Raw genomic sequence first — 118,757 nt, 5'->3', positions numbered from 1 at the left:
TGACCAGATATCTCGTCCAAAAGGACTAGTAACCAGTTTCAACTTTCAAGCCAGTTCAAAATAGGACCAGAATCATAGACTGAACTCTTCCCGTTGCACTCATTTTTCTGATTTGCACCATATGATGAACACTGGACCAATCATGATCCGTCTGACATATGGGATCCGGTACCTGCCATATGTCTTTTACGTGAAGGATCATGACTTATCATCAAAGTCAAGTAAATTTCTCAATATATTTCAAAGAACCATTCAACCTAAAAGCTTAGAGGAAATTTATGATTTGTTCCTCCTTTAATTAAATTCCATCAAAAGGTAGGGATAGGTGAGCTTATGTTTGTTCACACTTCAAGTTTGATATGAGATTTTGCATAATGGATCATGTTAGATAATAAAAATATATTTAAGGACCTCACCTTACAACTCGAGCTTTTAGGTTGAATAGTTCATTAACATGGTCAAACAGTTTAATGTCCAATCTTTGTTACCCTAATGATAATTAATTAAATTTGAAGATAAGACATGGGTGGGCCTATGTTTGTCCACACTTCACACCCAATAGGCTTTTGCACGAGGAGAGTTTTAAAGAATAAAAATCTATTCAAGAACCCTAACTAATGGTTTAAGCTTGGGGCTTTTATTGATTCCTCTACTTCAGAAATTTTTGAGTTTGTATAATTAAGAACAATGACATATAGGAAAATATAGCATAATTCAAGGAGGTATTGCATCATACGAGGGGGTTTGAGATAATACATTTAGAAAATCAACAAAATTCAGAGGGTAATAAACTATAAATTTTCCTTTAATTTTAATTATATGAGGGCAATGATGAAACCATTCATCCTAGAAGCTTAAGTTCTTAGGGGAGGCCCTGAATAGGTTTTCTCTCCAACAATATTAACGGATGTCTCATTCTCACCCCTAATGCATTTTATCGTAAGGGACTTGTAGGGAGGATAGAGCAAGCCTTAGCATAGAGAATCTATAGTCCCATGTTTGTTTTTTAAAAAAATTTCGTGGGCAAATGAAAAAATAATTCATTAGACAAAAAAATAAAAAAATGCATCTCACAAGAGAAGGAAATTGGGGGTCCATAAAAACAAAAGTCTCCAAAGATTTTGATCACTGAGCTAAAGAATGAGTAGGTTTGATAAAGGCACAAGGTTTACAAACTTAACAACAAGAAAATAATTCAAAAGAATTATAAATAAAACCAATCTAGTTTTCCATAATAGTTGATAGTTCCATGGGTTTGATCCCACACGTCAAGATCATCAATGTTTAAGCCTAATGCATGATAGTTGATACCGAGTTAGCAAATATTTTATTCCCGTAAGGAGATACCAATTCAGTAGGCTGCGTTTGGGAACAATGCAATTGGAGTGTAAATCTCGGTTTAGGGTAAATATGCACTTTGATTCATTTTTCCTTGTGTTTGATAACATTACATTTATATATTAACAAATGACAGAAAATACATTTTCCAATGCATATTTATATTGATAATAAGATGTAAAGGTACATCAATAAAAAAAGAAGTAAATTTGCATTCAATTAGACTTTTGATTAAAAAAAGCATATGCTTTATTGGAATTTGTATTTGCATCCATTACAGCTAAAAGTCTGTTTGATAAGAAAGTAAATCTGTTAGTGCAAAACTAACCCAGTACAGTAGCATAAAAAAAGAAAGAACTTTAACTCTTATTAAATTGTATGGACAATTGTTTTTTTTTTTTTTTTATGAAAGTCACCTCACCGAACAAAACTGAGATGTGGCTCAATTGGAATGTTAGCTGGTTTATTCGGGTAAAAACACCTACCCCGTGGGAGATTCGACGTGTCAATAAATACCAAAATAAAAACTTTTTACAAAAAGTAGGAGACGTGGCTTAATCATCTACCATATAATCTACAATTTGGGACCCAAAGTTTTGTTTTTTCGATAAAAAAGGCTTGTGTAGGAGGGAGGAGCCAAAGCGGCTACGAAGGTTGAAGGTGGGAACGGCGAGTGTCTCAAACATCAAACTAAAAACCGCCGACGCCCAGCAACATATACAACAATACGAACATGAATCATGTTTATAGGTGATGGCCGATCAACATGGTGTTTAGAAGTGTGGACACTTTTTGGGACCGGTTTTCAAGAAAAAACGTATATATTTCTAATACCTGTTTTTATATTAAAAAAAAAGCTTCTACCACGTAGGCAGTAAGTAATATTATTCTGTTTGGTAAGATGATTTTCATCACCATTTTTCATGTATGTGCTGCTGACAGGTAAGCACCACATAATATACACATCAGTCAACGTTGGGCGAAATGGTTCGCCGACGCATGAAACGCATGGGGTCTCAATTTTCGAGGCATACCCGATTTCTAATAATCGGCTGAACCAAACAATGAGATACATGGGCGTTTGTTGAAATGCCTATGTGGATCCGACGTGACACCGTTTTTTTGAAAAATGGCCAAGTTCCAAACATCCCCCAATTCAATCCTCACAAAAGCGTCTTCACACCGTGCTTAGTGTTTACAGCCTTTTGCAGCTGTGTATCAGGAATATTTTGTATTTGTATGTTTTTTTTCATGGGGAGATATTACAAAACATAACTGCAAGTGGCTGTTAGCACAGTGTGAGGATTGAATTGGATTTTGGTTGATCAAAGTACTATACATGGTCTTGTGATCAGTAGGGATGCAAACGGGTCGGATTGGATCGGATTCGAATCAAAGGTACATTCAAATTTGATCTGATTCGAAGATCCAATCAAATCTCATAAACATCAATTTGAATTTGAATCCGATCAAGATGTTGGATATCTGAATATGATCCAATCTAAATTAAATTAAAAAATAATAAATTATTAAAAAGAAAAGAAAATGTAACTACTATTTAAATAAAGAAAAACAAAAAATATAAATTTTTATTCAACTATTTTCACCAATATATATATATATATATATATATATATATATATATATATATATATATATATACACACACACACGTTTTTATAAAAAATAAATAATATAGAAATTTACAAAAAATGCAATATAAATAACATATACATATATTATATGGATCCTTTTGAATCAGATATTAATCCAATCTGAAAATCCAAAATAGGAATATCCGAATCCACAATACAAGATCGGACTTTTGGATGGGATCATGATCTGATCCATTTGCACCCCAGTTTTTTGAGTTATGACCCCTAGGGCTGTTCACGGGTCGGGTTGGGTCGGTTTACAGGGGTTTTTCCAACCGATCCGACCTGGTCGAGTTACATGAGGTGGAAACCGAAACCGAAACCGACCCACTGGTAGGCAAAACCGACCTGGTCGATTTGAGTCGGGTTGGGTCAATTTCGGTTTTGCTCCTGTACAAAAATGATAGAGAAGCCTAGAACTAGAAGGGCACCTAATTCTATTTGTAATTGCCTAATGGGTTGCCTATTTGGTGTAAAATACTAGAAATTAGAATATATACAATTTAGTTAAGTAAGAACTAGAAGATAGGGTTGTTCTAGTTCTAGTAGAAAACTAGTTAAGTAGGAAACTAGGAACTACTCGATATATCGGTTTATGATTTTGCCCAACCCAAAACCGATCGGTGCTGATGAAAATCCGGCCGACTCGGGTTGGGTCGGTTCAGGTTGGTCGGGTTGGGCCTTCTTATGAACAACCCTAATGACCCCTCACCTAAACTCTGAATGTATTTGCAACAGCAACAAGACCACTCCCAAATCTCCTGAAACCAAAATCTCTTTTTACATAGCATCTTTTATATGTACACAAAATTAAAGACATTCTTTTTCTCTTTTTATACTTAAATTTTTTTTTTTTCATTTTAAATATGGTGAATCAAATTTTGGATTAGACTACAACTAGTAGGATCCAAATTTGATCTAAGGTCCCTGGATTTGAATTCAAAATGTAGAATGATCTGATATGAATCCAACCTGATTCTAGCCATGGTTTTGATATCAAAGAGATTTTACGTTTTTGGAGTTAGAGGGAATGACATGCCTAGGCGCTCAGTTTTAATTGTTTTTTTTTTCCTTAAAGTTGTTTAAAATGTTGCAATTGATAATATGGTATATTCAACGTTTAATAGAGAATTTACTATTACATTTATGGTAAATGTTCTTAAATTACCTTCCACAAATCATGTTTTGATTATTAGAAAATTTAGCTATTTTGGACCTAAGATCCAAGGCTGTGTTTGGAATCAGTGTAAACTGTCATCGATGTAAATTAAAATACATTAATAATGTTTTACACTGAACTGTGAAAGTGACCATTGCTTTTTGAAAAAAATGATGTAGTATTTACATCGATTATTGATGTAAAACTTTATGTTTGATGAGGTTTTACATTGATTCACGATGTAAAACTCCGCTCCATCCAAATGCATTCAAAATTAAACCGAAGTAGAGTTTTACATCAATCATAATTGCACGTTCATTCCAAATGCCTACAAAACTGAACCGATGTAAATTTTACACGCTTCCAAATGCAGTCTAAGCAAAGTCTTTGAAAATTCAAATATATTATTGTAATACATTTTTATCGTTTACTGGTTTTATAGTGTAACTTAATTTACATTATTTACTTGTATTGGATTTGATCATATGATGCAATGATAATAGGAGTGTATATTAGGGTACAACTAAGATTGGAGATGAATAGATATTTCAAATTTTCAATGTGACCTCTTAGCAGCAACAGCTTCCGCGATTGCCACATTGTCCCAAGTGGATTACATAAATCCTATTTCACCATTTCATTCTATTCAATGTCTGTCATTGTTAAAGTATATTAAGTGAAAAAAGGTGATTTCTCATAAATTGAATGGTCTAAAATAACCAAGCCATGGAATAATGCAAAATTGAGGGATTATAATGTACAGATAAGTGGATTGCAATCTACCTCAGAAATCTGAATTGTAGCCCCCTCCTAGTCTATTAATAGCCCTCCAACCCCCCCCCCCCCCTTTCTATAATCTAATGATACCTTAACCATGGATATGTCACAAACCAAAGTGAGATGGTGGAACAAGACTCATATACTCAACCCCATGTAGTGGTGAAGGCTTAATTGGGTGAGACCAGATCTCCTCCAAGCAAGGACATTGTTCACTTAACATCTAGCAGTACATTGTAGGGGTGCTCATGATTTGGTTAATCAAATTGTGGGCCAATTTTCCAAACCGAACTAGTATCGTTGTTTTTCAGAAAATTGTTAACCAAAACAGAACCAAAGCCAATTAGTTGATTAGTTCGGTTAATTGTCGATTTGGTTCATCGGTTTTTTTTTTTTATATTTATAATATATATTATAAAAAAATTATAAATATATAATAAAAATACTAGAAATACATATAAAATATGAATATAATAATATATAATATATTTTGTATATTATAAATATATATTTATATATAATGCATATATATATATATTCATTTATAATATATAGATAATATAAAACATATATAATATGTATATAATATATATGAATATATGTATACTAGTTGGTTCAGTTAACTACTGGTTTTTATATTGGTTAATCGAAATCAAACAAGTACCTTCAAATTTTCAAAAATACCAAACCGGTGCCTTCAATTTTTCAAAAAATACCAAACCAGTGCCTCCGGTTTTTCAAAAATACCACCAAAACCAAACTGATTGGTTCGGTTAACAGAAATTTTTGATTTGGTTTTATTTTTTCGGTTTCTGATGACCAACCCTAATACACTGGAAATATCTTTAAATTCATCATGAGGAGATAGTTTCCAATATAAAGCTGGATTCCCATGCTTTAACAATATGACACTGTTCATTTTTTAGAAACCTCCATACCTAGGTAAGTGCACTTACTCATGTTCTTTTTCGTTTAATTTACTTGGATAAATGTTTATAGTGTCATTTTTGAGCATTTTTATTTATCATTTCATTTACCATTTGCTTGGGAAACTCAACCTAACTAAGTCTAAGAAAGGTATCACTTAGCCAAAGAAGTGATACTCAGAAAAATCAATTTTGCTGTAATTCTCACACGTTTGTGAAATAAGAAGATAAATTAATTAATAAGAACCAAAATCCTATTAATCAAAAACCAACTGGGCCTATGTGTAGATTTTTTGCTTGCAAAGAACCCATTCACTAATTGGGTTGAATGCCTTTTGTTGAATTCTTGAATGAAGTCAATGAATAAATTCTTAACATTATATAAAATTTTGGAGAATTTTCACAAAACTTTATCCTAAACACAAAATAAAAATGTTGAGCATATATACATTTTTTTATTGGTAACCTTAGAAAATTATATCTTAAATTCTATATTATAAAAATGCAGTTCTTACTGGACCCACCTCAAGTGACGAGATGCTCATAGTCTCACAGGTCCACATCTGCTAGTCCCTTGGACGAGCAACTAACTTGCTAGTCCCCAGTCCCCACCAATAAAAGCCTCCACGCATCAGCCCAGCCTCTTTCTTGAAAAGGTATCGGGAGTCCAAACTCACGGCAGTCTTCGACTCAAAATGAGATTTCAATTCTATTAAGTCATGTCACTGACATCCAAAACCAACGACAGGTCTTTTTCTTTCCCAGAAAACCGATTATCTTTGAAAACCCTTATTATACCCTCCTCCCTCAACTGTGAACGGTGAACTCCGACGGAAAGGTCATCCTCACCGAAAACCAAGAAAGCATGCACCGATATTTTCTCCGGCATAACCGGGTACATCTCCCTCTAGTTTTCTCCTCCTCCTCTTCTTCTTCTTCCACAGTAAACCCCAAAGCTTTCTCCAACATAATCAATTTCTTATTTTCTCTCCATGGCTCAATTTCTTGTATGCATAAGAGTGGTCACGAGTTATTTGAGATTGGCTCGACTCGGTTTAAACGGAGCTTTCGAGCCGAATCTAGTGAAGTTCGACTCGTGAGGTTCACGAGTCTAGTATTACATAAATAATTTTTATTATTGTATGCATAAGAGTGGTCACGAGTTATTCGAGATCGACTCGACTCGGTTTTTCGAGCCGAATCTAGTGAATACATATATAATTTTTATTATATATACATATCAACATATATATATATATATATATATATATATAATAAATAATTTTTATAATTCTTAATTTTTTGTCTGAAAAAATAATTTTATATATATAATTTTTATTTTTCAACAAAAAAACTTGGCTTATAGTCTCGAACTTGCGAACTATGAGTCGACTTGAACCCGAGCTCAAATCTCTAAATCGAATGGAGCTCGAGCTCATACTACTTTTATGAGTCGAACTCGAACCTAATACTATTTCTACGAGCCGAGTTCAAATAACCAAGGAGTAAGCTCAACTCGGCTCAAACCTACCCCTATTGTATGCATCTAAATACTCCCTATTTTGGGTTGTAGCTATTTCACTTTGATTAGTTTAAGGTTCATTTCTTCAAATGCAAGCTTGCGTAGCTCACTGGATTAATTTAGTTTCCTCATTTTTTTTTTTGATAATCAGTTTCCTCATTTATTTGTATGAATTTTCTGCCTGTTTGTTTTATTGCTACCTAGATCTTGAATATGTTAAGGAATATTTTGTCAACGATTTCTTAATTTGTAAATTTGTGATAAACGACTTATGGTGGTTTCTGTTCTTTCATCTTCTTTCTGTTTTATAATATATTTTTTCTTGGTTTTGGCATTTCATCTAATTTCCTCTTAAATAGATTAATTTGCTTTTCCCTGTTTTTTATTTTTTCATTAACTACTTCTAGAGAATATTAAAATAATGATGACATTTTTGCTCCCTAAGTCATTTTGCTCAAATTTGGAAATCAGTGTTCTATATATTAAAATCCAAAAGATTTAGACAAAGAATGTTTACATTCTAGTCTGGAAACTAGTGTAAAAGCTTTGTGTTGCAAATCAAATTTAATGTCAAAGATATTTTCCACACGAAATAATACAGATTCACAAATAATGTTGAAATTTTCTTGCAGTGTAAGAGATATATTATAGGAAAAATGTTAAAACAGTACCATATATATCAATGCAAAATAACAAATGGAAAGGTTATTAGAAAAAGTCCTAACTGTTGTTGAGTTTAAATTTCCTTGCTTTTTCTTCAGTAGAATGTATGAATATATTCATTTTTTCTTTGCAATTTATATGGTGGATTTACTATCACTGAATATTGAGTATCTTGTTAATTGTAGAGAAATGCAAAATGAGGGGTGCAACTTTCTTTCTTGGTGCAACCCAATAACATTTGATAGAGAGGTTGAGGACCCAGATCATATTATGCAAAGGCCAAAGGGTGGTTCAACAAGGTATTCGAGGATGATTGATAGAATTGAAGCGTGAAGTTAGAGCATTAGAAGAGTGGTTTCAGGTTTTACATGTACAAGTTGAAGAGCTTTGTAAGGAGATTGAAATTGTTAGGAGAGTAAGGAATTGTTATTCTTTTTATTGTATGTAGTTGTTGCATTTAGTTCAACAAAAATAAAAGTTGAACTAAAGTCAAACATAAATCATCATTCAATCTAGCTAACAAGTTACAGGATAACTGATTTAGAAGTGAAAAGTGACAAAGAAATCCTTTATTTAAATTTTAAGGGTATGGTTTAATCTTAGAAGTGAAAAATGATAAAGAAATCCCTATTTACAAAGAGTATAGCATCTTACAAAATTTACAAAGAGTATGACTGTAAAAATCCTTTTCTCTTTCGATGTTGTATTTCTAAAGGGTTTTGGGTGGAGAGAATTAGGGTTTATTCAAAAATTAATATAAGTTTATTGGATTTATGCTATAAAAACAAAAATACTTAAAAAATTACCAAGAAATCTAAATCAAACGATCGATTTAAATTAGCTTCCACTATAAAGTTATTCATGCTTAACACTAACAGAGATTATTAAGTTCACAGGTCGCCGTCTGAGTTATTGTCGTCGTTCGAACTATTCTATTCAATTGGTCCTGTCGTCCATTGCCAGAGCAGGGAGGAAGGCTCTGTTTGGTTTTGTGGGATGAGGATAATATTCCTTTTTCTCTTACTTATTTTGAGGGAAATAGAGGGAAGGGATGAGAAAAAGGTGGGACGCGAGATCCCAAAACGTGGAATCGGGGTCGCACCAAGACCCCGGTGGAAAAATTCAAAAAATCACTATTCATTGCCTTAATCTCCTGCTCGGAAGGAGTGAAGGTAGGGGTCCCCTCCTGCCCTCCAATCTCCATCACAGCTCGGGGAAACTCCATTTCTCCACCGTTGTCCGCTGCCGCTACTTAGTAGGTCCCCTCCTGCCCTCCAATCTCCATCAATGCTTGGGGAAACTCCATTTCTCCACTGTTGTCCGCTGCCGTTGCTCAGAGAAACTTGACACTATTGGAAGGAGCGGAGGTGCACTTCTCATAGGGTGGGGACTGAGGAAGCAGAGTACAGATGACTAGGGAGAGGCGGAGAGGCTGTGATTACATGGGCGTGTTCCCGCGCCTCTCTAGTGAGTCGTGACTATTGAAACCAGGCAACGACGAAGAGAACCAGGCAGCAGTGAAGAGAACCAGGCATCGATGAAGAACCAATAGAGTGCTTTTTTGGCAAGGAACCAATTCCCTGTGTTCTCCGTGATTACATGGCGGTGGCAAGAGAACCGGGCAGCAGCGAAGAACCAACGGTGCTTTTCCTTTATTTTTCCATATATAAAACCAAACAGTGGAAAGCTATCCATCCCACCCAAATCTTTCTACAAATCAAATCAATTTTCTGGGGAAGAAAGAGACCTATTGTTGGTGTTGGAACTCACGATAGGCTTAATAGAATTGAAATCTCATTTGGAGTCTCACACGACCTCACAGGCATATCCCACCATGCATTAGTAACATCTCCCGTATTGTGTGAGGCGCCATGCGTGAGGAAAAGATCTGGTCTCGGCATCGGTGGATACTAGCACGTCTCACAGGATTTACCGTCTTTTTGCAAACTGCATTGGGAATATCTTCCAATAAAGCACACAAATACGGAGATATTCCGAATACAAGGCAGTAAAGGCAACTCCAATGGGCTTTGCCCTGAAGCCAAACTCCACACGGATGCTTCGTGTATCATATGATGATGTAAGGCATGCAATGAAAAAGCGGTATGGCAGTTGAGGTTGGAGAGTGGAACTCGGAATGAGAGACTAAATGTTCAAGATATATGGTGTATATTGCGTTTGTGAAGCGTACAGGAAAATAGTTCTGTAGCTGTAGCATCGCTGAAATTTGACAGCACGGAATTCCCCACGCAAACCACTCCGTAGAACTTGGAGTTGAGGACCTTCTGGTTCTGTCCGGTGCCACCCCAAAAGCTAACGTCCAAGCTAAAACCATCGAACTCGAAGCTCTGAACTTGCTTTCAATACTTACTTGCTTTTGCATTTCCCTCTCCCTCTTTCTCTGTAGTCGCCTCGTTAGTGAAAAGCCAGATCATCTCTGCAGGATTAGTGAAATTGGACTAGAAGGGCTTCTTCACTGACACGGTGCAGTGCAGTGCAGTGTATATTGACCCTGCGAAGGTACGCTTTTCAATTACAGAGCTGCATTAACATTTGTGACCCATAAGGATAAAAGTATGAGAAACCGAAGAAACGAATTAATTAGGGTTTTGCCTTATACTAAGGGAAGACTTTTGTATTGTGGTTACTGCTTTAATTTTCATCACTCCCGTTCATTTTCATATTACATAAAGGAAACCGAGATGCATGTATAATGAAGAGAAAAATAAAAGAGGTATTTTTTTTCTTCTTTTTAATTTGATTGAGTATGACTTTCTTGGAGAACTACTTAACTGATTATCCATCAACTCAATAGCTCAATTCAGTGAGTCTATGCTGGTAACTCGGAATTCTCGACTGGGCGGAGTTGGGAGTGCCGTTACGTGTCGAGATGGTTCCACTATTTCCGTATTCATTGTTTTGTTGCCGATTTGATGTTCCATGAGGACTGGTGGGAGAAACTGATTCTAATAAAGATAAAGAAAAGTTTTTAGTTTTGGACGTGCTACTAACCAAGAAGAATTTCAGGTCACAATCAGTTAAAGGCCACTCAATTAACGATTTTGGATCAGCCAAACCGAGAGGCCTTAGTGCTATTGTGATCGGTTCACTGATTACAAAGATAAGATGTGGTTTTGTTCTTGTCAGCTTCGTTGAGATGGGTTCTTAGAGAATGCATGTTATGAGTTGATTCATTGGTGAAAGATGGCGTTACGCATGAGGCGTTATAAAAGGCATTTGGTTGTTAAATATACCTAATGCATAAACAAATGTAAAAAAAGGTATATTGTGCACATGGTTCAAAATATCGATACGCCTCTGTGTATTGGCAGAGGCGTATTGGTACTTTGATACACGCGGAAACATGTTTTTTTTTTTCAAAATTTGGTTTTTGGGGAGTTAAATACACGTGTTTTTCATTAAAAAAGAGTGGGGTCCCGAAACACCTGTAATACTGTAAACAGGCGTATCAGGACCCAAAAGATATGATATAATACGTCCGATACGGGGCATATCATATCGAAATTTTGAACCTTGATTGTGCATGTACTTTGTCTAATAACTAACACATTTCCCTTTAGTTGGGATAAGGCATGGATTATGATGATGATGATGATGATGATGATGAGGAGGAGGAGGAGGAGGAGGAAGAGGAGGAGGAGGAAATACCACTATAAAATCTGCTGGGTCTTCTGCCTACCTCTCATTTCTTGTTATCTTTTCCATTTTGCAGCTTTTTCTTTCCAATTTGTAATTTCAAGCATTCTATTAGAGTCATGATTTAAATAAAGCTATAGGGGAACATGAGAGAGGGTGATTGAGATCTGTTTACTTAAAGTAGTTATTGTACAGTCATGTAAGATATTGTGGTTAGGGGATGAAGGAATCATCTTTTTAAAAGGCCATTACCTAATGGCTATAGACTAGGAAGAAGTTCTAGTCTATGTCCAATGTAAGCAATCAAATCATGACTATCATAAGTGGTTGCTGAACATTGAATATAGACTGGAGATAATTTCAGAAATTTATTGATAGATGGTGTGGTTAGAGGGTAAAGGTGTCCTCTATTTGGGACCTGAGACTATAAAGAGTTGGTGGGGCTATTAGCAATTATGGGGGAGAGACCAAATTTTTCCCTATTTGGGCTCAGTAGGTTGTTGATATTAGATAATAGCTAAGATCCTAGCCCGGTTGCACAGTTCTAGGTTTCTCCAATACTTGTTTTTTCAAGTGGAGATGGATTGGGAATTATAGATTGCATTGGGTAGATAGTATAAGGGCCTATATATAGTTTTAGATTGCTTATATTCTTAATCCTTCAGATCAGAGATTAGTTGTCCTCTTGTTGCTTTCTTTTTGGGAGAAGATAAAGTATAATATCATTAATAAAGAAAAAAAAATGTACAACAAGCTGCTGTACATAGGGATTTTACAGCCACTGCCCCTGCAGTCCTATACCTCCAAACCCTGCTTTACAAAAAGGGTATCATAGACAAAAAAAGGAACTGAAATTTCTATTTTTAAACAATTTGTTCATAGAGAGCCACGAGAACATTTTCCCTAACATTTTCTAAAAATCTGTATCTATGTAGGCTTTCAAGCCAAACCACATAAATTCTTGTGTTTTTTATTGTGTGTTTGTTTTGATTGACTGATTGTAGTGTTTAATCGTCTTTTATCTTTGTTATTAGTAGACCTGTTCATGGGCCGGGTGGCTCGGCCCAGCCCGTTATTAAGTCGGGCTTGGTCATAATCTTAGGTCTGTGGGCTCGGGCTCGGGCCTAAAGCATCGGGCCCAACTGTTTTTTCGGGCCGGGCTCAGGCTTTCTCGAAAAAGCCCAGCCTAAGCCCGAGCCTGACTTGATACTATATATTAAATAATAAAAATATATATACAATATTTTTTCTTTGTTCTTCTCTTTTTTTCAAGTAACAGTGAGATGTTTATTATTTTTGAGTTTTGAAGGTTTTTAATATAAATACAAAACTTCTTTATTGAATAAAAAAAAAGAAAAATTTCTGTTTTCAAATTTCTGGCCAGGCTCGGTCTCGGGCCTGGGCTTCGGGCTTTATGTAAGGGCTGGGCTCCGGCTCAAGACTTGGGCCCGATGGTCGGGCCAGGCTCAGGCTCGGGCCTGAGTGTATTTTGTTGATACATATACAAAGCCCGGCCCAGCCCGGCCCATGAACAGGTCTAGTTATCAGTGACCCTATGCACAACAATATCTGCAACACCATGTGCTATTCATAATCACATTAGAGTGGTTAGATCAGTCTAGCATGAATATCTCACTGTGTAGGGGGTGGCGACGGATTCCTGATTACATGGACACCTGGCATACTTGGTTCTAATTAGTAGGGTTTGGGTCTACATTCTACAAATTTTGTACCCAAGGATAATTGGGTACAACCTACGCCATAGATTTAAGACTCATTAGGAATTGGGTTCAACCCTGGAACTGATTAGCGAAAACTAATAAACGTCCAAGTATATGATTCTTGAAATTTATAGGATGGGAAGAGAGCAAATCCACTTGTTTCCTTTTATTATTAGCTATAAGAATGCAATAGAATTTGTTCACCCCCCAGATAAGTGTGATTTGTCAATTTCAGTAAACATAAAATTATGATGGTTGTAGACTTGGTAATCCAGGAAATTCAAGATAGGAGAAATGTATAGAAATAGTGAATGTATAATCTTGGCAATTTAGTTCAGTCCAACTGGGGAAGGAGGCTTAACAGGGGTTGTGTTGTTGGTAGTCCTACATGGATTAAGATTGGGTAAAAATTTCAACTACAGAGATGTGGTGGAAGAAGGTGATTTTGAGGTCATAGTTTAAAAAACAACAACAGCATGAGCTCTTGGGAATATAAGCATTTCATAAGATAAGCAAGCATCTTGTCTAGGGAAACGATAATAACAATTACTTGGATTAACAGGTGAGCCAGCACGTTGGCTGACTCATTGGCAAGACAAGGAGTTTGCAAAACTGAATTACTCGGGGGGTGATGTCCTAGTAATGTAACATGCAACTGTGAGCAAATGATGTACAAAAAGGGTTATGTAGCTGGGCTAGCCTAAGCTGTAGGGGGTGCTTTGGCACAACCCAGAATGTAGTGTATTCTATTCTCAAACATTAATGAAGTACTGATAAAATAATGGATTTTATCAGTTTCTTCATTGATAATTAGTTCCAGAAATTTGGTTGGTCTGGGTCTGGAACCACCTGCTTACCTGGGCCCAAATCTAATGAGACATGGAACTCATGAAAATACCCAAGATTGGCCAATTCTTTGGTGGATGGCTTTGCTGGCTCAAGGGGGGAGGAGTGAGTTTTACTATGGTGCATCCCTTCTGGGGTAGGTTACCTCACTGTTAGTTTCCAACAATTGTGGCATTCATCATAAATATAAGTGTGATACATAAAAACAGTTTTTATTAATGATGAAAAATGGCTAAAAATACAAAAAAAATGGAAATAAGAGAATTAATATCTAACCTGTGACCAACTGAGTGGGTCAAATAGTTCAGCCGTTCAACTGGCCAGGTCACTGGGTCATTGACCGAATCAACATTTTTTTTTTGCAGGCAATCATTATGGTGGTGAAATAGACCCAAAATTCTGGCCAGGTGACAGGTCAATTGGTCCGGCAGTGGGTCGAAAACACTTCTTGGAGCTTGTTCAGGACTCAACCCAAGGCCAAAAACGTGGTTAAGGGTTCACACCAGAGAGATAGGTAAGACAAGTAAAAGTAAAGGAAAATTGCTGGGAAGAGAAAACCACACTTGCAATTTGCAATGTTCAAGAGAGGGGCTTGATGTAAACATAACCAAGCTAGTTCCTAATTCCATATTGTTAGATTGGAGCTAGCTTGATTGTGCAAACACCGTGTCCTTAGACAGTTCAGGTTGTAACTTGTAAATGCAAGCCCAACTGACTGAGTCTGAAGTAATGACGACTCCAAAAGTATCCAATAGGGTAATGAAATTGACCACATGTACTATATAAAGTGGATACTTGCCTTGGTTTTGGTGGTCATAAAAGTTAAATTTGAAAATATAATGTTAACTTATATATTTGCTCTTTATTTACACGTGCATAGCATGTGCTCTTATACTAGTGTCTAAAATAATGATGTTGCTATGGCAAAGTTTATAGTTTCGTGATGGAATAGCCTACGGTTTATAACCAATTCTTTAGGTCCCCTGCAAAATCCGCAACATGAAGTCACTTCTCTTGGTATTGATGGAAGAGAGCCAAGCTCTAAAGCTAGGATTTCATGTGGAATGAACCCAATAAAATTTTCCAATCCAGTGGTTTTCTTTATACTGTGTATGAAGTGCCTCAAGGCTAAGGGACATTGGCCTGTCAAGGTGGACCTTTGCCCATGCAATGACTAGATTTTGCCTAGTTGACTAGAACTAAAATACAACTGTTAACTTTTTGGGAAATAAATTGCTGGTAAAAGCAAGTAACAAGCTTCCTTTTAGTTTTTTTATCTTTTTTTCTTGATCAGGGTTCCCAGGTGAAGTCTAGGTGATTAGGTCTGTCAAGGAGAGCTTTTGCCTAGGCAAGGACTAACTATCACGAATTAAAACATAGTTAGAAAAGTCCCTAGAAATAAGAATATTGAACTTCTATGTTATTGCATTTATTAGTTCTAAAAAGATTATTACACCTTTAGATTTTTTAAAATAACAAAGATATTATTAATTTTGTACTTTTATTTCTTGTCCCTCTTTTCCCCTGCAGTTAAACCTGTGTTTTGAATGCATTTTGTGAGAAGAATTATTTAGTTATGTTAATTTAATTAAATACTAATTTACTACATATAAGTATCCAGTTCTTAATTATATTAGATGCAATTCAGTTAAACTTTATATGAAATGAGGGTTTATGTACAGATAATATGGTTATGATTAGCACTGATGGTTGTCTTTATGTAACAACCAGATTTGAATTCTGTGCATACTAGTCCTGATTTAGCTCAGTTGATAGCCCACATGATGTCTCTACCAGACTGCCATATATTCTCCTGTCTTTTGAACTCTGTTGGTTCTATCAATTCCTGATGATAATCATTAATAAATCATATTTTTTTCATGGATCCATTATATTATGCAGTGTAGATATGAAAACCAAAGCAAGTGCTGACTACCGATATGATCCTGAGTGCCCCCCATTAGAATTTAGGACTACACTACAGAAGTTTGAGTAATATGGAAAATGTTCCATTTTCCCCTTTGATGAGGAAATGATAAATTTGATTGAAAACCCTTTAAAAATGTCTCTTCATTGCTATTTTGTTTTCTAAAATTAATGTGGTCAAAATATTATTTGCTTTGCAGTGGAATGCTTGAAACAATGCACACCTTCAACAGCTATGGATTGGAGGCATGTCCAAGCCACAGATACCCTCCAGCACATTCAAATGTTAAAAGAATAAGATTCCTTGGTTTTCTTGCTTGGATTTGATCTTCATATGTGAAAAAGGATATGATATCTTAGGTTTTTTTTGCCCTTCTTGAATTTGGTCTGCATGGTTTCTCCGTATTCTGCGTCATTCTTATGGATACTGGTTAACCATACAAATGAAAGCAAGAGTGATCCTTCTCTCTCTCTCTCTCACACACACACACACACACACACACATGCCTTTTACCTAATTGTAGCCAAATATCCGGAATTTTATTGGAGCATAATTTGTGGAATCAAAAGCCACTGCTTCAGTTGCTGTTGTAGATCCTGTAAGACTGAGAAACTATTGAATTTCCAATCTTAATTTTTTTTTATTAGTTGCAGAAAATTAGTTCAAGTGATTCTCTGGTCTATTAGTACCAGGTAACACAAGAAATGGTTTCTCTAGTGCCTTTGACCTGCAGAAAAACAAGCTTTTTATTCATGGATAAAAACATCCATTACTACCCGCCAGTGTATTATGTTTAAGCTCCAATAACTCATCCTTAAAGACATGGTAAGTACAAAATATGAGTTTGTATATTATATTGCTTTTCATTCCATACTCAAGAAAGAATTCCAAGAACCCATCCGTAGAGACACTGTAAGTATAAAGTATGAGTTTGTATGTGCTTTTCATTCCATAATAAAGAATTAATATAATTGTCTACAGAATAAGCTTGCCATGAATATTACTGTTGAACATGGAAAGACTTCGAAGGATGCTCGTGATGATGTGCTTCATGGGTTAGGTTAGTGTAATTCTCATTACTATGTGGTTTGGGGGCTCCTACTTATTGGTTTAATAGCTTTAGGTATAAGAAGATTGATTGGTTAGATGTTAGGGTGTTGGTCCATGTTTTGATGGCTGGCTATCTATGGATTTTTTGGCATCCTTTGACCGAGTTGGTGGAACAAGCTTGTGGAGTTGCAACTCTGCAGATGGGGGAATTCATTTCCGATGAGTCAAATGGAATTAATATGTATAGCATTAGGGAACCACTATGGTGTTTGTGCTGGGATATGCTCCTTCAGCTTTCCTGTAATGATTCCCTTATGGGTATGGCTATTGTTTTTTTTTCCTTTCACCTTTTGGATTAAGTTATTTGCTCTTTTTTTTCGCACTTAAGTGCATGGCTGGATTGGTCTTTAATAATGCTTACCTGCTAGTGTGGATAATTTCATTACTCTAGTTTGAAGGTAAAAGGAATAAAATCCCACCTTAGGCTGAGGCTGGAACAGTCTCTAGATGTCTTTCTTCTAATTTTTTGTAGTATGCATATGCTTGTAATCACATGATATGCCTATGGTATGTATGGTATTGTGAAGCCTTGTTTTCCTTGTTATTTGGAAAAGTTGTTATAAGTATCAGTTTTATGATATCTACAGATGTTCCCAATGGAAGTTGCATGTGGAAATACTTTTGTCCTAAAGCCATCGGATAAAGATCCAGGTGACTTTCTGCCCTTCCAACCTAATGTGACCTTGCCAGTTCTTGGTTGCTCTACAGTGTTAACCAATTGAACCATGTGCATGAATTATTTCAAACTCTTTATCCCTTATTCTTCTATTTGCAAGCACTTATTTGTCAGGAAGAGTAGTTTTTTTTTTTTTTTTTTTGATAAATAAATAGGAAGATTAGTTAGTTATTGTACCTTGGAATCTCAGGCCCCAAAATCAGTGGTCTCAAGTTGATATTACCTATTAGAAACTTCTTTTCTTCCAGGGTTAGATGGTCTAGTACCACAATGGTCAGTAGTCAAGCATATACATCAGATTATAAGTTTTAAACTCATATAATCCCCTTGATTTTTTAGATGTGACATGCAAATTGTGCACATGTATGAGCTATAAATAACTCATAGATAGATTGTTTTTGTCCTTTTCTGAAATTTGGTAACATGAACTAGGATAATTGTGATCTATATGTTATGCAAGTGTCCATCAAGTGCACAAGTTTCCATGAAGTATATGATGCGTCTAAACAGATCCGCCTACTAGCAAGTGCATCCTTTATGGTGCTGCTGAAAAAGATGCCAACCATTTGTTCTTACATGTATTGTTTCCAAGAAGATAAGGAGCTTCTTCCTTTTCATATATGGGGTGGAATGAGAGATTTTTCTCTTAGTTCAGTAGCTTGCAATCATGGCCAATGATCAACTTTAGAGTCAAAGGCCATTTTATGGAAGATTATACTCTTCACTTCCTTAAGGGGAAAAAGAAATAGGTGCTTTTTTTATAACAAATCCAGTCTATTTCATGGAATGTGCCAATTTTTTTGTTCATTTTATGGACTTGGTACTTGCATTGAAATATTTCAAGGACATGAGGAGGATCAATTTTGAACATAAATAGGATGATCTTGTTAGACATTAAAGGACATTGACATATTTATTGTATTTTGCATTTATAGTTAGTGGGTTGCCAATCTAAACAAAAAAAGGTAGTTGGTGTGTCAATGTAGGTATGCCAATATAGGTACACTAAAAATGGTCAAATATATCTGAATTTCGGAGCTGCTTGTTTATTGGGGATGTTTCCATATATTTGAGGGAGTATCCTGTCTATGGTTTTTATTCTTTGCTCCCTTATCCTAGGATTATATCCCTTACCTATTTTTCAAATCAGCAAGTTGTTCTTACTTATTAATGAACGTAATTCTTTGTATTTTTTTTTATAATTAACACAATTCTTTGTATTGATTAGGCTAGTGTTTTTTGCTATTGATTACATGCATAACCAAACACTATTCTTATTTTGTAGTATAAACTCTTCAGGAGTATCTTGTTCTACCAGCTGAAAGGTTTAAGCTTTTATTTGGATTCATCAAATCTTTTATCCTTCTATAATGTTATTCAACTATATGATCCTTTAATGCTTATAAACTACATAATCAAAATAAATAGAGCACAATCGCATGACAAGATTTGTATTACCAAATAGTTGGGGGGGGGGGGTTAAGGCTGAATTTAGTTGAGTTGAATTTAATAGGTTTTTAGTCTTTCATTTCCATACAACATGTTTTTTTTCTTATTTTTCCTTTTAATTTTCAACTTATAATACTACATCTAATATTTCTATTTTATCTGTCCAGGGGCTTCTATGTTACTAGCAGAACTTGCAGTGGAGGCTGGTTTGTGCAATGGTGTCTTAAATATTATTCATGGCAACAATGTACGCGTCTGCTTTCACATTTCAGTTAGTTCTTATGTACATTCTTTTACCTTGTTTTAAGAGGATGAGGGATATTTTATCTGTTTCTCTTAAGCAACCTCTTTCTGCTTTAAGATTGACATCATGACTGCAACAGTTCATTCATTACTATTAATTTAATGTGTTGTCTTGAAGTGTGAACATGTTTAGTTTATCACTGTGAGAGCTTGTGTTTAAATTATAATTTTTGCAGGACATTGTCGATGAAATTTGTGGTGATAGCGATATCAAGGCTTTATCATTTTTTGGTTCAAATGTGGTAAGTACTTCCACCAGCTTTTCATTCTGGCATTTGTCTCTTTATGATGCTTCTATGATTAAACCATTTTATGCCATGCTCATAGACTTGAAGTGAAGTCAATTACCATAAATTATCCCTCTATATGCATGCCACTATTCTAAGGTGAAAGGTGCCACTAAAGTGGTAAAGCCTCCTAGTGCCTGAGGTAAGGTACTACTTCTGTATGTCTGTAAGGATGAAGTTGATTCTAGGTGTATCCAAAGTCTGAGACATATTAAAAAGAGAAATTTCCATGCTCAACCATTTTGAACAAGTTGTTTAATCAGGGGCTATGCTTAAAGAGAGCAGCCCTTAATGACCTTTTTTGATGCAAATGGAGCTACCTCTAGGAGGAGGAGAGTAAGTGTAAACCTCCCTTCTCTTCACTTTCTTCTTCCTTTTATCCTCTCTCATTCTCCTTTGTCGTCTTCATTTTTGAATCTTCTCTTGCAAACAACACCTGGGCTTGTTTTTCCACAAAACAAAATAATAACAGCACAACATAGACAATAATGTATAGTAGTATTTGCCTGCAGACATTACAATATGTAATAGTAACTTCAAACAGAAAATAAAGAAATATAGAACAATGTTTTAAGTGTGTGTTTTATGTCAGGTTTAGTATGCTGCTTGATGTGGTGCCTGTTGTTACTGATTCAGGTGCTCACCTAGGCACCAAAAGTGAGTGCCTCAGTCAAATTGCCTAATTGGCACCAAATGCCTAGGTGAGGGCCCAAGTCATCTTTTAAAATGGTAATTTTTATCTTATGTTTTGAATTTATTGATGCTTGACAAGGTGGTTTGATTTATATATCACCATAAGTATGTTAGCAAAGTGGTTGACGTACAATCCATCTTACATATATTGATTGGTAACAAAAATGTTTTTAGATAAAGATAGGGGACTGATTTGGGCAATCCCATTTTTGATAAACCAGGCACATTCTTAGTAAAAAGACAAGAATTCCTGCTTATAATGATGAATATCTCCCCTCCCAGAAGCACAGGGGTCCAGAATTTAAAATTTGGACGTCTTTGAGATCTTCACTGAAATATCATTTTTTAAGCAGCTGGCAGCCCTAGAAATGTTTGTTTCTTGTACAAGGAACTTTGGGCCCCCTGTGCCAACAATCACTTCTTTTATGGTAGACAGCAGTGCTAACCAAGTATCTTACAAGGGACAATAACAAATATGGAGATCCAGTTCCAGAATAAAAGTTGTTTATTCTGCACAAGGAGGTGCAGACTGCAATCTACATGTCATTGCCCTTTTCAACCAATCTATTTGAGCATACTTCTTGTAGCTCGTCTACTACAGATGGTGTTGCCCAAAATCTATACTTGAAATGCTGTTGGGATGGAGGATCAGAACCTTAGTAAAAAACGGCAGGGTGGTGTGGAGCACTATTCCTATTACAATTATATGAATATTTTTGGCATAATGAAATTCTAGAATATTTGAAAAGGGGGCAGCTATGATGAGGTGCGAAGAAAGGATGTGGTGATGGTTCATTCCTGGCTCTGGGTTCATAACTACTTAGGGATGTATCCCTAAATTCTTACTTTTCCTATGGTATTCTTTTTGTGCAAAGATGGTACTTGTGTGATGCTGTTTTTTGGTGGGTTAGATTGCCCTGGCATAAGATTATACGCATGATATACTTGTAAACTTTTACAAAAAAATATGCAATGCATACTTTACCTTAAAAAATAATGATGAATATTAGGGGCACATTTGTTTCAAAACATGCATTGTTGACTAATTAATAGGTTTGTGCCCCTTCTATGAAAAGTAGAATTTGCCTGAATCACCTACTAAAAGATTGGATATAACTTGTAAGTCTATATACAAAGCTCCATGTTATACAGCTGAGGTAACTGGGATGGCCGCCCAAGAGTAGGCCCTTAATACAAGATGTTACAAAACCATAACATTGAATTTAAAGCCCCAAATTAGACCCTCCTCTCTTGAAGGTATGTTGGTAATAGAGTTAGCTGGTCTGGTCTGATAACCAATTGAACAAGGGCTTCAATTCGGAAACCAGAGGTGTAACCTATCTACTATGATAACCAATCCAAGAATCTAGGCAATGGCCCCTCATCCATCATATCAAAATCTGTCAATCACCCTTGATGGTGACCCTCCTGAAATCCATATCTCCAGCAGAATCACCCAGTTCATTTCATGAGCAACTGGAAGCATATCTCTTCATTGTTGTCCCCTAATACTCCTCCTAGGGCCCCTGCTTGCAACCCCTGCATTTTCTTTTATTTATTGTACTATATAAACTTTGTTTAAGGGAGTATGTCATGAATTTTCAAGAGTACCTTTGTGAATTATAAAAGATGGGAGGCTCTTAAACCTGATCAGTGGATGGAAAATGTATAAAAATTTTAATCTTGGAGGCTCTTATGTCCATCTGCACAATTGCTGAAAAATTGTTCATGTTGTCTTCTACCGTTCTAATTTCAACAAGACAACACCGCACTTGCTTTCAGCTTTCTCTGTTGTTGGACTGGGATATGATTTGTTTTGTTGTCTTACTTCTATATGAATTATTCCTTTCAAGGCTGGCATGCATATAAGTGCAAGAGCAGCAGCTAGGGGGAAGCATGCTCAAGTAAGTACTGTTCCTTTGTGTTAGTAATGTGCAAGCAGTCTTTTTCTTCTAAGGCCAATAAACTTGATTTCTTCTTTACATTTATATTATGAATTCATTAACTTTCTTTTTCTCTCCAGTTCTATATGGGAACCAAAAACCATGCAGTTATCATGCCTGATGCAAGCATGGATGCTACTTTGAGTGCTCTAGTTGCCACTGGTTTTGGTGCAGCAGGACAAAGGTGTATGACATTCAGCATAGCTATTTTTGTTGGAGGCTAAAAAATATGGTACTATGGTTTGTTAAATAAATCACTTTGATGTATTCTTTTGGTTGGTTTTGCTTTTGTTGACTTTGAATTATTGTTTATTATGTGAAGTTTGAAGTTTGTGTGTGCATTATGGTTACAAGTCTGTGTCTTCACCTTTTGTATGATTTTTAAGCTATTATTTATGTGAGGCTAGAACAACGTTTGTCAAACATTTATTTATGAAGTATTTTTTCAATTGGTTTCTGTAATGAATTACTTGACATAAGTTTTATACTTTTTCAAGGGAGAAAGAACTTGTGGAACGTGCCAATGCACTTAAAGTAAATGCAGGAACTGAACCTGGTGCAGACCTTGGTCCAGTGATTAGCAAACTGGTGCATAAATAGTTCAGAAGATTTGTTTTTATTTTTTATTTTTTTGGAACTAATTTCTAATTGGAGGGGAACAAGATTGAAATGAACCTAAATTGTATATAAAAATCATGGCATGTTTTCTGTTTGTACAGGCAAAGGAACACATATACAAGTTGATCCAGTGGCATTGAAAGTGGTGCTAGACTTATTCTAGATGGAAGAAATATCATGGTATTTGCTTATATCCTAATGTATTCCATAGCTTTATAATGTCATTACCAGATTCTGCTTGATGAGCCATATTTTATGGTACTGATTTTCTGTTGTCTTGGATACTAAATCCAAGATTTTCCTGTATAAAAAATTTAAACATATGCTTGTTTTATTGAACTAAGTGGCCAACTTACCAATAAAAAGACCATAATCCTGCTTGATCTTGTGGGTTAAGTAAAATGAAACGTAATTCTGACATTTCTTTTTTAATTTTGAATACTCAAATGCTTCCTAATTACATTTTACACGCTCATGAGCTCCTGTATCCAACTTAAGGATGAAAAAGGCATACATTTCATGAGCATTCAATACTTTATACTTGTCTTTAACTGTCATACTGTAAACTGGAGAGAAGGTTGAATCCAAATGAACCATTAGCCTTATCATAAATTATAAAATAATTTATGTTTTTTAAAAAAGGATTTTAAATATACATATGCTATATAACTTATTAGTACAACAATGTTTACCACCTGTGCCCTATAATCATAAGATGCTCTGTTGTCAAAGCCATTGGAGTCACCATGTGTATCTGTCAACACTTGCGTCCAGCCAAACCTTCGGCTTCGATACTATTTCAAGGAACCGCTCAACCTAAAAGCTTAATCTGTTAGGTGAGGTCCCTGAATAGGTTTTTATTCTCTAGCATGATGAGAAATTAACTCAAAATACATTTAAGTAGGTTTTAAATAGCCTAAACAAGTCTTATTCCAGCAGGTCTATTAAAACCTTGAAAAATAATTAAGAAGACATGACAAAGTACAGAACTAGGTGCAAGCCAAACTTATTTGAATCACATTAATAAAAAATGATTGAAATGATAATAGTAAGGGTTTTTTACAGAAGGATTCAAACTAGAATCCTTGGGGTTTACATTTTAAATAGGGAGTTGATGCTACCAAATATTGCAGCAGGGGTGCTTTGGGTGAGGGGTAATTACCCCAGTATCAGGAGTACATTTATCAAAAAGAATTACCCCTGTATCAGGAGTTTTTTTTTTTTTTATCAATAAAGAAAGAATTCATTAAGATCAGATAAGAGTTACAGGAAATGGGTAGCCTCAGCTACCTCATTAGAAATTAAAATCAAATTACAACTTCAACTTTTCAGCCTTACAACTGAGCCCAGAAGCAAAATTCCCTATTAGTCCCTTGTTTAGCCAACTCGTCTGCAAATCCATTTGCTGCTCTTGGTGTCCATTGAAATGACAGCTGCATGTGCTTGGATATTCTTTTAACCTTCTTGATTTCATTTCTGAATAACCAGTTTTTTTTTTCTTTTCCATTTTGCTTCAGCCAGCCTATAACCACCTTAGAATCACCTTTACAACTATCCTCCGTACCCCCAACACCATTGCTTTTTGTATCCCATAGGTCACTGCCTTCAGCTGTAGTAGAATCTCTGACTCGAATAGGGCCTGAGTACATCCCCACTACAAACCCCTTGTCATTCCTTAACACACCTCCAATTCCAGACCTTCCTGGGTTACCAAAATTATTTCCATCAAAATTTAATTTGAGAAAGCCTGAATTGGGGGGGAGGGTCCCAATCCCTTAAAACCTTCAGTTTTACAGTTGAGGAGGAAGCAACTGTTCTCCAATTCCTGATTATGTCATCCCCACTGATTATTCTCTCCAATTCTTTTATTTTCTTCAAAAATTCTCGAATTTCTTTCCTCCCACAGCACCCAAATCACTGCTGCCCTTGTGCATCTCCACAATGCTCTCCCTCTTTTTTTGTCCAGCTGAAGGTAGAGGAGTCATAGCCTAACCAAACTCACCGGGGGATTCCAACTGCAACCAAAAAGATTGACAAACCAAATCCAAATGCTGTTAGCAACAGGGCAGGAGATGAGAATATGAAATGCAGTCTCACCACTCGATTCACACAGACAGCATCAATTAGGTGAAAGACACCAGTCAGGTCTCTTCCTCTGCATCAGATCACAGGTGTTGATTGCACCATGGTAGACCTCCTAAGAGAAAGCACCCACTTTAGGGGGAATAGGGCAACGCCAAACTTCTTTTACTGGAAAGGGTACCCCAGGTACATTCGGAGCAGACAAGGATTTGAAGAAGGAAGCGCAACTGAAGACTCCCTATAGATTAGGAGTTATTATAGATCATAATATTTTTAGGGGTCATTCCCTAAGAAACCTTAATGTAATTACCAAGACCTACCCTGTATGTGGTGTTTGAACAGGAGGAAATGCTTGGACCAGTCCTCTGTATGCAGGTATGATAATTATTGGTGGTATTTTCATGTTTTTGTCAAGTGTCAAAGATCCCCATGGCTAAAACTGAAGATGCTTTGACAAGTTTTCTCTTGTTACCACTTACATACAGGCTGGCAACTTAGAGGAGGCTATAGACATTGTTAACAGAGACAAGTACTTGCTCATTTCTATTCACCCTTAGCAAGTTAGGCTTTTAGTAATAATATTTTAAAAAAATTATTCTTTTATTACAGATATTGTAATGGAGCTTCTATATTTACCACATCTTGGGTGGCTGCAAGGAAGTTCCAGGATGAGAGTGAAGCAGACCAGGTAAGATAATCATATAAACCTACAATGGAAGATGGAAATATTGTTTGACTTAGGTGGCCCTCTTGGGGTTGTCATGATTCTGAATGGATGGGCAGTCCAACTCCCATGTGATGCATGGAAAGTGCCAGTCTCCACTGTGCAGAAAATTAAATAGGGCCAGAATCCCTGACTTGAAAAGATATGAACTTAACTGTCCTTCAATGTCAATCCAGGTTGGCATAAACACATCCATTCCAGTTTTATTGTCCTTTTTCTCTTATAATGGATCCAAGGAGACTGTGACGCGCAATCTAAATTTTTATGGTAAGAATATATATATATATATATATTCCAAAAGCTGCTTTTTTTTTTTTAATTTATTCAATAGCATCGGCTACATAGAACGGGAGGACTCTTGTGCTCAGTGTAACTTTTGTTAATTCCAGGCAAGGCATGTGTGCAGTTATACATTCAGATCAAAATGGTCAGTGAACACTCAGTGGGCCAAAGGGTGCCACTGGATCAAGGAATGTAGTCAAACTCAAGGGACAATGCCAAACGAGAGAGAGAGAGAGATGCTATGAAACTGTTGTATTTGAATCCATGCGTTGCTTACATGTTCCATTTATTGGCCTCAATGTCCTTTAGAGACATGCTACAATGGAATCCGGATTTGCTGGATTTACTCATCACACGAACCTCAGCGCTTTCAGCCGTGCATTGAGAACATCTCCCGTACTTGATTTTGATGTTTCCAATTTCCAATGCACGGCTGCCATGTGTTGTGAGGTTGGTGTGAGGCAGGCTCTGTGAGGAGCAAATCCCATTTTGCTACAATGACTCTATAAGGTTGCTCTCTTCGTAACAGAAATTAGCCAATTAGGTGCCTTCCTAAGCTGCCACATATAAAGAACACCAGGACTACCACGAGATGGATCATTCTAAAAGAGAGAAAAAAAAGCAAAAGATCAGCACAATCAAATGATCCCAATAATACACATACAGACTAGGTCAAGTAGGCTACTCAAGCTTCCCAGAAAGTACAGAGCAATGGACTTCTTTTCAAGTCATTAGCCATTACAGACATGGTGGGACATGTGAAAGGTTCTAAATATCATATGCCCAATATGCTGGTAGGGGCGTATTGGTACATTTTTTCTTTTACTTTGTTTTTGAAAACCGATTCAAGGGGGCGAGTTTAAAGCTCCTCCACCTCCTGAACCGGTCAGAATCCCAATACACCACACCCTCTGTAAGGGCTGTATCGGAGTGCTTCTGATACTTTGAACCCTCTGGTACAATATTCCAGTGTTGAGCACTCCACGATGCCTAAGGAGTTTGTACCACGCATCACCCAATTAATACATTATTTATTATAAAATATAATTATACATTATTTATTGATAAAATATGTATTTATGCATGATTTATATATATTATTTGTGCTGATGTGGCACAGTCCTTCCTGTGATCCGGATCGAAAACGATTTAACCTCCGAATCAATTTTTAAATTATTGGGATTTTTATATAGTGGCTTCTGGATTTACAACATGTAACGTGTTGAATTTGAGTTCAGATCGGCGCCTAGAGCTGTAATGTGAGTCGGGTCGATTGCGGGTCAGCACGGCCTAGCACGACAGTTGGCACAGCCCGACGACTATAGTGTCGTTTTGTGCCAAGGCACAATACGGGAATCTGGGCCGTGTCGAGCCTAGGCTGTGGAGTGGATGGGGCCTCCAAAGCATGACCTGATCAAAAAGCCTGGCCCAATCCAGTCCATAGGCACGACATGGCATGCGTGAGGTCCGTAACAAAATATAGCTATTAGAGGGGCCCCAATGGCTATATTTGCTTTTTTTCAACAATTATAAACCACCACTATGGGTATTTTTTGTATTTTGGACCATTGGGGGAAAAATAACTTAAATGCCCCTAACAGCTAGTTTAAGGGGTATTTAAGTCAAATAACATATTACCTCTAAAAATGACCAAAATATCCCTCCTAACAGCCATAAGCAACTAGTTTTGAAGGGTATTTTGGTCAAATGAATCCCCCAATTCCTATAAAAACCCCACCCTCCCCTATTGTCACCACAACTCTCATACTATCTACATTACATTACATACTCTCATACTCTATTACTCTTTATAATGATGGCTAACTCTTCCCAAAATCATTTTCCTTTTGTTGATGAAGCCCAATCCGGTAATACTAGGTCCTGCTCTAGTAACAAAAGGAGCAAAGTCTGGACTATGTTTGAAATTGTAGAATTCCTTGGAAAGGGAAGTAGAGTAGTCTGCAAAAAATGCAAACATGATTTCGGTTGCCACAACAATGGTAGCAATGCCCATTTGTATAGACACATGGCATCTCGCCTAAAAGGGAAGAGGTGAGCAGCTTGAATGAATGAATGATCAACTCCATTGTATTATTTTTAATATATTATTTGTTTTTTTGTACACATTAAATTTGAAATGACAATTTTTTTCCAACTTATTTTTCATGTTAATTTTCTGCTATTATATCTTATTTTTTTCTAATATTTCTTAATTTAAGAAAAATGGGAAACTACATTAGGGGCCTGTTCATTTGATTTAAAGTCTCACATCTGAAAGTGTAATAATTACATTAAGAGGTATATTTGTATTAGTGAATTTTTCTTTTCTTTGAACTCAAAATGCAAAAAATATTATTTTGAATTCTAAAAACTATCAAATATCCATTTTAAACCCATATATGAGAGTTTTTATTTATATTTTTAGATATATCATTAAAAAACAAAAAATTGTATGATTACATTTAAAAAAAAAAAGAGAACAAACATTAGAACTATGGAAGCTTGCAAAAGAAAGGCGACCTGGAAGTTTGTAAAGAAAAGGCACGTTTTTATTTTATTTATTTGTTTTGTTAATCAAACATACCTTTTACACACGCTGGTCGCGGGACTTGATTCCGCATCGAAACAATCCACCTAACACACCAACCAGTCAGCCCTCGAATGGTGCCTTTATTTTATTGGTCTTTCAAATATTGCCGAACTGAAAAATGCGTTTTGGGTATATGTAGGGTATATGTATAAGCGCTTTTTTTTTTTCGATTTGAGTATAAACGTTGTCTTGATGCTATCTAGGAGACTCCAAAAGAACCAGACCCGAATCACCCGATACGATACGACCAACTACCGCAGTAAACTAGAGAGAGAGAGAGAGGGGAGAGAGAACTGAGAAGTGAAGTGGGGGAGGTTGGGGGTTGGAAGACTGAAGACTTGGATGAGTTGGTTATATATACAGAACAGTTGATGAAGTGGAAGAAACGAAATGAAAGACAAAGACATCTTTTTAAGCCCTCCTCCATTTTGAGAATTGAGACAAGCAATCATGAGTGTGCTTTTGCGTTTGTACGTCTGTGGGTCCTCTTCCAATTCCTGAACCTCGCTTTCATTCTAATGCTCCCTCTCTCTCATCCTGTGGGTCTGGGTCTGGGTCTGCACTCTGTAACGCAGAGGGAATCGAAGGACATAAGCATGGAATTTCATGACGGGGTTTTAATTATAACTGACTCCATATTCGTCAACGCAACTGTCGTAGTATGGGCACTTCACCATTTCTCGGTTGGGCCGAAGGATTTGAGAATCATCACTCAAGCATCTCTTCTGGGTCAGCTTTCTTTTTTTTCCTTTCTCTTTCTAAACCCTAGAGTTCTTCATTTTGTGTTTCACTTTCTGAAGGATTTAAACTCTTCTTCTTTTATCTGTTGATCTTACTTCTTTGCCCATTTGCTTTTCCATTACTTCTCTTGATTTTTTTTATCCATTTCTCTGGGTTTTGATGGTTCATTCACTGTAGTTTAGTGTAATTAACCTATACTTCGCTTCTGCTCCTTTCGGCTAGATAGCTAAGAATACCCAGTTTTCCCTTTTGATTGTACTGGTAGTGCAACATATGTACAGTGGCATAAGAGTTGTGATTTTTAGTACCCAGATTTATTTTTTTCTTATCCATTTCTTTATTGTCATATTGCCAGAAGGGAGTCTTTATTTTGAATCTTCTTCATTGTCCACTATAGTCTCAATTTCGGAGAAGCCCGGTTTTCACACTCAGCTCTGGTTATTAGAATTAGCCAAAGTTCTTAAACCTGGTGGTTCGGTGTTTCTGCAAGAACCGTTTTTCTTTGACGAGAACAAAGAAGCAGTAAGTTCATTTATTTTCATTCGAAGATATTTTATCTAGTGCTCCTTGATCTTGCTTCATCAGGATTGATGTGCAACTCTTAATTCAGGTCTTGAGGGAGTCCAGATCTTCTTTAGAACGCAACCTTCTGTTTGCAGGCTTCTCTTCCTTAGAGAATTCTGAATGCCTTGACCATTCTGCTGAAATTGATTTATCACTTCAAAATTTTGAGATTATTGCGGTATTCTTGTAACTTGCACTAGTTTATTTATATATTGTCATTATTTTATGCTATTTTTTCTAGTTGATTTGTTATTTATTTCCTCTATTTTTTGTGGTGAACTTATTGTTTTTATTAGTAATTCAGAAATATTAGTTAATTCTCATGCTTTTGACAGAGCAGATCAAAGCAAAGAGATCTTGCAACCCACAAACTTCCTTCACTTCTCATAAGAGATCAGTGCAGAATAGGGAAATTCCCGTGGTTGATGTTAGTAGCACATTACCACCGCAGATAGAGGACATGAATGAGTTGATTGATGAAGACACTTTGCTTGCACCAGAGGATGTAAAGAAGCCTGAGATGCCACTAGGTTTGCATCTCGGACCTGATTAGGACTTCTCTCAAGTACTAATATAATCTAAAGTTCAGTTTAGGTGATTCCACCATGTCCATTAGGAATATCTATGAAGCGCCCTGAAGTCCTGAACCGATCTTTGACCATACAAATTCAAGACCATGCAAACTGAGCAGCTGTTATCAGTTTATCAACATCTTGGAAGCTCAAGATATACTTGTCTAACCTTGGGATATTACCAAACTAGCCAAGGTCGTTTAGCTTAACAAGGAGGCTTTAGGAAAAAGGCTCAAATTCCATGTGTTAGTTCTACTTCATCTACTTTTGTTATAACAAGTTGATAAAATCTATCTGGGCATTTACTTACCAAAAATAAATAAATCGACCTGAGCATTTATTTTCACTAGGAAACATGAACATGAAAGGTTATTACAATTTGATAATGTAAATTGCAATGTAACCTGCATGTTTTAAATTAGTTAATAGAAGTGTTATAGTCGCAAGGAAAAGGTCATAAACCAACAACTAAATAAAAGATTGGAGAAAAAGCTCTATGCTGTTTAGTAGCTAACATTCAAGTGGTGGTATAAGCTTTATACTATCTATTCAGGTATTTAAATTCTGTTGCTTAGCTGACAGTTTCAATTTTGAGAAATTCTGATGTATATGCTATTTAAAGTGTCATTTCTTTTGTTACACCCTTACATTTTATGTTCTTTATTTCAATTCCTCTACATCATTGCCTACACTTTTAGAATATGGTTTTAGTGAACCTTCAAGCATTTAACAGCATCTTCTCTTTAGTATTGTCTTCTGAAATTCTTATATTGACTAGATTAGTTGTCCTTAAATCACCAATATGTTTTCTTTTGTCACTCATACTAATTACAATTCTCCTCATCTTTTCTGAAATCAGACAACAATTTTCTATTAAGGGAGCGGATACGAGAACGCAATCGTATCTATCAGCGTAGACGCCGGGCACGGATGTCTGAAGAGCAAAGAAATCGTGAAAGAGAGAGAAGGCGGCAGTACATGCAAAGCCGAAGAGTACAGCCAATTAACTATGACACACCAGTTCCTCTGCCAATTAGTTATAATGGACATAATGAATGTGAACAGAATCCCCTCTGTGCTCAGCAGCTTTTAGAAGCTCAAGGCATTGAGTTGGAAAATAACCAGGGCATGGGAGAGGCACGGGAAGCTTCATAATAGGGAAAATGGTAATAATGTGAGGGAGAACTAGTATGGTATATACTTTGCCTGTGAACAAGTTTAGATCTGAAGTGCCAAATGCTGCACTGCAAAGGGCTTGATTGACTGAATACTGGAAAAATTAACATGCCAATAAAAGGTTTGGCCAGTGCAATACAGTGGATAATTTAACTGAAAAAAGTCAAAAGTAACTATTTCACATTTAGAAACAAATGTGAATATTGTTAGTCCTAGAAGTAGGGGACTATCATCATGCTTTTATGATTTTTTTTTTTTTTTTGTCATTGTAGTTTACATATTGTAGAAACAAACTTGACCACTACATATGAAGAAACAAACATTCCCAGTGTGAAACCTCTTGGTTTTGTGTAAAGTCTGATCGAAGTATCATTTAAAATGTATGGGTTTATGTGATCTTTAAGAACAATATGATTTCTTACATCTATATACTTTTCTTTTACTCTCTAATAATTATCCTTAAGGCTCCATTTGGAAGGAGTACAAATACAAATATGTAGAGCATAAAACCTTGTATTTTTTATGTATTTGTACTGTACATATTTGTATTTGTAATCCTTCCAAACTGAAACTCAGTTTGGAAAGAGTACGAATACAAATATGTAAAGTACAAATACATACAAAATAATACAAAATACAAAGTTTGGAACTCTACATATTTGTATTTGTACTCCTTCCAAACTAAGCCTAAAGGACTAACCACTGCCGCTGGCTATACAAGTTCCATATATGTTTTCTCCTGATGTAAATTCCCTTACTGGAAATCTGGAATGGCTTAGGAATGGCTTAGTTCTGTTTATCAAGCCCTTAGAGCTACATTTTCATCTCAAATCTGCATTGAGGTATTTTGTCTTTGATATTAGAAAGATGAATCAAGGCAAATTAAAGGTTACTATAATTGTTCTTGACCCTTGGTAGTCAGGAAAAAAGGACTATAGGTGCTAGATGTTGTATTTGGTTGCTAAAAACCGGAAGAAAGAAAATTGGATTGAATGTTGATGTTTGCAATTATTTGTTTTCAACAGTCAAGCAAATGAATTGGATGAAAATGACAAATGTGGTGCTTGTTCCTTTGTTATGTTAACCCAAGTCATCAACATTAAGGGTTTTAAGTAGAGCTGGTAGTTGGTACCATAAAAATCAGATTGATGATTGATTGGTTATTGGGTGCTACACGCAGGGTTGTTTGGTTTGCAGGAATAAGGGTCTGGAATCAGAATTGGAATTCCATTCCCATTCCTGGTGGAATGGCATTCCCCCATTTGAGGGAATGGGCATTCCCTTCCCCTCCCTTCGGAATGGGAATGCGTTCCAACTGATTCTGATTTTGATTCCAATTCCCGTCTGAACCAAATAGGTGGGGGAATAGACCATTCTAATTCCAACTACAAACCAAACGGATCCTCAATGTTTTAATATTGACAACTAGCCCAGATCTCTTTTGCAAATCCTGTTTGGTCTTGTTTAAACTATTACTACATAAAAATAAATTTCCAATTTTTTCATGGACCAATAGCTCAATTGGAAGAATCAATTGTACTATTTTATTTCAGAAACTGCTGGTAGAATCAGAAGATGCTTTTAGATGAACAATTATTGATAGCAACTCCAAACATTCCAATCTTAATAGTTGTCTACTTTCTATTTACTGAACTTGTAAAATGTACATCTCGATTTCTTGGCTCAGGCCACAGCTTACCTCATGGCAGATCAAAACTATACTTGGATGCCCAAGTTTCTTTTGGGCATGCATTGCAGAATGACATTAACCATTCATGGATTATTTTGATTATTGATATACTTCCGATGGTACATGATGTAGGCTCACTGTTATGTTTTTTTTTTTTTGGCTAAATAAAGGAACTTTATTAAACTTCAGCAAAACAAACATAGTCTGTTACAGGAGGGAGCGATGGAGGTAAATAATCCCAAAAAAATTTCAAGTGGGTGTAGGACTTAGCAAACTGGGTCACTGTATGTGCAGATACATTATACTGGCTTCTATATGACAAATAAACAGGCACCCAACTTGAGACAGTAACTGAAGAGTCCTATAATACAAGTATAGACTTTGACACAGTAAATCACACTGTTTTTGCAGAGTATTTAGGTGGATGTTTGGCACCAGTGCTTGTAGTCTGAGTTGTAGAAATGATGCTTATTTTTTGTTTGAAAATGGTGTTGCCATATAGGCTGTTTTCTGGGTAAACAGCACTGCTTTTGTTTGTCACCAATGTTGTAGAACCGTATTCAGCATTGGTCTATATTATCCAACGTTCAATATAATACTACATCGATATCACATCATTGCACCGCCGGTAGTAATGGATTGTTTTCTGAGAAAACATTGGATTTGGCATTTCTTCATACCACACTTTCCCGATTTCCAAGGAGTGGTCTGAAGCAATGCTTTTTCTGGAAATATGATACCAAATAAGAGGTCATTTTCTGAAATACTACTTTTTCAAAAAATGGCATTGATGCCAAACACCTCCTAGAACCATAGGGGACCAAATCTATTTAACAGCATGCGGAACTTTAAATACATTGCAGGGAGGATTAATGGAACGTTCAGAAATTTGAGGATTGTAATAAAAAAAAAATGATGAAAACAGTTGATTGACATGGTTAAGAATCCAGTGAACAGATATCTCCTTTTGTCTAAATACTTTCTCATTCGAGCATATTAAATGTAAATAAGACGCCATAGCAATCCAACTTAAAATATGCTGGATAAGCAGTATATAATCTAACACATTGAATTAAGGAGGTTATATAATTGATCCAAGAATTAAAAGAGTTAGCTCGTAGACGAATATTCCATGGTGAACCAAAATAAATCACAGATGCAAAGGGACAAGAAGAGAAGTAGTGAATTATTAGCTCCAACTTTACTTTTAACAATTGTACTAAAAAATAAGTTAAATTTTTTAGGCTTCATTTGTTTTTCTGTAAATAAGGGAGGATAAGTTGATCAACACGAGAATTGATCAATTTATCATTTTTTGGTATTAATGGGTGTCACGGAAAAGAATGATTTGCATGACAATTATTTGAATAAGCCTCCCACACCCAGTTGGATAAGCAAATTTTCCGAGAAAAAATATTAATACATAATGGAACAATAGTATCCCTTCAATAATTATATTTATATGGATAAAACAGTCATTATTGACATTTACCCAGGACTGAAAAAAAGAAAGAATTTATGAGGAAGAAACCCATTTATTAAGGCTGTGTTTGGAATCGGTATTAAAGTTTATGCTGGTTCTGTTTTGTTGGCATTTGGATAAAGTATAAATGAAAATCAATATAAAACTCCACTCCAGTTTAGATTTATTGTGTTTGAATGGAGTGAAATTTTACATGAAATGTCATCAAACATAAATTTTTACATTAATTATCGATGTAAATAGGACATCAATGTTATTAATGTAAAACTTTATATTTTTTTATCACGATTTTCAAAGTATTGACGGTCACTTACTATGGTTCAGTGAAAATGCACACCGGTGACGTTTTACACCGAATCTAAACGAAGCCTAAGAAAGAAGAGAAATCTCCAAAGAAACAATCCAAGGGAAAAACTCTGAAATAATAGGTGGGGCACATGCCACATGCACTCAATGGTCCAATGTAGGGGTGTCGATAAACCCATTTTGAATTGGACCCGTCCGAAAATAAGACACATTAAAATCGGACCAATCCAGACATAATGGATTTGGTAAGATTGAAACAATAGATAGAAAAGATTCCAGAGTTTCTATCTCCTCCGGACCGTAACTACAGTCCTATGTCACAAAAGATCCAAGTCCAACGATTCAAAGAGGAGGAGAGGACATGATATTAGTTCTAGCGCCTTAGCGGTGGACGGAGTGCAACATGCACACAACCCTGGTCTCAACCGTTCACCATCGACTGATTCAGGTTTCACATTCACATACGAAGCTTTCGACTGTGCATTTTGATCAAAGCCAAAGAAGCACCGATGATGGTATACTTCATCTCCCCCTGCCTTCTCACCTCAAGTTTATTTCTAGTCCTTCAAACCCATTTGTAAAGCACTGTGTCAAGCTTCGCCAGAGTTCCTCTTACCGCCACTTACATCGTTCTGCTCTTGTCGTCGGAACTACTCCAATTAGGTAATCTGGTATCTCCTTGTAATATCTGTTTGGATTTAACAACTGCCCTGGATTTCAATTCCCATTTCAGGTCTTCTTTGTCTCGCATATTTCCAAGTAAAACCTTTAGATTTCAAGCGGAATTGTTAGGTTTTCCTTGTTTTGCCTGAGTTCTTCACGCGAAGAGTTTAGATAGCTTAAAGGATGCCTAGTGCTACAGACGAAGCAGTCGTTTATAAGGAAATTATGAAAACCCAACTAACCGATTCTCTTCTTCCACGTTCATCTTGAAGTATCAGAATTATACTAAAGGTTTTAAAAACTCAGGTGTTCAAAAATTGGGTTGACTAAACCAAGTTGTCTCGCTCGGCAGGAAATTGATACGTGTACTTGTTCTGAATTCATTTGCTCAAAGTGAACTTTGGAAGAGGCCTGTGACCATTTTTTTAGAATTAAAATGAGCAGAACATGTATCTAGGTTCTAATCCCTTTTGAGTGAGCTTTGAATTCTATCTTGTTCTTTTTTCTGGCTTCTCGAGTACACGAGGTCTTCCATTTCCTCTCTCAGAAAAGCCAACAACCTTCCAATCATTTGGCTTCGTTTTTTGTTCAAATTGTAGTTATGTCAAGCTTCACTTCTTTGCTTACACCTAGAGGCACACACCAACAACCTTGACTGTGAATGCCCTTACTTTTCATTCAATGAGGAGAAAATGAGAATGTACCTTGAAGAGTCATTCTCACCCTACCTACTGGGAAATACCATATCCATCAGGCATAAATTCATGGGCATTTTTTGTTACATATTTCTAGGGTTGTTATTGTTTATAATTTAAGACTTGCACCAACCATTGGATGTTTCACATAAGCATGTTCCAGGCTAGCTTGGTTAGAAGTTTAAGTGATACTATTAACTGCCCTAAAATCTAACTTGGAGTCACCTTACATTCAACCCTACTGATTTTTTGTGAATTCTCGTTGTTCAACAACTCTTGGATCTAGGACTTTCTCTAAGTTTCCTAACCCAATGATGGATTTCTAGTTGCTTCCAGCTTTACTAGTTCCTGTCGCTCAATTTGATGATCAAGTAGATCACCATTATATGATAACTAGACCTGTTCATGGGCCGGGTGGCCCAACGGGCCAGCCCAACCCCTGGACGGGCTTGAACAGGCTTTTTGGCCCACGGGCTTAACCTTGGGCCAAAAAGCCCGGCCCGCATAAAATTCGAGCCAGGCTCGGGCTTTGCCAAAATAGCCCGGCCCGAGCCCGGCCCGGCCCGACCTATAGTTAAACCTAAGTAAACCCGGCCCGACCTATAGCTAAGCCTAAGTAAAAACCCTATGTGATGTCCATTTGAATAAATTTTTTGATTTGAGAAGGTTGTTGATTCACTTGTAGGCCCATTGTTCATTTAAATAGGGAAAAAAACACCTGAATTAAAATAGATAATGTCTATTTGAATAGGGAAAATTTTGATCTTCTTTTATTAGGTCGGGCTTCGGGCTCGGGCTTCGGGCTTTTTATCAGGGCCGGGCTCGGGCCCAAGTTCTAGGCCCATTGGTCGGGCTGTGCTCAGGCTCGGGCTCGGGCCTATTATTTTTCTGTTAATGAACACTAAAAGCCCGGCCCGAGCCCAGCCCGGCCCGGCCCGGCCCATGAACAGGTCTAATGATAACCAATGTTACCTGCAAACCTGGTTTCTAAGGGTTACTTCTTGGAAATGCCATTACTACATCCTGCAAGGTCATTGCTACCAGATTTTGATGTAGTGGTTTCAATTCATTCTCTGATGTTTCTAAGGTTCTTCAGTACCAGAAAGTTATTAATGGTCCAACCATAAAATTTTACACTGCCGATGAAATTATTTGACATAGAAAAGTGTGCAGGGAAATATTGGAGTTCCAAGGGTTGAGACAAGGGCCCAGCAAAGTGGATTGTTTACTTTTACTTGATGGGGCTGAGGTTCCCAAAGGGTTGTGTGATTCCTATGTTCGTATTTTGCATGTGAATTCTATGGTGATGAGAAAACTTTCAGGAGTGCAATCAAGTGATTCTATAGAAACAGTTGCTCTGATGAGAATTCCTACTAGTTTCTGCAACATGGAGGACAACCAAAGAGAAACCAATTTTCGAAATTGGTTCCCTTCCCTACATCGTATTCTAGTCCTTGATGGGATCCAGGTACATCTGAGACTTGTTGCTCATAGTTCTTATTATGTAGCACAGTTTTATAGACTTTTCTGCCTTCTCTTTTTGAGCCATTGTGTTTTAAGTTAAATATGGCATTAGGTTCCAAATTCTTGTTAGACTCTCCAAATGTGTGCATATGTAGCATTTCAACTTACTATTATCTACAATGGAGTCACCACTGCAATATTAGCAACAAATTTCCTTTCTCTTTTTTGCTTCTTATCTCTTAATTTTCTTTTTAACATTTCTATTTTAAAGATTGCGGTGATAGCTTTATCTATGATTGTGCACTAGCCATCCAAATGCTTTGCATACTAAATGATGTGAATTTATTCCATGTTATGAAAAACCAAATTCCTCATGTCTTTTACACCTTGATAAGAGATATATCCTGAGGAATCATTAACTTTGAACTTTTAGTGAAAAATAAAGCATGAACTACCATGCTTGAGGAGATTCATTCAAATATACATGAAGATATTAATCAATTTAAAATCTCCTTCTGGATGTATATATTAGATTATCTCTTTTTTTTATAATAGTTATAAACTACTTCTCAACTGTTAAAAAGGCAAACAATTTAGCATTAATCACCTCGGTCAAATCCACTAATTAGGTTAACCAATTTTACTTTCTTTGGCTTTCCCATGGTCTTTTAGGATCTCACAATCATTTTTGTTGCTTGCTAACATGTCAAGAGTTTTTCACTGCAGGACCCTGGTAATGTCGGTACGTTGCTTAGATCTGCAATGGCTTTTAGATGGGTATGGTGTTAATCATCAATTTCTATCTTGGTCCAAATACTTTTGTCATCATCATCATCATTGTTATGACCATTATCATATATTATATATCAAAAAGAAAGTATTGTGTTGTTGGTAGAATGGTAAAGTCTCAGGCTATCAAGCATGAGAACGTGGGTCCGCATCTAAGAGTGGCCACTTTGTGAAAAAAAGGGCCAAAGGTTAGGACCATTTCCAGTCCACCCCTCCCAAGACTCCATAAAGCTAGAACCCACATGGGTAATGGCCTTAAAAATGTATTGTATTTCTACACTACTTGCTTTGCTGCCTGTAATAACAGGTTGGTTCTTCATATCTTCAGTTAGCCATGTTAGCTTAATCCACTACAAATGCAACCGAAAGTTGCCACATATAGGGGACACACCCATCCCTTTTGTCAGATAGGTTAGCCTCTTCGGAGTCAGGAAGACATTGATAGATGGATTAGCATGCAAACATTTAATCGAGGAGCCTTTTTCTTTTTTTTTTAATATCTATGGAAGGGTTTGCTTAATATATGTTTTACGTACAGGTCAAAGTTGTAAATAGAAAATGCAAAATGCACAAAAGACAAAATAAAAAAGGAAGAAAAAGTAAACTAACAAAATATTTTACGTAGAACAGACAAGGAAATCTTTCCACTGGCTATTAGTTATGTTTACCTTGGCATTTCCCTTTTCACTTGATGAGTTGGCTCAAGATATTTCTAGCTTTTTGCAATCGATTGAACTTGACAGACGATCTAGTCAGTTTTCCAAGCTACTAAAAATATTTAGTTCAGTCAGAGTGATTTTACGATATTGAGTCCAATTGATGGTTTTGAAATATGAGTAACGATGGTTGATAACATCATTACCTTAAAGGAAATTGATTTGGGTGCCAATGACCAACAGGATGGTGTTTTCCTTCTTCCCGGTTGCTGCGATCCTTTCAATGAGAAAGTGCTCCGAGCAGCTAGAGGAGCTTCCTTTCAACTACCTATTGTTTCTGGTAAATGGGTTCATCTAGAAGCTCTCACAACTGAATTCGAAATGAAGCTGTTGGCAGGGCATCCCGAGAGTATGGGAGAATCCAAATGCTCATCTTCAATCTCTAAAAAGCTTGTAAGTTATTTAGCAGATAAGCCATTGTGCTTAATATTAGGCAGTGAAGGGCATGGTCTTTCAGACCAATCTAGGCAGGCCTGTGAGCTTGTAAACATTCCTATGGCAGGGGGATTTGAGTCTCTAAATGTTTCAGTTGCAGGTGGCATTTTCTTGTTTATGCTGCAACCAGAGAATCGGATATTTATATAATTTTTCCCTCATTGTTTATGAAAACCAAATTCTTGATTCCAGTCCTTTCACCTACACCTTAATTTTGGAGTCGAAAGAATTAATACTAAGGCTCAGTTTGGAAGAACTACAAAACAAATATGTAGAGTGCAAAACCTTATATTTGGTATGTATTTGCACTCTACATAGTTGTATTTGTACTCTTTCCAAACTGAGCCTCTGTTTGTTCGCTTGGAAAATCTGAGCCGGATATCAATTTTGCACCCAGTCAGTTTTGCATTTGTTTATTTGTATTTATGATCTGCACTTCTATCTTAATATAAAATTTGTACTTTTTTTTAATCTCATCTGTATTTCATTGGTAGTACAAATTTTGCATATAAAAACTGATGCAAATTTTGTACTTTCAACCTTCTTCCTACTAAAATTCTCTCTCATATATGGTGGGAACCACACCATCTTGCTTCCTACCTCATACCAAAATAAATAACTGAAAAGTGTGGATAGGCCCAATGCAGATTTCTGAATTACACTGCAGATCTATAAACATTCAAAATGTCAAAAAAACTCCACTCTATATACCAATGCCCACGGATTAACATCAATTCCGAGTTGGCACCTACCCCAACTATACTTTGGTCCTAAAAATTCTGACCCTGGGCTGTATCATCATTTTCCCAATAAATAATCCTTCCTCCTACCCCATTCTCTTTCATGCAAGGTGTGACTGTGGATCACATAGCCGACCATGATTTACACTCAACTTATTTGCACTAGTATATTTCCATTAATGCAAAGAAAATTTGCATCATAAAAAGAAACTGAGCCTAACATGAACTTCGAGGCTGAAACTGAGCCTAAAATGAAGACTTCGAGGCTCAATTACAGAGCTCTTTTAATGCTAAAGGTTCCAATCACATTCCATTGTTGCATTTTTTTATGAAGAAAATTAGATTCGTTGTATCAAACCTCGTTAACAAAAAAGAACAGCGACAGCGAGCTAGGTTGTGGTAGGAACATCTTGGCTGGGCTAGACCTCTGCAATATCTTCTTCGGCCTTTGCAAGTAGGGCTGTCAATGAACTGCACGTTGGTCCATTCCAATCAGGTCTGATATAAATACATTATAGATGGACCAGGTCCAATTCAATCCGATAAATATTTTGGACTATTTTGAATTTGATCCAATTCAATGTCTGTCCAATCTGTTCAATGAACAATGGAGAAGTCACCATGTGGGAATGTTATCCAATATGAATTGTTTTCTTTGCTTATGATTTAAAAAAAAGTAGTTCTACAATCAGTTCAAGAAAACATACGTTTGGTTGCATGGTATATTTCTTTATTTCAAAGTGAAGCTAAAAATGTGCTCTGAATTTCGGGTTTCAAATACATGATTTTCTCAAACAATTTGGTAAAATATATTTCATAAACACATGACATTCAGATGGATTCTGATTTTTGTTTTTGTTAAAAAGATAAATTCTGATTGAATGGATATCAATTCAGCTATAGAGGTGCAATTTGGGTGGGTTTGGGTTGAGATTTTGTTAAAAAAAATGAATGGGTCCGGTCCAAAACCTCGAGCCCAATGCTCTGTAAATTCTTCAAATCAGGTATCCAATTTGCACCCATTCAAATTTTTATTCTTATTATTATTATTATTATTATTAATTTATACTTGGTTAGAAGTTCATTTTAATGTGAGTTGGTTTTAAAACACATCACCTATGATTGCAGCACTTATATCAGAAACCCCCAATAAAATACAGAGACACGGACACTACCAATCCTTTTAAATTAAAAACATCAAATAAAAGAAGCTTTAGGCTTATGTTTGGTTTGAAGAAAAAAATAAAGAAAGAAAGAAAAATGTAAAGAAATCTATACAAGATTTGTAAATGTTTTTCTACCTTTTTCTTCCTTTCCCTATTTTTTCTTTCAAACCAAACACAGCCTTAGCACTTGTAAGAAGATCTCAGTGAGAGTTTGGAGTCGAGTGCATATGTGTTGGTGAAATGAAGCAGCATAATACCAATAATACCAAATAGAAGTAGTTCAAATCTCTTGTGGAAATGAGAAGAAAATATTTCATGTTGAAAACAATTTTTTATTGACTATAAAAGTAAGATTGGTTTCTAAAAATCAAACTGAAAGCAATTTTTAACATATTGTCAGTTTTTGATTGATGTGACATCGTTCCAAAACAAGAAAGGCAAAAACACACCTGCTAGAGTGATCGAGCTTAGGATCCCAAGAAAACTGAAGCAGAGAAAGCATTCCAATTTCATAATGTACTCCCAAAGTTGAAAGTTCCCAGCAATGGATTGAACAAGACATAAAATCCTATTTATTATTAAATTATCAAATTCAACCAGATAATGGGTCGGCTCGAAAATATAGGAACTTAACACCCATTAACCCGATTGGCAATGTTAGATAGTCGGGTTATCGGGTACCTAGCAGCTTTTTGTCACACCCACCACCCATGGTTTAAATCTAAATACGTGCAATGCAACTTAACCAGATCTATCACTATACAACCGGCCCATTTGGTGATTGAACAGTACCCATTAGAGGATCTAAGGTCGGATCCAAACTGATGTGATTAGTCCATTATAAAAGAAATATGGATAAGAAATGTGATATGGGTCTACATTACATTCTCATCATGGAGACTCATAAGAGCTGAAGAATGTGTTTGACTTGAAGAAGAAAGATGATGATGAACATAGATCAACACTTGGTGGGATCTAGTCTTAATAATGGTGATAACAGATGAAGTGAAAGGAACTAGCAACAACCAAAATTTAAGGTGAAAATTGATGATTCAAAACACTATTTATCTCACTGTACAAATTTGGGAGGTGGGAAGGGACTTGTGGTAAAAGCACAGAGGAGTACATATCTATTTTGTGTGTGCTGTCACACTGTAACTCACTTGTATAATTAATAAGAACAACTAAAAAAAGAGAAATTTGTTTTCAGTCAGCATGTGCAAGGACTAGAATGAGTTCTATTTCGGTTGGAAAGTTTTATAATAATTTATAAACTTCTGGGTTCAGAAAAAAATTGATATAGACGGGTTTTCAGTTCAAAGGACAGATCGGTGGAACGAGGAAAGAGGAGAGAAGACAAAATAGAAAAACACACAGAGAAAGAGAGAGAGAGAGAGAGAGAGAGAGAGGAGGAGAAAAGCAATGAAGAAGAAGAAGAAGAAGAAGAGTGAAGATTTTTCAGAGCTTGAACTTTCTCCACTACAAACAGGTATTTTTCTTCTTTCTCTAAGGCCCTGAATGGATTGTTGAAAGTTTGTTCCTTCTGGGTTTCTTTTCTAATATTACAATGAAGAGCTTCAATTTGAAGATCTTCATTTTCCATGTTTGTGCTGTTCTGGTTTTATCAGGAACTACAACTATTTTATTTGAACACCTTCACAGAAACTACAATCACCCTATTTTTCTTAATTTGATACTGCATTTCATTTCTCTTCATAACCAATAATAAGAAACCAACTTCTGTTTTCTTTGTTCATCTCCAAAATGTGAAGAAAACTCTGCAAGATACTTGGGAAAGTTTCATAATCCCAGATTAAATTGCCATCTGAGATCGGAAGTGGTTCCCAGAATGATGAAAAGAAATGCCTCACTACTGAGAAAACAGAGTGACACGTAGAAGTTGAAGAATTTCCTACGTGTCAATTATCTATTGCATGTGCCTAACTTCTGAGCTCCAATTTAAAGTTTTGAACACTGTTTACGTATTAAGTTGATTTTGTTGGACTGAGGGCGATGATAGATTGATATCTATCAAGAAATCTAATTTGTTTCTGAAGAGGCTGGAAGTGGTTCGAGTAATGCTGCTATCTGTGGGCACTGACTAGAAATGAAAGGAAATGGAAAGTCACTATTTGTTAGGTTAAAGGGTTTCAAATTTCTGCTAAGTTTTCTGCACTGTACAGGTGGTGGGTTTGGTCTTCCAAATTAAACCATAAAACCAAAGTCTCAGTTGCTGTTGTTAATTTGTTATTTAACAAATAAATCCATCAATTACATTTATTAAACTGCAACACTAATGGATAATGGGGTTGTGGGTGTGAGTGGCAAATAATTTGAATTTCCTTCCTTGGATGCTGATGAAATGTGAGGCTGGGGCTGGATTGATCAATGCTCTGTTCTTCCACTGCAACACTCAAACTCTCTCTGTTTCTGTCTCTCTTACCAGTTTTGGTCTCTGAGCTCAGACACTGACAACACTCTTTTTCCTTTTTCACAATCTTGTGAAGTTACAATGTCATTGAATGCATCCTTCCCCCGCTTCTTCAGGGTCTCTCCTTTTCTGCTTTCTCTCTTTTTATTTATTTATTTATTTATTTTCATTTTGTATTATTTTACCCCCTTTTGTTTACATGATAAAATATATTATATCCGGTTTTTCTTAATATAATTTTCTTTCTTTCATTCTGACCCTTAATTCATTGGCTTGTCGATTCTTGTCTCTGAGTCTCTGGCTGCAAACCCGAATGCTACTCCCTGGTTGAAGTGGACCGGGTGACAGTCTTGGCCCACCCATTTCTGGCGGCCCGCAACATGACTATTGGAACCCCATTTCTGACAGCCTGATTTACTGCTGAGGTTTTTTTTTTTTTTTTTTTTATCTCATTAAAGAATAAAGACCCATCTACACCACAATCCCCTTTGCAAATTAATATGTTTAGGAATTAGGATTAGGGGTGCAATTTTGGTGGGATCCTGTTGAACTTTTATCAAAATTTGAATGGCCTGGCCCGAGCCCGAAGCAGTGTAAAATACTAACTCGAGCGAACCCAAATTGCTTATATTTGTTCAATGTGAGAGTTAAAATGCATTGGACATTAAGATCAATGTTCCTGAAAACTAAGGGTTAATTCCCCCTTCGCCATTCATTTTTAATTGATCCATTTGTTTTATTTGCATGTAAAGGATAGGCAATGCATTTGAAAGAAGGCGAAAATGAATTATGAACAAAATGATAGAAAATAATTTTCAAAAGAAAACTATAGATTACCATAAAATAGACTGAGCCATCAATTTTCTTCAATTAGGCTCAGTTTGGAATTTGGGAAGAATACAAAAACCTTGTATTTTGTATTATTTTGTATGTATTTATATTTGTACTCCTTCCAACCGAGCTAGCTCCAATCTCATTTACATTTGAACAAGATTTCGTTGTAATTTACACTTTCCATTCTTAATTGCAGATTAATGGTACACAAGATCAGTAACAGCAGTGGGTTCGACCCAGCAAACATAGACTGAAAGAAGTTGGGTCTAGAGTCCTCTTAAAGAAGCTCTTTTTTACCTTACACCGTCTGATATTGGCATGAACAGGCTCAATCTTATTCTGTGATGAATCAAGTATATGATGTTTTGATGTTTCCAAGATAGTTATTTACCTAATACAGTATATCATTTTTCCAAATAAGGTAGAGAAATAATATATGCATTACTTGGGAAATACAGCTTTCGCTTCAATTTAACTTAAGATGAATCCCAGTATTATCACCGTTTTCATCGTATCCGGATTGAACATTTCGAGTTAATGCCAGAGACCCAGAACGCTAGTTTGGGAACTGGCCAGTGGCCACAGAGTAGTCTAGCTGGAGACCTGGAGTCGGCTTGGTTCTGGGAGCAGACTTGATTAAAACCCAGTTACATTTTTTTTTTTTTTCATTTTCTGTTGCGATAGGCATTTTTGTTAGAACTAATCATCCCAGAAACGCAAAGAGAAAAGCTCCGCCTCTGCGAAGTCATCAGTGTTAAACCCGGGTTGCTGCAAACTTGTATTACAATTGCAATCAAATCGAGAAAACAAATTTAGAGCCTTCTACGGTATTCCTTTCCTAGGGCATCCTCCTTGATGATATCAACAAGGGAGACGGGAAAATCAACAGGCCATAATACTATATCATTGCTGGGAAGATCCATCCTGGCGAGATGGTCAGCAGCTCGGTTGGCTTCACGCCATGAATGCGAGACTCGGTACTTGTCAAACTTTCTTAGCATCTCCCATATGTGCTTCAAGCAGCTACCTGCTTTCTGAGGATGAGGCCACTCTTTATTGATGACCTTCACAACACTCATTGAATCGGACTCAACCCAGATATCTTTAATTCCCTGGCCTAACGCAAGAACAAGGTCCCTCCAAACAGCCCATAATTCCAGTGAGAAGATTCCATCTCGAGGGGCCTTGGTAACAAAGGTACAGATTGGATTGCCCATGTGATCCCGCAGCAACCCACCTAAACCAGAATTCTGTGGATCAATAGATCCATCTGTATTTAATTTTGTCCATCCTAACATGGGCTTCTCCCATCTGCACCACCTAATTGGTCTACCAATTGGGGTGTTAGCTAGCCATTCCATTTTGAGCATTATGGCCTGGTTCAAGTCTTTGAATTCATCAACATTACTGATTCTCTTCAGCATCAAAGCAGGTTCGTCCTTCTTTCCATTTCTCATCTTGTTTGCTAGAAGATCCTCCTTATTCTTGTGCTTTCTCCCTTGCACATGCTTTTTCAAACATTGCTCACTCGAAGTGCTCACCAGACAGAGAGCACAACTCCATTCTCTTTGAGCATTCTTTGAATTGGTTGGCACAATCGGTTCCCCATCCAAGCTATCAATTTTTGGCTTTTCAAAGTCACCCTGCAATGACAATCGTGAACAGTTCGTCAATGAATGCTGTCAACGCTGCAACTCTCAGATAGCAGCACCATGGAATCACCATCAGAATGAGTACATGTTTCCTTGGATTCCAACAAGCAACCAAGAAGTGGTGATGGGAAATGGAGCATTTGATTGACCCTAACAGTTTTTGTGCAAGAGATATTCTTGATGCTCTTCCAAAATTACAGCAAGGTTTTGGATATCAAGTAAACTAGGACATCCTAAGTAACCGCTAAGTTTGTTATATAACTCTACCTTGCCAACGATGAGTTTCTCCAGTGCTTCTGATCCATTCTCTCTGATGTATCTCTCTGCAGCAACAAGGAAGTCACCTTCTGTAGTGAAAATCAAGAAGTCATCTTGTGTAGTGAAGATAAAGCTCTTCAGGTTGAACCATATGCTAGATGTTAGTGGCCTCATGGAAAGAAGTGGTCTAAAAAAACGTTTATAGACATAAGCAGCACCCTCAAAGTATGGTACCACCAACATGCATGACACTATCCCCTTTGCATGAGGCCAGAATGGGAGCCTGACACTATAAGACAAACAAATGAATGGGAAAATGGAGCAACCATCAATATACTGAGCTATAAACAATAGAGCAATAAAACATAAGAACAAAACCGATTACTATCAGCTGTGATAATATGAGAGTGGAGTGATAACTATCAGCTTGTTTGGATGCCATGATTGTCACCTGAAATGGATCACTTTCTGGTTGTAACTGAGCTACATTCTCAAGGTAACAAGACCTCATTCCAATATTTTATTAAACAAACCAGGAAGGGCCCTGTTTTAAATGGTGAGTTTGTGTCCTACTATGCAAAGAATGATCACAATGGAATCAATTCAATTTACACGACATCCAAACAGGCTAGCATAGCAACATGTACACAATATCCATCGGAAACTATTCATTTCAGGATGGTATTCAAGGGTCTCTGATTCTTCATCATCATCATCTAAGCTTTGTACCAACTACATGGGGTCGACTACATGAATCCTGTTTTGCCATTCCACTGTGTTCAGTACCAATAACCACCCTTGAATTAGGCGCTTAAATCGTTTCATATTACTTCCACCCAAGTTCTTTTCGATCTCCCCCTAGCTCTTCTAGACTAGACTCTTCAACTTGTAACTCATATAACTTCTCCTAACAGGTGCTGCAGATAGTCTTCTATGCATATAATCAAGCCATCTCAATTTACTTTCTCTCATTTTTTCTCTTTCTTTGGTTCTTGTTTGAAAAGAAAACAAAGAAGAAAAACATATATTTTCTCCTTGAAAATGATAGAAGCCACCACGAGTACTCTATTACCAAATGCAAAGACCTCACCAATTGATTTAGCTATATAATCACAATGAGCCATCTTTATAGTCACAACAATATAAAGCAAATTTTAAGAAACGCATAAATACCATATTTTTGCAAGTTAAAACTCCAAGAGTGATATCAGAGAAAACAGAGCCCAATACGTGAGACACTGCTGGATGTTGGACTTCGACCCGCTCTCTATGGCTCGGATTGAAGCATATCTGTTAACAACCCAAGGCGAAAACCGTATTAATTTCCAAATTTTCACTTTACAAAAGAGGATAAGCAGAGAGGTAAATGCTAAACACTTACAAGGGATAGATCATAGTGAATAAAGGCCTGTAAATCAAACACAAATAAACAAGTAAACAACTATGACGAATAAAGCAGTAATATTCTACGTATTAAGTGAAAACCAGAAAATGGGGGGAAATAACATACAGCCAAATTCACTCCCCTTTCTGAAGAAGAAATCTTAGCAACAAAGGAATCTTCGTCAAATTAACTCAGGAAACATCAAGAAAATGAATTCATGCATAAAAGATTGCCGAAGATGAGAAAAAAGAAAAAGAGAGAACGAAAGAGAATCCGAGGTTTAGGTTCTCCGTGGTCACGACTCATGAGCATACATACCGAGCAAATAAGATCTCAGCAGTCAGCTTGAGAAAAGTTCCCGAACCCATCCCTTCAACTCCTTTTCCTATGTTCGTCTGTCCATGTAGCTCTCAGAAGTCTTAATAGAGAAGAATGTCTTCTCCGTCTTCACTTCTCAGAAGAATCGAAGTCTTAATGGGCATTGACAAAGGGAAACAAACGCGGGAAGCTCAAGAGTCTCTGCTCCCACTCGGCCACTCCCAAATTGGGTCAAAAGGTCGGTAGGGAAAGAGCGTTGATTGCGTCATCTGCGACGAGTCACTATGCATATCTTAAAGCTCACCTGTAAAGTTTAGGCATAAAAGGAGATTTGCAAAAATTGGACACGTGGCTAACAGAAGGGATGGATTCTGATTCTCCCGGAAATTAGGGGTTGAGGCCAACTGATTCCCATTTATTCGAAGAGCATTTATTTGGCCGACCTACTCATTACTTCAGAAAGAAAGAGATTCTTTTCATGTTCGACTCCTTCCCATTCAACGTGCCAAATAGACTTCAAATCTGTTTGGAACTTTGGAACTGATTCTCAAGAGTTAAATTATTTTTACATTAGAATTATTATTTAGAAAAGCCCACAAACGAGACCGTATCTGCTATTCACACGTACATACTATCATGTATCGGGAACATCTTTCGTACTTATTACTTATTATTTACGGGAGATGTTCCGAATGCATGGTGAATGTGCCTCTGAGGCGTCACACCCTTTGTGAGAAGCAGATCTCGCTTCCCAACAAACGCCCCATACACATAGAGCACGCCCCACAAACACTCTACATGTAGTCTTAGTGTGGATTGAGAACATCTTCCATATTTGCCATTACAATTGGGATGTATTATGATTGTGGACTTAGGATCTAATACCCATCAGTTGTACCCACATAGCACCACCACCATGTATTGGGAGCATCTCCCCATGAATGACAAAGAAGATATTCCTAATGCACAAGCATACTCACTGGGAGGCAATGTGAATTCATACAAGTAATATGTTTCCCATTCATGGCTGGAAAAGGTTGTGAGGACCAAATTTAAACTCTATTATTGAATGTCATATATGATGCCACACCATTCTCAAAAAATAGTTGAAAATCTGGGAATCACTAAGGATGTGTTTGGTATAGCTCCCATTTATTCATTAAATGTTTATATTTGACTTATTTGCAAAACCAAGAAAAGCAATAATGGTTGTGTTTGTTTACATGGGCATTTATTGAAAAAATGTTGCCACATTAGCACCACATAGGCATTGACACTTATTGCATATGAACAAAATGAAATAAATGTTTGGTTTCATCGTTTATCAAATAAATGATAGAAAACTGAAATGCTTTGATTTTTATGCATGAGGCATTTGGGGAAATGTCAAATTCTTGTTTCCTCCAACGCCCCAGTGCTTCTTGAAACCAAATATTGATGTGACACACTTTAATGGGTATTAATCCGATGTAGAGAATAAAAAGCATTTAAACTGAAATCCAACCAAATAACAAAAATAGGAAACATTTAAAGTGAAAAAATACAAATAAAGGTTTAAAGTGAAAAATTACAAATAAGCAGCCTATTCATAAACACCCACGGAATCAAATACATACAATGAAATCGTTTATTGATGACTAGGCGCTATTAGACACCACATCAACATAACAATGAATAAATGCCTAACCGTTGAGGAAAGCATTAAAATGAAGATTCCCCAAACAATAGGCATGCACATAAATCAATGTCAATTTTATGAGCCCTATAATTAGAGATTAACATGATGAACTAAATGATGAAGTGACATTTATGTGGCAGCATTTATTGAAAAAACACACATGAATACAAACATTACCTAAAAGAACTTGTTTCAAAAATCAATTTTCAACCAATTTCTCAAAAATCACCAAAATCGACCAACCCAACACAAATTTCAACACAATTTCCCTTCGACCTTCGCAGCCGAGTATCTGTAGTTCTGCCGCGTTTGGTGAACCAAACGCGCCCAATTTAATGGACGAAATAGAGGAGATGGTGTTTCACCGCGTTTCTGATCCTTTAATCTTTTTAATATGAAAGCTCCAAGGCATTTCATAACTTAGCTCGATGAAATGTCAAATACAAGAGTATTCATCAATCAACGGTCTCAATATTTTTTCGTCATTTACTAAGATAGCCCTATTATTTCACTCAATTACTAAGACCTATATTACAGTTGAAGTATATTGTTACACTGTTTTGCAATCATTTTAAATTTTATTTGTTATTTTCAACTTCTCATAGACAATAGGGGACCGGAGGTGCTAAAGGTTCGGTAATCGTTGGCATTTTTTTAAAACCAAATTGGTAGTATCGATTTTTTCGAAAATTATTAATCAAAACTAAATCGAAGTCAATTGATTAATAAATCGATTGGTTCAGTTCATTGGTTTTTTGGTTTCTTTTTATTTTCATAATATTATATATAATAAATATAAAATATTATATTATATTATATTATAAAAACTAGAAATATATATAAATATTATATAATAAAGAATAAATAATATAATATATATTATAAATATATGTATACCGATTTTTTATATTGGTTAACCAAAACCAAATCAGCACCTTCATTCTTTTTTTAAATACCAAACATAACTTAAATTTTCAGCCTGGTTTTTCGGTTTTTCATGATCACACCTAATAGACAGATGCGTAAAAGGATACCTTTGATCCTAATACTTGTTTAACCAAAATAATTAAAAGAAAATAAATAATCAAAATATCAATTTCAAACAATAAATAATAATAATAATATATACAATAATAGGAAAATAACAAAATAATAACAAATTAAAATAGAGAGTAAAACAAGATAACAGAAAATAAAAATAAATACAAAATAGACAATAGAAAAAATATTTTTCTTTTATTGTCATTTCCATTTTCATTTTTACTTTTTTTTGTTTTTACTTAATACTTTTTTTTCAGAATAAAATAATTTGGGAAGAGATTTTTCTGGCACAACACAAGGTCAAAATCTAATGGTGTGTTTGCCAACGTGTATGATTTTATTTTTGTTTTGACAATAAAAACATGTTGCTGAAGGCACCTTTGCCAAACCAAAAACATAGCTCATGTTGGACTATGTATTTGGTTGGGCCTAAGCAGATTGAACGGATTTCTTTTTATTGATGTTTTACATTTGTAACTTTTATTTGGATTCAACATTCAGTACTGTAGTCCAATACAGAATAAAATGAATGAAAACCCAAGCCCAACTCATGCAAAAGATTGGATTGGGTTTTCCTAATTGCAGTGTCGCTTTGGACCTTATAGGGAAATGGTGTTATATTTTATTTATATATATATATATATATATATATATATATATATATATATATATATAAATATTTCTTAGACCACGATTTGGAAATCAGGAAAGGTGTGGTATGAAAAACCCTCATTTTTGGTGTTTCCTTATTTTTTTACTGTTGCTTACAAAAATATGATGATGTGGCATTGAAAAATACCTACATGGCAGCAATCAGCAACTGTCCCAAATAAATTTAAAAGAAATTTCTGAGAAAATAGCATACCAAAGCAGCACCGTTTTCTAAAAAATACCTCTCAAAAAATGACATTAATTCCAAACATCATAAGGTGAAGCCAGACCACTTTAGATTCCCAAAAGCACAAAACCTTCAATCAGAATTTTGTGCTTTTCAACTTTAAAAGCACAAATCTTGAAGCTTATTCAGATATAACTTAAAGTTATGTTTGGTTTGAAGGAAAAGGTAGGGAAATGAAAGGCTTGTATAGGTTTCCCTTCATTTTCCTTCCTTTCCTTACATTTTCCTTCAAACCAAATATAGCCTAAATTTTCTTGTTTTTTTTTTTTTTCAAATCTTTTAGGCATACACCTTTAGGCCCATCAAGCCATTTTACATTTCAACCACACCTTCCTTGCAAAATTACTTTTTGGCTTTTCTTTTCTTATTTAAGGTTAATTTAGGCGATGTTCAACAATGTAAATGGTGAAATTGGAGTGCGGAAACTATGCAATACAACCCAAAAAAGGGCAAAAACGAAAAAACACTACCCAACAATGACAAAAGGGCAGTTTCACGAGCAACGGGATTCCCTTTTAAACAAAAATTTTGCACACACACTTTGCAAGCATGGGAATTCAGCCACACGTTAGGAGCATCTCCCCATGTTATACATGTATAGGAGATATTCCCCATGTGTGACTAGATGCTATAGTGTTTTCAGCTTTCCATTGACTTGGCCAATTGAACTATTCAAACTGTCACCAAGCCATGATTGCAGGTCCAGTTTTACAAAAACCTAGAAATTAGTCAAAATTATTGACCTGGTCAAAAATCGTCTAACCAAGGTGGTTGGACCATTTGACCTGGTGGTCAGGTCATGGGTTGCACATTAAATGTGTATACAAATTTCTGGAGGTCATAACTTTGCACTCTAACATCCAATTGGTTTGATCTTTTTTATTTTTTTTAGATAAATTTAACAAGATACATGTATCCCAAAGTGTTTTTGGCTTTTTGGCCTCAAATCATCATTTTAACAATTTTTTATAAATAAAAATATTATTGAATAAAAAATATAAATTAAATATAAAATAATGCATATATTACGTATAGAATACAAGTATATATTATTTATTAATAAAATACATATTTATGCCTATGTATGCAAATGATGTGTGGAAAAAGAGACTCGGAGCTTATTTGGTGAGGGCTTATAGAAAAGGAGAGAACAAATGGAACCTTGCCACGTGAAAGAATACTCAAATCACTCTTTGAAATTACATTTGGTAAGTTAGCTTTTTTACTTATATACATAAACTTCACTAAGTTCATCAAGTTTCCTAATAGCAAAAAAGTATTCAAAAACAGCCAGTGACAAGTCCAAGCCCCCAAGGATAGTCCTTGTGATCATTGAAGGCGCTTATCAGGCACTGGGAATCAGCACATATGCAAACTTCATTATAAGACCAACTCTGAAGTTCTTTAATCGCCTGCAATACAGCAAATAGTTCAGCCTGGAGAACTGAATTAACTGCAGAAGTACGACCTCATATAATTTTTAACACAGATAAATTTCTTGAGATAATAACAACTCCAAAAGTATACAAAGTAGTAGATATTCTTCCTGCATCAGTAAAAATGAGATGGTCAGTTTGTTGATTCAAACTTATGGTTAAAACATTCTGACCTTGAGGATTTGGCAGGAAGGGGAAGTAGGGCAAGGATGATTAGAGAGTTCACTAGCTTAGCCACTTTCTCCGGGTTATTAGCGATATTATTGAAAATCAGATCATTCCTAGCCTGCCAAGATAGAATACCAAGCGATGGCTAACCAGCCAAGAATTTGCAAAAAAAGATTATGATCATTGATAAGATTATGCGAGTTTTTAAAATTAGAAGCTATAGAATGCTGAAGCTGTAAGTAAATACGATAAACCCAAGACATGTTTCTAAACATGCAAAACAAAAATTTGACTTACCTCCATTCATTGTCTTTGTTGTTTGGCAAGATAACTTTTCTCTCAAAGCTGAACCTACATCTACGTCTGGACGCTTTGATGTGCCACTTAGCAAGATAATTTTTCTTTCACTTTTTTCTCAATTTTAGATGGTGTAAGTGAGCAAAAGAGAATAATGAGATGACCAAAACAATGGGCTTATATAACCGTTTACCATCAAAACGGCTTCTCTTTTCCCATTATTGTCATTATTTGCACCACGTTCCTTTACCATCAAAACCGCTTCACTTTTCCCATTATCACCATTATTTGCACCACGTTTTTAACATAATAACGTTACATGTTGCACGTTTGTTTTTATTATAAAAACGTTAACTGGTGCGAACATGCAACATGTGAGGTAAAAACGTTACAGAAGCAAGATGTACAGATGCAAATTCCAATGATTTGAGAAAAGAACAGCTTGGGCAAACTGACAATTAATGAATAAATGGTTTAAGGTTTCATCTTGAGTTTTACAAAGGCCACACAAACTTTGATCAATGTCCAGATGTAATTGAGATCTGACAGGAACGAAATAGTTGCAGACACGCCAGAGAAATAACTGGTATCTAGGAGGAACAAACAGCTTCCAAATGTGCTTTAAACAAAATTTCATATCAGAGTTGAGAATCGGCAAAGCATTTTGCAAATCTTTTTTATAATGAAACTTGATTGAGAAATTACCATTAGTGTGATAAATCCAGATCCAAGAAATGTTATTAATAGCAGGGTAGATTGGGGTTCTTAGAATTCTATCAACTTCTGGAGAGGGAAAACAGGTCTGAAGGGATTCTAAGTTCCAGTGACCTTCTCGAATAAAAGCTGCAATTGAGGCCTGATTAAGGTGTTGGGGCAAAGGTTGGGAGATCCAACCGAAATGGCCCTCTGAATGGATCAAAAGAGGAGTCTTCATTGACCAGGCAACCACATTCTGAAGCTAGATCTTTTAACTGTGGTCCAATGGCTTCCCAAAAAATGGAACTTGTAGAAAGGATGGAATAAAGAAAGATATTATTGTTTTTGAGGTATTTAGCTTTCCAGCACCTAGCCCATAACCTATCCTGCTCATTCAAGAAACGCCAGGCCACTTTCTTCAAAAAGCTTTGGTTCATTAATTTTAGCCTTTTGAAACCTAAGCCTCCATGAGATTTAGGAAGGGTAAGAGCATTCCAAGAGCACCATCTTAAAGGGTGTTTGTTTTTGTCTGAAACTCCCCCACCAAAAATTACGCATAGTTTTTTCAATGCTATCCATGTTTCAGGGATGAATCTTGAAACTCCAATAGATAGGTTCTTGGAATTAGGAGTGATTCTTGAATTGATTTCTGTAAGCATTAATTCTACCAAATTTATGGGTTAGAGGATTTTTCTTCAAATGCCTCAAGATCGGTGATTCCTAAAAAAATGATCTTTGAGGAAAAATTTCCTCTTACCAAACACCCATCATGTTCAGAGTGTTTGTTTTCTTCTTTTTTTTTTTTTTTGGCCGAATCAAGTGAAACTGTATCCTTACCAAACATTTGTTTGAAACTTTGAATGTGATCTTGAAGAGCTACAAGATTACATCCTTTCCCTCTGCAATTGTTCTTCTTTTGCATTCTTAATCTTGGTGGGTTCCTTAGAAAGCTCAGTGTTATGGCTGACAGCTTAGCCAAAGCGATTGTTCATAGAATTTTTTTTATATAGAAATTATGCTTTGCCTTAATCTATGGGGATGGTTTCTTCTTCTTTTTAAATTATTATGTACATCCTTTTATTCCTAATACAATTTATAGTTATTTTTTTCAAAAAAAAAAAATCCCTACCATATAACAAGATTTTCATTTAAGAAAATCTATAGCATTTTTTTGATAAGAAAGGAAATTCATTAACAAAACAAACAAACAAACAACAACCTACACTCAACCCAACACATCTTTACCTAACTGATCTAAAATCCACACCGGCAGATTGAACCCCTAATCTCTATGACAAGAGAAACCAAACTTTGCAGAAACATTTGCTGCTTCATTACCAGTATAATCTGTAGCATTGATGCCAAGCGCAAGAGTTCTCCTTTTTCAATGAAAGAGGTCAAGAAGGATCGAGTTCTTTAGCCACGTCATGGGCCTAGAACAAGAGAGAGCCAACTTCGCCAATACATGTGTGTGGTGTGGACAAAAACAAAAGGAGACATGAGAAAAGTTTCAAATGAGTAAGCCAAAGCAAAAGCATTAAAGCACTCCTAGTATCCACAAAACGTTCCCACATCTTTACTCACAGAACATCATCTGCCATGTATTGGGTACATCTCCCTAACGGAGATATTTTCGATATGCAGTTTGTAATGTCCCGTGGATAGAAATGTAGGAAAGAGTTGTGTGTAGCAGATCCGAGCCCCACTGTACAATTATATACTATAATTGAAATGAATAATGCCTTAGAGTCATTTTGAAGTCTGCTGAGATGCGGAATTAGAAGGATGTGATAAAATAAAAGTCATTACTCAATGTTGGTTTCAGCCATATGGGTCTTGAGAGGGGCGGATTGGAGGGATAGTTGGAATGTTGGATACAGAAGGACAGGAGTGCACATGTAGATATGTATATTGATTCTATACTTTCATTTTGGAGGGATGTAAAAATACCAAAATAATCTGCATGACAGCACGAGGGGTGTAATATGGGCAGACACCAATTGAATGTCAATTTTCAAGATGCACCTACTCATGATGTCTGATCCGATTTGTTTCAAATTGAGGACTTAATCAAATAATCCTGTCAATTAGATAAATCCAAGGTGGAAGGATAAAATCGTGTATTAAAGAGATCTGCAATCACAAAAAGGGTTAGAGGCCCGAGGAGTTATTCTTCAGGTAAGCATTTTGACACTTAAGTCAATAAGAGAAAGGGATCAGTTGGGACGAGCAAGGTGGAATAGCATTAGTTCGAGCCAATGTGATGGAAAAAGGGGTGTGCTGAGGTGAGTCGAGAGACAAAAGTCCTTTACCTTGAGTGAAAGGTGCCTATATATAGTCGAGCATTCCTGTCGTAGTCGGATTAAGCTTCCGAAGTTGCCAGGGTGAGGTTATTTGCCAAAGTCTTCGAAGAGTTCCCCTTTCCTTGGCAGAGTTTGTTTCCTTATTCATGTGAAATTCTTTTCTTGAGCGCATTCTTCTGTCATGTGGTCTTGATTGGCGGAGCTGACGTGGTCCAAAGAAGGCAGCCACTAAACCTAACATGTGGCATCCTGGGCTAGGTCAAACACCACTCTAACATCTACATCTCCTAAAGCCTTGCTACTTCTTACCAATAGATGAGTGGTTAAAACTATAACTATCCTTCATGGAGAAAATAAGTTGACGTATGCAAAATAAATGGTGTGTGGCACGTAGATTTGTAGTTTGATATGATCTGATGACAATGATGGAGTCAGAAATTTTCCTTTCGGGGGCAAAGATAAACAAGAAAATGAGATAGGGATTAGGGAGTAATAGGGAAAATGGACTGAAAACTATTACAGATTTTTTTAAAGCTCCATTTGGAAGGAATATAAATACATACAAAATAATACAAAATATAAGATTTGTGCTCTATATATTTATACTCCTATCAAACTGAGCTTAATATATATATATAATATATATATATATATATATATATATATATAAATTTTGGGAGTTAGAGGAGTGTTAAAAGAATGATCCTTTTTTTAGGGGATAAGGACCCACCCCATCTGCTAAGAAAGGTCACATGGTGACATGGGTGAGGCCTAAACCTGGAAACTGGTTGTTTGATTTTGGAAAGGAGGCCAACCAGGACAAGCCAACAATCTTTAAGTGACAACTCATTTGGTGTGTTATCATTCTTTTCCATGTACAATGTAGAACTCACAAAAGGCAATAAGAGCAAGTACCATTAGGTCCATTATCTAATGTTGGTCCCGCCTATCATCATCATCTTCTTCCTCTTTTTCATAGGGTTAGAAAGGGTAGTCCACACGCCGATACCCTCCCAACGCTAGTGACTACTGAATTTGATCCCACGTCTCCACTATAATTAGCCAAAGACCCTACCAATTGAGCCACTGTTAGGTGGTAGTTGATCCACACGCCGATACCCTCCCAACGCTAGTGACTACTGAATTTGATCCCACGTCTCCACTATAATTAGCCAAAGACCTTACCAATTGAGCCACTGTTAGGTGGTAGTTGATTCCAGCTATATGAAGTCTTGGACTCTTCCCAGCGGTGGACTGAAAATTAACTTTTAGACTAGATATTTGTCCAATCCCATCCGGTCCAGTATGAATACGGCTGTCAATGCATTAGATATTTGTCCAATCCAGTCCGATCCAGTATGAATCCATTACAGATGAATCAGGTCTAATCCAATCCAATGAATACTTTTAACCACTGTGGACTGGTCCAATTCAATGTCTGAACCGTCCAAACTGTCCAAATTGGTTTTAATTTAGATTGGATCCAACCCAATCTTTGTCCATTGACACCCATACTCTTATCTTATGCCACTGGATGTTAATAGACCAGATATTTGTTCATTTCGACCCAGTTCAATATAAATCCATTATAAATGGACCAGATTCAATCAAATCCAACAAATACCTTAGACCCTTACGTCCGGACTGTGTCCAATTTATTCATCCATCCAATCCGTTCAAATTGATTTTGATTCTGAGATGTTCCAACCAAGATCCAGTACATTGACACCCCTACTTCAATTCAGCCACTTCAGCAGTTATCAAATTGGCTGATAGCTGTGTTACCTGTGTGGCTTAACCGCTTAAGGCATCACCCAATGAGATATTCCTTTTAAATAAGGCAAGCTCAAATAAAGGTGGGCCTCTTTAACATGGGCACTGAATCAGCAATGGCCATGCCGGCCCAGCTTTGGTGTTGCCTGCCCATTTGTGGTATTGAGTCTTTACTTCAACTTGCTTAGGCCTAAGGCCCACACCACAAATATAGGATTCGAGTGGATGTCGTTGCCCCCACTTTTATATTGGCTTTATTTTGCTTGTAGGTGGCATCGACCCATCCAACCAAATGACCTTAACCACCTAAGTTTTGTTCTTTGTCCCCACTAGTTTTTGCACCCAACAAAAGAAAATTTTCCATTATAAAACGATTAAATTAATTTCATGGTTGGGTTTGAAATTTGGCATAAAAATGCCAAGTGGATGATCGTCATTTACTGAAAAATTCAGGTATCAAGAGAGATGCACCAATTGCACTATATGGACTAGATACAGGCTTGGGAGTTGGGACTAGAACAAACATTAGTAAAAAGTATGGACAGGCTCGATACCCAAAAGTTGTGTATCCGTGGCTCAAAGGGGCGATATTTATAGTTTTAAAAAATTTCAGATTTCAAGATTTGAACCAGGCCAGTTACTAACGTTTGAAAATGGCTTTTTTATTGCCCTAAATCCTGGCATTTGGCATTTCAGTGGGTTCAATTCAAACGGAAAACCCAAGAGAGCTGATACCACGTAAAATAATGCAATCCGGGTGGTCCCTGTTAGGCATTAAATAGATATATCAAATGAGAATGTACCATTTGCACAATGTGGACTAGGTATTAGCACAGATTTTGCCCAAATCTCCTTATATAACATGTCATCTTCCTATATAGTATTATGTAGGGGAAGATGTTCTTAATTTACGGGATAGTGTATTATGGGTAGACGTAAACAAAAGATTTGAAGTTGTATGTATGCATGTATGTAAACCATTAAAATTTTGTTTGGAAAGCAATAGCTCATGACCAAAAAACAATGTGCCCATGATATAAGATAACTGTCACATCCAAGCAATAGCTCATGACCAGACGGTCTATGTTTGCTACAACTATTAGGAAATGTATGATTTGCACAATATGGACCAGATACAAGCATGCATTGGTAAGAACAATCCATTGTAGATAGTGATCTGTAACTGATTTCATATGGTTGGACAAGGCTTTGTTAAGTTGAATGGAAATGATATCAAATAAAGGACCTTTCCAAATGTAGTCGTCTCATAGAGTTTTTTTTTTTTTTTTAACTCAAAAAAATAATGAGGATGTGCTATTTTTTTTTGGCAAGGAAGAAATTATATTGAGGCCCCGTTTGGTTCACAAGAATAGGGGTCAAGAATCAGAATCGGAAGGGGTTATTCCGATTCCAACTGTTTGATTGGGCAGAATCAAAATCCCATTCCTATTCCTGCTGGAATGGCATTCTCCCGTTTGAGGGAATGGCCATTCTCTGCCCCTCTTTTAGGAATGAAATCTCACTCCTACTGATTCCAATTCTTATTCTCATTCCTATCTGAACCAAACAAACTGTGGAAATAGACCATTCCGATTTCAATTCTAAAGGATTTTGATTCCGATTTCAACTGTAAACCAAACATACCCTAAAAAAAGATACAGAACACAAACAAAAATAAAAGAAAAAAAGAAAAAAAAAAAGAAAAAACAATTATGTGATAAAATTAAAATTTGAAATAATTATATCTATAACATGGATATACTTAATAAAATAAAAGAAATTAATATACATGCATCCCTCTTGGGCATCTCTCTCTAAGCTTATTTCAGTATTATTTAATGTGCTTTATAGAGTATAACAGTGAGCTCACTGCTCACTTGATGTGGCCTCTCACTTGCTTCCAGCCATCTGCCCATCCATATCCGCCTGCACGCTGCACATGACTTCTTATGTCATTATATAATCGTCATTCTTCTATTCAAATTGTGAAGGAAGAACCGGAGAAGTTGTTAATAAGTACCATTAGATGAAATTGGTGGTCTCATTTTCACTGGTTTGATAATATATACACTATTAAAAAGTGTGAAACTGTGGTTTGATTAGAATATTTCAATTTTTTTTTAATATGGTCCTCTCTCATTATAAGGACAGAAATATAATTCAATAATCACTTTCATCTTTATTTAAATTCCTTTAATTAAATCTTATATTAATTGATCATATTAAAAAAAATAAGTCTAATAAAGAATAATTGTTTTTATTAATGATATATATAAATAAAATATAAATTTAAAATCAAACTCAAAATAGAGTTGTTTTCCTAATTGGTGGTGAATCAAGAGTTCAATCTCAAAAGTATAAAAACCAAAGATGAAAACATACAAAAGTAAAAAAATTATAAAATACTTTTACTATCATCATCATACAAAATTGTCATATGCTTTGTGCGCACTTATTAGTACATATAAACATCTAAAAATAAATAATGTATAATCCTATATATCTTTATATGAGTCCAAATTACAATACATTTCATATGGAACATTAATGAAAAGTCGTGTAGATAAGAGATTTCGATGGGGCAGAGGTCCTAAACCTGGCGCCATAGCCCAAGATTCATTGCATATTTACATGAACCAGTTGTTTATACTTTATACTTCACTCCATACGTACTATGTAGAAAGGAGTACTTGTGCTTCAATGGGTAGCCCAATACATTCTCGGATGAAAAACTGAAAAAAAAGCCCAAGTTTTTTTATCTTGTTCTGGAATAACTAAATTATCACTTATCAACAACTGCTTCTTTGAAAGGATGATTAAATTAAGTTTACAAATGCATATGTCCTGTTTCAAATCTTTTAGGCCTGTTCGCTTTTTGGTAAGTTATTTACTTGGGTAAGTGTTTCACAGAAAAGATTTACCCAGGTAAGTGCATTTACCCATGTTCTTTTATTTTCCATGTAAACAAGATAATGACTATTTTAGTCATAAAAATTCATTATTACAAGGGGCATTTTTGTCCCATTCAAGTGTTGGCAATTTTCTCTCAAGGTGGGAAACTTATTTATCCACCTAGGAGACGAGTGTCACTTACTTAGGTAAGTGGAACTCAGGCAAATAAACTTTCCATGATCTCCACATAAATCTGAAAAAAAAAACATATGATTTTTTGGTCAATGGGAATTCTCCCCTCTCAAAATCCTAAAAAAAATGCCCCTTAGTGGAAATGAAAATAAAAAGTTATATCATTATCAAGTAAAATATTTTATAAATTATAGAAAAATCTATGATACAGGAAAGATATGGTATAAGAAGAATTTTGATCAATCAAAATCCATCCATAAATTTTGATAAATAACACCTAATGGACTATCACATTTATGATACAAATTGATTGGTCAAAAGTTTTTCCAATATCATATCTTTTTGATATCATAATCGAACCCTAAATTATATTCTTAACTTAATGCCCGAGGGGTTTTGGGACATTGCTTTGGTGATCGGTCTCATTTTTTCAAGAAAGTAAAAGCTGTATTTAGTGAAAATCCAAAAAGCTAATATTAATATTCAAAATGCGAATAACACAACTGCAATACTCTAAATAATTTATCCGAAGTAGCTGAGACTTTCCTAATTATCTTGCTGTCTTCCTCCGGTTTTATTTATTTACGAGTTTAATCCTAATAATTTGCTAAAATTTCCTTAATTTTATTATTGCATTTTTACTTAAACTACTTCTTACGCCTTCCTTTTAGTTCTCATCCATGAAAAGAGAGTTTATTAATTAAAATAAATTATTAGTTAATTAATTTGAAAACAGGAAGAGAAGGATATCCCTTATGCACGCGTGGCAGAAAAGACCCGTGTGGTGAGTAGATGTACATTCAGAAATCACGTGATTCCCGGTTCTGTTTGTTTCTTGAAAGCAACCAGCTTTCACTTTCTTTTTTTCTTTTTCTTTTTTTTTTTTTTTTTGAAAAATCCAGCTTTCACTTTCAGACAAAGTCACAAAATCCTGGTATATTTTGTAATATAATAAGTTCCTCGATTTTCGACAATTTAGTGTTTACACGAACTATGAGACTCTTTTAAATCCATCCATCAAAATTTTAACTTTCCCCTGATCAAATTACTTTCTCACCAGGAGGGAAAGCTGTCAAAATTAAAGGAACAAAAATTATTATTGAATAAGTTTTTGAAAAATTAAGAGTAAAAAAAAACTTATCCAAAGTAAATTTCAACATAAAATAATACAGGTGAATACAGTTAATTACCTGCATAACATTTGACCAAATAAACGGCAGTTTAATTCCATGGAAGTTTATTTAACAAGGCTGTGTTTGGTTGCAGTGCAATTTTATTTGTATTAGTATAAATGTATGAGTATGAATGAAAAAAAATGTAAGTTCTTGTTTAATTTTGTTTTGGGTTTTACTTTATTTTGCTTGAGATCTTGATTTACTTCATTTGTACTGCAATCAAACAAAATAAAGTAAAATTTAGAATGAAAATAGATCAGAATTTACATTCAAATCTTTTGCACTATCATAGTTTTGCATCAGTGCAAATTTATTTGCATTGCAACTAAATACAGCCTTAATGTTTTGTATAGGTGCCACAAAAGCTCAATAGTGAAAAAACACATTTCTCCCAAGAGATGATTCTTACTCAAAAAGAGATAAATGTTTATTTAATAAATGATTTAAGCAAATATCATTTCAAACTTTAAGGTCACATTTGTTTGAGGTGGAAACTCGAACTGTGTAAACTTTACATTCCGGTTCGAGTTTGCATATGTTTGTTTGAGGTGTTGGTTTACACCGTAAACCAGCATCAAACTCCACCATGCCCAAGTTTTACATCGATATTTGGTGGAAATTTATCATCGACGAAATCGATGTAAAATTCCATCGTCTTCCCCATCAATGTAAAACTCCCTCCTTGGACCTCCTCTAGCCATTGCAACGTTCAAACAATCATTGATATTGTTCTCTATCGACGATGATGCAGGTATAGTTTTCCACCATTTTTTCTGATATGGAGGAGCAGATATGAGAAACAAATGCATCAGTCTCATATCGACACCATTTTGTTCCCATCTGATGGAACAAATCTGAGGAAGGGATGCATCGTTCTCAGATCTACCTCCATTTTTTATTTCTCCCATGCCAGAGAGGTGACTGGGGTTTAGGTTACCCCTACTGAAGTGACTAGGGTTTAGGTTGCCCATGCCGAAGCAACTGGGTCTTGTGTGGTGTCGAGTTCTTCTATCAGCTTGCCACCAAAACCATTAGGCCTAGGGAGCGACTCGTAGTCCACTCTCCTTATTCTTGACTTTTCCCATGCCGAAGGGGCGACTGGGTCTCAAGTTGTGTCGAGGTCTTTATCAGCTCGGCACCTTAGCCCTTAGGCTCTGGGAGCGACTTCCTAGTCCACTCTCCTTAATATTATTTGGTCAATGTGCGGCCTGACCTTTCCGCCTACGTGGGTGGTCATTCTATAGTAACTTCTCATATGGCTACTTCTACGTCATCCCGTGGGATTATCTTCCTGGGCGAGTGCTTGCGAAACCATGGTGTACATGTTCTCCCCCCCCCCCTTGCAAGGGTATAATGTTGTTGTCGATGCAAGCCGGCAGTTCAGGGCCACGACTGCATTGCATCAGCCTCGTAATGACACCAGTCGTCCACTCCTACAAGAATCCATAGAGAGCTCGACCTACGGGAGCAGCTCTACTAACTATAGGTCATCAACTCGCTCGGGAGCCTTGAGGGGCTCAACCCGCAAGGACATTCGCATAGTTCGTAGGCCGCTAACTCCTATGGGAACTGCGAAGGGTTCAATCTATAGGGGAGACCTCGCGAAGAGGACTGATGAGGCTTATCCGGGCTAAAATAATGTCGACAAAGCTGCTTAGTCTGTTGGTCATCAACTTTCTGGGGAAACCATGACTGGATCGACCTACGGGGACAGCCTTACTCCGAGGTGCTTGTCGCCAGGCTGCTGGTTGTTAAGGTTGTTCTACTGCTGCCTATTCTGCATCAACATGAATACATCGAGCTGCTCCCATGCTCACATCTGGAAATTCATGCTTCATCTCATGGAACTGCTGCACTTCAATCCGACGGGAAATGCTAATGGCTCTACCCCAGGGAGAGGGGCGTTCATGTGCGGTAGCGGGGTATTTATCTAGGGCACTGGGGATGCTGAGTTTGGCCTGAACTTGTCTGATTGTCATAGGGGAGTTCTCTAGGTTCATCACAGATGCGTTTTCCCCCAGTAATCGGTATTCGTTCTAAGTATTGATGCTGCTCAAAAGTGCTTTTGAGTTAATAAAAAATGGAAATTAGAAAGTGAGAACTTTAATTTCTAAAAGGTGAGATCTTAGCTTTCTGGAAGATAAAGACTTATCTTTTTAGAGGTGAGAACTTAGCTTGTTGTAGCGTTTCCCACTGACGGCGCCAATTGATGAAGGTTTTTTTGGCAGCACCCTGTTGTTCGGACTACTTCTAAGTGGCCAATGACTCAGAGGTCGAAGTGGAGGATTTTTGCTGGATAAGAACTTGGATGCCGAGCTGGGGGTAGATTGGGTGCCAAGCTGGGTTGATTGCTGAGCTGGGTAGCTCTTCAAAGAAACCTGTAAGGAATCAATGTTAGAGGACCCGAGGTGTTTAACCCGGTGAGGTCGTTCCGATGATTAAGTTAGTACTCTCATAGTAGTTTGCGAGCTAAAAAATCATAAAGTATGAGAGCTAAAATGTGCATTCTCACCCCTTTCTTGTGTCATTGGGGTTGGTGCCTTTATATAGGCATTGTTTGGTTTGGGCCTCACGCACCGCATCCGAGATTTCCAAGAGGTCGTGCCTAATCAGTCCGAGATCCTCGGAGGTAACCACTGGGAGCGTTAGGATATGCATGTCGAATTTGTTGGTGAGCACATCTCGCAGGTCATCGCCTAGTCCCCAATCAAGTCGGCAAGCTCTCGAGGGATGTCACTCCTCGTGTCGATGTCACTTCAGGCGGTGACGAGGTGCTACAAGCTAACCCTGGATGAGGTGTTGCAAGTCAACCTAAGTTGTGGTTGAGGTCGCTAGGTCAATGTAAAGGCAGGTCGCCAAGTCGATAGTGAAGGCAAGTCGCTAAGTTGGTAGTAAAGGTAGGTTGCCAGGTCAGGGTAAAGACGAGCTGCAATCTAGTACTCCAAATCATCACTTAGATGGTGTCTAGGTGTCATCTAGCTATTCTGAGATGCCATGTGTCACAATGTTATTGGAGGGCCAAATCCGCCCTTATAAGGGACTAGCCCATAATGTAGGGATGACAATTTTCCCTATTTCCCTAATCCCCATGGGAATCCACTCCATGAGGATGGGGAAATTTTCATCCCCGTTAGCGGGGACGGGGAGAGCACTCCTCACCCTCTCCGCCCTGTGGGATCCCCCACTAATATTTATTTATCTATGTATGCATGCATTATATATTACAAATACGTTTATATATTAATATTTTAAAAATATGTTTGAATCTTTTTTTAATAAATTGTAAATTTTAATTATTTCATTTTTATTTTTTTAATAAAATAAAAAACAAAAATATAATAATTAAGATTATAAAAATTTATGCAGAATGGGGATCATGGGGATCCCCGTGGGTACAAGGATGGGGATAGCTTTGTCCCCGCCCTATTGTCATTCCTACCAAGCCACCAAACCCTTAACTTCCCCAACCCAAGTGTAGTTAAGATTCGATCCTAAGTCTACCGCTTCAACCATTAGATCTTATCAACCAACCAGTTGGTATCTTGATTTAAAATAGTTATTTTTATTCTTTTGATATTTTTTATTACCATATAGGCATATATAGAACAATAAATGGACAGTTTTGCAATTTTACCATTTTTTTCTATTTTACCATCAGTGGATTAGGGGACAAAGTACTGGCATATTTAAGTGACCTAGAAGCTCACAGGGTGGTAATCTGTTGGTTTGAAAGAAAATCTTTCCTTTTTTTATCTTTTTCTTCCAAAACAAACACAATCATAATAAAATTTGCCCTGTACATATTTATATTTGCACTCTTTCCAAACTAAGCCTAAGCCTAGTTGACACAATCAAATATATTTTATCCTAATTAATGCTTAATATTTCCCCTAATCCACTTTTGTCGATTGATATGTGATGCAATTAGAAGCTCCGGTGGCTATGATAAGAATGACTAGCTAAGATGAGACCGCATCAAGCGACGATGAACAAGAAAATAGTTGCGATGAATCGTAGGAGTATGATGCGACAAGGATAAGATTCTAGCATGGTTTTCAAAACCGGATGGTCGGATCAGAAAAACTGGGAATCGGTTAGGTGACTGATTCCAACATTCCCCAAAATCTGATTTTCCATAAAAACTGTTGATTTTGGTCAGCAAATCATTGACCCGAGTGGTTAACCATTTAAACAGTTTTGATCGGTTTTTTTTTATTTTTTTGTCAGAACGGGTCGATTGCTCGGTTTGAACGGTCAGACCATTCAACCCAGTAACTGTACCCTAACCGGTTCGGTCTTCGGGTTGGTTTTAAAAACCATGGATTCTAGCGTGATGCAAGTAGCATGTGATGAGTTAGGACTTATCATCATTCTTGTATATATTTAGCATTGATGCTACATATATAGCACCATTTTCTGAGAAAGCGGTGTTGTACCCTAACCGGTTCGGTCTTCGGGTTGGTTTTAAAAACCATGGATTCTAGCGTGATGCAAATAGCATGTGATGAGTTAGGACTTATCATCATTCTTGTATATATTTAGCATTGATGCTGCATATATAGCACCATTTTCTGAGAAAGCGGTGTTGTGTATGTGTAGGTTGGAAGCACCATTTTTTGAAAAAATGGTGTCTTTTTTTTGTTTGAAAACATTGTTGACAGGTAAGATGTTTCCCATGGCAATAGCAACACCTTCTATTTGGTACCAGTGCTCCATATTTATTTTCAACACTAGTACCCATTACAGGAAGTCCACTTCACTGCCACATCTTGTCCTCGTTGGCTGCGACAAGCTCCAAATTGAGAAAACATTGAAGTCGATATTTCTCTAGACCATGTCTTCATGATTTCCAAGGCATGATTTGAAGCACTATTTTTTATGGAAAAAATAATTTTAAACATGTTACCATTTTCTAAAGAAATGATTTTTCCAACGTGGCACTGATGTGTCACTGTTTTTTGAAGCAACAGCATCAATGCCAAACACCACCCTTATTTGCTAACTACTAGAATTACATAACCAACCCACCAATAGATTCCTTGCTGAGAAATCTCCTTATAGCTAGATCATGATAACTCGAGTAGACTGAGAAACTCTTCCTCTGTTTTTTCTTATTATTTCCTCTGTAGGGGTTGAGAAATATATATACAAACATCTCCTAATTCTACATAAATTCTGGTTCTACCTCTCCTAGTTACATACAACTTAGGATGAGATTTATCCCTGAATTTAAGGGATATCCCTTAGTTTTACAGCTCACGCCAATACTCCCCCTCACGTTGGTGCATACAGATCTTGGATGCCCAACTTGCCAAGTGAGTTGTAGAAGTTTTTATTGGATACAGCCTTTGTAAGTATATCTGTCAGCTGGTCTTCAGATTTGACAAAAGCAAATCAAATGGTTTTGTCTTCGACATTTTGTTTGATGAAATGTCGGTCCACCTCCACATGCTTTGTTCGATCATGTTGGACGGGATTCTGAGAGATGTCAATGGCAGCTTTGTTGTCACAGAATAGGTCCATTGCAGAGGTTGGGGGAAAACCAATTTCAGCCATTAGTCTTCTCAGCCAGAGTAGCTCGCACAGCCCTTTAGCCATTCCTCGGAACTCAGCTTCAGCACTTGATAGGGCCACGACCTTATGTTTCTTACTCCTCCATGTGACCAGATTTCCTCCGACGAATGTAAAGCACCCCGAGGTGGATTTTCTATCTGAGACATTTCCAGCCCAGTCTACATCTGTGTATCCTTTTATCTTTAGATGATCATTCTTTGAGAACATGAGTCCTTTTCCGGGTGAGGACTTCAAGTATCGAAGAATTCGCATTACAGCATTCATGTGGTCTTCGTTTGGACAGTGCATGAACTGACTCACTATGCTGACGGCGTAGGCGATGTCTAGGCGGGTATGGGAAAGGTAAATGAGTTTGCCCACCAGTCTTTGGTATCTCTCCTTATTGGTAGGTACTTGGTCTGGGTATTCTCCAAGTCTATGGTTCTGAACAATAGGTGTGTCTGCCGGTTTGCACTCCAACTGTCCCACTTCGGAGAATAAGTCCAAGGTGTACTTCTGTTGGGACAGAAATGTGCCTTCCTTTGATCTAGCAACTTCAATCCCTAGAAAGTACTTTATCCCACCTAAGTTTTTCATCTCGAACTCGGATGCCAATTGCTTCTACAGTGTTGCTATTTCTCCTGAATCATTCCCTATGATAATCATGTCATCCACGTATATTATTAGGGTTGTCACCTTTCCTCATTGGTGCTTTAAGAATAGTGTATGATCTGAATTGCTTTGCTGGAAGCCATATTTTCTCATCGCAAGACTGAACCTCCCAAACCATGCCCGTGGAGATTGCTTTAGTCCATATAGTGCTTGTTGTAGCTTACACCTTCTTGGAGTTCGCTGTATAACCAGGTGGGATGTCCATGTATACCTCTTCTTCAAGATCACCATGGAGGAAGGCGTTCTTCACATCGAACTAGTGTAGTGGCCAATCAAGATTTGTGACAAGAGATGATAAGACTCTGATCGTATTCAGCTTGGCCACTGGGGAGAAAGTCTCTTGATAATCTACGCCCTGTGCCTGGGTATATCCTTTTGCGACCAGCCTTGCTTTGTATCTCTCGACTGCCCCGTCTGCCTTGTATTTGTCGAAAAATACCCATTTACACCCTACTGGTCTTTTCCCTTCAGGTAAGGTGACTAGGGTCCATGTCTTGTTCTTCAGTAGTGCCTCCATCTCTTCTTGTATGGCCCGAGTCCATTTTGGGTTTGTCAAAGCTTCTTGGACACTAGTGGGAATATGATTAGAGGACAATTCTTGCACAAACAATTTTAGAGGTTTGGTGAGTCTCTTTGTTGATACATAGTTGGCAATTGGATATTTTGTCCTCCTATCCTCAATATGTGGAGAATATCTGTTTGTCAATTTGCCATGATTATGCCTGAAAGGTAAGGTGTAGCCAGCCGAAGTATTGTTAGAGCTTGAAGGAGTGGTAGGGGAGGTTACCTCAGGGATGCTTTCACGTGCTTCCAGGATATCCTCAGGAGGTGGGCTTTCCGGTACTGGCAAAGTTGGGCTCTCTACTTCTTTTCTTGGTAAAGGCGATGCCGATGTTGATGTCTTTGTAGATACTTCTGGTGTAGTCTCTGTAGGTGCTTTACTGGTTGCTTCAGTTACCACCATTTCTGAAGCACTCGTATTCGGCCAATTGGGTAAAGACAAGTTATGTTCTTCACTCTGACTCTCCCCCTGAAGGGAAGAATTGGTTGTAGAACGAGAGTAGAAGGTTTCAGATTCCAGGAAGGTGACATCCATGGTAACATAGGTACGGTGGGTGACTGGGTCATAACATCGGTACCCTTTCTGGTGTAGCGCATACCCCAAGAATATACATCGAGCTGCCCGTGGATCCAGGTTTGTATGTTGATTTGGATGTAGATGCATGAACGCCACACAGCCAAAAACTCGAGGTGGAATCATCAAAACAGATGGCAATGAGACGTGAGATGAAAGAGCTTGTAAAGGTGTTTTAAACTATAAGACCCGTGAGGGCATTCGGTTAAGGAGATGCACGGCGGTAGTAACAGCATCAGCCCAATGTCGGTTAGGTACATGTGCTCCAAGTACCAAGGCGCAAGCAGTTTCAAGTATGTGCCGGTTCCTCCTTTCTGCAATGCCATTCTGCTGTGGAGTTTGGGGGCAGGAAGTTTCATGAAGTAATCCATGGACCCGAAAATAATCTTGGAACCGTTGATTCATGTATTCCTCGCCGTTATCAGACCGAAGTACCTGAATCTGTGCTTTGAAATGAGTCTTCACTATTATATGGAAGGATTGAAAGATAGTCAGCAATTCATCTTTATGTTTCAGCAGATATAACCATGTCATGCGAGTGCAATCATCAACAAAGATTACAAACCATCGGAATCCAGAGACCGTAGTCACTGGGATGGCCCCCACACATCCGAGTGAATCAAAGCAAATGGAACTTGATTTTTATTCATACTTAAGGGATAGATTGTTCTATGACTCTTAGTTAGAGTGCAAGTGTTACATTGAAAAACACGCGGCTGTATATCTGAAAATAACTCTAGAAATAAATGTCTCATATAACCGAATGATGGATGTCCTAACCGGCGATGCCAAATCCAAATTTGTTGTTCTTTGGTGTTACCCTGATGATGTGTATGATGCGCTTGACCTGTGCTAAAATCATCCATGTATAGAGCCCCCCTCATCTAGTACCACGCCCAATTATCTCCTTGGTGAGAATATCCTGAAGAAGATAGAAAGTGGGATAAATGAGCACAACACAATTCAGATCAGAGGAGATTTGACTAACAGATAGTAATTTGTGGGAGAGCGAGGGAACAAGCAAGGTGTTTTTCAAGGATATAGCAGGTAACAAGGTCACAGTGCCTGCTCCTGTGACTTGAGAGATTACCCCATTGGCATTGGCAATTGTAGTCTGTCTTGGTGGTGAAGTCTTTGAAAAGTCATTAGCATCATAAGTCATGTGGTCAGTGGCTCCTGAGTCAAGTATCCATGCCTTGTTGTCAATGGTCTTGTTGGGAAGATTGTTACCTGAATCTGAGAGGTGAACTTCTCCTTGTGGTGCGAATGAGAGTTGAGATTCTATTGTAGCTATTGCAGCCTTACCACTAGTTTCAGCCTTGTCTTGGCATTTCCGAGCTTGGAGTTCATGCCAGTAGTCGGGATAGCCATGTAGCTTGAAGCAGTTCTCCCGGGTATGCTTTGAGTTGCCACAATGAGAGCATTTAGTACTACTAGAAGATGCTCGAGATTTAGAGGACGTACCAAATTTTTCGATGCTTGCAGGCAGAGAGCTCATTGAAGAGGGCGTAGGTTGCCCAGTCTTAACACCTTTAGAGGCAAAAACTGCTCTTGGAGTTTCAATATGGTTGCCGGTTGTCATGACCCTCTGTCGGATAGCTTCTCTTCGAACATGTGCGTAAGTCTGTTCAATAGTGGGAAACAGATTCATTTGGAGTACATCTGCCCAATTTTTGTCTAGTCTATCATCAAGGCCATCCAAGAAGATATACACTCTCTCCTCTTGAAGGAGAGTATTGTACCGTTGAATATCCACCGCACACTCCATCGGATTCGAACGGCAAAAATCAAATTCTCTCCACAATCCTTGGAGATCATTATAGTATTTTTCAAGAGACCCTCCAGACTGGCGCAAGCGGGTCACACGGCGCCGAAGATCGTATACTTGCGCGGTATCACTGCCATCAGAGTACGTGGTAGCCACAGAATCCCACACCATCTTTATTGTAGGGAATCGAATAAAGTTACCAATCAAGGATACATCCATGGAGTTAATTAACCAACCTTTGACAATAGCATTGTCGGTGCGCCACCTTCAAAAGGTTGGGTCAGTTTGTGGAGGTTGAGGTAGTTCCCCATTAATATATCCCAGTTTGCCTCTGCCAGATATATACATCTCAACAACTTGGGACCAAAGGGCATAGTTGGTGCCGTCCAACTTGATACCGATCTGAGCAGCGGAGTTTTCTGTAGTTGAGATCGGTCTGTGCAGAAGTTCAGTCATTCTGGTGGTCAATTCAGTGAGGGTAGGATTAGGCCGTTGTTCTCCAAACGGATTTGAGGTTTCCGAATCATACATGATTATCAGCGGGTTGTAGCGGTAGTAGCACCTGTCGGTCTTGCAACGACAATAATAGTAGCCAACCTCCTAGGGTTCGCGATAGTTCTGGATAGATCCACTGCCGGGGTTGTAGCGGTAATGGCAGCGGGTAGAGCCACCGCCGGACTTGCAGCGGTAATAGCAGCGGTCACCCCCCCGGTGACCAAGATTTCGCAGCGATCTGAACCTGCTGCGGAGATAGTAGTGGTCCCCTCCCGATGACCAAGATTTCGCAGCGACAGGGATTTGTAGTGGTAATAGCAACGGGTGGAGCCTCCTGCCGACGACCAAGATTTCACAGCGATCATATCGTCAAGTTTATCATGGATCGGTATGCTCTGATACCATGATAACTCGAGTAGACTGAGAAACTCTTCCTCTGTTTTTTCTTATTATTTCCTTTGTTGGGGTTGAGAAATATATATACAAACATCTCCTAATTCTACATAAATTCTGGTTCTACCTCTCCTAGTTACATACAACTTAGAATGAGATTTATCCCTGAATTTAAGGGATATCCCTTAGTTTTACAGCTCACGCCAATAGATCACATGCCATACACCATTAGATGCTAGTTTTCCTTTTAGTTTTATGAATGTCTACTTGATTCAAATGTCCTTTTGGTTATTTGGATATAATGTTTTTAGATCCAAAATTGTAATATCTTCCTTCTCTTATCATTATATAAACCATAACAAGCTTTGTATTAGGCATTTTTAGGGGTGATCATTTCGGCCCAGCCCAGAAATCCTGAGCTTGGGCCTAGGTTTTTTGTTCAAACCTGGTCCGCATATATTTAAACTTACACATTTTGTGTATAATGAATACATGCTATTTTATATTATATTATATTATATATATATATATATATAGATATATTATAACATGATATGTATAATTTATCTTATATGTAATATTTTATATTATATAATGTATAAAATAAGTTTATATGCATGTTATGTCATTTAATATATAGATATGTAATGTTTTATATATGAGTGGCATTGGCCTAGAATCAGGCCCAACCCGGCCCGGGCCCATATAGACCTAGGCTAGGGCTTATGTTTTAGGCCCAAAACCTTGGGCCTGTGCCTAAACTATAGCCCTTATCATAAGTGCATAGCCCAACCCGGGCCCAGGCCTGGCCCATGATCACCCCTAGGCATTTTTTAAAATTGGAATACAACTAGGGTTTTCTACCTTCAAGGCGTTCCTACATTTTTCTTTTCCTTTTCTTTATTTTATTAGTAATAAACAATGTGATGCATGGGATGCTGAATTTCTACTTTTTTACGTGTAGAATAGTAGAAAAAAAATCTTTTCTTTTTTAGTTATAAAGCTTCAAAACTTTCTTTTCTATATAGCTTATATATTATAAGAAGCATATAAATCAACCGATGGTGGGCAAGGTTCAAAATATCGGCATGCCTAATACATCGGTAAAGGCGTATCAGGCAGTATTGATAATTTTTTTTTTTTCCAAACCTGGTTAAGAGGGGCCGGTTTAAGGTCCGCTCACCCCTTAAACCCGTTGAAACCCTGATACACCCTCTATAGGGGCATATCGGGAAGTGCCTGAGGCCCGATACATATCGGTACTGTGAACCTTGATGGTGGATCAATTTATACATTATGTGGTTAGTTGTAGCAAAGACTTGGGTTGGGGTAATGGCTACCTCCCATTGTGTAGCCTTATAAAGCATAAAAAAATGTGCTTAGCATGAGATTAATAACCAAGTTAAAGAAAGAGTTATTAAAATTGAATTGATAAAGCTAATCAAAAACTCACGTTAAGTTATTTCTTTTTACATTTTATTATTGAATGGAACAATCTATTAAATAATACTACATTAAATTAAATTAATAAAAAACAAAGGAGCAATGGTTTTGTTTAAATTGGTTCACCCCGTGTAATAGTGGGTAAATTTGGGTTTTTAGACATCAATTTAGATCTAAATTAAGGTTTATATTTAGGTTGACCCTTAACCTAATCCAATCCATCTAATTTACGCTCTAAAAGGGATTATAAAATATGTAAGAGAAAAATAAAAATTAATAAAAAGAGGAAATATTACAAACATTAAGGTTGTATTTAGTTTGAAAGAAAAAATAGAAAAAGAAAGGAAAAGGTAGGAAACCTTTATAAACCTCGTATAAATTTCCCAATATTTTCCCTCTTTTCCTACCTTTTCCTGCCTAATTATAAATTAATATGTGTGAAAGAGAAAATTTTATTAGAATAAATATGAATTTTATGAAAGAAATTAAAGATCCACAAAGTTTTTAATGATTTAATATAAAAACCTCAAAACCTTACCACCATTTAAAAGTGTAAAAAGTTAAAAAAGACATTCGGCCATAGATTACAAAAACGAAGGATAAGCTAAAAAAGGTACCGGTGTCGCTGGCTCGACACCGGCCGCACCACTATCGAAGCGAATGCGGGGCCCAGCTAAAAACTTGAAAATTAAAAAATCAGCGGCATCTAACGTGGGCAGTGAACTCGCCGTAAAAAATTGAGAAAGAAATTAATCAAGAAAGGACAAAAAAATGAAGGGGTTTATATGTAAATTTGAGTTGAAAGCTTGGGCGTTTTCGGAAACCTACCTTTTAAATAGACCAATTGCGCAGCTCAGCAGAGTCCATGTTTGTTTCCACTCTGCGTCTGAGGAGGTGAGGAGGTGAGGGAAGGTGAAGAAGCGTCGGGGAGGAGCGGCGTCTCTCCGTCGACATTTCGATAAGAGAGGTTTGAAGCAATGGGTGAGAAAAGATTTGCCGTTCTTCTCTGCGCTGATGATTCGGATTACGTGAAGAAGCTTTACGGAGGGTATTTCGGAATGTTTGTGGGGATGTTGGGAGACGACGGAGAGACGTGGGACAGGTACAAGGTTTCCGGCGGCGAATTCCCCGACGACGAGGAGCTGGAGTACTACGATGGGTTCGTGATCACCGGAAGCTGCAGTGACGCGCACAGCAATGATGTATGGATCGTCAAACTGATCAATCTCCTCAAGAAGCTTGACTCCATGAAGAAGAAGGTCCTCGGCATTTGTTTTGGGCACCAGGTATGAGCGTATTCTTAATTTAGTCACTTCAAAGAAAGAACAAAGCTGGTTAATTTTACTTTCAGATTTCCTTGTAGATCTGGTCTCTTCTCTTGTGCGAGAGTGTTGTTTGCTGCGATTTTCTCATTACTCATTCGTCTTTGGGAGATTCGAATCTTTCAATTTGGGAAAAACATGCATTGACAGAGACAAATACAAAAACAAAAAAAAGTTTTTTTTTTTTTTCAGTTGGACTGAAATTGATCTTACATACCCCAACAACACTAGAAATATGCCTGAACAAAGCTCTTCTATGGGCTTGTGGAGGGACAAAACTCAGAGGTCACAGAACCAAGATTAGTCTAAAAATAATAAGCGCTTGATGAAGGAATAATGACGACAAAGAAGGATTGTATATATCTACGGCAGGCATCGACCCTGCAACCATTTTTTTAAGCTTTGATCTTTTTTTTCTAAAGGAAGGGAGATGAGATATCAGATAGCTGGCATATCAGGCTGGCAGGAGTCAGTTTTCACTCTTGTTTTTTTGTATTTAGCTGGAGTGAGTCGATGAAATTGCAGGGTCAGATGTGATCTGGCACGTGGAACAGATCCGATATGGGAATGGGGATGGCCCCAATCAGGCTGAGACGCGATCACAGGATACGACTCTGATCACCCCGACAAAGAAAAAAAATTAATGAAAAAGTAAAGAATGGCAGGTGGAAAGCAAAAGGGCACTGTGGAGGCTTCCACAGGCAGAGCCAAGGTTCTTCATTTGGAGGAGGAAGAGGAGGGGCACCTGTATTCTATAGATAATAACGAAAAATCAGCCACGTAAAACTCTTGTGTTAATCTGAATGGGACTCCTTTAGTCTTCACTTTACAATTGATAGATTCATTTATACTGTACATCTGTAACAATGATGATGATCTACAACTCATTGGGTATATCTGTTCATGGTATCACAGCATTTGGAGATGAGATCATCGATCAGCTCCAACACGTCGAACAATCTTACCGATCTCATCTCTGTTGAGATTCGAGTTCTCCCAGTTTTGAGAGGCTTGGAACTAACAGAGAGAGAGAGAGAGAGAGAGAGAGAGAGGAGTGCTTCCCATGTCCCTTGGCTGTTTGCTGACTCTTCTCGATGCTCCACAAACAGCTAACCGGAATCACTCCACATCCACAAACTAGGGCCCTGCTTTTGGGTTGTACAATTAAATAATTAATTGGTTGGTTAGCTTTGTTTAATCCAATCCTTGGAATACTTCGAAGACTGTTGTGAGTTGTCTGTAAGTGTTTGTTTGATAAAACGCAGATCCTATGCCGCGCCTTGGGCGGAAAGACGGGTCGGGCGGTGTCGGGGTGGGACATGGGAATAAGAAGCGTAAACCTGGCTCCCTCCAAGCTATTCTCCGCACTCAAGTTGCCTTCTCGCCTCCCCATCATCGAGTGCCACCGAGACGAGGTCAGTTATCAGCTTCAGAGTTAGTACTGTGATGCTGCCCCTCTCTGAGCAATTTTAATTAATTCTGTTAGACGTGTAGGTGTGGGAGCTGCCTCCTTACGCAGAGGTGATGGCGTGGTCTGATAAGACTCGCGTCGAGATGTTCAGGTATGGGGATCACATCATGGGCATTCAGGGACACCCTGAATACACCAAGGACGTTCTTCTCAGCATCGCCGACCGCCTCCTCCACCGCAATCTCATCCAGGTAGAGAGCCACTGCCCACGGCGGTCGGCCACCACCCACCAACCATCTTTTTCTTACTTAGCAGACATATCTGTGTCGACCCAGTGCAAATGTTCTAATAAATTTATGATTTCAGGAGTCCCAAGTCGAAGCGGCGAAGACGAGCGTCGAGCAGCGGGAGCCGGACAGAGAGGCGTGGAAGAGACTGTGTAAGACCTTCCTCAAGGGGAGTCGTCTATTGGTATATACTAATAACAACGTAGCAACTGTCAACTGATGTTCCGTCTATAAGGAAGAATAACAATTTGTTGAACGCTTACATCCATTTAGATTTTGTAAATATTCTCATCAAGTTCTTCCTTTTGCTTTTTTTTTTTTTTCTCGACGGAAATGCTTTAGTCTTTAGAAGCAAGTTTGCGTGTTTTTTACAGGGTCGATGATTCGATCTGGTTCCAGGCAAAAACATATGGGAATTAGGTTGCTTAAAAATCAGAGAAAAGGAAGAGTGGACTAAAATAGCGCAACCCACAAGTTAGCTTATGGGTGACGTGGATCCTCTTATAAGTTTAATTATATTCGTCCATTGCTTCAGTATTTGTGGCTTTTCTGCTCATATTACTATTAGAATTTAGAAATCCCCCAAGGTTTTTCATGAAAATTAGGAGTGGAACCTTCCGGTTATGATTCCGTAGATTCATTCAACCCACGTCGGTCTTAACTGTGATGCTCTATGGATGGCAACCATACCATCTACAGCCGTAGTAGGGCGGTAGCATCAATCATCATAAAGATGAATTGCGCAATCCTCGTTCACAAGTAACAACATCCACAATTTTGTATTTGCATTTTCTGAATCCCCAAAATGGGTTGCTGTTTAAAGTCCCAAGTGTTTGATAATGGGTATTGCACAAGAAATGAAACACCAGACTCACTGTCACAAAAATCAGAATAGTTAAAGAGGAAGGGAGATAATGATCTCAAAAGGTTTTGATTTTGTAACACCGATAGAAGAGGGTTATTCGAATATCACATAGAAAGCTAATGACGAGACGGTGAAGGTTCTTTAAGTTTATGATGACATGATGCAGGAACGAAGTTATGGGAGTAGTAGCATAGCATATTTTGAGGTCACATCTGCACGTAATAGAATACACCCCAAAAACGCCCCACATGCACGTATAAGCGTGCGATAACATCTCCCCATGGGATGTGCTGTGGGTATGGGTAATGAATTGAAGCTGATATTTCATGTAAAATATCAGCGTGCGGTAACATCTCTCTTCCAACCCTTATAATACACCGCCCTAACCCAAGAAACCCTCTTCCTCTGTTTAACAGAACCATATCCGCCCTAATCCAGCAGTCCCCACCTTTATCGTCGACTCGCCACCAGCTAGTGCAATCTCTCTCTCGACTTCCCATCTCCTCTCTTCTATTATTTGAAAAAGAAAAACCCTAAACTCCTTTATCCCTTCTCTAAGCTGTGTTCAACCTCCAGGACTGGAACTGGAACTCTAAGTGTATTGGTGAAGGGTGATTTGACCCGATCTATGAAGCGGTGACACATGGATACTGATCCGATGTAAGCGACAGCTCAGCATTGTGGCCCAATACAGTTAAGTAACGGGCCCATAAAGCAGCTTGCCACAACGTAAGCTTTGGGTTTTCCGAGCTACTCCCAAAGGGATATTCCGAGGCAACTTCAGCTCGCAAGCTAAGAAAACCAGCTCGCCCGAACTCCCAAGCAAATAAGCCATCCTGAGGACTAATTCTACTAAGGGTACTCCCGAAGTATTCCGAGCTTGCTGCAAAGTAGCTCGGGAGTGGGTCGCACGAGCATTCCACAGGAAGCTTCTATCTGACAGGTCGTACCAATCAGACTGTGCCATATCCCTCACTGACGGCACAGTCCCTGTCCTTTCGACATTCTGCACCCACGTCTCTTAGTGGGCGGAGGCGTGCCTGTCACTTTGGAGACGTGTCACTCGCCCGGGTAAGGAGTACGTCACAACGGCCACCTGCGCAGCAATGGCAGGTAACAGCTGTGGCAGGGGGTCCATTGGCGATTATGTCCAATCCCCCAAGGCGCGCCCCTATAAAAGCCCTCAGGGCAGAGGAGAAACTTCTTCGAAAAAGGACCAAAAAATCTCTTGAGTACAGGAAAATTGCACGACCTCCACTCTTAGCCTTCGTTTTTCCTTTCACTTCCCAAACACAGTACTAACTTAAGCATCGGAGTATTCCCACCAGGTAAACCCCTGGGAATCCTTCCTTTCATCTTCTCAGGTCCCGCTCGTTGTCAGCAAGGAGCCAGTCAACGGTCAGCTAAGAGTACTCGGATCGCGCTACATCATTTGGCGTTGTCTGTGGGAATCGCTTCAAAAAGCCTTTCTCTCTAAACTTTTTCAGTCCTTCCTTCTTCCTTGAAACAATCCAACGCTCATGGCCTTCTCTAACAACGTCAGACGAAGCACGAAAATGGATAACTCCAGGGAACACCCCCAGCTTCCTACTGTCTGTATCGGACAGTTCACCGTCCCCCTCTCAGCAGACGGAATCCCCAGCTTAAGCATGCCTCTCACAATGGCACCTGTCGTCGCCCCACTTCCTGCTATAGACAGAACAACATTCACCGAACCTTTGGTCGTGCCCCCAGCGGCCAGCCCGAACCAGCTGAAGGACCTGGTGCAGTGCATGAGGGTCATGCAGGCTCAAATGCAACAGTTCCAACAACTTCAACTCTATCAACAACACGTACTGCGTCAGGTCTCCCAGTATCAATATCAGCAGCAGTTCCCCCAGCTGCCCCAACCTCAACTTCAGCAGCCTCAGCTCTCGCCTCAGCGCCTAGCTTCGTAGCAAGCCAAATCTCGCCTCCAGAACGAGCACTCTGACCGAGGAGAGGCCCCCCAAAACCTCCCAAAAAACCAGGCCTCCCCCCACAGCAGACGGGAGAGACCGGCTACCCCGATCTCGCCGCAGGCGGACAGGTCGGGAGGACCCCGGCTTGGCAGGTTTACGTCGCCTCGACAGTCAAAGTTTGGAACCCCGATCCTCGAAAACCGGTTTGAGATCTTGGCAACAAATCCCAAGTAGGATCCTTCTGTCCGTATCCATCACCAGCGGATTGGGCTACCCCCAACGCAAACTATCTTGGATAGCGCGGAAGTGAGCAGCACAAACGTTGAGCCCGTCAAGAGGCAAAGGCGCCGATCTGCCACCCGCGATTTGCCCGAGCTCATGGGCAAAGAAGAGGTAAGCTCAGCCGAAGCCAAAGCTCCCCTTCTCTCAGTTCCGTCCCCCCTATCTTCCAAACTCCTGGCAATCCCGATGCCCAAGGATTTCAAGCTCTCCTCTCTTGATAAGTATGACGGGTCGTTCGACCCGAATGATCATGTAGACGCCTTTCAGTCACAGATACTCCTAGCACAAGCCAGCGAGTCGTGCATGTGCATGGACTTCTCCACTACTTTTAGGGGAGCAACCCGCACGTGGTACCGAAACTTGGCGACCGGGTCAATAAAAAGTTGGGCACAGTTCGCGCAAGCCTTCACGTCCCACTTCGTCACCAGCAAACACTGCCCGCGAACTGAAGAAAGCATATGCAACGTAGCACAACGAGAGAGAGAGTCCATCCGGAGCTATATCAAGCGGTTCAACGACGCTTGTATGCAGATACCGCGCCTGGATCCCGCCGTACGCCTTGCAGCGGCCAAGAAGGGTGTGAAGCACAAAGAGTTCAAGTGGCACATTGTCGTCAACCAACCCGCGACCATAACCGAGTTTCTAAAACTTGTGGATAAGTTCATAGCCACCGAAGAGGAGATCAACCAGAAGGGTGAGGGCGCACTCGAAAAAAGGAAACGAGAAGAGCCTTCCAGTCAAGAGGACACCCGAAGAAAAAAGGAAATAGTTCGGGGTGCGAAGCCGGGTCATTTGTTCTGAGCTCCTGCATCAGACCAAGCTAATTACACCCCACTGAATGCGAAGCTGGCCAAAATCCTGATGGCGATCAAGGATGCCCCATACGTGAAGTGGCCACCCCGTCTGAGGGGGAACCCCAATGAAAGAAATAAAAGTTTGTATTGTAGTTTTCACAAAGACCACGGTCATAGTACCGAGAGTTGTAAAAACCTCTGCGACGAGATAGAGAAGCTTATCCGTCACGGATATTTGAGAAACTTTGTACAAAATAATAATAATAATAATAATAATAATAATAATAATAATAATAATAATAATAATAATAATAATAATAAAACAGGTCGGCCAGGGGAGCACGGTAGAGATGCTCCGGAGTCCAGCAGCAGACCGGCCGAACAACCGCAGAGGCAGCCTCCGGAGGAGAGGCCAGTACCAAGGACCATCCAAATGATAGTGGGAGGTTCGACCGTTGCAGGTTGCACCTCAGCAACAGCTCGGACATCAGTTTGGGAGGTCATCCGGGAATAGCAGAACCCCCCAAAGCGACCGAAGACGGGAGATCCAATTTTCTCCACAGAAGACGATGCGCGAGGGGTCCACTACCCCCATGATGACGCACTCGTGATAAAGCTAAGGACCAACGACTTCGAGGTCAGGCACGTACTCATGGACTCAGGCAGCTCAGCCGACATCCTCTTCAAAGCTGCGTTTGACCAGCTTCAGTTGCAGAGAAGTGATCTGAGGCCTACAGACACCCCTTTAGTGGTCTTCAGCGGAGAGGAAGTCCGCCCCCTTGGGAAAATAACGGTACCTGTAGAGATCGCCACATGGCCTTGTGTGGTCAGATTCGAACACAACTTCCTGGTGGTAGCGACCCCCTCTCCCTACAATGCCATAATAGGTCAACCGATCACCCATGTCCTATGGGCGGTGGTCTCCACTTACCACCTGGCTATTAAGTTCCCAACGAATTATGGTGTGGGAGTAGCGCGGGGCGACCAACTCGAGTCCCGCAAGTGCTACATTGCTGCCCTAAAGGGGAAAACCAAGGTGACCGATGACCTCGAACTGGAACGACCCACAGAGCAAGGGAAAGAGCGAGCGCGCCCATTGAAGAAACAGTCGCGGTCCCGACCTCGATAGCAGACCCAGCTCGGACGCTCCAGATCGGTGCTTCCGTCCAAGAGTCCCTACGATCCGAACTGGTAAGTTTCTTACTTTGAAATTTAGATATTTTTGCATGGTCCACGGCAAAAATGTCTGGTATAGACCCCAAACTCATAACTCACAAGCTGAACATTGATCCCGTAGTTAGGCCCGTTAGACAGAAGAAACGCAACCTAGCCCCGGAGCGGTGGAAAAGAGTCGACAAGGAAGTCAAAAAGCTCCTCGCAGTGGATTTCATAAGAGAAGTCCAATACCCGAGTTGGGTAGACAACCCCGTCCTGGTAAATAAGGCCAACGGCAAGTGGCGCATGTGCATCGACTACACCGACTTGAACCGGGCTTGACAGAAAGACTGCTTCCCGCTCCCCTGAATCGACCATTTGGTGGACGTGACCTCAAGGCATGAGTTGCTCAACTTCTTGGATGCCTATTCGGGCTATAACCAGATCAAGATGGACCCGGCAGACGAAGAAAAGATTGTCTTCATCATAGAGTTCAGCCTCTATTGTTACAAGGTTATGCCCTTCGGGTTGAAAAACGCAGGGGCAACCTTTCAAAGACTTGTAAATAAATTATTTGCATCGTTAATCGGTAGAAAAGTAGAATGCTATGTAGACGACATAGTCGTAAAAACTCAACTCTCATATGAATTAATACAAGACTTGCATTCTGTTTTTGAAATTTTGCGTAAGTTTAACATGAGATTAAATCCGAACAAGTGTGTGTTCAGCGTGACCTCAGGTAAATTCTTGGGATACATCGTTAACCGGCGCGGCATTGAAGCCAACCCGGATAAGTTTAAGGCCATCTTAGACATGAGACGACCTCGTAAGTTGAAGGAGGTTCAGAGGTTGAATGGCCGCATAGCCGCCCTGAGCCGCTTCATGTCCAAATCGGCGGACCGTTGTCTGCCATTCTTTAAGGCAATCAAGAGCAAAGGGTTCGAGTGGACCTGAGACTGTCAGCTCGCGTTTGACGAGCTCAAGAATTACCTCTCTAGTGTGTCGATCTTAACCCTGTTTGAGGAGGGCGACGTTTTAGAGCTGTACCTCTCAGCAAGCGACGAAGTGGTCAGTTCAGTACTAATAAAGGAAGTAGATTGGGTCCAACGAGCCATCTATTATGTTAGTAAAGTATTGCAGGGATCAGAAACGAGATACCCGGAGATGGAGAAGCTAGCATACGCATTGATAATTGCATCTTGGAAGCTTCGCCCATACTTCCAAGCTCATACTGTTATCGTCCTTACCGACAAACCTCTGAGGCAAGTCTTGCTTAAGTCTGAGGTCTCTGGTCAGTTGACGAAGTGGGCCATTGAGCTCAGCGAGTACGACGTTCAGTACAAGTCGCGAACTACCATTAAGGCCCAAGCCTTAGCATATTTCATAGCCGAATGCACATTCAGCTCCAAAGTTCCCAGTCTGGTTGAATGCAAGGCTCCCACCTCGGGTGAGCTCGGAGCTCCCGAATTGGTCGAGTCCGAACCCTGTGAAGTAGTAGCCAGTGTAACACCTCTCCTAGGTCGGCCAACCGCGAGCTGGGATGAGGAGCCCAGGATCCTTCATGTAGATGGCTCCTCGAACCAACAGGGCAGCGGTGCCGGAATAGTTCTGCACGGCCCAAGTGGCATAAAACTGGAGTACGCGCTATGCTTCGAGTTCGGAGCACCCAATAATGAAGCAGAATACGAGGCGTTGATAGATGGACTAGCTCTAGCTAGAGAAGTAAAAGCCAAGCACATCGTTATCTACAGCGACTCCCAGCTTGTGGTCAACTATGTCACCAGCGAGTACGAAGCTCGTGAGCGAACCATGATCGCCTACTTAGCCAAAGTTAGAGAGGCCCTGCTCAACTTCCAGTCACACTTTATCAAACAAATCCCTAGATCAGAGAACGAGGCCGATGCCCTATCCAGGCTAGCCAACACCAGCGACATCACCATGAGAACTGTGTACGTAGAGGACTTGCCTCGGCCTAGCATTCTCGGGAGGGCAGAGGAGGTCGCTCCCATCGTTCAAGCAGAGCCAAGCTGGATTGACCTGCTCGCGAGCTTCTTATTACACGCTCCCCTACTTGCGCTGCTTGCGACCTACCGAAGCCAAGCTCGTACTTCACGACATCCATGAGGGCCTGTGCGGTGCACACTTGGGGGGCAGGGCCCTCGCCCAAAAGGCACTTCGACAAGGGTACTATTGGCCAACAATGAAGGCAGACGCTATTGATCTCGTCAGAAAATGTGACAAATGCCAGAGACATGCCAATATTCACCACCAACCCGCTACCGACCTCAAGTATCTCACCAGCCCGTGGCCCTTTGCACAGTGGGGCATCGATCTATTCGAGCCATTCCCGCCAGCAACGAGTGGAAGAATTAGTAGTGGCGGTGGACTATTTTACCAAGTGGGTAGAAGCTGAGCCCCTCGTGACGATCACAGCCCGAAATGTCCAAAACTTCTTTTGGAAGAACATTGTATGTCATTTTGGACTACCTCGGGTATTGATTTCCAACAATGGAAAACAGTTCGAGGACATCAAATTTCAAGATTGGTGCAGTGACATGGGGATCCAGCAGAACTTTACTTCAGTCGCGCACCCTCAAGCAAACGGTCAGGCAGAAGTCATGAACAGAGCCATCCTCTGCGGACTAAAGGCACGGCTGGACCGAGTTAAAGGATTATGGGCAGATGAGCTGCCTAGTGTCTTATGGGCCTATCGAACCACGGAGAAGACCGCCATGGGAGAAACACCCTTCAATCTCACCTACAGCACTGAAGCAGTGATTCCCATAGAGATCGAAGTACCTACGTTGCGCCTGGAAGCATACAGCGAGCAAACAAACGAAGATGAGCTACGTACCAACCTCAACCTACTCAACGAAGTGAGGGACCTCGTGTACATTAGGACCGCAGCCTACTAGCAGAGGGTAGCTCGGTACTATAACACCAGGGTCAAGAGGCGAAACCTCCGTGTTGGCAACCTGGCCCTTCGTAAAGTTATGGTGCCTGAGCCCAGTGTTGGCAAGCTCGGGTCCAACTGGAAAGGTCCTTACCGAGTGAAACGAGTGCTCGGGGAAGGAACATATGAGCTCGAGACCCTCAAAGGGAAACAAGTACCTCGAGCATGGAATATTGTCAACCTGAGGCAATATTACCTGTAAAAATCAAGGGACCACGCGTCCCTTCCAAAGCCTAAGGGCCAGAATACCGAGCTAACGTGACCTCAGTACAAGAAGACCCCAATCGCCACTTCAGCCTGGGAGAAATCCAAGAGCGGACTACGGGTCCCTCCCAAAGCTTAAGGCCAAAACACCGAACTAACAAAGACCTCAGCGTGAAGAAAAGACACTTTAGTGGCAAAGGCAAGGTATAAAATATTAAAAGCGTAAGTAGCTCGGGTTCAAACCCCACAAAGCATAGTTCATCCTGATACGTTGGTCGGACTGAGAAATAGCCAACCAATGCTTAGCTCAGACATACGTTGTAATCACTCTGTGATATAACATAGAGGCCTTAAATGTGACAAATCGGGATAACGCCTACCAAAGAACCCTACTTCAAGTATGTAACTTTAACAGCTCAAGTGATGAGATTGCTTTGGTAAAAAATAAAGGAAGTCCATCATACTCAGAAGAAGGGAGAAACTTTCATTCAAAAAAAAATGACAAGTGCAATAACTGAGCTAAACAGCTCAGGAAAGGTTCCATCATCACAGGGCACAACCGCCCAACTAACAACTTGTGAAAGACCGGGTTTATGGCACCCGGAAGCCACAGAAGCCCAGAGAAACGCCACCTCAAGAATCTACCTCCTCATCCTCCGAAGAATCGGGCTCCTCTTCATCCGCCTGGTCCGTTGTCTCAGGAGACAGACCCTTCATAGTAATGTCATCGAGGTTGAGCCGGGAGAACTTCTTCTGAACCAGCCACCGGCAGAGCTTAAAACCTGAGCGGTATGACCCCGAACCATACTTCGCCTGGAGGTCATGAAATTCCTGGGAGTCTTTAAAGTCCCAGACCGCTTTCTCTCGCTCAGCCTCCACCATCTGATTGAAATTTTGGGTCCGGTTCAGAAGAGTGAACTCCAAGTCCCGCACCTATTGCCTGAGAAGCTTCCTCTCCCCCGCCATCCTTGATGACTCCTCCCTATAGTGTGCGCTCTCTTCAGTAAGCCGAGCGATTTGAGCTTCCTGGTCATGGACGAGCAGCTCCTGAGACACGCTCCCCTTGCAGGTGTGATGGAACTCACCCCGGATCCGGTCGAGCTCGACCTAGAGCTTCTGGTTGGTAGCACAATGGTCGAGAGCGTCGACGTGATGGATGTGCGTCTGGAGAACCATGGCATGAATGGCAGAATTTACCTGTCAGAAAAAAAAAAAAAGAAAGATCAGAAGACAGCGGGAAAGGGCAAAACAAGAGAAGAGGAAAAAAGGTCACTTACCACCCACTGAGCAATTTCATCATTGGTAACTGCTTTCCGGCTCCTCCGACGGGCTACTAGATAATCATTTACCCCTTCCCAGTTTCCCACTGGGAATCAGGGGTAAGGACGGGGCTGAAGGGGGTTGAAGGATACCGCCCCTAACTGGGGGAGTTCGCTTCCCCCAGGGTTAGTCCCACTAGTCCACTCAGAGGGGTTCGGTCGGGGCGCATCCTCTTCGCTTGGCATCTCTGGCTACCCGAGAGAAGGCGGCGTGAATCAGCAGTAAACATGATGGCTGCCACAAGACCACAAGGTATTAGTCTGATAATAAACAAAATGCATGTGTACACAAGTCGCAAGGCACTACGCGACCTAAAAGACCGACCTACCCAGGCTCAAGCCTGTCTGCACGAGCTTCTCCTCGGCTAACTAGTCTAAGCAATAGAAGCCTACCGACGCCCAGGACAACATCGTTTTTTGAGTCTCAAGGTCCAGCTCAACCCCGGGGTCCTAGATAGCGCCCCTCCAAGCAATGGGAAAGGGCCACCCCTTCGTGTTACAGACCACAAAGTAGCATTCTTTATACAAAGGATAGAAGCAAAAATATCAAGATCTAAAGGAAGACAATACTCGTAACACAAAGATATAGTCCCAACCATGTTTCGAATGGCGTTGGGATGAAGTTGGTCAATGGTGACGTTAAAATGATTTAGCACCTCCACTATCAAGGGGTGTAGGGGGAGACGCAAGCCAGGCTCGAGCTGTTCCTGAAAGATTACTATGTCATTGGGACCATGCTCCCAAGGGAAGTTGTCAGTAGGGAGGCTATAAACCAGGTACCCAGGGAGACGAAAGTAGTAGATCAGAGACCTGAGTCTCTCCGCTGTCATTAAGGAAGGGCCAAAGGTATCAGGCTCCCTTCCCCTAGAAGTAGATGTTGTATCGCCAGAGGCTTCCCAAGCCTCCGGGATACGCTCCCAAGCTCCCCCCGAGCTCGAGGGAGCATCATCATCCTAGCTTTCGCCCCTGTGATAGACATGACGTGGGTACCCAGACATGGCTGACGGCGATTGGGACTCACCAGAGTAAGACGGAACGAAGCAGACTGAGGAACTCGAGTAAGCTAGGCGAAGTATGCGACCTCAGGATCCAAAGGATGGCGTGAAGGTAGGGCCCGAGGGGGCCCCTATTTATAGCCCCCGCCCTCTCAAACTGACAGCCCGGATCAAAGCAGATCCAACGGTCCGTAGATTTCCTGACCGCACGCATTCTGAAAACCGAAGGCGATTGGCAGCAAATCTTCCACGATTGAGGTTGTCACAGCCACACGAAGTTCGGGATTAAAGGCCACATCAGCACGTTTTCAAAATCCGGAAAGTCAGGGAAGACAAAAGATCTCTTGATTCCCGCGAATGCATTTAATGAGGGTAGTCAATCAAGTTTGAATTTCGGTCAAATCAACCCATCGCGCTTCATAAACTCCCCGCGCTAAGGCGATACCCTTAGCCCAAGGAGTAGGGGGCAATTGATGAAGGGTGATTTGACCCGATCTATGAAACGGCGACACGTGAACACTGACCCGACGTAAGTGATAGTTCAACATTGTGGCCCGATACAGCTAAGTAACGAGCCCATAAAGCAGCTCCCCACAACACAAGCTCCGAGTTCCCCGAGCTACCCCCAAAGGGATATTCCCAGGCAACTTCAGCTCGCAAGCTAAGAAAACCAGCTCGCCTAAACTCCCAAGCAGACAAGCCATCTTGATAACTAATTCTACTAAGGGTACTCCCGAAGTATTCCGAGCTTGCTGCAAAGTAGCTCGGGAGTGGATCGCACGAGCATTCCACAGGAAGCTTCTATTTGACAGGCCGTACCAATCAGATTGCGCCATATCCCTCACTGATGGCGCAGTCCCTGTTCTTTCGACAGTCTGTGCCCACGTCTCTCAGTGGGCGGAGGTGTGCCTATCACTTTGGAGACGTGTCACTCATCCGGGTAAGGAGTACATCACAACGGCCACCTGCGCAGCCCTGGCAGGTAACGGCTGTGGCAGGGGGTCCAGTGGCGGTTATGTCCGATCCCCCAAGGTGCGCCCCTATAAAAGCCCTCAGAGCAGAGGAGAAACTTCTTCGAAAAAGGACCAAAAAATCTCTTGAGTACAGGAAAACTGCACGACCTCCACTCTTAGCCTTCGTTTTTCCTTTCACATCCCATACACAGTACTAACTTAAGCAATGGAGTATTCCCACCAGGTAAACCCCCGGGAATCCTTCCTTTCATCTTCTCAGGTCCCACTCATTGCCAGCAAGGAGCCAGTCAGTGGTCAGCTAGGAGTGCCCGGATCACGCTACATCATGTATAATAACAAGAATTCAAATTTGGACTTGACAGATAGCTAAAATATCAACCATTTTTAGAATTTTGGACAAAAAGTTAGGATTTATTTATTTTTTAATTATATGTTTATATATGCATGTTTTATATGAGTGCTTTTATTCATGTCCTGATTTTTTACTACACTGATATCTATGTTATTCATGATTAGTTAATTATTTTTTTATATATCAGTAGTCCAAATAAATTATAGAATGGTACAAAATCCCAAACCATAATAAAATAGTTTGGTTTGGTTTAGTTTTTATGCCAAAGCAGTTTGGTTTGGTCTAAGAATTTCCCTAACCACAATTTACTGGTTTGGTCTAAGATATTCTCCAAAATGCACCAAACCAGATCGCGAACACCCTTACCTCCAATACTACTAATGCTAGGGGTGGCAAGAGAAAAATCAGCAATGTCTAGTAATAATGTCTTTAATAACAAAGTTGGTACTAGCCATTTGGCTATGGCTAGACATATGGCTAGGCATTTGAAATCAAATAATAATGAAATTGAACACAAATTGAGCATAGTTTTTTTGCCAATTTTGATTATTCACAAGAAAAAAAAAATGAGGCAAAAACTAAAAAATATATGTCATATATGCCCAACAACCATTTTTATTAGTTGTTGATAACTAACCATTTTATTAGCTAGCCCTAGCCTTCAAAGATTTATTTAAATATTTATGTCAAAAATCTGAGATAAAATATAAAGAAGAACTTGTATTAAATGTTCAAACACAAGTGGAATTCCACCTATTCTATGTTATATAGTTGTATTTTGTATAAAGACATTATTACTTATTTTTATAATGAAAAAATGCCCCATAATGTTATAACTAATGATGATTGGGAAGTTACAACCTGTATAAAATATTTTTGATAACTTTTTTATGATGCAACTAATGTATTCTCGAGTGCTTATTACCCAACATCTTGTATTTTAGTTAATCAATTGTTTATAACCACTGCATGTTTTAAAAAATATAGACATGGTTTAAAATTTAAAAATATTGTTAGTGCAATAAAATAAAATTTTAAAATATTAGAAAAATATTTCTTCTTTTACCTAACTGCAATATTAGATCCTAAGATTAAAAAAATAAGTTGTAGATGTTTTACTTGAATTTTATTATGATAATATGGGAATTGATCTTGGATTAGATAAAGTTTGGACAGAGAAGTTAATAAGTTAAAAATTTATTATTTATAATGTTTGGACAGAGAAGAACTTGTTTAGGCTCCACTTCTAATAGTGGATTAGATAAAGTTTTGTCGTTAATAAATAAAGAGCAATAATCAGTTGTTGCTTCATCAACAAGTTCATTTATTGAACTTCATTTTTATTTATAAGTTAATTTAACATATTTCTTCCCCCATGAGGAATTACATAATTTTGATATTTTAGCCCAATGAAAAGAATGTAGAAAAAATTATTCAGTGCTTGCCATGTGATCTGTTAACCCCTTTTAAGTCTAGAGATGTGTATATGTTTGATGGACCGGCTAGATGTAGAAGACAAACAATAAGATCAAAGAGGACATGACACTTAAATTGATGGTGATGGTTCACCAGATTTAGATTGTGAGTATCAAAATCAAGGAGATAAAGAAGGTGGAACTTGAATTTGAAGAAAATATTGAAGTCAGTGCTTTTTTGTATAGTCAATAATTATATATCCAATTTTATTATATTATTTTATTCCAATTCCCTTGCAATTTTTTCAATTAGTGTTACTTCATATATGATCGAATTATGCATTAAATTCAAATGAAATAAAACTTTTGGATTTCTTTTCAATTTAGTACCTATTTTCTATCTTGTTAAGTTTTTGTTGTTATTTCTTTTTCGAAATATTTATCATTTTACTTAGCGAAAAAAGTGAAAAAGACTTAGCAAAATTGCCAAAATAAAAGGATTTGGTCCGTGGCTTGGCAAAGTCTCCTAGCATGGCACAAGCCCACATAGGCTCGTGTCGTTAGCCATGCCAAGCTTCCCCTATGAGGGGTTCCAAGCCAGGCAAGCACAACACGCTACAGTGCAAACAAATCACAAAATTATGTCATATCGACACGACACGGCTCACACCTCTAGGGCAAGGGCAAGAAGCCACTTCCATCACCTTCTATGTGAAAAGCCCAGCTCCCGTTCTTTCTACCATTATTTTTTTATGATAAGGATATTAACACAAATATTCGACATAGATCCCAAATTTTTTGCCTCAAACCTTAAATAAACCCATTCCAAAATTGGTAAAATATACAAACAACCTTAAGTTTTAGGAAATGGACTAGAACTTAAAATAACCTTAGTTTTTTAACAATTAACAAAATCTTCCCCTACCGTTGGCACGCCATTACAATCCGTCTGTATACGATGCCACGTGAATAATTTAATTTTTTTTAATTTCCAAAACTATTCTTTACAATTGAAAACACCCTTCGACCTTTTTAATTACCCCTCAAAGATTCTGGCGTCAGATTGAGCCGACCTAAGGTGTGCCACTACATGCGCGTTTTAACAATCCAAAGATGATTGAGATTGTGCAGAAATTGAAAGAAGAAAGGAAGGCACATATGCAAGACAAGGGAGCAGCAGATGGCTGCTAACAGAAGCTGGAATGGTATCTTTAGCACGGGCTTAGCCATGAGCTTGTGCTTTGAGATATCTATATCTGCGTCGGTTTCATTTTTATCAAATTGTGCAAGGCAAATATTTTGTACTTTTATTGCGATAGGTTTTCAAACAATTAATTTTTTCTTTTGGGTTCGATATGATATGGAAAATATATGATATCCAAAAAATAACTGACCAATAAATTAGAATTATAAACGTGGTAGTGAATTGGGTGTTATTTATCAAAATTCATGAGTGGGTTTTGATTGGTCAAAACTCTTTCCATATCATATATTTTCCCTTTTACTCTTTTTTTTTTTTTTTGAACAAAAAAGAACAAACAAACAATTAATTTTTTCTTTTGTAACGGAAGTTGAACCCGATTACTTTGATTCCATTCTGATCTAAGAGAAAGGCCAAGCATTCGAATGTCCCATTGAGAAACTAGGAATCACCTTTGCATATATTTCTTAGGGATGTTAATGAATCGGATTGGATTCAAATCAGAGTATGTCTGAATTCGATCCAATAACAGAATCCAAAATCCGATCCAAAGATCTAATTGGATTTTACAAATGGTTGTTCGAATTCAAATCCGTTAAGATGTCTGATATCTGAATCTGATCCGATCCAATTAAAATTATGAAAATTTAATAAATTATTAAAAGAAAAAAAAAACATAAAAAATTATTAAAAAAACAAAAATATACATATATTTCAACTATTTTCATCATATATATTAATATATACATGTCCTTTTATAATTAATATATGTTGGATCTGATCTTTTGGATCGGATAAGTGATCCGAATCTGATCAAATTTCCAAATCGGTTCTAATTATCCGATCCGATCCAAGGCCAAAAAAGACAGGATTATCCGGATCCGGCAAGTTGGGAATTACTTTTGTGGTGGTCAATGGTTGTAACAACACATCTTCCTCTTCCGCAACAGGTTCTAATGTTCTGTCTTTAATTGTCTCGGAGGATTCAGCGAATCTATTCTCTCATTCATCCCCTTCTTTGGTCCTCAATGATGATTGAGTTCACATAGTTTGAAGAGAGTTGTTGCATTTTCTGGTGCTGTTATAGCCGGTGGATTTTATTTTAAAAAGTTGAAAACTAATAAAAGACAAAATCAACATTTCATCATTTTGGCGATGTAAATTGTCAAAAAAAAAAATACTTAGGAATACTGAGGTTTTTCATACAAATTTTAGTCATTTCTTAAACCTGAAGTTTAAATATTTTATCTTTTAAAAAACCCAAAATATATATTGTAGTCAGCATCATTCAAAGCTGTTTAACTCATAAATCCAAGCAGGTTATAAAATGGCAAGACAACACAAAACATTCACCCAATCCTTTGGCCCCAAAATGGGTGAATACATTATTTATGTCCTAATTCCTAAGGCTCAATTTGAAAAGAGTACAAATGCAAATATATACCATACAAATACATACAAACTATAATGCACTCTACATATTTGCATTTGTACTCCTTCCAAACTCAGCCTAAATGAAATACAACCCAAAATAAAGCATTCCAATCGTACCATATGCCAACCCTATTAAAAACCAAATTTCATCGATCTAATAATGTCAAATGCTAACATTTTTTTTAAGTTAAAACGTTAATCATGCATTTTGATCCATGGACCTCCCTCCCGCCCATACCATAATATGCCCGCAACCCCAAAAATGTGAAATGTAAAGCATAGCGGATTGAATATCCATATCCAATCTAGCGAGCCAGCAAATGAAAAATTAAGAAGTCATGGGTGTGTGTTCTACATTTAAATTAGAAGTAATCAAAACGTCATGTAACAGTAGCAATCGACATTATTGACGCGAATCCTTCATTCATCCACTAACATTCTCCCATCAATTATAAAAGTGCTCAATGGGTAATTTAACAAGGCAGTAAGTGTTTTCGAGTTGGGAAGTGAAAGTGATATCCAACGCCAGGGAGGGGGCCGAGCGAATACACACTCAAGCACCCATTACCGACCCAGTGTTCCTCCGGCACTCGTTCAACATATCAAGATAGAATTGGCACTTGCTGATGTCACTCCCGTAATTGTTGATGCACTGCAAAATACAACAAATTAATAAGAAAATAACGATGATGGGGTCTGAAGTTGAATCGGATAAATAACGACATGATGAATGGCATTCTACCAATTTGAAGCGAGTGGGAATATTACAATGTTCTAGTGAAGGAATGAAGAACTTAATTTGACTTACGTCTTGGAAGGCCTTGGAATGAATATTGCATGCATCAGACCCACCAACACTGTTCATGGTTGGAGCTGGGGCAGCTGCAGCAGCAGCCTCGGAGACTACAGTTTCGTGTTGAATGGTACGAGGTCCAAGGACAGCATCAACAGCCCGGTGTGCAACTGCACTTCCAGTTCCAAAAGCCATGCCTGTCAAAGATGGTATCACACAAGCATAATTAGAGATTCCATCATTTCCTCCACCACGTTTGATCACTTGTCAAGTATCAAATTCTTTGTAAATACAGAAGAGCATTGTTTACATACCCTGAGCTACAGTGGCACCAAGACTGCCGAGCAAGGATCCACCACTACTGCTACCCTGGGCAGGGGCTGGAGGAGGAGCATGACTGGCTGCAGCAATGACAATTGACAAGTGAAACCATGAGAATCAACTAATAATTGACAATAACACTAGTTTCACCTTTCAACTTCCAATATGCATTAAGCGGCATCAACTTGCAGCAAAATACACCAAGGTAACGGTATAACCAAATTATGATATGGCAATCTTGAAAAGAGACATTTCTTCACACGATGATTATCAGGATCATTACATCAGAACCCAGAATCAAACAGTATATTTCAAGTCAGTAGTCAATAGCAGATTTCTGTAGCCACTACAGGAATAACATGCTGAGACTTTATAGCCATCTCCGTGGATTTAAGAATGTGGCCATGCAAAGTGCTCTTTACCCTTAAGGGGGCATTCTTTTTTTGGATTTTGAGAGGGGGGAATGTTGGTCAATGAGATTTTGTTTCTCATTGACCAAGAAACCCATATTCTTTTTTCAGATTTATGTGGGGACCAAGGAAAATTTATTTCCCTGGGTATTACAAGTGATACCCATCTCCTAGGTGGGTAAATAACTTTCCCAACACTTGAACGGGACAAAAATACCCCTTTTAATAATTGAATTTTATGGCTAAAATGGTCATCGCCTTATTTACATGGGAAATAAAAGAACATGGGCAAATGCACTTACCCGGGTAAGTCTTTCCTGGGAAACACTTACCTGGATAAGTGTATTTACCTGGGTAAATAACTTACCTAAAAGCAAACGGGGACTAAGAGTTGTTGAAGACTAATGTTGTCCACCTATAACAGGAACATTACATGATGGGCAAGGTAATAGAGAATTTACACTAAAGTTCAAGCACCAAAGACCCATTTATAAACTTGAAGTATCCAAGAGTGGTGGTGAACGGTGAAAGTTACGCTACCCAACCACAGCTGGAACATGGCACAGACAAGGCATTGGACAAGAATTTACACTAAACTTGATGCTTCCATGGGCTCATTTTGAAGTTCTGCCCAAAATAGGTTGAACACAATTTCCTAAAATCCATTAGATGGTTTAAGGTACTAATATTGTAAGTAATTTATCCTATTATATCATGTGGTGAAAGGCAATTCATGAAAAACTGATAATGAATTCACAAAAAACTAGTTCATCAGCAGAGGGGTGCAACTTACCATATCATATCATGTAACATAGGTGATAGGTAAAGGCAATTCCTGAAAACCTAGTAGAGGGATTTGTGGAGACTAGTTGTCAAGGCAATACCTAGGGACTAGGGAGGCACCTAGAGGCAACAAGGCACAAATAGTGGGGTTCACTTATATATGAATTGAACTTGGACTCAATCAATTGAGTCAGTTTCTAGATTATCTTGGACTAGAAAAAAGTGGCCTGCCTACTTCACCCCCTTTATATGTTGGTTTTCCTTGTGTGTGTATTCCTTTTCCCATGTTCATACTATTCATTTTCAAAGTTATGTGTTTTTCCTTTATTTTCTTGGATAAAAACAGGGTTACACCCCTTTCTCATTCTTTTGTTTTTATTTTTACCCATTCTTTTTCAAGGACCAAAACAGGGAAGATGTCCTTTTTTTATGTTTAATGGGTTACTTATTTTATTGCTTTTTAGTCCACAATTACTCTATGTTCTATTAAATATATATTTCATTAGAATGTGGTGTTTGGGATAAAAACAGGGTTACACCCCTTTCTCATTCTTCTGTTTTTATTTTTACCCCTTCTTTTTCAAGGACCAAAACAGGGAAGATGTCCTTTTTTGATGTTTAATGGGTTACTTATTTTATTGCTTTTTAGTCCACAATTACTCTATGTTCTATTAAATATATATTTCATTAGAATGTGGTGTTTGGGATAAAAACAGGGTTACACCCCTTTCTCATTCTTCTATTTTTATTTTTACCCCTTCTTTTTCAAGGACCAAAACAGGGAAGATGTCCTTTTTTTATGTTTAATGATTTACTTATTTTAAAGCTTTTTAGTCCACAATTACTCCATGTTCTATTAAATATATATTTCATTAGAATGTTGTGTTTGGGATATTGATATCATTATATTTAAATTTAAAATACAAATCTTTGAGTTTGGATGGGCTCCCCACAGAGAGCGCTCCACAGCACGTCCATCCCATGCATTGGGAACATCTCCCATACTTGTCATGGGAAGATGTTCCCAATGCATGGTAGGGATGTGCTGGATGCATGTGGGGTGCACTCTGTGGGGATCCCATCCAAATTCCAGTTTATTTATAATTGTGAACGTTTGTTCTTTTGACATGAGATTTATTGCCAATTGAAGATCATTGCTGTTTTTTAAATATATATGCCCATTATGCTATGTAAAACTAGGAAATTAACATATGATCTAGAGTCTTCTTAAATCAAAATCCATCACCTAGGTAGGCACCTAATCAACTAGGTGATCGAGTCTGGGTGCTCCCCTATGACCTATCACCTAGTTTCACCATGGTGGCTTGATTACTATGCTTGTGTCAAAGTGACTCCTCTACTTTTGGGGTTCTAAGGTGGTAAAATGCTTTAGCCAATAGGTTGGGCAAGAAATGGTTTATAAAGGGATCTAAATGCTATATCACTGTAAAGTTTCTAGTGATCCTCTTTTGAGAGTCTATCTTGTACAATTATTGTAAAGCATATTACTACATCAATGCAATACACAATGCATGCACTTTAACACCAACAAAAAAACGACCAGCAATTAGCAACCTCAAATTTCACAGCCAAAATAGACAAAGCTTGTAATGAAAAAGTATCGCTTGTCAGATGAACTACTGTAATACCTGGCTGAGGGGGGTTGCGTACAGGTGCAGGACGGGGAGATGCACGGGGAGCAGGTTTTCCTGCAAGAGTAAGATAAAACAAAGGGATATATCAAATCATTAGCCAAAACAAAGAAATGAACAGAAAAGATAAACTGTGACAGTGCACCAAGTGAAACAGAAACCAATTTCCACTAAAGAATAAAGGAATATGCCACTATAAAACAAATTTATAAATGACGCTGCAACAAAATGAGGCCTAGTTAAATTGGCAAAAAACCGAGCAAGAATTATGTCAAATCAGTGTGATAATTCGAAAAGAAAACTTCCCAATAAGGGTCAAAGTTGAAGCCAAGATAACAGGATTACGAAAAAAAAAAGTAATTTTTGCTATTGATATTGGCATTCTTAAAGTACATTGCACATAAAACCATGAAACAAAACAGCTTGGATAATGAGACAAGTTACTGGCCACAAGTCGAAATGATATTCACTTTACTAACAGACAACTAACCAAGTGCACAACTCGTAAACTACATGTTTTTCTATATTAAAAATAAAAAAGGAAAAAAAAAGTTTTATATAAAAATAATAAAAGACCAAAAACGGTGACAAACTTGTAACCATCAACAAGAACCTTTCTATTTTTCCACGGTTTAGACAACAAACAAATTAAGTGAAAAAAATAGAAGAACACAACCAGACATAGAACAAACAGAGAGTCTGAGTAAAGAGGATAGCAAGAGCCTATGTGGTTAACGAGTATGATGATGTGGTAAACAAACCCTAGATAAAATAATAGTCGATAAGAATAGCTAATTTCATTACATCAATGTTAGATATTAACAGAATGGAGACTTGAAAATGCAAGGAAGAAGAAGGAAGGAAACCCTAACTTAACAGATAGGGAAGAGATAAGTCGAGACTCACCGGAGCTTCGGCGCGGCATAGTTTTAAAGGCGGCGAAACACAGACCAGAGAGAGACCTAAACCTCGAGCGCAGAACAACGCCTTCTGAATTCCAACTCGGTGGGGGCAAGGAATGGCTTACAAATTACTATTTATAGTTAGAAATCTGATGGGACAGTTTTCTGCGAGTATGCATATTTACGTTTTTCTCCTCTGTAACGGATCTTATTTACATATCCATTGCGATCTTTTTTTGTGGCTATATTGGGTTGAAGCCCGAAGGCAAAGGCAGGGGAAGACGGGAAAACCCATATAATGTTTATAAAAATTTTCTTACTTATTTTTCCTATTTTTTCCTTTAAATCAAACATGGCCTAAATTAAAAATTGGCGTAGAAATAATTTTAAGCCTTATTTCATGGACATTTTTTTAGTTAAATTGACTTCTTTTCCAAATGCCACGTTCACATGAATTATGATACACATTTTTAAGGGGTAAAATTGACATTATAGCAATCACAAGATCTTCTAGAACCTCCTCCCGGTATATACTGTTAAGATGCCGATTACCCAGGGTCCCAGATGGTGAATGTGCACGTAACACCACATCCGCACCGCACATTGTGAACGTCTCCGATGGATAAATCGGAAGTCGGATACCCGATTCGACACCTTATCCCGGATTTAATCATTTAACCTAGAGGTGTAAAATGGGCTGGCACAGCACTGCTGGCCCGCGGACCATCACAGCCGTGCTGCTCTCCTCGGTAAAAATTTCGAGGATTGGCCCAACACAGCCCACGGGCCCACATGGGGCCATGTCGTGCCTTGGGCCAGACTGGCCTGTGGGCCCGAGCCTTAGGCAGGTCGAGTCGTGTATCGGATCAAAGTTATTTATTTAAAAAAATGACAAAAATAACTTAAAATTTTAATTTTATATTAATTTCATGTATAAAATTGCTTATATATGCAATAATTAAATAAACTAGTATAATAAAATTAAAAAAATATATATTTTATTAATATATTATATACTATATATTATTATATAATTATAATATATAAAATATAAAATATAAAATATATATGGGTCGTGCTGGATCGGATTGTGAGCTGGGTCGTGCCGGCCTGTGGACCTAAAATCTTAGGCCCAACACGGCCCGCATAGTCGTGTCGGGCCAATCCAAGTTCATCCCAGGCATGCCGAGCTATGGGCAGCACGACCTGATTTACACCTCTATTTTAATCCATCCCATCCAATTAAATTTGGAATCAGATAATATTTTTATTTTTTTTCATTTCTTTTCTTTTTTTTTTTGCTTCTGTAGTATAATTATCTCTCAACATATATGTATATATATATAGATAGATAGATAGATAGATAGATAGATACATGGATAGAGTTATTATGTGTAATCATATAGAGTTTTAATTGACATATTTAATTCTTATATTTATATACATTTTTATACATGTATTAGTTAAAAATAGTTAAATTTATAGACATTTTAAAATCTAAATCGGGTCCGACCTTACTTATGTATTGCTCATTACATTTAGACCCAATGGCTCTATAATGAGGTCATGTGCATGAGCATATGGACTCAATTATAATCCAATCCATGTAGAGCCATAATAATAAATAATACAAAAGATGTTTCAAATATGCATTTTAGTCCTCATTTATTTTTTGACAAGTCACTTATCCAGGTAAATGCACTAACCCAATAAGTGCATTTACCCATGTTCTTTTATTATTTGAGAAACACTTATCAAGGTAAGTGCATTTATCCATGTTCTTTTATTTATCAAGTAAATAAGGAAATGACCATTTTAGCCATAGAAATTCATTATTAAAATGGGCATTTTTGTCCCATTCAAGTGTTGGCAACCTTCCCCTTATGTGGAAAAGTTATTTACCCACCCCAGGAGATGGGTATTATTTTACTGGGTAAGTGATACCCAAGAAAATAAACTTTCCCTAATCCCACATAAAACTGAAAAAATAACATGGGATTCATAGTCAATGGAAACTAAAATCCTATTTACCAACTTTCCCCCTCTCCAAATCCAAGAAAAAGAACACCCCCTTAGTGTTTTCAATCCGTTGTTGATTCAGCTGATTTAACTATTCAAACCACCCTTGAGCTGGTTGAACTATTCAAACCATCACCATCCGGCCATAATTCCAAGTCCAACTCTAGTAAAATTTAGAGCTTTGTCAAAAATCGTCCAACTTGGCTGGTTGGACTGTTGACCCATTCAGCCCGATGACTAGGTCATGAGTTGTGCACTAAACATATATGCAAACTTTCAAAGGCCATAACTTTACACTTTAGTGTCTGATTGGTTTTTTTTTTTTTTTTGAGTAATGTTTTTATATTTGTGCATTCAAATGCGCCATGTCCCACTATTTTCACCCAAAAAAAAGCCCTTAAAATCACACTTTTTTTTATTTTGTTTATAAATGAAAAATTAGAATGATTTGAAAATTATAATTTAAACATAAACTAATGCATGAATTACATGAGAAATAAACTCTAGGATTGGGAAGTAGTCAATCATAAAATCATAAATAAGTATATCTCTATTGTGTAATGCCAATATTTTGCATTGTCTTCACATCCAAACCATCATGCAAGAAAATTTAAGTCATTTGTTTCCATTTTTTCCCCAATAATTTTTCCTTCTCCACAAACCACGACCATGCTTTTTTCTCATTTCTCTTTATTTTTTATCGATGCATGTGGGAAGGAAAAATACATAACTAAAATTATCTATTTTTAGAGGTCATAATAAAACTTCATTTTACATTTTCTTATTTGAATGAATCATGTACTTCTATTTATAAAAAAATATATTTTAATATTTTTCTTATTATTAAGTATAATGTTCTTAGTTTATAATATATTTTTTATATAATACTGTCATTTTATTTAATACTAGTAATCATGCACATGCTTTGCACATGATAATTCTAGATGATGATAATGATGGTAATAATGTATCAACAAAAATTTATAAATATGTATTTTTATTTTTATATAATTTTTGCATTTTATTATTAATCGGATGCATATTGCAAAATTAAAATATGATTACATAAACACCTCACCTAAATATGTAATAATTGGATCGAGTTGTGAAATTTTAAGTATATCATTGATAGGTGGTCTACCTACTTGGCTATATTCTTATTTTTATAATATTTTATTTTTTATTTTTTTATGTTTTTTCTATTCATTTGTCAAATAAATGTAAGATTGAAATAGAGAGGATTAAATGATGTGAAAAATAGTAGTTCAATTCACAATTTAGACCTCACAATTAAATAGGGACTAAATTAAAAATGAGTATTTTAGTCAAAAGAAAGTTTCACAATCTTATTTATATTTTTAACAGTAGTGTAAATATAGAATTGTAGATGTGTTATTTTTTTATATTTATGTGTAAAAATAATTATGATATGTTACACTTGCTTTTTGTTTAATATGAAAATTAATTAATATTACACGTGTGCCTTTTTTTTGCAACATTTATGTATTTTTATTTTTTTTATTTTATTATTGTTTATAACATTAAATGTTAATACATTTGACCCAAAGTTGAACTATTGGTCTTTTCCAAATAGTAAAATAATTTAATTTTTTGTCAGTTCTAAAGTATGTATATCCTTTTAACTACCAATAAAAATAATTATTGTTTATTACACTTATTTTTTAATTTGATTAATAAAATGGCATTAATATGTCTAAATATTTTCTACATTTTTTTGTATTTTTGTATATCTATTTGTATTTTAAAAATTTTATTACCTAACTATGACTTCATAGGTTTATCAATTCGATTTGGATGGTTGAATTCCTTAGCTACCACTTTGATAAATAATGGTTTTGTTTTTTAGTCAATTTTAAAATCTATGGGTTCATATTGTTAAAAATATTGATATAACTTAAATAACTTATTGATGAAAAAATAACTTAAATATGTGATTTAATAAGAGGAAATGGGAGTTAAATACCTTTAAGAATAAGATTTAATAAAAGGGGACTAAATGAGGTGTAAAGTATTAATTGAAGTAACATTTTCAACCCTTACAATTAGAGATGGACTAAATACTCAAATATGGTCATTATAGTTGCCATTAAAGATATAATAAAATAACTTTTATACTCTTTCTCAAACAAAGAAATAGAGGATAGTTTTAGTCCAAAAAAGTTTTGCACTACATTAACACATTTATATATAGTATAAATTATCTTTTATATATATTTAAAATGTATTCATAATTATAAATAACAGTTGTGTGAATAATGTAATGATATATGATGTTGAGTGCTGACAAGTAGGGCTGGATTTGAGCCGAGCCAAGCTGAGCCGAATAGTATTAGGCTCAAGCTCGGCTCACCAATGTAGTACAAGGCTCGAGCTTGATTTGAGAAAAATGTTTTATAAAATATATATATATATATATATAATATTATTATATTTTATATTTTAAAAACTAAGAATTATAATATTTGTATTATATATTATTTTCTATAAATTATATTATATTTATATATGATTTTTTTGTTTTGAGTTCAGCTTGTGAGCTTCACAAGCCGAGTTCTATTAGGCTTGAGTTTGCCTTGTTTATTAATTGAGCCTGTAAATTGAAATCGAGCTCGGCTTGAAACTTGATTGAAATTGAGCCGAGCTCAAATAGCTCATGAAGTGCTCGACTCGTGGCCACTCCTAGTGACAAGACCACACAAGTACTGCAAAGAATAATTTGGAGGAGTTTGAATTTACTCCAAACAAAACATGCCTCACACCAACCTCATGGTATGTTGCAGCCATGCTTCTAAAACATCTTCGTAATTGTAAATATTTATTCATGGGGGATGTTCCCAATGCATGATTAAATCGTGCTGTGAAGTTAGTGTGAGGAACACTTTGTGAGGAGTAGATCCAAACTCCATTTGGGGATATAACTGTAAGACATCTCTACGTCAAATGCCACAACACTCATGTTATAAAGTGGAGATATAGAAAGTGGCTGCTCTTAGTCTGAACATCTTTCCTACGCTATTCGGCCAAGGTATGAAGAAATAAAAATAATTTTAAAATAAATGTTCAATAATTTTGCTCAAAACAAAAAAGTAATTACTAGTTCCAACAAGAGTGTGTAATTCATAGTTACCAAGTACACTCCTATTTGCATTAGATATTTTTTTTTTCGGTGCATCGAGGGGAATCACCAAAATGGAGGTGTGTACACATAAGCGTGTATATGACTTGCACACAAGAGATAAACACCAGATGCAACCTAAAAACCTTACATTATTAGGTTACGGGGCACTCTTCTATAGTCCCTTGCACATCTCATTCTTTTCCAATGTAGGATTCTATTCATACATTACTCACATGTATATCTCAACAATCTCTCCCTCACATCTGAGTATTTCCATACTCCCCTTATAACACAAACATTATCATATCGACAAGCTTGATGTGAACCAACCAAGAGCCCTTTGCTCATGACCACAGGGGAGCCAATTGCATGCATTTGTCAACACTTGCACTCAAACAAACCTTCACTTTTGATAGTGCATTAAGGGAAGTTGCCAAAATAGATGGCTCATACACATACACACGTGCAGTATTTGCACACAAGAAACCATGTAAGAATCCAAAAGCTTAAACTATTAGGTTATGAGCCACATTTGTATAATCCCTTGCACCCTCATTCATTTCCAACATAGGACTCTATTTTGTATCATGTAAACCCCAACATTTTTAAAAAATAAATAAAAATCAAATCAAATTTGATTTAATTTTAAAATGAGCACATCGAAGAATAGTAAGAAAGTTTATATTACTTTGTGACTTTGTGAATATGTACAATCGACAAACAATGGAAAAATATGGTTGTTTGGTGCTTGTAGTGGGACCAAGAGGAAGAAAGGAGGAGAGGGAGAGGAATAAGGGGGGGGGGTGACATATGGGAAGGGTTCTTTGTAGTGGGAGGGGCTGGTGGAAAATGGAAAGAAAAAATGAATAAAGAAGGGGAGACTGGAGAGAGAGAGAGAGAGACGCCTTATTAAGGGGTGTTTTATAGTACGAGGGATTGGCGGGGCCGCGGGGGAGACATAGAAACAAAGAAAATGAATAAGACAAAAAGAGAGAAATAGAGACATAATGCCAACTGACATCTAAACTTGTTAAGGACTTTACTCACCCTTACCCACATCAGATCACAGCCACATATGAAGAATATCTCATGCTTTTATAACAGGAAGATGTTCCTAATGCATAGAGGTAATATTTTGTGGGTAGGTGTGGATAGAGTTCATGTGGGTAGGAAATATTGAGTCGTTAAGAAGAGGGGAGCTTTTTGGGTGGCATGTTGAGTATTTTGTAAATTTTAATTAATTGATTTGTTTATTATTGGTAAGTTTTAATTAATTATTAATTAATTTATGTTAATTAATTATAAGTTTGATTCATAGTAGAGACATGGGATCAAATCCCACTACCACTACGGGTGTAAACAGATTGATTTCGAGATGAATTAGGTATTAATATTCGAATTTGAATCCAATTAGAAAATTGGATATCCAAATCCAATTTGATATTCAAAGGATATTAAAAATCAATGTTTGATTTCAAATTCAATTAAATATTTGATTTGAATCAAATTCAATTGATTAATTGTTTTGGGTAATTCATAAATACGTAAAATAAATAATTTATTTATATAAAGTATATAAATATACAAATTATTTATAGAATTAAATTATTACATACATATTTGATATATAAATGAAATATTTTATATATTATATATAAATAACAAATAATTAATCGATTCAAATATCTATCGAATCAAATCAGGTCATATCTGAAATTGATTCGATTATGTCATATCTCAAATTCAAAATAAGATTTTTGAATGCTCTTGACACCCTAACTACAACTTGGGGGGTTAAGGCTTAAGGCAACCCCTGGTTTTTGTGTTGCCCCATGAAGTAAAAAAAATTTTCTGAAACAGTAAACTTTAATTAACCACGAACTAAAAAGTTCATCAATTAACCATAATTTTATTCAACAGTAAATTTAAACAATTTTTTTTATTACAATCTGTTATTTAAATTTCTGATTTAACAGTAGTTTAGTGAAATTACTGTTAATTTAAGAACAATTTAGTGAAATTGTTATTCTTACTGAATTTATTATTAAATTTCCGATTTCACTGAATCAACAGTATTTTATAATTTTAATAATTCAAATTTCTGATTTTATAATTTTGTGATTTGTTCCGATCAAAACTTACGATTTAAATTTCTAATTCAACAGTAATTAATTTAATGAAATACCTGGATTCAGTGCTCGGAATTCCGATTCGATTCGATGCGATTCGATGCGATCCGATCTGATCCGCTTGTAGCCCAGCTACGTTGGGCTCATGCTCTCTCTATTTCCCCGCGTTTTTTCTTTCTTACCCCCCCCCCCCACAAAAAAAAAAAAATCCCCGCGTTTTCAATTCTTCACCTTTTCGCCCTTTCCGTTGGGCAGGACCTCTCTGGGGTTTCGTCACCAGCTGCATTCAATTCCAAGCTTCCCACCGATACTTCCCCCGCGAAAAGAAAATTCATATCTCCCATTTCCCATTCCCCTACAACCAAGCAAACGAAGAAGAAAAGAGTCAAAAACAGACAGCATCGCCTACTATAATTTCATGGGGTTCTCATCGCCATCGTTGTCCTCGTCGATCCGTCTGACTCCTTCAGAACCCCCCTGCCTGTACACTAACGCCAAAGGAACCAAATTTCGCTATCTAATCTCGATGGCCATGCCTCACAACCCTAGTCTTTGTTCCCAGCTTTCTTCGGCAGCATCTTTTGGTGGAGATTCTAGGATTTATCGCAGAAGGACCACCGGCCTTCAACTCAACCCCCTAAGAAAACCGAATTTTAGAGTTTATGCTTCAAAGGAGGAGTTCCATTTTACTCACAAGAATCAAGGAATTATTGTTGGCTCTGCAATTACAGTCGTTCTAGCAGTTGCAAATCGGGTACTTTATAAACTTGCTCTTGTTCCCATGAAACAGTACCCGTTCTTCCTAGCTCAGGTCACGACGTTCGGGTAATGTTCAGAAATCATTTTTCTATATAGATGTTTTCTTTTTTTGCTCGTGCTCGAATTCCGTTTCTTTATTTGTTCCTATGGGAGTTGAATGATGCTACTACGTTTCTCATCGAGGACACTTGTTTGCTTTGTGGAAACACAGGTATGTGGCGATTTACTTTTCTGTCTTGTTTGCCCGATATTGTGCTGGAATTGTAACTGATGAAATGCTAGCTCTTCCAAAATCTCGATTTATGATTATTGGTATTTTAGAAGCACTTGGAGTTGCTGCTGGGATGGCTTCTGGAGGTATATCTTAACCGACACCGACTCAATTTTAAGTTGCAAGACTCTGGAAACAATTTACTTGGAGTTTGTATTCGAATTTGCTAGTAACTCAAGAACCAATTCAAGGAATGGTTTCCTTGTTTAGAACCTCTGCAACTAGATGAGAATGGGTTACACAATTCCATGCGTTTTGTATATTTGAATGTTCTAAGGTGGCGAATCTAAGTTTCAGCAATAAATTCAATAATCGTCAACCGCCCTCCTGGTAAATTCTGCAAACAGCTCGGAGCATGATTAGTTACATCTTTGAAAAATGTTTAGAATATTAAGATTGCAAATTTTGTGCATCATACGATTTTGTTTGTTAAAACGGGTCTTCTAATGTGATAAAGAGATGACAACCTTTTGCTGTGCAATTGCTGTCTTAATACTGAATCCTGTATGTCTTTTACAGCTATGCTTCCAGGACCAGCTATACCCATATTGAATCAGGTAATAAACATTATATATGAAGTGAATCAAAATTAGATTTTTTTGATATACAGTTGACTTTAGTTGCATTGCAACTTCACAAGTTCTTTGCTGTCAATTGTTTTTCTAATTGAACTATATCTTCATGGTTGATGCTGTTATTGATGTATTAGTTGGGGTCCTTGGGGATTGTTGCTTGTCCAAATGATGAAACATGAATTCATATTCATTGTAAATTTGAGATTGATATTCTACATTTAATATAAAAAAATCAGAATAAATTTATTAAATTTTATACTAAATCATAATTTATTATAAATTTAGTATTAAAATCATAATAAATTCATTAAGTTTTATAAGAAATCAGAATTTATCATAATCTTAATACTACAAAAAAGAGAATCAGTTTATTAAATTTATATTAAAACATAATGTATTATAACTTTAATATTTAAAAAATCAGAATAAATGTATTTCTATTTACTAGTTTGAAATAAATATATTATAATTTATAATAAATCAGAATTAAAAATAAGAAAAGAAAATATCAGATAACCTTGTAAAAACATCAAAATGCATAATAAATCAGTAAATCATCATTTACTAATTTGTTATTGATCTTAGTTTCTTAGCTTTATATAATGGTTGGGAATAAGATAATAGTCTAGAAATATGTATTAATGCTTCTTTTATCATTATACAAAATATCATTGCATATTTCCACATATTTCATAATATTTCCACAATGTCTCTAATTTTTACAACATTTCCGCTCAACATTTCCGACATTTCCAACATATGTCCTATATTTTGGTAAGCGACATTTCCATCGACATCGACATTTTAAACCTTGCACACACACACACACACACACACACACACACATCTGTTTGGTATCTCCTCCATCTCAAGAGAATGACCCTTTGGTTGTGCAACTTACTTGCTCCTTATCCTGGCTCCCAACTTAATGGCTGTAGGCTTGTAGCACTAGATTTGATGGTCATCATATGGGAACTCTCAGGTACTGGATAATGCAAAATTTCTAGTAATGCCACCAAGGCATCAAGATTATCTTTAATATGCTTTCACAATCTAACCAAATTATTTATCTTAAAATCAGATAAACAGAGACATTGGCTAACTCAACCTTTTTGTCCACCTAAGGAACACCATAATAGAAAAATCACCACAATTCCTAGAAATGATACTGGTTTCAGGGCTTGCATGAGGGTCTGAAACGTGAACTGTTACGCTGCTTTCTTTTTCAAGTTATTGTAACTCTGACTTCCTATTGCTTCAAATGTTTGGTGAAGTCCATTGTTATGATTAATGGACAACCCAGCTGATGGTTCCTGTAATTGTGTATTATAACACAAAAACATTACTGATGATAGAAAAGAAAATGGTGGGAGGGTGAGGTTTTGGTTGGAACCTTGATGCAACAGCAGGTCACTAGGGGAGCTATTCCCTGCTTTATTTGCAATATCTGATGACAGAAATACCTTAGCGGCACACTTCTATGAGTTAAGAGGCAATGGAGCGGTATGGAGCCATGTTCCAGATGAAACTTACATGACTGGGAGTTAGAAGTCACGCTGGTCTTAAGTGTGGAAGTAGGGTAAAAATGAAGTGTTCTCAATAAACTCTTGTCTCAAACAGCTAAATTTAGTAGATAATTACTGTTTCCTGCACAAGGAAATATGGGACCCATAGTACCTTCAAAGGTATCTATTTGTGGAATGGAAAGCAACATTAGAAAAAGTGCCTAACCAGTGATAAGCTCATCAGAGGAGGTATGGATATCCCTTGAATTGTCTGTGTTCTCTGCCCAAATGTGATGGAAATGACAGATTATTTATGCATCCATTGCGAAATTTCTGGCGCTCTTTTGGGTCCATTTTATCCATATCTGCAACTTTTAGTTGGCCTTCCTAAAGATCTTTATTAGAGGCCCTGGCCAGATGGAACATGAAAGGTCTAAGTGAAAAGGTAAGTTTGCACAGAGCATGATACCACTATATCATTTGGATGTTGAGGGGAGCAGCATACACATTTTTAAAACAAGACAACTCAAAGAGAGAGGGTGCTCAGAAAAAGCAGTGGAAAGATCTCGTTCATGGCTATTGGTTCAGCTTTTAGTGATATTTTCAGTCCTTGTATTTTGCACTTGAACAAACCCTTTATGCAATAATTGAACTTTTTGTACAGTTTTTTTTTTCTTTTATTTTTTTTTGTGGTCGGGATCTAATCTAAATTTTATTTTATAGTTATTATTACGTCTTCTCTTCATGCTTTATCTTAAAGCAAAATGCCGTGTCTGGAACTACTTCTATTAGGTAGACTATGTTCAGTCCTGTAAATGCAAATACCTCTTCTGAGCATCTCGTAGTAGTATCAGGCAGTCACAAGGCTAAGATTGTTTAGAATGTAACTTCATTGGAAGGAGTGGAACTGTGTAACCTTTGAATATCTTTTTTGCAGACATTTTTGGTGTGGCAGCTGATACTATCGACCTTGATTTTAGGGAGAAAGTACTCATTTAATCAAATTATCGGCTGCTTACTTGTAGCTGCTGGTGTAGTTCTAGCGGTAGCAAGGTATTTATTTCAAACTCGTTGTTCTTGTGGCAATTGAGCCTAATGAGCAGGTGTACCTCTAGATAGGACTCCAAATTTTAGTAGAATTTCAAAACAATGAAAGTTCACAGTATTAATATACTCCCCAAATAAGGGCTTTCAATTGTGATGTCAGGACCTGAGCTGATATCATCTAGTATAGGGCTGCACATGGGTTGGTTTGGTTCGATTTCATTTACTTGTGTCAACCAAACTGATACTGTTGGGTCGATCATTGGGCCAACTGAAGCTGACTGAAAAGAACATAAAACCGATTTGAGAATTTCTTTTGCATTTTGGTTGGTTTAATTGGTTAACCAAACACAAGACAGGCCATGTGAAGTAGTCTCTCCCAGGAAACTGTTCTGAACATTTAAATAATGATGAACTGGTCCAGTAATATGGATCCCATTTCAAGTTTAATAATAGAAAACTATTGACTGGATTTTTTTACACATTCTTAAAATAGTTGATTCACTTGATTGAGATTTGAGAAGGTCAGTTGATCACTTTCTTTTTCTTTTTAAAGATTTTTAGCTTTTGCCTTTTGGGAATTTGGGTTTTGGGAGAGTCTGGCGGACTGGGTAGCCTAGGTAGTGGTTGACAAGCCTGACGTTAGTGGAATAGTGTCACTAATGTCATGGGAAAAGTCTAGGTTTTTTTTTGGGATATATGGAAGTATCATAAGTTTCCATGCTTCCCACATTCCCACTAATGTATACATTGTTGGTTGGGTTGGTTTCAGTTTGGTTTACATAGATATAATTCACAACCAAGCCAAATCATTGGGTTCTAATATTTACAAATTACTAAGCTGAAACCGACTGACTGCTTTTTAGACCCAACCATCTCGGGTCCAGTCAGTCTGGTTTGGTCAGTTTTAAAAATTTTGTGAACAGTCCTAATATAGTGATTCCCTCAAATAAGCCCCTGACCAATAGAACTCTTTATTCTTCTTATTATGTTATTTTATTTCTTTCGCTTTATATTGCTACAGCTTTCTTTCATTACTTAATTCCTTAGAACAGTGCACCATATTTTTATGCATTTACATGGAACTGCTTTCCTTCTTTGCACACTTCCATCAACTTTGCTTCCACCGGACCTGCATTTCATGCAAACAGTACTAATCTTGCCCATCTTGTGGTCCTTGATCATCAACCATACTTGTAGGATTTCTTTTATTCCATATGAAGCATTCTTCAGCTCTTCTTGTTGCTAGGTTTACACAATTTAAACCATTTCTCAATGTTTGTCTTCACAAAATGTGTTTGCCTAGTATGCTGTCTTTTATGCAATATTTTGAACTCACCAATAGACTTTCGCATATGACATACAGTGGGTCTAATGAAGGTCAAATGCTATCAGAAGTTGACATGATATGGCCAGCACTAATGGTAGCTTCATCTGCATTTCAAGCCAGTGCATCTATTATTAAGGTTATAACAATGAACTGTTATCTTATTTCTGCTGGTATTCCATATATTTGAAATAACAGGTCCAAAATTCTTTGCATAACAACAGGAGTTTGTGTTCATTGATGCTGCAAGGTGCCTTAAGGTATGGTTGTTACAAGTTCAAAATTCTGTTAATTCATTGAAGTTCACTTTTTTGTTGTTGATGATATAAATAATGTTATTCATTGAAGTTCATTTCTCACTTCACAAGTTATGTTCTTTTGACTATTTGCCATCTGCATTTCTTGACAATGCTTTACTTATCTTTCTACAGGGAAAACCACTTGACATATTTGTAGTCAATTCATTTGGTTCTGGGTTCCAGGTGACTTTTGGCTTGCTGTGGTTTCCTTTGTGTTTCTATAATTTATCATGAATGTTATGTTTGAAGTATTATGTTGTATTGACAACTTGACTTTGTTAAATAAATTTGCCATGTTGGGGTCAATAATGTCATTTCTGATATCAGCAATATGGCTGAGAAAGATAGCAGCATATATAATTTCCTTTATCAAAGCCAGACATGTTGCATATATAATCCTTCTTTAACACCAGTGCTAATGATATAATTACTATTGAGTATGGAAAGGGGGAGGTGTGGAATAGGTTGGTTTCCCTATAACATAATATCACACTAGTGGATGTCTTTGGGCAAAGTTGGATACTTGTCTTTTTAATGCAGTTAATGGTAATTGGTCTACCTTATGATCATATTAAGAATTAAAAATAATAGTAAGAGAAAAGAAAATCATATTATACCTGTAAAGCTACTTACAAAAATGCTAAATTGCCACCTCCATTAGATTAAACAAAATTATTCCAAGCCTTGAGATTCTCTGTACCATGGGCTATTGCTTGGTGTAATGGTAAACATTGGGCTGTTGTGCATGACAAAACAGGTGCAAGTCTGAGAGTGGCCACTGTGTGGAAAAAGTGCTGAAGGTTAGGTCTTTATCTAGTGTTCTCCTCTCAAGACCTTGGATTGTCAGGATTGTCATTTGGGTAATACCCCTTTGGCCTTGAGATGCTCTCTACCTAATCTCACTCTGTAACTTAAAAATTACCGAAGAAGTGTAGAACGACTTGGAGCTTGGAATTGATTTTGTGTTCCTGGTCTAAGCATCAAACACATGTATCTTTTGGAAACTGGACATATTTTCATTAAAAACAAGGCTGTATTGTTATTGTTGGAAATTCTTGTTGTCGTTGTTTTGAGTTTCTGATCTTATAACCATTTTGTTGTTATCATTGTTGTCATTGTTATTGCAATTGAGATCTTAACTAATACATATCCATACACGATTATTCTTAAGCATAAAAGCCTGAAGATAACTTTCTCATCATGTTTTCATTTTAATGTCTCTGAACATGTAGGCTCTTTTTGTACTTCTTTTTCTGCCTTTGCTGTCAAACTTGAAAGGTATACCATTTGCTGAGCTCCCTTCCTACCTGAAAAGTGGTGCTGCTTGCTTTCTGAACATTGGTGCCATTACAATAGGTAAGTGTTTCTTTTATAGGATTTTAAAGTTATATATGGTTCAAGTGCTGCCTAACTATTACTTTATATGGATCCTCTCTATTGCAAGGTATCCTGCTATCATTTGTTTGCTGTTTTATCATAGTACTTGAATTCAGGGAAATCTAAATGATTTAATCATAAAGACAAATTTGTAAATATTGTCTATAGACATTTAAATGCACATACTGTGCGTTTGTAGAAGGCAGGTGTCCACCATTTAATGGGTCTCACCTAGGATGTTCTCCACACAGAAAATTTACCTGATCAGATGGTTAGAAGTTAGAACCTAGACATAGACTTCCTTCTTTGATACCAATTGATGTAGGATTGCCTGCTCTGGTACCAATTAATGTAGGATGACCATAAACCAAGGCTGTGTCTAGGAAGATATTGATTCGCTAGAATAGGCTAAAGATGGCTTTTAAGACCAAAGGTAGAGATTGGTTAGGTAAGGAAGGTGTCAACTATCAAGGCTTAACCACAACAATTGTAGATTAGTCCCAAATTGTGAAAAGTTTCAAATTGGGAAACATAGGTCTAAGGTTGAAAATTGTCAATTAAACTTCTCAGGTAGGTTTAGATAGATAAATTGGGGGGGGGGGTGGACCAAGTCTGATAGGGTTTGGACTGGAGTACATCTTGCACAAAATGATGAAAGTTATGTTTTGTGAAAAACCTCAAAATTCTGGATTCTAGGGTTCTAGGCAGATTTTTCAGATGAAAAATAACTTGGTTACTTAAGCCAATTAATAACATTGTTTGTAGAGATTAAGACTAGAGAAGCAGAATGACAAGTATAGAAGAGAAGATACAAACTGAGGAAGGAAAAAGCCTGAAGCATGCTACCTCTTTCTTGTATTAATTTTGGTCCTATTTCTTGTATTTGTATGTATATATGCAATTGACAAGTATTTTTGAAAACATCCTGGCTGTGCCACCTATTGTATACATATATATCAACACAAATTAGTATGACAAAAGATGACGAAGATCTATGGGGGTGTCCAAATATGAGAGCAACTAGACATGGTTTGGCACCAAAAGACAAAAGCGATAAAAAGGAGAACTTATCTAAACTGAAGAAAAGCCTATGTAGATCAGTTTCATTCCTTTATGGGTGTTGAACGAACTCCTTTAGGAAAGAACTTGTGAACTTTTGATGGCTATAATGGCTATTTGCAAAATTAGAGAGAAGACAGAAAACTAAGAATCGCTTAATGGGTTCCAATTGCTCTAGGGCATAATTACTTACCTCCTTTAACATAAGCTATAAGAACTCAAATAAACTCCATTCATTCCAATATGTTGCTACATCTTTTACTTAAAACACAAACACAATAAACTCTTAGACCAGATCCCACGGACATGTAAAATGACTAAAATAACCATTTTGTACCAGAATACAAAAAAAAAAAAACAGAAGATTTCAATGTTTTTACTCTTTGGCCCCTCCATCACCTGCATACAGCAGGATCATGGTGTCAGGTTTGTCATGGACATTCATTCCAGTTCAACGTAATTAAACAACATGAGAACTGGTAGGATGCCTACAAATTGTATGGTTTAGACCATCCACTTGAGCTTCATTCTATTCTTGTAGATGGGGCCAATTGAATGATCAGTTCTGCTGTCCCCAGTGGATATTGGCCTGTGTAAATCATAATGTTTTTTAGAATATTCAGGAACAGAATCTATCCTTATGGTGTCAAAATGAGGTTAAATGTTCTTCAGAATGCTAGATGGACACGTTATAAGCATACTGTTTCAAATATATTTGCTATCAAAGTGTAATTATTTACTATCATAATCAGAATATGTGGAAAATAATATGGTATTGTTTCAGGTAGAATAGATATTGATGGTAATAGGGATCTGGTATATAATTGTGGCTCAACTCAACTTTTGGGTTGATTCATTTTTTGGTTGAGCAAATAGAAATGGTTGATCAGAAGTTGCAGTGGTTGGGAATCATAACTGTTCTATCAATACCTGAAATTTGGTATAAAATCTAGCACTAACATAAAGTAGTCTCACAGCTCTTGGTACTGGTCATCGAGTCACTCAGTCACTCTTTAAGAGGTGGCACATGGACTGAGCAGTTCAGAGTGATGAATGGATGTGTCCTGTCTCGATTGTGTGCCTAACTCCAAATTTCAAGAGATCTGATGTAGTTTTCTAGAAAATCAATTTATTCATTTTGGATGTGTTTTCTGGAAGAAGGGTAGTTGTATGGATGGTGCCTTCTCTCACTGGAAAGAATATTTTTTTTTCCCTTCTATTCAAAATCAGAATCACTCCACTTGTCATTTTCGGAGAAAATTTAGTGCTCGTGTATCCATTGTATTATCTTGAATGAGGAAAAATTCTTCCTTTTCTGTTTTCTTTTCATTTGAAAATGCAGCTGAAAATCAAGATTAAGATAGCTCTGTTTAGTAGATTTTGAATCAATTAACTTATATTCCTCTGAGAAAATCAATGCACCATCCGTTCTGTGTCTTATCCTGAAGAAATAACTTGCTTAAGCTACAAGTAAGCTTACTCTTAAGCTGTCCCTTCCATATTGCAAGTGAGCAACTAGCTGGTTTATCTATACCTATGAATTTATTAGTGGAAGTTGCAATGTGAAGAGCCTGGATTGTGAACTTTAAGAAATTCCTGTCAGATGCTTGTCACCTGATCAAAACCTATTTAAACTACTGCATATATACCTTGGAGCTCAGTAACCAGAACTTTGCATCTTAGGAAATTTTGCACTCAAACCACAATTCCAAAAATAAGGGGTGGGAAGGTATAGTGACAGAGTTACTCAACTCAGTTCATCGTTAATTAAAACTATTTTGGATCGGTTAAAATAGTTCTGCCCTGCCATTTTGCTTTATCAAGGTCCGGTGATAGAATTCTGGATTTTTAAATTTGTGCATTGTAATTCCGAAATGCTGTTCATGGAAGATTGCCTTATGTTGCAGTTCAAGAATTGATACAAAAAGGTGGGAAAAGGGAATATAGAGTATGCTATGGCGAAGTTTCTTGCAGCACTGTGCCAACTAACCACCTCCACCTTTTTTTCTATCCCTCTATCAAGTTTACCTACATTTAATGTAAATTGTCTAAATCCAGTCACAATAAATGTAACATTTAACAATAGTCACTATTTCCTTATAAGCATGCCCATAACAAGGACATCCTACATAAATGAAGATACATATGGTGATTAAAAAATAAATAAATGAAGATACATACATCAATATTTTGAGCAACTGCTCCATTGACTAGTTCCTTTAGCTCCTATATGGTTTACCTTGAATAAAATACTTACTACCTATTGTATCCCTACTAACTCAGTCCTCACTCTTCATTGATTTCTTTCTGTCATTCTCACATGGGCACATGTTGCAGATCTCTCTCACTCCCTATTCTCTCTCTAAATACGGATAGATGCACCTTTATTTAATAAAAGTAAAATTATTTTAAAATTAGTCAAATTGAAAATTGTTACATGTAAACATGCATCATCTCCTGCTCTGAAACTCAGAGATTTTGAGATTTAGTATGCCAACAATTTGGTTCTACTTCACACTCTCTCTCTACATTATTATCAGGTTACTTAGCTCTGGAGGATGCACCTCTATGGTTGTAATTTTAATTTACTGAAGTTAAAATGATTTTTTTGGTAAAAAGTTAAAATGATAATTTACTATATTTCTGCTTTGTTATTGCTTCTTGGCCCTTTTCCTCCTTTTCTGGTGAGTGCTAATTAAATAACTAATTTAAATGTTTTAGTAAAATGAAAAAAAAAAGAATACAATGATGTATTTCAAGCAGTTGCCCTAATACACTAACCAGAATTTATCACAGAAAGAACACGTTTACCTTTATAAGTGGCTGGAACATAGCTTTTATTAATTCTCCAGTTTTTTCCATTGCTTTGTGCATGTCAACTCACAGTGAGATGGCCATCTTAGCTCTATAATGTTGGGGATTAGTTCCTATTCCTACTGAATATTCCATGGGTTTGTGAATCTTTATATTTTTCCCCTATTTTTTGTCTTCCAGGTTGTGAAGGAGCTCCATTACTACCTCTGCTTTTCATATCCATTAATATGGCCTTCAACATATCTGTGCTCAGTCTGGTAAAGATTTCTTCTGCGGTGGTTTCATCCCTTGCAACAACATTAGCAGGTTCTCTCTCTCTCTCTCTCTCTCTCTGTATATATATGTGCATATAGCTATCTATCTACAAACATTTATATGCATATTTATTAAATACCCGAACCCATATACAAGACAGGTTTGGATGTAAAAGCTGATTGGGACACTGAATACATAGCTGGACTAATTCTTCACCTAGCAAATGAATTATCTGGACTGATCAATGGCCATGTTCATCCCCCACGGAAGGGAAATGGATGTTGACAGTGAGTTTACTTCAGCTATGACTACCGACAATCCAATAAAATGCAGACACTTAACAAGAAAGTAGTTCACTTGGTGTTTTGAATTTGAAACAAGTGGATAACGTGCTTGTGTTTTATTGGTCATCTCAGGATGGTCCTGAGGTGGTGGTCACAGAAGATGTGAACCCATTGACGGCCAATCTGGATTGGGACAATAAATGCATGAACAACCAAATGGTACCTAGCTAATTAATCACCTTGATTTGTAAATGGCTACATCATCCTTACACAGAAAATGGATGAGTGCCAATCTAGAAAACAATTTTTCATATTGGCAAATACATAAATACACGTTTTTGTGTTTTTCATTCCTGTTTTGGATCTAATTTGTGCTTGTTTTTTTTCTTTCTTTTCTTTTGCAGTGCCACTTTCTATTTATATTCTGAGCCTTAAATTGCCTTACATCCCTGAAAGTTCAAGCTTGAGCCCTTTTTTCCTGCTTGGTAGCCTGGTTCTTGTTTTAGGTCTACTTCTATATAACCTACCTCAGTCTGCCAAGCAGGGATCTGAAAATGTTTGATCCTAATATTGAATTGAAAAAATAAAAAACAGATAGAATTTCACATATTCTTCTTGCAATGGTTCGTCGACGGCATAGTTGGAGCAAGTCTTAGATGATGATGATGACCCTTGTTATAGTTCCATGAGAACACTGCTATTTTAACATGTTTATCCCCATTGATTTTGTAATTGTATCACAAAACCAATTGTATTTGGTATTTCTATTTTATTGTACAGAAAATCTGAGGTCTACTGCCTACGTTGCTTTCAAGTCACAGAATATTTGATTATCAACACTTTTTTTTTGAGATATGAAATAACATTGACTAACAAAAAATATTACATAAATACTGTTCAAGCCAAGATGGTGGAGATCTTCACTTGCACCAAACCATATTCCCCTTAAAAGATTTGGCCCTGTGAGCTAAAGTATGGGCCACAAGAGTAGCAATTTTACTCTTATATGCAAACGTTGATAAAAGAATTTTTTTTCAACAAATATAAAATATTTGATTATCATCACTTTAAGATTCTTATTATTGTAAAAGAATGAAGGAAAGA

At 37.5% G+C, this 118,757-nt stretch overlaps 7 protein-coding genes, 3 long non-coding RNA genes and 2 pseudogenes across 14 annotated transcripts; 7 read left to right on the top strand and 5 right to left on the bottom strand.

Annotated features, from left to right (window-relative positions):
* The first annotated feature begins 17,221 nt into the window (after window positions 1–17,221).
* On the top strand, window positions 17,222–23,653 carry LOC148850709 (methylmalonate-semialdehyde dehydrogenase [acylating], mitochondrial-like; annotated as a pseudogene). Its single transcript, XR_016099052.1, has 8 exons — window positions 17,222–17,559; window positions 17,889–17,952; window positions 19,594–19,673; window positions 19,906–19,971; window positions 22,563–22,613; window positions 22,733–22,884; window positions 23,150–23,240; window positions 23,372–23,653. The product of XR_016099052.1 is annotated as a methylmalonate-semialdehyde dehydrogenase [acylating], mitochondrial-like (transcript).
* Window positions 23,654–25,743: 2,090 nt separating this feature from the next.
* Window positions 25,744–26,657, top strand: LOC148850708 (uncharacterized). Its single transcript, XR_016099053.1, has 4 exons — window positions 25,744–25,881; window positions 25,962–26,040; window positions 26,253–26,343; window positions 26,466–26,657. It is a non-coding gene; the product is annotated as an uncharacterized LOC148850708 (long non-coding RNA).
* A 2,404-nt stretch (window positions 26,658–29,061) lies between these two features.
* LOC148850707 (anamorsin homolog 1-like) lies at window positions 29,062–32,337 on the top strand. The gene is made up of 5 exons (XM_088943806.1): window positions 29,062–29,677; window positions 30,045–30,211; window positions 30,300–30,431; window positions 30,594–30,783; window positions 31,685–32,337. The coding sequence occupies exons 1-5, from the start codon at window positions 29,320–29,322 to the stop codon at window positions 31,978–31,980; spliced, it is 1,143 nt and encodes a 380-aa protein (XP_088799932.1). The 5' UTR covers window positions 29,062–29,319; the 3' UTR covers window positions 31,981–32,337.
* A 3,387-nt stretch (window positions 32,338–35,724) lies between these two features.
* LOC148850706 (tRNA/rRNA methyltransferase (SpoU) family protein) lies at window positions 35,725–40,433 on the top strand. Its single transcript, XM_088942480.1, has 4 exons — window positions 35,725–36,143; window positions 38,012–38,306; window positions 39,029–39,079; window positions 39,991–40,433. Exons 1-4 carry the CDS (start codon window positions 35,884–35,886, stop codon window positions 40,390–40,392), a joined length of 1,008 nt encoding a protein of 335 aa, XP_088798606.1. The 5' UTR covers window positions 35,725–35,883; the 3' UTR covers window positions 40,393–40,433.
* A 3,011-nt stretch (window positions 40,434–43,444) lies between these two features.
* On the top strand, window positions 43,445–45,868 carry LOC148850705 (uncharacterized). Its single transcript, XR_016099919.1, has 2 exons — window positions 43,445–43,637; window positions 45,610–45,868. It is a non-coding gene; the product is annotated as an uncharacterized LOC148850705 (long non-coding RNA).
* Window positions 45,869–46,134: 266 nt separating this feature from the next.
* On the bottom strand, window positions 46,135–49,320 carry LOC148850704 (uncharacterized). 4 transcript variants are annotated; one of them, XM_088947713.1, is made up of 6 exons: window positions 49,026–49,218; window positions 48,834–48,866; window positions 48,705–48,731; window positions 48,497–48,613; window positions 47,333–47,612; window positions 46,135–47,056 (listed from the first exon to the last, which is right to left on the bottom strand). In XM_088947713.1, exons 5-6 carry the CDS (start codon window positions 47,564–47,566, stop codon window positions 46,226–46,228), a joined length of 1,065 nt encoding a protein of 354 aa, XP_088803839.1. In that variant the 5' UTR covers window positions 47,567–47,612; window positions 48,497–48,613; window positions 48,705–48,731; window positions 48,834–48,866; window positions 49,026–49,218; the 3' UTR covers window positions 46,135–46,225. The 4 variants fall into 4 exon arrangements, with proteins under 4 accessions (XP_088803839.1, XP_088803836.1, XP_088803838.1 ...); XM_088947710.1 differs by lacking the exon at window positions 48,834–48,866 and having other exon boundaries at window positions 49,026–49,320; XM_088947712.1 differs by lacking the exon at window positions 49,026–49,218 and having other exon boundaries at window positions 48,834–48,973.
* Window positions 49,321–53,864: 4,544 nt separating this feature from the next.
* LOC148850703 (uncharacterized) lies at window positions 53,865–54,677 on the bottom strand. The gene is made up of 3 exons (XR_016098975.1): window positions 54,544–54,677; window positions 54,252–54,391; window positions 53,865–54,054 (listed from the first exon to the last, which is right to left on the bottom strand). It is a non-coding gene; the product is annotated as an uncharacterized LOC148850703 (long non-coding RNA).
* Window positions 54,678–68,968: 14,291 nt separating this feature from the next.
* Window positions 68,969–69,724, bottom strand: LOC148850702 (secreted RxLR effector protein 161 pseudogene; annotated as a pseudogene).
* A 2,090-nt stretch (window positions 69,725–71,814) lies between these two features.
* Window positions 71,815–72,873, bottom strand: LOC148850701 (uncharacterized). The gene has a single exon (XM_088945645.1). It carries the CDS (start codon window positions 72,871–72,873, stop codon window positions 71,815–71,817), a length of 1,059 nt encoding a protein of 352 aa, XP_088801771.1.
* A 2,974-nt stretch (window positions 72,874–75,847) lies between these two features.
* Window positions 75,848–78,348, top strand: LOC148850700 (gamma-glutamyl peptidase 5-like). The gene is made up of 4 exons (XM_088943805.1): window positions 75,848–76,319; window positions 77,621–77,770; window positions 77,850–78,017; window positions 78,133–78,348. The coding sequence occupies exons 1-4, from the start codon at window positions 76,011–76,013 to the stop codon at window positions 78,271–78,273; spliced, it is 768 nt and encodes a 255-aa protein (XP_088799931.1). The 5' UTR covers window positions 75,848–76,010; the 3' UTR covers window positions 78,274–78,348.
* A 15,909-nt stretch (window positions 78,349–94,257) lies between these two features.
* LOC148850699 (uncharacterized) lies at window positions 94,258–99,115 on the bottom strand. The gene is made up of 5 exons (XM_088943804.1): window positions 98,802–99,115; window positions 97,893–97,952; window positions 95,044–95,130; window positions 94,745–94,926; window positions 94,258–94,588 (listed from the first exon to the last, which is right to left on the bottom strand). The coding sequence occupies exons 1-5, from the start codon at window positions 98,818–98,820 to the stop codon at window positions 94,490–94,492; spliced, it is 447 nt and encodes a 148-aa protein (XP_088799930.1). The 5' UTR covers window positions 98,821–99,115; the 3' UTR covers window positions 94,258–94,489.
* Window positions 99,116–106,287: 7,172 nt separating this feature from the next.
* Window positions 106,288–118,467, top strand: CLT2 (CRT (chloroquine-resistance transporter)-like transporter 2). Its single transcript, XM_088943803.1, has 10 exons — window positions 106,288–106,909; window positions 107,055–107,200; window positions 107,634–107,671; window positions 110,132–110,247; window positions 111,605–111,704; window positions 111,790–111,825; window positions 111,997–112,047; window positions 113,097–113,220; window positions 117,295–117,420; window positions 118,058–118,467. Exons 1-10 carry the CDS (start codon window positions 106,503–106,505, stop codon window positions 118,213–118,215), a joined length of 1,302 nt encoding a protein of 433 aa, XP_088799929.1. The 5' UTR covers window positions 106,288–106,502; the 3' UTR covers window positions 118,216–118,467.
* The last annotated feature ends 290 nt before the right edge of the window (window positions 118,468–118,757 follow it).

Source organism: Nelumbo lutea, chromosome 5 (assembly GCF_056320005.1).
Source record: "Nelumbo lutea isolate HS-2025 chromosome 5, American lotus-T2T, whole genome shotgun sequence".
NCBI lineage: Eukaryota > Viridiplantae > Streptophyta > Magnoliopsida > Proteales > Nelumbonaceae > Nelumbo > Nelumbo lutea.
The sequence above is the reverse complement of the archived record's forward strand: the minus strand, read 5'-3'. Positions and strand labels throughout refer to the sequence as shown.

Excerpts from the sequence above, each read along its gene's own strand:
- LOC148850706 (XM_088942480.1), top strand. The coding sequence starts at position 35,884 with ATGCACACAACCCTGGTCTCAACCGTTCACCATCGACTGATTCAGGTT. Across the intron at positions 36,144-38,011 it reads GTCGGAACTACTCCAATTAG|GGAAATATTGGAGTTCCAAG; the intron begins GTAATCTGGTAT and ends AAAAGTGTGCAG. Across the intron at positions 38,307-39,028 it reads TAGTCCTTGATGGGATCCAG|GACCCTGGTAATGTCGGTAC; the intron begins GTACATCTGAGA and ends TTTTCACTGCAG.
- LOC148850704 (XM_088947709.1), bottom strand. The coding sequence starts at position 47,566 with ATGTTGGTGGTACCATACTTTGAGGGTGCTGCTTATGTCTATAAACGT. Across the intron at positions 47,057-47,332 it reads AGAAACTCATCGTTGGCAAG|GGTGACTTTGAAAAGCCAAA; the intron begins GTAGAGTTATAT and ends TTGTCATTGCAG.
- CLT2 (XM_088943803.1), top strand. The coding sequence starts at position 106,503 with ATGGGGTTCTCATCGCCATCGTTGTCCTCGTCGATCCGTCTGACTCCT. Across the intron at positions 110,248-111,604 it reads GTAGTTCTAGCGGTAGCAAG|TGGGTCTAATGAAGGTCAAA; the intron begins GTATTTATTTCA and ends TATGACATACAG. Across the intron at positions 111,826-111,996 it reads ATGCTGCAAGGTGCCTTAAG|GGAAAACCACTTGACATATT; the intron begins GTATGGTTGTTA and ends ATCTTTCTACAG.
- LOC148850699 (XM_088943804.1), bottom strand. Across the intron at positions 95,131-97,892 it reads ACGCAACCCCCCTCAGCCAG|CCAGTCATGCTCCTCCTCCA; the intron begins GTATTACAGTAG and ends TCATTGCTGCAG. Across the intron at positions 94,927-95,043 it reads TGGTGCCACTGTAGCTCAGG|GCATGGCTTTTGGAACTGGA; the intron begins GTATGTAAACAA and ends CATCTTTGACAG.
- LOC148850700 (XM_088943805.1), top strand. The coding sequence starts at position 76,011 with ATGGGTGAGAAAAGATTTGCCGTTCTTCTCTGCGCTGATGATTCGGAT. Across the intron at positions 77,771-77,849 it reads TCGAGTGCCACCGAGACGAG|GTGTGGGAGCTGCCTCCTTA; the intron begins GTCAGTTATCAG and ends TTAGACGTGTAG. Across the intron at positions 78,018-78,132 it reads TCCACCGCAATCTCATCCAG|GAGTCCCAAGTCGAAGCGGC; the intron begins GTAGAGAGCCAC and ends TTATGATTTCAG.
- LOC148850701 (XM_088945645.1), bottom strand. The coding sequence starts at position 72,873 with ATGGTGTGGGATTCTGTGGCTACCACGTACTCTGATGGCAGTGATACC.
- LOC148850707 (XM_088943806.1), top strand. The coding sequence starts at position 29,320 with ATGAAGTGGAAGAAACGAAATGAAAGACAAAGACATCTTTTTAAGCCC. Across the intron at positions 29,678-30,044 it reads CACTCAAGCATCTCTTCTGG|AAGGGAGTCTTTATTTTGAA; the intron begins GTCAGCTTTCTT and ends TCATATTGCCAG. Across the intron at positions 30,784-31,684 it reads GAAGCCTGAGATGCCACTAG|ACAACAATTTTCTATTAAGG; the intron begins GTTTGCATCTCG and ends TTCTGAAATCAG.